The following is a 144,179-nucleotide window of genomic DNA, read 5'->3' on the forward strand; positions in this document are numbered from 1 at the left end:
CTCCAGCCAGAGCGAGAACCAGCTGACAATGTATCCGCTCTGCACCGCTCAATACACGGCCACACAAGCATTGGAAGTGGGCGTGTCTCCCTCTTAAACGACCGCTGTTTCCTTGGATTCACAGCCGAGAATATGAACATGAAGCCGGGCTGAATGAATGAGAAGACACCGCTGAGCACCGAAATTACGTCGGGTTTATAGACCTCAACCATATCTCCTCTGTGTCTCCTGTATGCTAATGTTGGTAACTGTAGATGTCTTAACCTTTCTTCATATGACAATTCCTTCATACCTGGAATTAATTTAGAAGCCCTTCTCTCAACCTTCTCAATTCTCTCTATATATTTGATTTATAAGGACACCAGACTGAACTTGCAAATTCAAGATGTGATCTCACTAAGGACTTGTACAATCGTATAAATAGTTATTTGCGTAAATTTATGAAAGTTCTTCTAATTATTGCCAACATGGAATTTGCTTTTTTAACTTTTTCAGAGATGTGTGTTTGAAACTCTAACGAATTATCAACCACAACTCCTATAAATCCTTTTCTTCCTCTACTTGGTGAACCATCAAGTCTCCAACTGTATAGTTAGCCAGGTTGGTGCTTGTTTTCCCAAAGTGTAATTGTTTACATTTGTCTGGATTTAATTTCAATAGTCATCTATCACACCAATTGCTTGTAATTTGGAGATCTGCTTGAAGTTGAGCTACATCTGTGTACTTGTTAATAATTCTAAATATGTTCGTGTCGTCCACAAAAAGGTAAGCATCAGATTGTAACACACTTGGCAAATCATTTTATGTAAATAACAAAAAGAACAGGGCCTAATACAGATCCCTGTGGGACTCCTGAGGTCACAGACTTCCAATTTGACTAGGCTCCATTAACCACCACCTGCTGCTGAACTGTGAGAAGTTGGAGTGAAGTCGATCTCCCAGATATAAAGCCATACTGTTTGTTACTAAAGAACTTATTGGACTTCATGTGATTTACAATGTATTCCCTAATCAATTTCTCGATTGTTTTACATAAAACAGATGTCAAACTAATACGTCTGTACCCAGCTAATGCCTTACTTCCTTTAAAAAAAAAAGAAATGCACTAATGTGTGCCTCTTTCCAACCACACAGTAAAGTTGCTTGCTCCAAAGTATTATTAAATAACATTGTCAATGGTTCTGCAATGACACAGGCTAGTTCCTTTACCAATCTAGGGTGTATTGCATCTGGTCCTGGAGATTTGTAAATGTTAGCAGCAGCAGCAGCACCTGCAGCACCTGCGACAGCCTCCCCGTAACTTTATGTAGAGACAAATGTAAAGGATACCTGCCACAGACAGAAGGTTGGTCAGTCATGGATATCTAAGGAATATCTACAGCTAATATCTACACCAGGGTTCCCTAATTAGTTTTCCCCAAGGGCCGAATTATGTCTAGGGTACCAAGCCGAGGAACACAACATTGCAGGGGGCGATGGTGGCGTTCCCGCTACTCCAGCAACAGTTAAGATAATATCTTAATTATATTTATTATACTAGTGTTGTTGTTGCACTTATACCACCATTATTATAATTATTATGAAAAGTGCACCCCTTAAAGTTGAAACAAAATAAGTTAAGAACCAACCAGTCTGCTTGAAAAGTATGCATCTGTATAACAGCAGCAAGTTGACAGAACCCTGATCTGAACTATAGAGCAGTGGTTCTCAACATGACTTATAAAGGATCCCCAGATGAGAGTGAAGTGACATTTAAGGACTATGCCTAAAACTAACAGAATTAAAATAAACCATACCATTACAGCATCATTAGTAATCAGTGTTGGGTAACGCACGTTAGTAATATAACGCATATTACTAATATATTACCGAAATGCGGTAACGACTAATATAACGCCCTACTAAAAAAAACATCGGTAATATAATGCAGTAATGACAACTTATTTACAGCATTACTTTCCGCGTTACCGGCCAAAGTGAAGGTGCTTTTTTTTATTTTCTTTGTATTTCCTATTTTTGTATCCATCCACAATGCGAAGCGTCCAACAGCAGCACCGCCAGCGCCAGAAAACTACAAAGCCCATTGACACCTGCGACCATTATTTCCTGTTGGCGCGCTGTGCGGTACATCAAACAACAAACAACAACATTAGCAGCAAGCAGCATCAAGTCAGAATGGAGTCGGATTCGGATGAAATATTGGTTGATGAGGAGATCCAGCCGGTCCAGGAGAATGAGCCCGAGCCGGTGGGAGACCCAGGGTCAACGTTTTCAGGATGGATATATTCACATTATTTCGAGTTCATTAAACAAAAGGATGAGAAGAACATTGCAGTTAAGTGTAAACTCTGCGATGCGGGGCCAGGGAGGAAGACGAAGGTTCTCTCTACGTCGATAAAAAGCACAAGTAACCTAAAAAAACACCTGGAAACGGTTCACCCTCACACTAAACTAACTGAGAAAAGAAAGGCAGATGGCAGCGGCGGCGCACCGAATCTTAAGCAACAAAAACTCGATTTCTCTCTCCGGGTTGAACGGCTGGAAGTCGAGAAGTCAAAGAAGTGAGGAGGCTCGTAGCGGAGTATGTTGTTGAGGATATGAAGCCTCTGTCAACAGTAGAATCTCCAGCTTTTCGAAAGCTTGTCAGCAAAATCCCTGTCAAAACTGCTAAGGTAAGATGTCGTTTACAATTTCCTATTATAGCTATGATTTCTATAATCATTAATTAAATTCAATAATCAATACCTACCAGTGCATGCAGAGGCCAATACACAGCCTGCTATTGCCCTCGCCTAGGCGCTTATATAACGCTGATTCATTAAGCTATATGCCTATTTCAAAATCATATTATTAATACAATATTTTCTATACATTTTCAGCCTTTCGTCCCACCAGACAGAAAGACATTTGCCAAAGAGCTGGAGGCGGCATATGCTTTAATGGAGAAGGAATTAAAGAAAACACTGGATGAGCAGCTATATGTTTCAACAACAGCAGACATATGGAGTGCCAATAATAAGAGTTTCATGGGGGTGACCGTGCACTGGATCGACCCTCGTACATTGAAAAGAGAGAAGGCAGCGATAGCTTGTAAACGATTCCGAGGTCGTCACACCTATGATGCAATTACAACTGAGCTGGAGGACATTTTCTCTAAATATTTATTTTATTTTGAGTCTGCCTACATAATGTGAATAGGACATGGTCATTGTTGTTTCCCTAAAATCTGATCTGTGAACTGTCCTTATTGTGTCCTTGTTGGACTGAAATGAGCCATAGACATAGTAGGCCTAATAATGGTTTGGTTTTCGTTTGTTCAGTTTTGCTCAGTTTGACAAATAAGGCCAGTGCTGGCCGCAGAGAGGCCTCCAATCCGAGCGAGCGCACGTTTATTTTAATTGTTGTGGGGGTCTGTGCCCTTCTTCAGTAGGTCTAATATTGTTTAATGTGTATATAGATTTTTTTGTTTGTTTTTATTTGTTTTATTTTATTAGGCTGTGTTTTAAGCTGCAATTGAGCCTAAATGGGACTATTTCGTTGGGTCTTACTCTTAAAGCCAATAGGCATGCTCTTTGTGTGTCATTGTTAAAAATGTATGCATGCCTTGTTCTTGAGTGTAATTGCACTATTTCGTTGGCTTATAAAGCCAGTAACCTTTATTTCATTGTTGAAAACATGTCAAGGCCTTGTTCTCATGAACCTGCTAGCTTTTTTCGTTTATACCGTAGGCTAACAAGTGTTTTGTTTACAATGTGTTTGTTCATTCATTATAATGACCGATGTCTTACAGCTAATATGTAGCCCATGTGTTTGTATTTTCCACATGACTGAAATGGTCCACTTGAAGAAAGAACTCATGTATGCTACTCATGCAGATCTTGTTCTGTGGACTTTAATAAAAAAGGCATAGAGGTTTGTATCTTGTTGTCAAACTTGTCATGTCATTATAGGCCACATTTAAGAAGGTATAGGTCTATTGTGTTTCATATGAAAAAACAGACAAAATATAAAATAAAATAATAAAATATATAAAATATAATAATAAAATATCTAGATAATTATTTGTTCAATTTGAGCTTTTTTTTTTTTTTTTTTTACCAAAAAGTAATAAGTAAAGTAATATTAATATATTACTCCTCCTCGGGGGGTAATATGTAACGAAAAATATTACTTTAAAATCAAGGTAATATGTAATCAGTCTATATTACTAAAAAAAGTAACGCTACCCAACACTGTTAGTAATCAACAAACGTTATAAAAAGTGGTCAAACATCTGCCAAATTGTCAAAAAATAAATGGATGATCTACAAGCTGAGGCGTTGTGAGCTTGTAGATCTGCTATTTTCACAATATGTATCTGTGGAACCGAGTCAAAGTAAATGTCATGCCTCAACTCCTACATGTCCAAGCGCTCGTCAGGGTGTGGGGGCCCCAATTCAAATATGATTACTTTGGGGGGTCACGGCATGAAAAGGTTGAGAACCACTGCTCTATGAAAGCAGGTTTGCTAGAGCAGGGGTCTTCAACGTTTTCAGGCCAAGGACCCCTTAGTTGAGAGAGAGATGAAGCAGGGACCCCCATAACCTGTTCATAGATTCCATATAGTTTCATTGTTTGACAGCATGATCATCAGTGTATTTTGGATTCATGTTCGTGTTTTCAGATTTTTAACCACTTGAACCGTCAATACTTAATAAACTTGACCTTTCACTCTGTACTTAGTTTGCTCTTTTTCGCCTCTACACCAAAGGTCTTTGCTGAAAATAGCCGATCTACAAGCTCTCAACGCCTCGTTGTGAGCTATTCTGCAATTTTTGGCTACAATTCTCAGAATATGGACACTAGGGTTCAAGTTCTTAATATAAAAAGGATTGGAAGATTTGGAGGACCCCCTGCAGTAACTCTGAGGACCCCCTAGGGGTCCCGGACCCCCTGTTGAAGACCCCTGTTCTAGAGTGTATAGAGATTACATTCTAACAATCTAGCAATTACAATTTAGCTTTGAGCAAAGTTCTATAGCTGAAGAGAGATTCCAAGATAATGATGTGGTTAATATTTGGCCCATATGTCCGACATCTTATAACTCTGACTACATGGCTATGTGTGTGGTTAGGGTTAGGTGTGTCTGTGGGTTATCTCTATCCTTACCTGCTAAGTAGACCATGAACAGCCCCGCCTGACCCCAAGGTGACATGATGCCAACACTGAAGAATAGCATACCAATGAAGCCTGGGAAAGGAAGGGAGATAAGTTACATTACAGTACATGATTATCAATCAGTGTGTGTGTGTGTGTGTGTGTGTGTGTGTGTGTGTGTATGTGTGTGTGTGTGTGTGTGCGCGCGTGCAGCCCCGGTCTGGCATTTCTGGCAGAAGCCAGAAGGGCCGACAGTCTCTGGGGCCGCGACCGAGCTCTCCCCCCAAAAAATATAATACTTATAATTATAAAAGCGTGCATTCGCCACCCATCAGCCCTAATAGAGACAACTGGGCCGGCCCGGTCCATTATCCACATTATCCATTGTCATTTAAGGAGGGGGGGGGGGGGGGGGGGGTGACGTGATTGTGACTGGGAGGAAAGAGGGCGGTAGAGACTCCATTCCCCCTGTTCAAGTGGTTTGCTCCGTACATCAACGTAACTAGTTCAAAAAAAGGTGGCGGGGTTTACGTTAATAGAAGGTGGAATCAGAGTATAACTGCGTGCAAATTGCGGAGAAAGTATGAGATAAAAAACGAAAATGTCGGTGCTGACAGTGGCAGTCAGATAAACAACAATGTGGATAAGGAGGTGGATGATGGCGTGTTGGAACGGCCGCAGCCCAAGAAGGAATAGTAGGTGATGATCATCATGATTCATGAACACCTCCAGAGCTTTATGTTGATGGAAATGGAAAAAGAGACTTGTATTTTTGGATAAGTACCGCAAAATAGACCTGGTCGCGGAGAAAAGCACAATGATGCGACGGATGCTCATTCAATAAGGTAGGACATACAAACAAGTAGTTTATTATTCTATTCTATTGCATTGGGCAGTTGGGCTTGTCTAAGCAGCTGTCCACTTGTGCGTCTTTACGCACAGTGCCAGTGCTGTGTTGGTGTGTGCGTTGAGTTACAGTGATACGTGTTTTTGGCTGCATGGTCTTTGCGTGTGAATTTGAACTTGATGTGAGTTATGCAGTGGTTGTGGTGGTCAGTTATTACTGTCTGATTTTTTGAACATGTGTATGTGGTGTGTGAGGCTGTTGTATATTAAGTGTTAACACTTTGCAAGCCACGGGGAGCCCCTTAATATTAAAACCGGAATATACCGGACATCTGAGCAAGGAGTCTCAGCCGCGGCGTCTTTTACCGTACTGGGTCATTAAAAACTAAATAAATGATTTTTATCCGAAAATCGGCGATCGTCTAACCTTCCCTAGTCACCACTCGTCCATCGATAGGGCATGGCTCGTCTGACATGAGGCAGAAGTGACGTCAGGTCCATTCCTTGCAGAGGTTTCCCAGTAGCCGTTCATTTTCTGTTTATAAGTTAGTGCTAGTATAGCAGGAGTGCTGGGGGCTATGCGAGCGAAAATGCTCATATCTACTCTTGAGTCATCCGTGGATAATTTGAGCCGACATTTACGTGAACGGATCGCACAAGCGAAACGCACTGGGATAAGATGCGTCAGCCGAAACCCCCACTCTAAGCCAATGCAGATTGAAGAATTTCACTGGGAACTGTGGTGAGTATACAACGGGGATCGCGGTATGGTAATGGGGGATGAAGACCACGTGATATAGCGCTGGATGTCTGGTAAAATGAATGCGGTTCAGATCACAATATAATAATAGAAATTTCACGGCTAATCTACAACAAGCCATTATATTTCGGCTAGCAAAGTGTTAAGGTGTCTCCTGACCAAAAACAGCCTACAAGAAACGCTTTCCAACTCCTGGCAGACTGGCAGTCAGTGGCATTTAGAGGCAAACTTGGCAATTAAAAGTCGGGTGACGGAAGATTGCATTCAAACAAGATGCACGTGAGGATGCTGCGCTAAACTGCGGTGTTGCCAGGTTTCCTCAGTATAAGCGACTTTGGTCTTGTTTTCCTTTAAAGTCTCTTTTGTTTGGGCTTGTTTCTGAAGTGTATAGTTGCTTATTTGGCCTTGCTTTCAACATTCTTCTAGAAAATAGCTAATGTAATAGAGCTCAAGTGGTGAAACAGTTAGTTTGTTTTCATAGACCTGGTCGCTTGTTTCACTCACAGAGTTTGGCAACATTGACTGAGACTAGATCGCCTCAAAATTGATGGAAAAAAAGTGTCCTATGTGTATGTTGGTGAAATATTAACATGTACAATGGTTCAATAATAATTAGCATGGATTATTATAAACGAAAAAACATCTAGGCGTACATCTAGGCCTACTATTTTAGATTGATCTAATTAGGATATAGTCATGCAGAAGCTTGACAATGCAACCGTGCAGAGCTATTTACCAACCAGAATTCACCCTTTGTCAAGTCCCGCCCATTGTCCCATCCCTCTTCACACCCATTGGTTGCAGTGTCTTGGTGGGACATTCGGTGGGACACTCCATCCACTTCCATTCTAATTCAGTTGCTTCGTATTGTTATTCTCTGTGTTCAATTCTAATTTAAAACTTGGTTTCAGTCAAATGGAGCTGCTCAGTGGCAATTTAGTGACTCAGCATGTTTTTAAATGTTTTTATTTCTCCAAAAATTATGTTTTAGCAAATTCAACATCAAAAAGGCGGAACCAGGGCGGGACAAGGCAGATAGAGCCTGCTGGTTGGTCAGTCAGGGACCAACCAGAAGGCTGACAAAGGGTGAATTGTATATAGGCTATCACATATATATAGTCTATCACATATAAATATTTTATTTAGTTTTCAAGGCCAGAATTACATTGTTTCATTATATATACTGTATAACACTATTATACTATTGTTTTTTTTTAATCAGTAAAACTGTATGGCCAAAAATAATGTGAAGTCATTCAGTGGGCGTGGTTTTGACATAGGGCCGTTGAGGACCTCAAATGCCAGGGCCGATTTTCTTTGCCAGTCCGGGGCTGTGTGTGTGTGTGTGTGTGTGTGTGTGTGTGTGTGTGTGTGTGTGTGTGTGTGTGTGTGTGTGTGTGTGTGTTTGTGCATGGACGTACACGTACACGTGTGCGTGTGTTTGTGATCCAGTTCCGTTTTATTTGTATTACTTACATATTTAGTACCCTCTCTCTCCCACCTTAACCTATTACGCATTAATGGGCAGAAGGAAAAGCACTTTTGGAGATGTGCTTAGAGGCTCCTCAACATGCCAACAGTATGGAATATCAAAACATTGTTTGATGGTCATTATCGAATTTATTTAGCATCTGTGGTGCTGTCTATGGGTGTAAGTGAATTCACTTTGTGTTGTTTAGAGGCCTACCGGGAGTACGAGGTTGAGGTACAGTAGATGATAGTTCATGATTTCTGGTATCCCCCAGTATTAACTTTTTCTTGAAAAACGGATGCTAAAATAAAAATAATGTTTCGAAAATATTTTATGAAAGAAATAACCTGCATATCAATTCAAAAATGACCACAAAAAACGTAAAATAATGATAAAATAATAATTTTGGACATTGTCGGACCGACACTTTGTTTACATTCTAGTCTATTCTTTGATAGTGTTAGGCTAGGATGTAAACAAAGTGTCGGCCCGACAATGGCCAAAATTATTATTTTATCATTATTTTACGCTTTGTGTGGTCATTTTTTAATTGAAACATATATAAAGCTTATCTTTTTATGAAATATTTTCGAAACATTTTTATTTTAGCATCCGTTTTTCAAGAAAAAGTTGACTATAGCTCCTTTAACTCTGATAAAGTGGAGATTGCCCCATAAATCTGAGAGTATCCTGGTCCCATCTGTACACTCTACACTTTGATTAATACTTGTGTAAACATGCATGTGAAGACTCACTGGAAATGATGATATACATCCCTGCAGCCAACGAACATCTCCTCTTGCAGGCGAAGTAACAACAGGCGAAGTTACAACAGGCCAACCTAAAACAGTTACAGGAGGCGACACTGCCAAGGATGATGCCAATGATACCTATAAAGAACCACCCAGCAATGGCACCCGAGACTGGTTTTGGACACACACACACACACACACACACACACACACACACACACACACACACACACACACACACACACACACACACACACACACACACACACACACACACACACACAGTGATCAAGTGGAATGTGGAGACCTTCCTGACAGGTGTTTGCACAGTCAAATCCTCACTGTAAACTGACAGTATACACAAATGTAAACAAATGGACCCGCAAGTGATGTCTGTCAGGGCAGAGCTCAAGGTGGTGTAGAACAGTTCATATCTTTTAATCACCCCAGATTAAGTCATGCTGGTGGGCTAGCAATGATTTATAGACTTTGGTAGTGTAGTGGCTAAACAACAATAAAATCAAAAGGGCCACTGAGAGCACCAGGATGAGCAAATCTTACACAGAGTGCAGGGAAGGAGTCCATTGTCCAGCCAGAAAGTACATTGGTGTTTGTTTCGTTTATTTCAGCTCTGGATCACGGATTACAGTACAAAAGATGTAAAAACTGTCTGCTAAAACATGTCCCTGACCTGCTGGTAAAAAAACATGTACCCTCCCGGTGCTACTGAAACTGAAATCTGGCTGCCTCTGTGTGCTCATTAGCTAAGTAACCCCTGCTGTGCTCCCCAATGAACTTGAACTCCACCCATGAACTTAAATATTTAACCTTAACTTAAATTAACTGAAATAATACATTTGTAACCAACTTAATTAAGCAAAACAAAATAACAAATAATAATCAAATAATATAGTAAATAAATAGCAAAATACTGAATAGCTCCCACAGGTAGCTTTTCTATTTTTGAGATTTTCTCGATTTTAATTAATGGTAAGACCCCTATTTTATGTGTTTTAATCTGAAGACCACCAAAACGTGCTACTGTTTTTTAGATGAGTTTTCTGAGCTTCTGTCAATTATTATGACCCAGTATGACAAGAGTTATCCTGGCCAGCGACTAAAACATTCATGTCTGCTGTCCCTCTTCTGTATTTGTTACATATTTTATTGTACTGTATGAATCTTTTAACCTGACGCAACATGTAAATAGCCCCACCCACAAACTGGGACATACCCTCGACCTGGTGCTCTCTCACGGCATCTCCCTGGACAATGTGAATATTTTAGAATTCCCCTCCTCTGACCACAAAGCAGTACGCTTCAGTACTTTACTCCCTCGTCCTGCTCTATCCCACGCACATTCTCCCACTCCCGGACAATTGACTAAAATTCCAGGTATCAGTTCCATCAGGCTTTCTTATAGTCCGGGAGGCAGACCCAGCCCTCATAATGTCCTCTGCTTACTTTTTTTCACTATTATTTCCCGTTAGCATATACCTTGGGCCATCACAAGTTCATACTGAACACCCCCAACTCGGGGCCGTTTGGTTGCAGGGGCCCAAAAACCCATTTTTTGGTACCTGTCTCTGGCGAAATTATGTAAATGTATAAAATAATTCACTCAAATTACATACATTGTCACACACGTATGAAATTTGGTATGGAGTGTCCTGACACATAGGGGTAAGTGGCAAAATAGGATTTTAGTGCTTACTACCAATGTATTTTAAGATATCACCCTCAACATCCCCAGAAACACAATAAAATTGCTGTTCGCTTGACAAATTATCATCAAACACGATCATTTTCAAGCAGTTTATGTTGAATATAATGACCTCTCCTGTATATAGAAAACTTCCCACATTCATAAGCTTCAATTTGAGCCCAAGATGATCTTCTCATCTTGAGAATTACTGTTTCTGTAGTCAAAATACTGCACTATACCTCAAATCGGAGAAAATATAATATTCAGTCAGTAGCTTTACAGAAGCCTAGAATCCAACAATTGGTTCACAAGTACTACTGTTTGAAGTTATAAACATGTTCAAGTTACAAAAATGAATACTAGCAGGGAAGCAAATGTTGTTAAATGGTATTAAAAATATGTTTGATATGCTCAGAATGGCTTGTTGCAATACAAATATCAAACATTGGTTCGACGTGGAGCGGTGAATCTGTGTAGCTATATCCTGTGTGTGTGTGTGTGTGTGTGTGTGTGTGTGTGTGTGTGTGTGTGTGTGTGTGTGTGTGTGTGTGTGTGTGTGTGTGTGGGGGGGGACAGGTTATTTAAACGATGAACTGTACTCTACTGTACCTTACTGTACTCTACTGTACCTTACTGTACTGTACCTTACTGTACTGTACTGTACTGTACCTAACTCTACCTTAATGTACTGTACGGTACCTTACTGTACTCTATGTTACTGTACTGTTCCTTACTGTATCTTACTGTACCTTACTGTACTGTACCTTACTGTACTGTACTGTACTGTACCTTACTGTACTCTACTGTACTGTACCTTACTGTACTGTACCTTACTGTACCGTACTGTACTGTACCTTACTGTACTCTACCTTACTGTACTGTACCTTACTGTACTGTACCTTACTGTACTCTACCTTACTGTACTGTACCGTACTGTACTGTACCGTACTGTACTGTAAGCTCTCATAGCATAGAGTGGAGCCTATAAGCACTATAAGCCTATACTATAAACACTTTTGACCACAACAAATAATGTACGTAAAAGCGATAGCTTTTACACTATTTGTTGTGGTCAAAAGTGTTTTTATTTTTCATGAATCTGGTTCTAGTTGTTGTTACAAACACATACAAGCCATCACACTCTGCTAAACAGATGTTATGCTTTTATGTATTTTGCCAAGTCCCGGAAAAGATGCCCTGTGATTGGCCATTACAGTCACTTTGATTGGCACTTGTGCCGAATGCTCACACCAAAACATTATTTATGAGATTGCGGTGGCTTGTGTGGGACAACCAGGGCATGGATGTGTTTGTAATGACAACATACTCATGAAAAAGAAAATCACTTTTGAACACAATAAATAATGTAAAAGTGATAGGCTTAGGCTCCACTCTATGCTATGAGAGCTGCTGGGTTCTGCTGTGGAAACTGGACGACATGGGCATTTCTACCTAATAAAGCCCATGGTCTTTTGGGATCAATATAAGTAGGAAAATGAGCCTAGAAGTTTATTTAGGGCAGAGTTGTCCTTTAAGTTATGCAAGTAGATGAGTGGAACCATGAACTCATCACCATACCCCTTTCCCCCCATCAGCCATAGTAGATGAGGGATGCAGTATGTTGGTTGGTAGGTAGTTAGATGAGGGATGCAGTATATGGTGGTAGGTAGTTAGATGAGAGATTAGAGATGCAGTATGGTGGTAGATAGGCAGGCAGGCAGGTAGATGAGAGATTCAGTATGGTGGTAGGATGTTAGATGATGGATGCAGTTTTGTGGTAGGTAGGTAGGTACTGTAGGTAGATGAGAGATGCAGTATGGCGGTAGGTAGGTAGTTAGATGAGGGATGCAGTTTGGTGGTAGATACTGTAGGTAGTTTAATAAAGTATGCATCTGTAGATCACTGTACTACAGTACATCTACCACTTTAGTGCTTTTGTAGATCACTGTAGTGCATCTGTAGACCACCGTACTATATTCTATAGACCACTCTAGTGCATTTGTGGACAACTGTAATTTCACAATTGCCCCGACTGGGGGCCCCAAGGCTGATAGTCAGGGGATATCTTAAAAAGTCCTGGAATAAATTCCTTACCAAAACATCTCTTCACCAATGTGTTTGTAAAGGTGTCTAGTAACACATCTCACAAAGACTGAAATTCAGTTTCCCTAGGAAAATCTTTGGGTCTCATTCACTCACTATACACTATACTATAGGGGAAAAAATCACTCCCCAAAAATATTCTTTAAGTGGGATGTGAGGGGTCTAACTAGGTGTTTTTAACTATTCTGAATCCATTGCAAGCATTTGTTTTGCACCAAAAACATTCCTTGGGCTAGAAATGGACCCCCATACCAATGTGAAAATTGATGACTCATCACTAAACCATCATTTTATGGGCTGTTTTTAGCCCAATTAATGTTTTTTTGTGCAAAACAAATGCTTGCAATGGATTCAGAATAATTAAAAACACCTAGTTAGACCCCTCACATCCCACTTAAAGAATATTTTTTGGGAGTGATTTTTTCCCCCCTATAGTATAGTGTATAGTGAGTGAATGAGACCCAGAATTACCCTAGCTGTCAAAGATTTTCCTAGGGAAACTGAATTTCAGTCTTTGTGAGATGTGTTACTAGACACCTTTACAAACACATTGGTGAAGAATGTTTTTGGTAAGGAATTTATTCCAGGATTTGACACTATTTCTAAAGATATCCCCTGATTATGAGGAATATCTTGCCCCTACACGTCAGAGCTGTGCAGTCAATTGGTATTTTTCAATCAAATATAGTATGCCTTTCCTTTACTGGTGCAGATGTTTTCTTTTTGTTCCTTGTATTCTTCTTTGTATTTTATGCTGTTTTTTTTTGTCTTTTTATATTCTATTGTTTTGTTTTAACCTGTCAGCACTTTGCATGACCTGATCATGGTAAATGTGGTTTATAAATACATTTTGAGTTGTGCTGAGTTGAGATGCAGTATACCAGTGGTTTTCAACCTGTGGGCCGGGACCCCCAGAGCGGTCCCCAAATTATTTTGGGTTGTCCCCAAATGTTTAGCTAAATGTTAACATTGTTTTCTCACTCAACAGTAAACAGACCAACATACATTCTAAGTGTATACAGGGTATCTACACATTTCTAAAGTGACAATTTAAGGACTTTAAAGACTTTTTAGTACCTCTGGCCAAACATTGTTAAAATAGCAGATCTACATGCTCACGATCTATATGCTCACAACGCCTCGCATTGCGAGGCGTTGTGAGCATGTAGATCGGCTATTTTCACAATGGAATAGATCGAGTCAAACTAAATATAATGCCAACTCCTAAAATTTCAAGTGCTCATCAGGGTGGTGGGCCCCCAGTTAAAATATGATTATATTGGGGATCGCGGCCTGAAAAGGTTGAGAACCACTGCAGTATACTGTAGTAATATATACAGTAGATACGGTACAGTGGTCAATGTATGTGGTCTATAGATACAGTACAATGGTCTATATACAGTATGAGGTACAGTGGTCTATAGATGCACTACAGTGGTCTAGAATAGATGCAGATCTCATGCTGCTATTTCTTTTTCATACCTCTCTCCCACAGGGGAACTTTTGTTATACTGTATTATTATTGTATTGCAAAAAGCTATTTTGTGCATATCAAACATAATTTGTCATGTTTATAACTTCAAACAGCAGTACTTGTGAACCCATTGTTGGATTCTAGACTTCTGTAAAGCTAATGACTGAATATTATATTTTCTCCGATTTGAGGTATAGTGCAGTATTTTGGCTACAGAAACAGTAATTCTCAAGATGAGAAGATAATCTTAGGCTCAAATTGAAGCTTATGAATGTGGGACGTTTTCTATATACAGGAGAGGTCATTATATTCACCATAACCTGCTTGAAAATGATCATATTTGATGATAATTGGTCAAGCGGACAGCAATTTTATTGTGTTTCTGGGGATGTTGAGGGTGATATCTTAAAATACATTGGTAGTAAGCACTATAATCCTATTTTGCCACTTGCCCCTAGGTGTCAGGACACTCCATACCAAATTTCATACATGTGTGACAATGTATGTAATTTTAGTGAATTATTTTATACATTTACATAATTTCGCCAGAGACAGGTACCAAAAAATGGGTTTTTGGGCCCCTGCAACCAAACGGCCCCGAGTTGGGGGTGTTCAGTATGAACTTGTGATGGCCCAAGGTATATGCTAACAGGAAATAATAGTGAAAAAAAGTAAGCAGAGGACATTATGAGGGCTGGGTCTGCCTCCCGGACTATAACCTCAGTAAAACTATGCCTAACCCTAACCATAATCCTAACAATAACCTCAGTAAAACTATGCCCAAACCTAACCCTAATCCTAACCTCAGTAAAACTATGCCTAAACCTAACCCTAATCGTAACCCTAACCTCAGTAAAACTATGCCCAAACCTAACCCTAATCCTAACCTCAGTAAAACTATGCCCAAACCTAACCCTAATCCTAACCCTAACCTCAGTAAAACTATGCCTAAACCTAACCCTAATCCTAACCTCAGTCAAAGTATTCCTAGTTCCCCGAAGGAGCCACCGCCTGCTCAACCTTGTGCCGGACAGATGGAACATAGTACTTTATCTAGGATAACATCAATTTCAAAAGCAGAAAGAAGCATAAGATCAAATACAAAGGCAGAAAAAAAAGGGGGGGGGCGGGGGCGGGGGGGGGGGGGGGGGGGAGCGTGGGGGCTTAGTCTATATACAAGTCACGAGTAGCAGCCGCCTGAAGGTTACTTTCCATACCAATTTTGAAGGAGGCTAGGGATTTGCTCTCCCTTAAGGCTTGTGGGAGGGCGTTCCACATGTTGATGGTGTATCAGAAGAACGAATTAGAGCCTTGTTTAAATCTACGTTGAACATGATTGGTGGAGCTGCCTCTGGTGTTGTGATCGTGAACATCCTTGACTTTTAGGAAGTATTTTGTCAGGTACATGGGTATCTTAGTGGTGTAGTGTATCTTGTAGACCAGTATTTTGTCAGGTACATGGGTATCTTAGAGGTGTAGTGTATCTTGTACACCAGGCCCATGGCAAGATAATGTACTCTGTCAGCTGGTGATGATCGTTAAGGAGATAATTAAGGAGACTAATAGCCCAAGATCCTAAAACGTATTATTATTATTATTATTACCCTTATTATTATTATTATTTTCAAAGTTACATTTCTAAAAAACTACAAAACATCAAGAAAAAATTTACCTGGTGGCAAGTCAACTACCAACAAGATGTTCCCCAAAATGGCAAAGGCCAGACTCCATCCCTTTATGCATCTGACACTCCTCCTCGACAGCAAGAGGGAGAGGACATAGGATGGATTAACACACAATGAAATGCTTGAGTCACACACAGTTTATAACACATGATAACATTATGATCTACCAAAAGCAACCATAAAACTAGACAAAGTGCTCCTTGGAGCACAGCACATGTCAGGTACATTATTGTGTGCCAGCAATGTTCACAATTCAGTCAATATAGAGGTGAATCAGGATGGACTATAAAATAAATCGCACAGATCTGTCTTGATCACTACAGAGATGATGTGTACGATTCGCGTGATGTTCGGAGAAAATGTGTAGGAGTAATATGAAAAAAAAAAAATTGTATTGCAAAAATCTGCTTGCTGATATTCAATGTAATTTCTTCCTCAGCCTAGTGGGAATGTGTTTGAAAGGTTTCACTGCAATCACACACTGCACTCATGATTAGAGGTATTTGTTCAAAACAGACCACTCCTGCAAACTTTGGAAGCCAATGTTAGCCAATCAGGATGGAATATGAAATATCTCACTGATCAGTCATGATCACATGACTATAGAGCAGCGGCGGGCTGGCCGTCTGGCGTACCGGGCAGATGCCCGCTGGGCCGCCGGGGGGAGGGCCGCGCTGGGGCCGGTGGTCATCACGTAAAAAAAAAGAAAAAACGAAAAAATAATAAATTATAATAATTACGGTAGCTGAGAGGCCGCGTTTTTTGTGTGCGCGGCCACACTCACCATTACGGTAGCAGAGGGACGTCACATGATTGGCCCACTAGCTTGTCTGTCAAGTCAATACCTTGGGCCAGCCCGGCCCAGCAGCGCCAGCGGCCCTATCACAGGCTACAGTGGCCCTGGAGTACCACCCACACGCTACAATCCCTCCTCCCCCACTCCCAGCCCGTCTTGGAGAGGAGAGTGGAGGAGAGCGGAGTGTGTGGAGAGAGAGAGAGAGAGAGAGAGAAAGAAACAAACAAACAAAACAACGTACAAATTCAACGAAAACAAACAGAGAAAATGGAGGAGAGTCAGGAGACCAAAAAACGTAAAATTAAAGGTGGTCAGGAGAAGGTGAGGGAGAAGAAAAGAAAAGCTTTCCAACAACAGCCTCAGCCTGTGGTGTCGAGTTACAGTTTGCCGACTCACTCAGTGAAGCAGTGCCAGCGGAGGCTGCTAGTTCCGAGGACGTTGCAAGGAAGTTATTTAAGAAGGAAGGGAAACACGTGACCACATGGGCATTCGTATGGAGCTCAGCATGGGTGCCAGAACTCGCACCGGAAGTACGATAAAATACATGTCAGTGAAGCGACCGCAGTTTTCCCAGTGACCCTGAGCGCAAAGGTGGGGGCCGATGGGCAATAGGCTTCCCACACTCCCGCGCCCCCACCATTGCGCTCAGGGCCGTTGGGAAAACCATGGTCGCGTCAGTGAATGGAGCCGGCTTGATCAGCTCATGAACAAACCTGGAACAAAAACTATTTATTAACTACTGAGACCTTTGTCATCTAATCTGTTCAGGAATATAAAAGAAGACATACCAAAGGTATTTTTACAATCACTTGCTTTTCGATGTGCACAGTACATAATGAAATAATAATAATAACTGTAAATAATAATCGTTTCTGTCCCCGAAGTATCGCGAGATTTGGTTCCCAGACAGGAAACGGTGGATAGTCTCGCGATACTTGGCTCGTTTAGAAACATACTTTTTGCTCTTTAGATAGGCCTACTGCTATAAAATGACACAGTGCACACATCGAAAATCCACACAGCACAAAAAAATGTGTGACATGCCTTCTTTTATTTTCCTGAGCTGAGTATGTTATAAAGGTCTCAATTGTTCAGAAATAGTATTTATTCATGAGCTGCTCCCAGCCGTCCCAGGCTGCCTGCATTCTGCCGAACTTCCGGCTGCAGTTTGGCACCCATGCTGAGCTCCATACGCATGCCCATGTGGTCACGTGTTTCCCTTCCTTCTTAAATAACTTCCTTGGGACGTTGCAGGAGGACAGTGCAGGAGGAGGAGGAGGAGGAGGGAATTATACTTGTTGATGAGGAAGGCTTGCCACCACCATTACGTGAAGCCTAAGGAGCAAGTGGTGATGTGGTAAGCATGGTGGGGCTTAGCCTTAGTGTGCCCCCCAGCAAACAAGCATGGTTTGAAAAAAAAAAAGAAAACGCATGGTGTGGTGTGGAAATAAATAAATACATACATATGCTCCTGCTACTCATGTCATGATGACATGGTAAAACAAAAAGTAAAACGGTTAGTATCAAGATCAACAAAATGGTTCAGAAATGGTTGTTTAGCTCTATCTATGAACACAGTTCAGTTGACTCAATCATGAATAAATAATACATAATTATTAACTAGAAACTGTCTGCAAGTTTGCAACTGCATGTGCATGGTGTGGTCTGACTGTGCCTGTGGTGGTGTGTGTAATGTGTTGCACCTATGCAGTTATGTAATGTATTGCCTGGAAAACAATCATATTCATCCTGAGTCATTAAGCACATTTTATGTCTCACAGTCACAACAAGTGTAAATAAGCAGAAAGGCTTACTAGGATCTCCTTTTAGTTAACCTTGTACCAGTGAACTGTACTGTCATGAAACTGAACCTGTATGACAGTATAAATCACTGATAAGGTCAACTAAAAGGAGCTTTTCAGCTTATTTACACAGCCACTTTATGTATCTCATATAACATTGAAAGACAGACGGATAGAACACAGTACTTTCTTTGCATAGAATAACATCAATTACAAAATCAAAAAAATAAGAATAGAAGGAAAATAAAAATAAACAGGTGAACTTGTAGATCTGCTACTTTATGTGTGTGACCTTAAAAGACAACAAACTAAAATAAATGACAGTGTCACTGGCACTGTCAGTACACATATTGTTTCAATCATGGTGTATTTTTGTTTATTGGTCTTCAGTTTCAGCATTATCATAGGTAATACAATTACTATTAAAACACTGCATTATCTTGCAGTTACAATAAAATAGCACAATCATTTACGTTTGTCATGCTCTATATAACCTATACAGTATGCTGCACATTAACCCTTAAGTGCTGTTCGGGTCATTTTGACCCGTTTTACATTTTCATTTGGAAAAAAAAGGTAGAAGTTTAAATTGTTTCCACCTGAAACTCACTGGCCTTAAAGATTCTTCTGAGATGAACATGTAAAAAATATATTTTTGCACTACACCCATGCTACACCCCCCTCATATTTTTTGAACCTTAAGTGCTGTTCGGGTCATTTTGACCCGGAAGCACAGATGCACAGAAATACACAGTATTATGCCAAAACAGAGACACACAGTCACCCCCACTTGTCACCCCCACTTCTAACACCCCCCTTCCGAAGCCCCATTCCAAACCCTCCCCCCCCTTTCCGCACCCCCCCCCCCTCCCCACACTTAACCCCTGATGCACAGAAATGCAAGGAATCATGTACAAACACAGATACACAATCACCCCTTCCACCCCTCCAACCCCCCTCACCTCGCCCTTACCCCCTCCCCTCCAAACCTCTGTCCTAGTGTATACGTTCAAGTGTATATTCATATGTGACGTTCATGTGTGTTCACATGTGTGTTCAGCTCTATGTGAGAATGATGTCCTGTTGAACCACAAGTATTCAATTAATGGGCATGTTGTTCATAAAAATATTGTCTGATTTTCATTTTGTCCTATAAGCATGAGCAATTTTGCCCAGTATTAAATAAAGTAGTTTTTTACATGAATTTCAGCTAAATCATTAAAAACGCCTAGCTCTTTCAGTGTTTAATGTGATATAGCAAAGCAAGAATGCAAACATTTACCATATATATCATATGAATTGTTTGGTATTGAGTCAAAGTCAATGTATCATGATGATTTGCTAAGTTAAAATTTATATTAGTGTTGTTTTTTTTTAAACCAAATACCCCCCGGGTCAAAATGACCCGAACAGAACGAAGGTGTAGTGAATCTGAACAGAACTTAAGGGTTAAGCAATTAAATACAACACTCTAAAATATAATATAACCCAAGTGTGTGTCCAACTCTCAGATCAATATGCTTGTTTTCCATTCTAACTAGCCAAAGTTCTGATTGCATGCAGAGTGCAGACACATTTTTGCATGTAATCATCATGTCCATACTTCACCCATTCATAACAGTCCTCTACTTCTCATTAATCACATGTCTAGGTTTGTGATAGACCCAGTACATCATCTCAAGTGGAGATTCTTGTAAGAGCAACAAACTCCCCTTGTTGGTTACTGTAGGCTAACTTATGCAATTTATGGGTCGTGTAGTTGTCTGTAGTTATAATTTATGTTGTTGTTGTTGTTATTATTCCATAAAGGTGGGGGTAATAAGAGCTTGTGTACTGTATATGTGCCTCGGCCCGACGGTCGGGTCGGTACCGTGTCTGCACGCGCGCTGGTTGGGGGCTGGTCTGGTCCAAGATGCCAGGGCTGAATTTTAGTCCCAGTCCGCCCCTGCTATAGAGATAGCCTACTGTCCCTTTTTGTGTGATTGCAGTGAAACTTTACATACATTCCCACTCGGCCATGGAAGAAATGCAGACCTACATTTTTCAATTCGGCCTTATGGTGGCGCTTTAACAGGCTGATTTAAGTTTTTACTTATAACTGGACCAATCAGCGTGAAACTTTGCAGGCGCACTCCCTAGAGACCAAGGAAAAAACCCTGCCCTGCATTTTTCATGTTATATTACATTACTATAAATGTATGAAGCCTGCAGAATTAGTTCAGTCAGCATATACTCGAGTGGTACATTGCGGTTGCATTCAGTTTCTGTTACAAGTGGCGGTTAGCAGATCATTGCCAACCTACTTAAAGCCTGCTCAGTTGTCTCTTCCTCCTGTCTTGCTGATTGGCTGCTGGCACTTGCTTGCCGCCACCGCCTCCCCAGCACCACCAATAGGCTCTGCTGCTAATTCTGTTCCCCATGGGGGTGTTTATATAATTATATCTCCCTGCTCCTAATGGTTATTGATGTTCTTCTGTGCTGCGCTGAGCAGGGAGAAGCAGAGCCTGACGCCAAGATAAATGTGACATATACACACTTGTATTACTCTTTTATAATCGTACTATAAATGCGACAAATCTCTGCGTGTCTGTGTGTGTGTCTGCGTGCATGTAATCCGCGTATCTCGAGATCCGTTCGTCCCATCGGTTTCAGATTCGGCACGCGTGTTCCCCGCCGTGGCGCGGAGTGCAGTGCCGGGCCTCGGCCCGATGCATGGTTTTCCCGAAACGGCGCGAAACGTTCAGAATCTCTGTATGCGGAGATGATTGTTGACATCAGGGTGTTTCTGAGGAAACCGGCGCAAGCGCTGACTCATTGTGACCTCACTTCATAAAAGGCTCTGACATCACGTATGCCACATGAGTCAACAAAAATAATCTGCGTATCTCGAGAACCGTTCGTCCCACCGGCTTCAGACTCGGCACGCGCGTTCCCCGCCGCGGTGCGGAGTGCAGTGCCGGCCCTCGGACCGACCCGATGCGCGGTTTCCCCGAACCGGCGCGAAACGTTCGGAATCTCCACATATGGGCATAAATGGACACACGCAAACAGATGGTCAAAACGGGTCCTATGACAACAGGTATAATGGGGTCTGCATTAAAGGGCGGGGCATTCATTCCCTATTTACATTGTTCCCGAGTGTGCCAGGTCGCCGACCAGACGCTCGGCCGCGCGTCTAGTAATAATAATAAACATTGTTTCAATCCTTATCGTGAGTTATCTGACTGAATTAGATTATGTATACTAGATTTTGTCCAAACATCACATATATTTGTAGATTCGGTTGCCATTTTCATGTCCGCCCTGTTGGTAAAATGTTTCTATTGTAGAGCTGTTAATGACAGGTTTGAATGTTTCTAATGTTGTTTCATGTCATTGATATTGGACTTTCTCATTATTATTATTCTTCCGCCACTTTTGCTCTAGCGGCTAGACCGTGCAGTCGCTTTTTACGAAACTCGGCAGTATGGCAGAGGACTATGCCAAACGGCTAAAACGCGAAGCTCGCAACAATCGGCCAAAGGGTGGCGCTGTAGGAAGCCTTCGAAAGTGCAAACTTTGAACTGGTGTAGCTCATGCCCTGTTTCAGGTACAGCAATGAAACCTGTATACACTTATGCGTCTCCTCATGCCGAACAACTTTTACGCTCTGACTTTTGACCTCTGACCTTTACCTCCCACAATTTTGAATTATATGAAAAACAGTCAAAATCTATCTCCTCCTGGGATTTTCGCGTAACGTGCGCGAAACTTTTTTTTACATGAACTTTGGACCAACACGGTCATCGCACAGCGGCCGGATTTTCTTTAAAGCGAAACATTATTTTTTAATAATTCACTCAATGTTGCAGTTTTATGCAAATTATTCTTCTGCCTCTAAATCATACATGCAAAGTGACACGTTCATGGCAGTATGGCAGAGGACTATGCCAAACGGCTAAAACGCGAAGCTCGCAACAATCGGCCAAAGGGTGGCGCTGTAGGAAGCCTTCGAAAGTGCAAACTTTGAACTGGTGTAGCTCATGCCCTGTTTCAGGTACAGCAATGAAACCTGTATACACTTATGCGTCTCCTCATGCCGAACAACTTTTACGCTCTGACTTTTGACCTCTGACCTTTACCTCCCACAATTTTGAATTATATGAAAAACAGTCAAAATCTATCTCCTCCTGGGATTTTCGCGTAACGTGCGCGAAACTTTTTTTTACATGAACTTTGGACCAACACGGTCATCGCACAGCGGCCGGATTTTCTTTAAAGCGAAACATTATTTTTTAATAATTCACTCAATGTTGCAGTTTTATGCAAATTATTCTTCTGCCTCTAAATCATACATGCAAAGTGACACGTTCATGGCAGTATGGCAGAGGACTATGCCAAACGGCTAAAACGCGAAGCTCGCAACAATCGGCCAAAGGGTGGCGCTGTAGGAAGCCTTCGAAAGTGCAAACTTTGAACTGGTGTAGCTCATGCCCTGTTTCAGGTACAGCAATGAAACCTGTATACACTTATGCGTCTCCTCATGCCGAACAACTTTTACGCTCTGACTTTTGACCTCTGACCTTTACCTCTCCCACAATTTTGAATTATGTGAAAAACATTCAAAATCTATCTCCTCCTGGGATTTTCGCGTAACGTGCGCGAAACTTTTTTTACATGAACTTTGGACCAACACGGTCATCGCACAGTGGCCGGATTTTCTTTAAAGCGAAACATTATTTTTTAATAATTCACTCAATGTTGCAGTTTTATGCAAATTATTCTTCTGCCTCTAAATCATACATGCAAAGTGACACGTTCATGGCATTTGGCAAATATGTAGAGGGTTAGTCCAAATATCACTGAAAGCAATCTTACTCCAATTGGCCAAAGGGGGGCGCTATACGAAGCGTTTGAATACTCAAACTTTAAAGGGGCATAAGTCATGCCTCGTTTTGTTTGAAGACATGCAACTTGCTTACACGCGTGCCTTGACTCAAGCGGAAGACATCTGTGTCTTTGTTAAGTAAGCTCCGCCCTTAGATTTTCCGACAATTTGAGCAGTTTGTAAAACACTTAAACCCGCTTTTATTCCGGAACTTTCGCGTCACGTGCACGGAACTTTTTTTACATGAACTTTGGACCAATATCTAAAGATCTGTCAGATCGTTTTTTTTTTTATTGAAACATGCTTTTTTAATAATTCAATCAACATTGCAAGTCTTATGCAAATTATTCTTCTGCCTCTAAAACATACATGCAAAGTAAAATTTCATGATGAACTACTATAGAGGGTTAGTCCAAATATCACTGAAACCAATCTTACCCCAATTGGCCAAAGGGGGGCGCTATATCATTTTGAAAGAAGGCGTCAAGTACATTACATGAAACTTTTTATTTTTTCTTTTCTTTTTTTTTTAAATGACAGGTCCATTATGTGTGACTGCCGTAGTGTAGTGGTCAGTGCCTGTGCCTGATATTCGGATGGTTGTGAGTTCGAACCCCACGTTGGGTAGAGTTGATGTTAACATCCTGGATGCCCTTGGCATGTGTGTATGTCAAACTCTTTAATGTTGACACGTCTGATCTAACTCCAGATCACGTTCATGTTTAAAATGAGCCCTTCTCTACCGGCCGTTTTGAGTAAAAGAAAATATGATCACTCGAAAATGTCAGAAATACTCAGATTACATTTACTCAGATTGATTTCACCCCAAGCCTCCAAAATATAAAAAAGAAATCAATAAAATCAAGGCACTCAGCCTACATAGAACTTTTTTTTTTAAACATGGTTAACAGATCCTGTGGCTGCCTAGTGTAATGGTCAGGGCACATGCCTTACATGCAGAAGCTCGATCGAATCCCACCTGGGGCTTGTATAAGCATAAAACCATGACATAAATCCTGAAACCTGAAACAAGCATTATAATACAAACTGTCATGTCTACACCTATGTTGTGATTTCCAAGGATTGCAATGATACCATGTACCAGCTCAGTGGTCTAGTGGTTTGAGTGTCTGCCCTGAGACTGGGAGATCTGGGTTCAAACCCGGGTCGCGTCATACCAAAGATTCTAAAAAATGGGACCCAGTTCCTCCCTGCTTGAAACTCAACATCTAGGGTTGGATTGGGGGTAACTCCCTGCGACATACTAGTGTCATGTCCAGGGGGTGTACTTGTACAACAAGTTACCTTGTGCTACAGAAACAGGAGATAGGCGATTCATAGCCTGGCCGATTCATATGGTCTTCATAGCTCAGCCAGGCTTACTATGTACATCATCAAACTGTCCAGGTGCATATTATCACATTTTTTTTTATGTCTTTTGCATACATGTTGTGTAGAGGCCAATTTGTGCTTTTACCTATAACCACCGATTAGTGTAAAACTTTGTATGCATGAAACTTTTTTTTTTTTTTTAAATGACAGGTCCTTTATGCGTGACTACCGTAGTGTAGTGGTCAGTACCTGTGCCTGATATACGGATGGTTGTGAGCTCAAACCCCACGTCGGGTTGAGTTGATGTTAACATCCTGGATGCCCATGGCATGTGCGTATGTCAAACTCTTTAATGTTGACACGTCTGATCTAACTCCAATTCACGTTCATGTTTAAAATGAGCCCTTCTCTAACAGCCGTTTTTTTTTCTGTTCTGAGTAAAAGAAAATATGATCACTCGAAAATGTCAGAAATACATACAATAGATTACATTTACTCAGATTGATTTCACCCCAAGCCTCCAAAATATGAAAAAGAAATCAATAAAATCAAGGCACTCAGCCTACATAGAACTTTTTTTTTAAACAAACATGGCTAACAGATTCTGTGGCTGCCTAGTGTAGTGGTCAGGGCATATGCCTTTCATGCAGAAGGTCGTTGGATCGAATCCCGCCTGGGGTTTATATAAGCGTAAAACCATGATATTTGGTACACTTCACAGTTTGGTTCCTTGAACAATGTCTGATATGGAGCCTTCCTAAAAATGTCCCCCAACCCCCCTTGATGCGTATTTTAATATCCGCCATTACTAAATAATGTATTTTGCATCATAAATCCTGAAACAAGCATTATAATACAAACTGTCATGTCTACACCTATGTTGTGATTTCCAAGGATTGCAACGATATCATGTACCAGCTCAGTGGCCTAGTGGTTTGAGTGTCTGCCCTGAGACTGGGAGATCCAGGTTCAAACCCCGGTCGTGTCATACCAAAGATTCTATATAGGCATACAGTCTTTTGCATACATGTTGTGTAGAGGCCAATTTGTGCTTTTACCTATAACCACCGATTAGTTTAAAACTTTGTATACACACTTCCCAGAGGCCAAGGAAAAACCTGTGCCCTGCATTTTTCACATCTGCCATTTATAGCGCCACCAGAAGGCCAACTTACAGTATGTAAAACACATTCTTCGATATTACTCCTTCAGATTTTATCCAAAAATCACACAAATCAGTACACAGTATCTCTACAGTGATGTAATCATGACGGATTTGTCAGATATCATATTCTATCTAATTGGCTAACATTGAATTCCAAGGTTTGCAGGATTGCTCCTTTTTGAACAAAATGTCTCAAACGCAGCCTGCTATGTGTGTGAGATTTTGCACACACATTCCCACTAGGCCAAGGAACAGATGCCACCCTTCTCACATTGGCCTGTTATAGCGCCACCAGCGGGTAAATTTTTGCCAAACACATTTTTGGAACAAAATGCTTCAAATCCCGCATGCAGCGTCCGATTGCCGTGAAAGGCCCAAGAACACGTGGCACCCTTTTCACTTTGGCCTATTATAGAGTCACCGCTAGGCCAAAAAAAAAACTACCTGACCTGCCGGAGTCCTGTTCGGAAGAACACTGCTTCCAGTTTTTCTTTGATTTGTTATTTGCTTTCCCTTGATGCTTTTTTGCTTTCCTGCTTTTTCTGCCATGGCCACTTTATCGCTGCTTGCAGCTATATTTAGTGGCCAAGGCCACGAAGTGGCAAATGGCCACTCATTGATATTGGACTTTCTCATTATTATTAGTGGCCAAGGCCACGAAGTGGCAATGCCTTGGCCACTCATTGTTATTGGACTTCATCTCCTTCTTCCGCCACTTTTTCTCTAGCGGCTAGACCGTGCAGTCGCTTTTTACGAAACTCGGCAGTATGGCAGAGGACTATGCCAAACGGCTAAAACGCGAAGCTCGCAACAATCGGCCAAAGGGTGGCGCTGTAGGAAGCCTTCGAAAGTGCAAACTTTGAACTGGTGTAGCTCATGCCCTGTTTCAGGTACAGCAATGAAACCTGTATACACTTATGCGTCTCCTCATGCCGAACAACTTTTACGCTCTGACTTTTGACCTCTGACCTTTACCTCTCTCACAATTTTGAATTATATGAAAAACAGTCAAAATCTATCTCCTCCTGGGATTTTCGCGTAACGTGCGCGAAACTTTTTTTACATGAACTTTGGACCAACACGGTCATCGCACAGCGGCCGGATTTTCTTTAAAGCGAAACATTATTTTTTAATAATTCACTGTATAATGCAGTTTCATGCAAATTATTCTTCTGCCTCTAAATCATACATGCAAAGTGACACGTTCATGGCAGTATGGCAGAGGACTATGCCAAACGGCTAAAACGCGAAGCTCGCAACAATCGGCCAAAGGGTGGCGCTGTAGGAAGCCTTCGAAAGTGCAAACTTTGAACTGGTGTAGCTCATGCCCTGTTTCAGGTACAGCAATGAAACCTGTATACACTTATGCGTCTCCTCATGCCGAACAACTTTTACGCTCTGACTTTTGACCTCTGACCTTTACCTCTCCCACAATTTTGAATTATATGAAAAACAGTCAAAATCTATCTCCTCCTGGGATTTTCGCGTAACGTGCGCGAAACTTTTTTTACATGAACTTTGGACCAACACGGTCATCGCACAGCGGCCGGATTTTCTTTAAAGCGAAACATTATTTTTTAATAATTCACTCAATGTTGCAGTTTTATGCAAATTATTCTTCTGCCTCTAAATCATACATGCAAAGTGACACGTTCATGGCATTTGGCAAATATGTAGAGGGTTAGTCCAAATATTACTGAAAGCAATCTTACTCCAATTGGCCAAAGGGGGGCGCTATGCGAAGCGTTTGAAAACTCAAACTTTAAAGGGGCATAAGTCATGCCTCGTTTCGTTTGAAGACATGCAACTTGCTTACACGCGTGCCTTGACTCAAGCGGAAGACATCTGTGTCTTTGTTAAGTAAGCTCTGCCCTTAGATTTTCCGCCACTTTGAGCAGTTTGTAAAACACTTAAACCCGCTTTTATTCCGGAACTTTTGCGTCACGTGCACAGAACTTTTTTTACATGAACTTTGGACCAATATCTAAAGATCTGTCAGATCGGATTTTTTAAACATTGAAACATGCTTTTTTAATAATTCAATCAACATTGCAAGTTTTATGCAAATTATTCTTCTGCCTCTAAAACATACATGCAAAGTAACATTTTCATGATGAACTACTGTAGAGGGTAAGTCCAAATATCACTGAAACCAAAAAGAATCATATTTGAACTGGGGACCCCCCACCCTGACGTGAGTAGGGTTTTCCCATGATCTGGGCCTTAGGCTAGATGCAGAATAGAGCTGGGACATTCGCGAACGAATCAAATCTTTTGAACAGCTCTTTGAAGTGAACGTTGGGATCCGGTTCGCGCAGTAGAGAGCCGTTCATTTGGGGGGGAGACCCCCTCCCCCCAATTCAACATCTCCTTGCTACTCCACTGAGTACTGACTGAGTACAGTGAGTGAGTGAGAGAGAGAGAACAAGTGGAGGAGCGAGTTCATTGTTGCCTGCTTGTTTTTTTTAGGTGTTTTATGAATAACAAAAGTCAAGGTAGCTTAATTTACACACACATTTTATGATCGATGGTACTGTCTCACTTCAAATAGCCATAAATCCCACCTCTAATGCAGAATGGTTAGGCACAGGTGTGTGTGTGTGTGTGTGTGTGTGTGTGTGTGTGTGTGTGCGTGCGTGCGTGCGTGCGTGCGCGTGCGTGCGTTATTCTTCTGCCTCTAAAACATACATTCAAAGTCACATTTAAATCACACTTTGCAATAATGTAGGTTAGTGCACTGTGCACTTGTGCACTTGTAACCCACGGTTCAGCGGGAATTACAGTCATTTTATTTTATTTTTCAAATGGAATATATTCTTATTTTTCACATGCAATGTTTTGACCACGGTCCCTGAGTCACAGCTGCAGAGCATTCGTAATCACCACACCCTGTATAAAGCCAGTCTTTTTTCAGTTTGTTCAGTAACCTCATTGGAGCTGCTGCAGGTTTGTACACATTTCATTTCAAGACTATTCCAATTTCTAACAGCATTACTCCATTTATATTTAACCCACACTATATTGCTTTTAGATCCACCTGACCAACTCTGATATTGACACTGAGGCTGCGTGACTAAGATAATTGGTAAGTGAACATGTGGCTCGGAAATGTTTGTTTCTGGTTTTGGGATTGGAATGTAAAAAGATTCATTTCGGTAATGTAATTATTGCTTGTAGATAAGCAGATTTGTCGACTTTATTTAGTTTTAAGCTTGTAGATCGGCTGATTAGTTGATTTTTTTAGTTTTTTTGCCTGTGAACTGAATCTTAATTGTTTGGTTTTCAGAAAAACTACATTTCCCAGAATGCAGCAGCTAAGATGGTTGCTTGTTGGGCGTCGGCCGATTGAATCCATCTGAACAGTTTGAACAAAACACTGCTGAGTTGAGTGTGTGCTGCTCTGTTAACCGGTAAGACTGTTTGCTTGTATTTTGTATGGTCTCTTTTACCGTTTTACTGTGTTATTTTGGTTCTATCGTTTACAGTGAGAATGTGTTTTATATTGTCAGGGAGTGTGCAGTTGTGGATTATTGCCTGTGTCCACTATTGTTTGGGGTGTGGCCTCATCTCTTTCTTCAATGTAAGCATTTAACTAAAGAGATGTGAGTATTATTGCGACTGTTAGGTCGCAGTTACTATCGAAACCTCCACCGGCTGTCACTCTGTCCGTGTGACATCATACTTTTGCCCTATTCATATCTCCGTTACCATTGCCCCTATCCATGCCAAACTTTGCACACACTCCTTGGCTGCCTGATTTCTCACATGGCCCTCCAGCGCCACCATGAGGCCGATTCTTGCAAAACATTTGCGAACACTGCTCCTACAGATTTTGGCCTAAAATCACACAAATTGATTGTCAAATCACAACCTCCGTCCCTGATTTCACACATGCCCCTCTCTAGCGCCACCATCAGACAGATTTTTGCAAAACACATTTTACAACACTGCTCCTACAGATTTTGGCCTAAAATCACGCAAATTGGATGGCAAATCACAACCTCCAAATCAGCAGATCTGTTGACTTTATTTTGTTTTAACCTTGTAGATCGGCTGATTAGTTGATTTTTCTTATTTTTTTTATCCAGGCCCTGTTTTTTGCATGTGAACTGAATCTAACTGATGGCTTTGCTTGGTTTTCAGAAAAACTACATTTCCCAGAATGCAGCAGCTAAGATGGCTGCTTGTTGCAACACAGCTTCTCCGAGTCAGGCAATCCAAATGTTTTTGCTCTTAACCACCGAGCTCTGCTTCACTGTGTAGCTGGCTCTCGAAGGGACTCTTCCATCGAGCAGTAAGCGAAACTCCACTATGTTCTCCTCTGTCGCACATTTGCTCTGTATTTTGCCACATTGCTAATGGTGGTTCTATCTGTTCCCATTGTAGGCAAATTAGGAGCTGCATCTGAGTCTTGGAAGAGAAATGGCATGTGTTAATGGAAGCAACAGCATAGAGCATCGCAGTGCGGTGTCGGAAGTAAACAACCCATTCATTTTCACCATAGCGTTTTTCATTATCAGCCACAAAGTCGTAGCAATTCAATGTACACTTACCACTAGGCTGGTGGTTGTAAAATGGTTCTATATGCTCCTGTAGAACCCCAGAGTATGTATGCAATCACTCAAGTTTTAGTAAAAACACGTTTTAATCAAGATCGCACGGAGAAGAACTGCATTTCCCATACTGCTAAACATGTACATCCGGTGAAATCGACGTCTGTGATTGGTCTAGCTTCTTCTTCTTTCATGTATCTTGCGGTTACCGCGGAAGTAGCTACTGCTCCCTGTCTTCCCGGCGGATTATTGCACATCAGCAGAACTCCCGTGAGCGATCGTCTTTCTTTTACAAATATGAATTATATGATGCACTATGTTAAGGATGACGATAAGAGCGTCCACAGAGATGACATCACTACATTTCAGGCCATATGCTGGCCTGGATAACTAAACTGAGCGTGATTTAAGGGCTTTATTTCAGGAAACGACAACAACATTCGCCTTGCATTCTGGGAGTGTAGTTTCCGCAATTTTAAAAATAATGATGTACACAGTCTTGTACCCTGCCCTTTTTTTCAGCTTTCTAATTAATCTTTGCATTCAAAAAAATGTGAATATTGACATGATCCCTCTCCAGCCGAGGTGGCTTTGTCCAAGGCTTAAAAACGTTTAAATAAATACTTTATGAAATGTCTATGGAAGAAATGAATGCGGAAAACGCTTCCGACACCAGAGTGAGGACGGGGTGGGGCTTCAACTGCGATGCTCTATACTGTGAAACATATGTTTCGAATGTAACCCCTGTTTGTTAAGTTCTGGAAAGAAGCATATTTTGAGTTAAAAGCCCCGGTTTTGGGAAGAACTTTATTTCATGTTTTAGGGGAACGCCCCATTGAATAAAACAACGCTTATTGCGTTTTCACCTTGAGAACTGTTTCCGTGTGCTGGTTTGGGTTCAGACTTAACAATACTTAATGTTTAAAAACTTTATTTGAAGACGTGTTAAAAGCCCCGGTTTTGGGAAGAACTTTATTTCATGTTTTAGGGGAACGCCCTTAATGTGAAAATGTGTGAACTATTCCTTTAAGCTAAAACAACTATCTTTCTTTAGAGTGTTCCTTGAGCACTGCTGGCCAATCAGAGAAAGGAGGGCCGCTGCTGGCAGAATGATATATAGAGTTGCAGATAAGGGGTCCTTCAGAGATCTCTCCGGAGTGCAGCTGAAACTTGTTGGTTTCAGGTGGACGCTGTCTTCTAGCTTGCTGTGGATGCAACTTTATGTTGTGAAATATCAGGCTTGTATTCTGTTTACTTTCATGCATTTGCTGTTCATATGTTTATATATTCATGTGGGGAATCTACCCTGTGTAATCATTAAACAATGCTGAGTTTTAATAGCTGAACTGTGCTCCTGTGTAAACGTCTCATAACTGGACTATTTAGGATATAGGACGACGCATCAGCTGGTGACCCTCGACGTCTATCCTGTCTGGAGTCCAGGCGTCCAGTCCAGGAGACTTTTCGGTCCATTGGGGACCCATCCGCAGGTTTTTTAGCAATATTTGATGGTACAATTTAGGGATCCCTGAAAAAAAATGCATGTATATGCTTAGTATAGTTAATTGTACCATGTAAAGTATTGTACGAAAACTGCATTATACCAAATTTAGGTCAATGATAGTATTGTTTTTAGAGTGTAGAGATAATGACATGAATTATGAACAGCATCTGATTTCTTGTGTGGATTTGGATGGTGACGTTTGAGATCACATTTACCAGTAATGCTTTGAGGTCATAGGGTGTAGATTTGCCTGGTGAAGTCTGAGATATAAGGTCAAATTTGAGTTAAATGCTTAGACAAGGTGTGGTATAGATTTTTGAATAGCATTTGAATAATTTCTGTGCAAACTTAAGTCTTTTAATCTCATTGCACCATATTATATTGAGAACTGTATGAGAGACTTTTGTCTGTATGTTTATTAGCTCTTTTGAATCGATTTTAATAATAGTTAACAACAGGAGATAAAAAATATATGCTCTATACGCTGGAGAAGGTAGCAGCGGTGAGGCGATTGTCTCGATCAAAAAATATATAGCTCTGTACGCTGGAGACGGTAGCAGCGGTGAGACTTGTTGTCTCGATCAAAAAAATATATAGCTCTGTACGCTGGAGACGGTAGCAGCGGTGAGACTTGTTGTCTCGATCAAAAAATATATAGCTCTGTACGCTGGAGACGGTAGCAGCGGTGAGACTTGTCGTCTCGATCAAAAAATATATAGCTCTGTACGCTGGAGACGGTAGCAGCGGTGAGACTTGTTGTCTCGATCAAAAACAAATGTTAAATGCTCTGTACGTTGGAGATGAAGTGCGAACGGTGAGACTGCTAGTCGCTCAGCCTCGAAGTAAAAAGATAAGCGACAGGTTTTGATACTATATATATATGTTTTTGTTTTCCTTCCTCCAACTTTCAGACAAGCACATGGCTGCTGTTGAGTGCTGCTGAGTTCCTGTCCTTGTGAAAAGAACCAGTTTAGGGTGTGGTCCCTTTGAGGGGTAAGTGACGAGGGAAAGGTTTATGGGTTAGATTCTATAGGATAGACTGGGTAGGCGCACCCACTTATAATTCATAGGCTGTGGCAAACACGGTTCCATAAATGGCTCTTAATCGTTTGTGTCTTAGAACAGTCCGTTTTTGAGTCATTATATTTTATCAGGTTTGCCGCAAAACACAAAGCTGATGTGATTGGGGTGGGGTTTGTAGGGAAATACTGATACTGTTTTCCGTGGGTATGACAGGTCAAACATGCCACAAATCGTAGGATTTGAGGACGAAGTTGTTTGACAACTCATATTCGCTCCGAAATAAATTAATATTTGTTTATTAATTTATTTTGAGCTAGCGGCGTGTAGCGACGTAAGTCCTGTGACAGCAGGCAAACCTAGGGTTTTGACGGGGTGGAAGAGATTTGCAGTTGTAAAAAATAAGAAATAAAAACGATTGACAGACAGCAGACACTTAGGAAAAAAAAAATCAGGAAGAACCTCTCTCCAATCCTTTGAAATCTTCAACATGGCCACTACGTTTGAACAGCAGTTCATTTTATATGGACGGAGCATTGACTCCACACATGGGACAAAGGCTATTTCCCTTCTCCATTGGACCAATCGCTTATTGACAGAATGGAAGAATGAAGGAATTCTGATCTTAACCTTACACCCTCGTGAATGTGGCTGTGTACAGACTGACCCCCACCATTGGCCTGTCACAAGAGATCAAATATGCCAAATACATAAATTCGAGGAGGAGCGTTGGCGGTTTGCCAAAGAAGGAACGAAGAAAACTGTATTTTCTAGCAGTACAGAGGAATACGTTGAGAAGCGCTATCAAGTCTCCAACCTTTTCTATCAAAGAATGTTATTGACTTCTCCTGAGAAAAAATCTAAAGCACAGCTGACATGTGAAGTGCTTTATCAGGATCTGTCCGAGCTGGGTCCGCCTCCCCCGCCATATGCTTCTGCTTCCCCTCGCACACCCATGGTTATTTTCGATGATGCACAATCTAACTTACAGTGTCAGGACTTTGTTGTTACAAATCCTGTCGAAGTGACAAACAATGAGGTGGACATAGGCAGTGACAGTGTGAGTACCACACACATTACGGTTGGGTTAACCATCCCTGAGCTGTTCAAGCACATTCTAGAACAGCAACAGATCTTGCAGCGAGCCAGTAGCATGGTGCAGGAAGTGTGTCAAAATCTGCTTCGCCTTGCCCCTGCAGGGAACATAATTGAGGGCTTGATAATCCCTATTACATCACCACAACAGGCTGACATACTGGAGGAGTCCAGCTCTGGTGTGCACATTCCAAGGCATAAATCTGTCCTTAGCTCACAGTCCAGCTTGCATGAGCTACCAACAATGTTGAGCCATGGTGATGCAGAGCACAAACTGTCCTTCGAGGAAAACACCAAAGTACCCAGTGGCCAGTTTCCAGTAAACTTTGACCATCACATAGGCAGACAGGTTTATGAGCCATGGTCACTCCTGGATCTTGAAGCCTACGTGTGCAAGTTACCCTCTCTGTCTAGTGGTGCTAATGTGTGGATAACAGAATTAAACCGCTTGACAGCCCATGAGGAAGTTGCAGTGAGAGATCTTCGGGCCATTTTGGGTCGAATCAAAGGCACTATGTGGTTAACTCGATTTGAAAATAATGCAGGAACTATGCAGATAGCAGACACATCTTTGCTTGCCCCAGTCTGCACTCGATTTTGGGATGCACTCCGTTTAGAGTTTCCCATGAAGACGGATGTGGCCTTAATGCGTACGCTTAAAATGAAACCTGATGAGAACATTCACGACTATATTACGCGTGCCCAGAGCCATTACTTCCATACAATGTGCTCACATTATGACCGAGATGATACCCATGTTCAAATCTTTCGTGACATGGTTCTTACAGGCCTCCCTGACAAATTATGTGACACCCTAGCGGATGTCGCTGGACTAAGTGTCGAACCCCAGGCTGAATGGCAAGCTGTTGTGCTTCACCACTACAACAGATACATCAAGGAAAATAACACAAAATCAGAGAGCACAACGGAAATTACGCATAAAATAGCACTCTTACAACTACAGGAATTAGAGCGACAAAAGAAAAAACTTCACACAGCTGCCCAAGATGCAGCCTTTGCTGAGTGCATGTTGACAGTGAGCGCAACCACACCTGCCCCACAGGAGGTGATTGGAGATTGGCCAGTGATAGACCCACCTTCCTCCATGTATTATCAAAATACTTACTCAATGCAAAACGCTGTGTTTAAAGGACCTACACAAAGAGGTTTAAAGAGGAGAGGAAAGCAGCAACATCAGGGTCTTAACACGCAGCAATACGCACGTTTACTGCGGAACGCAGAATGCTGGCATTGTCATGAGTTTGGTCACCTCCATCATTCGTGTCCACTAGGGTGGTCACCAGTAGGACCTGTGAATGGAGGTCCTGAGGAGGAGGACTTTTCCGGTAACTCTGTACAGGACTCCCAAATTGATATGTAGGCATATTTCAAAATATTTTGTGCCAACCAGGGACCACAAGATGATTCCAGATTGTTTACACTTTTTGTGAACATAAAACTAACTCTAACACTAACACTAACAATAACCCTAACCACCGTCGGACTGCTGCCCCGTCGGACTAATGGGACCAATATTCTCACCTTGACAGCCACCCATAGTCACATGTCTGGTACAACAGCAGCCATTAGGCATAATGGGTGGCCCTGTTGGATTGACTTGTCCAGTCTTGAGAGTCTTCCTTATACCATCATGTTGTTTGTCATAAGACATGACTAACTATAACTATGTCTATGTACTGCTGAGTAAGGTCAAACTTTTTGGGCAGTGACCATAAGGGCAAACTGAAGGCAAGACCATCATGTAAAGTTTGTAACCGTTATGAAGTGAATTTGTTTTTTTTTTGAGCGGTGCAAACCGCTCCTGTAGGTGGCTGTGCGTATGTCTGTAGCTTTTTTTCTCTGCGTTTTGCCATAGCAAAGTGTGTGTGTGTAGCATAGCCTGTACATCCTAGACTTAAATCCAAGTCTGAAGATGTTATGCAAGCACGACCACCGCTCACTTCACATTGGGTGTGTTTCTTTTTTGTTTTTGTTTTAGTAGACTGTACCGTAGGTGCATGGCCGGTGCATGGCCCTGAGACATGTACAGCTGCTGAGGGCATAGAGGCCTCTTTGTGTTATTGCTGTGGTAAGAGATAAGGTCTTTGGCATTTAATGAGCGCAGGGGAAAAGGAGTTTTAGTAATGTAATAATGAACTGAGGGGGGGGCAGGGAAATCTATCTTTTTGCTTTGCTGATGTGTGAATGTTATAGCGCTGTACATAATAAGCCTTTTTGTGTCATTTTATATTGCATCTGAAGCAAAGTGAACAGATTTTTTTGTGAGTCTTCAATTCCGCTGTGTTCTAGTCGTAAAGGCGAGAAATTATGTAGGATTTCTACGTCACCACCCTTATGGTGAAAACAAACATACTTTTTGAAGAACAGATACTCTTATAACATGATTGTGACGGAATGTTTTTTAATTAGAAAGGGAAAAGCAGTAAAGGGTGCTTTAATCTGCAGTCCAAAACAGCGTGAATGCAGCTGTCCAGAACAAGGTCAAATGCCACCGGATCTGTTGTGTTGTTGCGTTTTATCTGAACTGAAATTCACATGTGAATCTTGAAGATCGGTGAACACAAAATACATGTGTTTGTCAAAAGTCTTGTTAAGTGTTAAATGTTTGTGTGTGTAGGCCTACAGAGAGTGTGTATTTGTGTTTGAGTGAGTGAGTGAAGAGAGAGAGAGAGAGAGAAAAAGAGAGAGAGAGAAAGAAAGAGAGTGAGAGAGAGAGAGAGAGAGAGAGAAAGAAAGAGAGAAAGAGAGAAAGAGAGAGAAAGTGAGAAAGAGAGAGAAAGAGAGAAAGAGGAGAGCGAGAGAGAAAGAGAGAACATGAGAGAGAGAGAGAGAGAGAGAGAGAGAGAGAGAGGGTGAGCGAAACTCAGTAGTAATGTTTGTGTGGGAGAGTGCATGTGTGTGAGAAGGAGGGCAGGAGAAGATTCCTCTGCATTCCTCCTGTCACTAACGAAACCTTGTATGTGTAGTGTTAATGCATGATTGAGTACACTTCAAACAGCATAACGACTGTTATACTTTATAGATTGAATGAAGGGTGTTATAGTGTTGGGGACTGCAGGCCACAACATATATCACTGGGAATTGATTGATAAAGTGTGTGTATATGAGAGATTGTAACATGTCAGCTGTTAGTCAGTTAGTGGGAAGTGTGTTTGTCTTTGTCTGTGTGTGAGGAATGGCCAGGATGTGTGTACGTCTGTGTCGGGTGCGAGGAGTATGATGATCTATGTAACTGCCTAGCATAAAGACAGCAGTGACAGCAATAATGATAATTAATAGAAAAAACCTCACCCATTACCCTTCATAGATAATATATATATATATATATATTTTTTTTTATTACTACAGTATGGGTCCTGGCGCCGTGCAAAGTGTGTCCTTGTTAATACTCGATTTCTATTTTATTTTTATAATTATTTTTTAATCAAGTACAAAGGGGCCCCAATGCAAACAAGCAAATGAGTTTCTGTGGGTTTAAAACCTTTTAGTGGTACTTCTATAAGTGAACTCTACCCCCCATCATTGTAACCACTTGCTCAGGTTATGTGTAGTATCATTCCCCATAATGATGAAGAATAAACTCATTTGACTTGTAAGAGCCCAGAGTGACAGCTGTCTGTCTGCCTGATGAGAATCTCAAAAGTAGCCTATGGCATTAGTGACTGCCTCACCAACGGCCCACTGTCCAATGAATATTGGATTCATTAGTCTCAGATCAAAACAATCATAGCTGTAGTTTAGAGATGATATAAAATTTTAAAGAAAATAATAATTGCATCGACTGTCTATCCTGCTGCTGCTGTATACTGAAGGCAGGACAGGCTCGTTTCTGATTTAGTGGTTGAATTGTATGATAAGAATGTGCTAGGATTCAGCTCTGGGGGCGCCAGTCTGCAGGATCACAGTGCTTCTCAAAAGCGGTGTGTTGTGTGCTTGCAGATCAGCGTTCACAAGTATTGTATAAATCACACGATGCAAACAGAGCTGTATTGTTGAGGGCAAATCAACTTTTTATTTTATTTATTTATTTTTTCTTCCCATTCCACAGTGTACAGGCAGATATACACATGTCTGTTTTGTTTTTGTTTGGCAATGTTGTTATATGTTATTTTGTTCGTGTTTTTATGAGCCCAATCATTTTGTAGAAGCTATTTAACTCGAGTGGTCAGTTATCCGTGGGGTGTTGATTTTTTTTTTTTTTTTTTTTTTTTTTTTTTTTTTTTCCCCAATCATGGTTAACTGTCTCCCAACTTGTATTATGACAAATGAAGAGGAAATTGATTAATTCTATATTATCTACTTGAGTAATTCTATCAGCCTCTTGTAGGTTTAGATGCCCTTGCTGTGTGCAAGAGCTCCTCTCTCCCTATGTTGATTACTGTTCCAGTATATGCATAGATATGCTAATGACAATGACACGATATTTCTTTTATAGTTTAAGTTTTATTATTATTATTGTAATTTTTTTGTTGTTGTTGTTGTTGTTTGTTTGTTTTTGTTTGTTTGTTTTTGTAACTCAATTCATTGAAGTTTATGAAGGAGGGTGTCTGTAACCCTTTTGAAAAGTAGGGCCATCTTTTTCTTTTTCAGATGAGCCGTGTCAACAAAGTTTTAATGACACCCCATAGTAAAAAATCTCTCATGTTTTGATGTCGGGACAGTGTTATAATGATCATTAGACTCGGAGCAATAACCCACCCATCTCCCCGACTCCTTCCCCAGTCCCCAGCCAGAGGTCAGGGGTTTATTGACATTCTATGCCCCCCATAAATTTCACCAGGTCCTCCGTAGGGATGGGACGTTTGCGGACAAGTCGAGTCTTTAGAATGGCTCTTTGAAATGAGTGATAGGATCCGGTTCGCGGCATAGGGAGCCGCTCTTTTCTAATGGGCAGTTGTGGAGAAAGTACAAACATTATTTTCTTGCAATGTAGAGATAAGTAACTAAAGTAGCTAATTAACTGGAATGAGTGTGTCTTTAGAACGGATCTTTGAAAGGAACGGATCCCAGAGCTCTGGCTCACTTAAAAAGCCATAAATCTCATCTCCAGTCCTCTGCAGGTCTGCTTTCAGTATATGAGGAAGTGATCCGCGGTGGAAAATGTGTGATAAATCATTTTGAATTTATAATTATAATGGATAAGCCGAACCACACCAGGTTACATGAACAATACTGAGGAAAAAATAAGATGTTTGAATGGGGAAGTTTATTTTATATATAACTGAAATGTCATGATCCACAGTTAGAAAGGTCTTTGTTATTTTTTTATTGTTTGATTTTACTTTGCTTGTCAAGGAGGGTCGTGTATTGAGAAATTTATGTGATCTGCTAGGTTTTAAGTGCGGTATTTTGTTGTACGCATTTCTATAAGAAAGAAAGGGTGTTGTATACGCTGATTTGTATAGTGTACCCGGTCAAAACGTTGCCATGCCAGTGTTACTTTATTGTGTTCTTTGAGTGATATTTATTTCCAGTTTATCTTTTGACACCTCCGAGATTTTTCCCGTTAGTGTTATTTTTGTACACATTGTTACTTATTTCGCTCAGAATCTGGCAACACTGGTCTTTACTGTATTGCTTGCCACTAGAATGGGTCTAGGGAAACTGTCTTTTATACTTGTGTTGTTGATGCCAATGAGGGCAAGTGACAACACCCATTTCCTGTAAGTTATGTTAGTTATTTTTTCAGAAAACAATTCTGGAACTGTAATGAAAGCATGCTCTAAGGTTGCCTACCTCTGGTATAATTCTAGTTGTAGTAATTTAGTTGTAGGCAGATCTGAAGGATTACGTGGGCGCACACCATGTTGGGTTATTCTAAATTATTGTTAGTATTTTGTCCGATAGGTGTAACAGTACAAATTGTAGTTTCACTTGGCAGCCAACTATTATTCAAATTATCAGGCTGTTTGATGCTGCCGTTATTCTGGTTGAGCGGAGAAAAGCTGGTGGGGGTTGCTGTTGTCTGGCTATGGTCACCGTGCCATTCTTATTTCTGGGAGCCAAAAAAGTCCCAACAACTGTTTGAGGCGTAACGTACGCTCTGAGGACTCAAGTGTACAGATTAAATTAAAGTACTTCAGTGCAATTTGATAAGGAATATACGCCTTGGTTGTGTGGGTGTGCGGTGGGGCTCTCTGAGAATACAACGGCCCTACAGGTCTAATCATAAAAAGACCTCCAGCTTACGGCTAAATCCTGAAGGGTCTCAGGTTTGTGGTACAGCATTGTGATGGTTGCCTATAGTAAACTTGGATTTGTACTATTTTCACATTGGGGACAATAATTGATAATGTTGTTATTGATGGGTGTGTTCGTGACCCTGTCAGTAATTTTACCCATGGTGCGGTGTCTCCCGGTACTTTGGTGTTATATGCTGCTGTGTTTCCCCGTTGTTGTTTATTCGATGCCAAGAGGAACAAAACTGTGTGCCCTATGGTTTAAACTGAGTACTATATTTATACATGTGCCATGCCATTACTGGCATGTCAAGGAGGGAGGTATAAATATATTATATGTATATTCCCCAGCTATAAGATTTTAATTGGGGTAAAGAATAACAAGTCTAGTTATTCGCTTTTATGTGAGTCATAAAAGGAGGGGGTTAACGTTCTTCTTTCCTGTCAAATCTCTACTCCCGATTCTCAGTAGATAGTAGAGACAGCTGTGTCCCTATGTTCACACACAGGCTTTTTGGAATTAAATATTCATAGTTCAAGTGCACAGTCTACTGCCGTAGTTTAACATGGTGACACCCCTCACTCATCACATGACATTTAGTTCAGATTTCACTGAACAAAACTTGGGATCGAACACTCTTTACAATTCTACACGTTTATTTTTATCTAGGAGGGGCATAACACAATTATGTATAATAAACAGATGCAACATTTTTATGGGATAGATGTATGTCAAGAAACAACTGATATTTTCCCAGGGATATCCTTATCTCCTTAGACATTTTTTGGCACAGTACGCCCAACACTCCCTTGGCACACAGAATGTGATTAAATGAATAGCTATACACAGAAGGCCCCGTTAGAGCATTCCTTGACCCACAACTTGACCTCAAGATCGCATGCATTACCACTCCATCAAGTCCGATGGAGGGTGAAGGATACAATTAGGAGGGGCGAGTCTGGCTGTGTCTTGGAAGAGTAACCTCCCGATAGTCCTTTTATCTCATTGCCATGTGAACTATCAATTGGCAGTGGGTGAAATTTGGATTGTCGGGGTACGGAATCAATTCCTGGGACGCAGCAAAAGACCCGTCTCTCAGAAGAATTGCAATAAAGAAATATATTCAATGTTACACATTTTTATGCCATTGTATTCAGTAAAGCTTGTTGTATGAATTTCCATGAATGTCAATAATGGTCCAAATACTGTGAGCAGCGTCCGAATGGTAGGGGGAAAAGAAAAAAACAAACGAAAAACCCCTAGTGTAAGAGTTTCGCCTAAAATGGTTTCCTCTGCTCACCTAGCTCATAAATACTGGACCTTGATTTGTTGTTGTTCAAAACTCAGCATGTTACATGAAATGATTAAAAATTGTGTTCAACATTTCTTTAACTGAGTGATCACTAAAGAGTGATCAAGGAGGGATTAATGTGAAAATGTGTGAACTATTCCTTTAAGCTAAAACAACTATCTTTCTTTAGAGTGTTCCTTGAGCACTGCTGGCCAATCAGAGAAAGGAGGGCCGCTGCTGGCAGAATGATATATAGAGTTGCAGATAAGGGGTCCTTCAGAGATCTCTCCGGAGTGCAGCTGAAACTTGTTGGTTTCAGGTGGACGCTGTCTTCTAGCTTGCTGTGGATGCAACTTTATGTTGTGAAATATCAGGCTTGTATTCTGTTTACTTTCATGCATTTGCTGTTCATATGTTTATATATTCATGTGGGGAATCTACCCTGTGTAATCATTAAACAATGCTGAGTTTTAATAGCTGAACTGTGCTCCTGTGTAAACGTCTCATAACTGGACTATTTAGGATATAGGACGACGCATCACGCCCCATTGAATAAAACAACGCTTATTGCGTTTTCACCTTGAGAACTGTTTCCGTGTGCTGGTTTGGGTTCAGACTTCACAATACTTAATGTTTAAAAACTTTATTTGAAAACATTGTGATTTAAAAGACATGCCTGAAAATGGCTAGGTTGTTAACCCTCTGTTTTGAAGGTTTACAACCTGATGACCAACTCTTCAACAAAGACAACTAATGAAAAAGTTGGAAAATAAAGATATTGAGTTAAAACCTTGAGGAGTTCTTTGGAACTATTTTATGTCTGTTGCATATAGTCTTTTGCATACATGTTGTGTAGAGGTCAATTTGTGCTTTCACCAATAACTATGCCGATTAGTGTAAAATCGGCAGAGTCTCTGTCATTTATAGCGCCACCAGAAGGCCGAAAACGCATTCTTCGATATTACTCCTTCAGATTTTATCCGATAATCACACAAATGGGCACACAGTATCTCTACAGTGATGTAATCATGACGGATTTGTCCAATATCATATTCTATCTAATTGGCTAACATTGAATTCCAAGGTTTGCAGGATTGCTCCTTTTTGAACAAAATGTCTCAAACGCAGCCTGCTATTTGTGTGAGATTCTGCACGCACATTCCCACTAGGCCAAGGAACAGATGCCACCCTTCTCACATTGGCCTGTTATAGCGCCACCAGCGGGTCAATTTTTGCAAAACCTATTTTTGGAACAAAATGCCTCAAATCCCGCATGCAGCGTCCGATTGCCGTGAAAGGCCAAAGAACACGTGGTACCCTTTTGACTTTGGCCTATTATAGTCACCACTAGGCCAAAAAAAAAACACCTGACCTGCTGGAGACCTGTTCGGAAGAACACTACTTCTAGTTTTTCTTTGATTTCTTCTTTGCTTTCCCTTGATGCCTTTTTGCTTTCCTGCTATTTATGCCTTGGCCACTTTATCGCTGCTTGCAGCTATATTTAGTGGCCAAGGCCACGAAGTGGCAATGCCTTGGCCACTCATTGTTATTGGACTTCATCACTATTATTATTATTATTCCGCCACTTTTTCTCTAGCGGCTAGACCGTGCAGTCGCTTTTTATGAAACTCGGCAGTATGGCAGAGGACTATGCCAAACGGCTAAAACGCGAAGCTCGCAACAATCGGCCAAAGGGTGGCGCTGTAGGAAGCCTTTGAAAAATGCCAACTTTGAACTGGTGTAGCTCATGCCCTGTTTCAGGTACAGCAATGAAACCTGTATACACTTATGCGTCTCCTCATGCCGAACAACTTTTACGCTCTGACTTTTGACCTCTGACCTTTACTTCTCCCACAATTTTGAATTATATGAAAAACAGTCAAAATCTATCTCCTCCTGGGATTTTCGCGTAACGTGCGCGAAACTTTTTTTTACATGAACTTTGGACCAATGCGGTCATCGCACAGCGGCCGGATTTCTTTTAAAGCGAAACATTATTTTTGTAATAATTCACTCAATGTTGCAGTTTTATGCAAATTATTCTTCTGCCTCTAAATCATACATGCAAAGTGACACGTTCATGGCATTTGGCAAATATGTCGAGGGTTAGTCCAAATATCACTGAAAGCAATCTTACTCCAATTGGCCAAAGGGGGGCGCTATACGAAGCGTTTGAAAACTCAAACTTTAAAGGGGCATAAGTCATGCCTCGTTTCGTTTGAAGACATGCAACTTGCTTACACGCGTGCCTTGACTCAAGCTGAAGACATCTGTGTCTTTGTTAAGTAAGCTCCGCCCTTAGATTTTCCGCCATTTGGAGCAGTTTGTAAAACACTTAAACCCGCTTTTATTCCGGAACTTTCGCGTCACGTGCACGGAACTTTTTTTACATGAACTTTGGACCAATATCTAAAGATCTGTCAGATCGGATTTTTTAAAAATGTAAACATGCTTTTTTAATAATTCAATGAATATTGCAAGTTTTATGCAAATTATTCTTCTGCCTCTAAAACATACATGCAAAGTAAAATTTTCATGATGAACTACTGTAGAGGGTTAGTCCAAATATCACTGAAACCAATCTTACCCCAATTGGCCAAAGGGGGGCGCTATATCATTTTGAAAGAAGGCGTCAAGTACATTACATGAAACTTTTTCTTTTTTCCTTTTCTTTTTTTTCAAAAATGACAGGTCCATTAAGTGTGACTGCCGTAGTGTAGTGGTCAGTGCCTGTGCCTGGTACACGGATGGTTGTCGGTTCAAACCCCACATCGGGTTGAGTTGATGTTAACATCCTGGATGCCCATGGCATGTGCATATGTCAAACTCTTTAATGTTGACACGTCTGATCTAACTCCAGATCACGTTCATGTTTAAAATGAGCCCCACAACTACTGTAGATTTACATGAAACTTTTTATTGAGCCCCACAACTACTGTAGATTTACATGAAACTTTTTCTTTTTTCTTTTCTTTTTTTAGAAAAATGACAGGTCCATTATGTGTGACTGCCGTAGTGTAGTGGTCAGTGCCTGTGCCTGGTACACGGATGGTTGTCAGTTCAAACCCCACATCGGGTTGAGTTGATGTTAACATCCTGGATGCCCATGGCATGTGCATATGTCAAACTCTTTAATGTTGACACGTCTCATCTAACTCCAGATCACGTTCATGTTTAAAATGAGCCCCACAACTACTGTAGATTTACATGAAACCTTTTCTTTTTTCTTTTCTTTTTTTAGAAAAATGGCAGGTCCATTATGTGTGACTGCCGTAGTGTAGTGGTCAGTGTAGTGGTCAGTGCCTGTGCCTGGTATACGGATGGTTGTCAGTTCAAACTCCACGTCGGGTTGAGTTGATGTTAACATCCTGGATGCCCATGGCATGTGCATATGTCAAACTCTTTAATGTTGACACGTCTGATCTAACTCCAGATCACGATCTAACTCCAGATCACGTTCATGTTTAAAATGAGCCCTTCTCTATCGTCCGTTTTTTTTCTGTTCTGAGTAAAAGAAAATATGATCACTCGAAAATGTCAGAAATATTCAGATTACATTTACTCAGATTGATTTCACCCCAAGCCTCCAAAATATAAAAAAGAAATCAATAAAATCAAGGCACTCATTCTACATAGACTTTCTTTTTTAAACAAACATGGTTAACAGATACTGTGGCTGCCTAGTGTAGTGGTCAGGGCATATGCCTTTCATGCAGAAGGTCGTTGGATCGAATCTCGCCTGGGGTTTATAAAAGCATAAAACCATGACATTTGGTAGGCTTTACAGTTTGGTTCCTTGAACAATGTCTGATATGGAGCCTTCCTAAAAATGTCCCCCAACCCCCCTTGATGCGTATTTGAATATCCGCCATTACTAAATAATGTATTTTGCATCATAAATCCAGAAACAAGCATTATAATACAAACTGTCATGTCTACACCTATGTTGTGATTTTCAAGGATTGCAATGATATCATGTACCAGCTCAGTGGCCTAGTGGTTTGAGTGTCGGCCCTAAGACTGGGAGATCCGGGTTCAAACCCGGGTCGCGTCATACCAAAGATTCTAAAAAATGGGACCCAGTGCCTCCCTGCTTGAAACTCAGCATCAAGGGTTGGATTGGGAGTAACTCCCTGCGACATACTAGCGTCATGATGTACTTGTACATCAAGCTGCCTTACGCTACAGAAACAGGAGATAGGCTCCCGCCCTATGAGATTCATAGCCTGGCTGATTCATATGGTCTTCATAGCTCAGCAAGGCTTACTATGTACATCATCAAACTGTGCATAGTATCACAGTTTTTTTATGTCTGTTGCATATAGGCCTACAGTCTTTTGCATACATGTTGTGTAGAGGCCAATTTGTGCTTTTACCTATAACCACCGATTAGTGTAAAACTTTGTATGCACACTTCCCAGAGGCCAAGGAAAAACCTGTGCCCTGCATTTTTCACATTTGCCATTTATAGCGCCACCAGAAGGCCGACTTACAGTATGTAAAACACATTCTTCGATATTACTCCTTCAGATTTTATCCGAAAATCACACAAATCAGTACACAGTAGTCTCTACAGTGATGTAATCATGACAGATTTGTCAGATATCATATTCTATCTAATTGGCTAACATTGAATTCCAAGGTTTGCAGGATTGCTCCTTTTTGAACAAAATGTCTCAAATCATGAACGTAGCCTGCTATGTGTGTGAAATTTTGCACACACATTCCCACTAGGCCAAGGAACAGATGCCACCCTTCTCACATTGGCCTGTTATAGCGCCACCAGCGGGTCAATTTTTGCAAAACCCATTTTTGGAACAAAATGCTTCAAATCCCGCATGCAGCGTACGATTGCCGTGAAAGGCCCAAGAACGCGTGGCACCCTTTTCACTTTGGCCTATTATAGAGTCACCACTAGGCCAAAAAAAACCTACCTGACCTGCCGGAGTCCTGTTCGGAAGAACACTGCTTCTAGTTTTTCTTTGATGTCTTCGTTGCTTTCCCTTGATGCCTTTTTGCTTTCCTGCTTTTTATGCCTTGGCCACTTTATCGCTGCTTGCAGCTATATTTAGTGGCCAAGGCCACGAAGTGGCAAATGGCCACTCATTGATATTGGACTTCATCATTAGTGGCCAAGGCCACGAAGTGGCAAATGGCCACTCATTGTTATTGGACTTCATCACTATTATTATTATTATTCCGCCACTTTTTCTCTAGCGGCTAGACCGTGCAGTCGCTTTTTACGAAACTCGGCAGTATGGCAGAGGACTATGCCAAACGGCTAAAACGCGAAGCTCGCAACAATCGGCCAAAGGGTGGCGCTGTAGGAAGCCTTTGAAAAATGCCAACTTTGAACTGGTGTAGCTCATGCCCTGTTTCAGGTACAGCAATGAAACCTGTATACACTTATGCGTCTCCTCATGCCGAACAACTTTTACGCTCTGACTTTTGACCTCTGACCTTTACTTCTCCCACAATTTTGAATTATATGAAAAACAGTCAAAATCTATCTCCTCCTGGGATTTTCGCGTAACGTGCGCAAAACTTTTTTTTACATGAACTTTGGACCAATGCGGTCATCGCACAGCGGCCGGATTTTCTTTAAAGCGAAACATTATTTTTTAATAATTCACTGTATAATGCAGTTTTATGCAAATTATTCTTCTGCCTCTAAATCATACATGCAAAGTGACACGTTCATGGCATTTGGCAAATATGTCGAGGGTTAGTCCAAATATCACTGAAAGCAATCTTACTCCAATTGGCCAAAGGGGGGCGCTATACGAAGCGTTTGAAAACTCAAACTTTAAAGGGGCATAAGTCATGCCTCGTTTCGTTTGAAGACATGCAACTTGCTTACACGCGTGCCTTGACTCAAGCGGAAGACATCTGTGTCTTTGTTAAGTAAGCTCCGCCCTTAGATTTTCCGCCATTTTGAGCAGTTTGTAAAACACTTAAACCCGCTTTTATTCCGGAACTTTCGCGTCACGTGCACGGAACTTTTTTTACATGAACTTTGGACCAATATCTAAAGATCTGTCAGATCGGATTTTTTTTAAATTGAAACATGCTTTTTTAATAATTCAATCAACATTGCAAGTTTTATGCAAATTATTCTTCTGCCTCTAAAACATAGATGCAAAGTCACATTTTCATGATGAAATACTGTAGAGGGTAAGTCCAAATATCACTGAAACCAAAAAGAATCATATTTGAACTGGGGACCCCCCACCCTGACGTGAGTAGGGGTTTCCCATGATCTGGGCCTTAGGCTAGATGCAGAATAGAGCTGGGACGTTCGCGAACGAATCGAATCTTTTGAACGGCTCTTTGAAGTGAACGATGGGATCCGGTTTGCGCAGTAGAGAGCCGTTCATTTGGGGGGGAGACCCCCTCCCCCCAATTCAACATCTCCTTGCTACTCCACTGAGTACTGACTGAGTACAGTGAGTGAGTGAGAGAGAGAGAACAAGTGGAGGAGCGAGTTCATTGTTGCCTGCTTGTTTTTTTTAGGTGTTTTATGAATAACAAAAGTCAAGGTAGCTTAATTTACACACACATTTTATGAAAAGGGTAAATACTAAATTGTGATCTCAACTGTCAGCAGAGGAATGTGGTGCCACCTTGTGGATTCATATTTAAACAAATTCTTCTTAAAAATATATAAATATACAAGGAGCCAAATGAGCCAGTCTTTTGAACGGCTCTTTTTAGTGAGCCAGATCGATGGTACTGTCTCACTTCAAAGAGCCATAAATCCCACCTCTAATGCAGAATAGACCCAAACACAGCTGCCCAGCAATTTGCAATCAAACCACACCCAGTATAAAGCCAGACTTTCTGCAGTAACTTGCTCAGTGTGGTCCACAACACTGGAGGTGTTACAGGCAGCAGGTATGTACTCTTTATTTATTTCAACAACTATTCCAATTTCTGACAGTTTAATTCATTAATTATTTATACTTACCCATGCAATAATTTGACTTTTAGATGCCATACCTACCTGATCCACTCGCTACACTGGCTGTGTGAATGAGGAACATTGTGACTTGGTGAGTGACCATGTGCTCTGTAATGTTATGTTGTTTTTGGGATCTAAATGTTAAACAATTTCTTTTGGAATGTAATGCAATGTTGATTATTGAATTGATGTATTTTGAGTTTAATGCCAATGCCTAGTTGGGCAGATTAATGGAATTATTTTGTTTCAAGCCTGTAGTGCAGCAGATTATTTGAATTTGTTGTTTTTCTATTCATTTGGCCTTTTTCTTTGATCCAGGCCAGGTTTATTCCCTAGAACTGAATCTGAAAGATGGCGAGCCTGCAGAAAGACTGACACAATCCTGTCTGACCTATGGGTAGGAAAAAGCAGCCGCAGTGACACACATTCCTATTTTGATTTTGAAGTAATGACTTTGAGTTTCTTTATAAAGTAATGATGTTTGAGTGCATTCATTTATTCATTGTTTCAAACCATGCAGGGGAAGCTCAGCCTCACACCTGAAGCCCATCTGACAATCAGTACCAGCTCCCAGATTGCTTCATTGGAGCCAAAGAAAGGCAGTGTAAGTGGGTTCATTATTCTGAACTGTGTGGAACGGGCAGATTGAACACCTCTTCTCTACCTTGTGGCTCAACTGTAATTATTCTGAAGCTCACCTCATTTCTCTCTCCCTCCCCCACCTAGGCTGGCTGGGTTCCAACACCCCCCAATTGGAATCCATAGTCTGCTCTGCCCACAGGACGGCAGCCCCATGTGAGCCCCTAAAGTTCCAAGTTTTGACCCCCAGCCGCCTTCCCCTCAACGTTTTTCAATAAAAACAATTTAACTTTAGTTAAGTCTGACTCTGCTAGCCTGCTAGAAAATAATGCTGCTATAATATTTTGCAATTGCAAATCCTTTGTGTAAATAAACTGAAATTCATACTATTGCATGACTATTTCTTTATCATGTTTCACAAGCATCTGGGTCTACAATGCCAGTGGTGTAAAAGTAACTGAGTACATTTACTCAAATACTATCCTTAGTATAATTTTGAGGTATTTTATACTTCACTTGTATAGTCTTACTTCTAGGCTACTCCAGTAAATGCTCATGCATTGCATTGTGAGCTTGTAGATCTGCTATTTTCAAAAAATGTCAAGTTGATGCCAATACATTTGTACTTTTATTCAGTATTTACACTGAACAGATGCCACCCTTCTCACATTGGCCTGTTATAGCGCCACCAGCGGGTCAATTTTTGCAAAACACATTTTTGGAACAAAATGCTTCAAATCCTGCATGCAGCGTCCGATTGCCGTGAAAGGCCCAAGAACACGTGGCACCCTTTTCACTTTGGCCTATTAGAGTCACCACTAGGCCAAAAAAAAAACCTACCTGACCTGCCAGAGTCCTGTTCGGTCCTGTTTTTCTTTGATATTCTTCTTTGCTTTCCCTTGATGCCTTATTGCTTTCCTGCTTTTTATGCCTTGGACACTTTATCGCTGCTTGCAGCTATATTTATTATTATTATTCTTCCGCCACTTTTGCTCTAGCGGCTAGACCGTGCAGTCGCTTTTTACGAAACTCGGCAGTATGGCAGAGGACTATGCCAAACGGCTAAAACGCGAAGCTCGCAACAATCGGCCAAAGGGTGGCGCTGTAGGAAGCCTTCGAAAGTGCAAACTTTGAACTGGTGTAGCTCATGCCCTGTTTCAGGTACAGCAATGAAACCTGTATACACTTATGCGTCTCCTCATGCCGAACAACTTTTACGCTCTGACTTTTGACCTCTGACCTTTACCTCTCCCACAATTTTGAATTATATGAAAAACAGTCAAAATCTATCTCCTCCTGGGATTTTCGCGTAACATGCGCGAAACTTTTTTTACATGAACTTTGGACCAACACGGTCATCGCACAGCGGCCGGATTTTCTTTAAAGCGAAACATTATTTTTTAATAATTAACCGTATAATGCAGTTTCATGCAAATTATTCTTCTGCCTCTAAATCATACATGCAAAGTGACACGTTCATGGCAGTATGGCAGAGGACTATGCCAAACGGCTAAAACGCGAAGCTCGCAACAATCGGCCAAAGGGTGGCGCTGTAGGAAGCCTTCGAAAGTGCAAACTTTGAACTGGTGTAGCTCATGCCCTGTTTCAGGTACAGCAATGAAACCTGTATACACGTATGCGTCTCCTCATGCCGAACAACTTTTACGCTCTGACTTTTGACCTCTGACCTTTACCTCTCCCACAATTTTGAATTATATGAAAAACAGTCAAAATCTATCTCCTCCTGGGATTTTCGCCTAACGTGCGCGAAACTTTTTTTACATGAACTTTGGACCAACACGGTCATCGCACAGCGGCCGGATTTTCTTTAAAGCGAAACATTATTTTTTAATAATTCACTCAATGTTGCAGTTTTATGCAAATTATTCTTCTGCCTCTAAATCATACATGCAAAGTGACACGTTCATGGCATTTGGCAAATATGTAGAGGGTTAGTCCAAATATCACTGAAAGCAATCTTACTCCAATTGGCCAAAGGGGGGCGTTATACGAAGCGTTTGAAAACTCAAACTTTAAAGGGGCATAAGTCATGCCTCGTTTCGTTTGAAGACATGCAACTTGCTTACACGCGTGCCTTGACTCAAGCGGAAGACATCTGTGTCTTTGTTAAGTAAGCTCCGCCCTTAGATTTTCCGCAATTTTGAGCAGTTTGTAAAACACTTAAACCCGCTTTTATTCCGGAACTTTCGCGTCACGTGCACGGAACTTTTTTTACATGAACTTTGGACCAATATCTAAAGATCTGTCAGATCGTTTTTTTTTTTTTATTGAAACATGCTTTTTTAATAATTCAATCAACATTGCAAGTCTTATGCAAATTATTCTTCTGCCTCTAAAACATACATGCAAAGTAAAATTTCATGATGAACTACTATAGAGGGTTAGTCCAAATATCACTGAAACCAATCTTACCCCAATTGGCCAAAGGGGGGCGCTATATCATTTTGAAAGAAGGCGTCAAGTACATTACATGAAACTTTTTTTTTTCTTATCTTTTTTTTTAAATGACAGGTCCATTATGTGTGACTGCCGTAGTGTAGTGGTCAGTGCCTGTGCCTGATATTCGGATGGTTGTGAGTTCGAACCCCACGTTGGGTAGAGTTGATGTTAACATCCTGGATGCCCATGGCATGTGCATATGTCAAACTCTTTAATGTTGACATGTCGGATCTAACTCCAGATCACGTTCATGTTTAAAATGAGCCCTTCTCTACTGGCCGTTTTGAGTAAAAGAAAATATGATCACTCGAAAATGTCAGAAATACTCAGATTACATTTACTCAGATTGATTTCACCCCAAGCCTCCAAAATATAAAAAAGAAATCAATAAAATCAAGGCACTCAGCCTACATAGAACTTTTTTTTTAAACAAACATGGCTAACAGATTCTGTGGCTGCCTAGTGTAGTGGTCATGCAGAAGGTCGTTGGATCGAATCCCGCCTGGGGTTTATATAAGCGTAAAACCATGATATTTGGTACACTTCACAGTTTGGTTCCTTGAACAATGTCTGATATGGAGCCTTCCTAAAAATGTCCCCCAACCCCCCTTGATGCGTATTTTAATATCCGCCATTACTAAATAATGTATTTTGCATCATAAATCCTGAAACAAGCATTATAATACAAACTGTCATGTCTACACCTATGTTGTGATTTCCAAGGATTGCAACGACATCATGTACCAGCTCAGTGGCCTAGTGGTTTGAGTGTCTGCCCTGAGACTGGGAGATCCAGGTTCAAACTCCGGTTGTGTCATACCAAAGATTCTATATAGGCATACAGTCTTTTACCTATAACCACCGATTAGTTTAAAACTTTGTATGCACACTTCCCAGAGGCCAAGGAAAAACCTTTGCCCTGCATTTTTCACATCTGCCATTTATAGCGCCAACAGAAGGCCAACTTACAGTATGTAAAACACATTCTTCGATATTACTCCTTCAGATTTTATCCGAAAATCACACAAATCAGTACACAGTATCTCTACAGTGATGTAATCATGACGGATTTGTCAGATATCATATTCTATCTAATTGGCTAACATTGAATTCCAAGGTTTGCAGGATTGCTCCTTTTTGAACAAAATGTCTCAAACGCAGCCTGTTATGTGTGTGAGATTTTGCACACACATTCCCACTAGGCCAAGGAACAGATGCCACCCTTCTCACATTGGCCTGTTATAGTGCCACCAGCGGGTCAATTTTTGCCAAACACATTTTTGGAACAAAATGCTTCAAATCCCGCATGCAGCGTCCGATTGCCGTGAAAGGCCCAAGAACACGTGGCACCCTTTTCACTTTGGCCTATTATAGAGTCACCGCTAGGCCAATAAAAACCTACCTGACCTGCAGGAGTCCTGTTCGGAAGAACACTGCTTCCAGTTTTTCTTTGATTTGTTCTTTGCTTTCTCTTGATGCTTTTTTGCTTTCCTGCTTTTTCTGCCTTGGCCACTTTATCGCTGCTTGCAGCTATATTTATTATTATTATTCTTCCGCCACTTTTGCTCTAGCGGCTAGACCGTGCAGTCGCTTTTTACGAAACTCGGCAGTATGGCAGAGGACTATGCCAAACGGCTAAAACGCGAAGCTCGCAACAATCGGCCAAAGGGTGGCGCTGTAGGAAGCCTTCGAAAGTGCAAACTTTGAACTGGTGTAGCTCATGCCCTGTTTCAGGTACAGCAATGAAACCTGTATACACTTATGCGTCTCCTCATGCCGAACAACTTTTACGCTCTGACTTTTGACCTCTGACCTTTACCTCTCCCACAATTTTGAATTATATGAAAAACAGTCAAAATCTATCTCCTCCTGGGATTTTCGCGTAACGTGCGCAAAACTTTTTTTTACATGAACTTTGGACCAACACGGTCATCGCACAGCGGCCGGATTTTCTTTAAAGCGAAACATTATTTTTTAATAATTCACTCAATGTTGCAGTTTTATGCAAATTATTCTTCTGCCTCTAAATCATACATGCAAAGTGACACGTTCATGGCAGTATGGCAGAGGACTATGCCAAACGGCTAAAACGCGAAGCTCGCAACAATCGGCCAAAGGGTGGCGCTGTAGGAAGCCTTCGAAAGTGCAAACTTTGAACTGGTGTAGCTCATGCCCTGTTTCAGGTACAGCAATGAAACCTGTATACACTTATGCGTCTCCTCATGCCGAACAACTTTTACGCTCTGACTTTTGACCTCTGACCTTTACCTCTCCCACAATTTTGAATTATATGAAAAACAGTCAAAATCTATCTCCTCCTGGGATTTTCGCGTAACGTGCGCGAAACTTTTTTTTACATGAACTTTGGACCAACACGGTCATCGCACAGCGGCCGGATTTTCTTTAAAGCGAAACATTATTTTTTAATAATTCACTCAATGTTGCAGTTTTATGCAAATTATTCTTCTGCCTCTAAATCATACATGCAAAGTGACACGTTCATGGCATTTGGCAAATATGTAGAGGGTTAGTCCAAATATCACTGAAAGCAATCTTACTCCAATTGGCCAAAGGGGGGCGCTATACGAAGCGTTTGAAAACTCAAACTTTAAAGGGGCATAAGTCATGCCTCGTTTCGTTTGAAGACATGCAACTTGCTTACACGCGGGCCTTGACTCAAGCGGAAGACATCTGTGTCTTTGTTAAGTAAGCTCCGCCCTTACATTTTCCGACATTTTGAGCAGTTTGTAAAACACTTAAACCCGCTTTTATTCTGGAACTTTCGCGTCACGTGCACGGAACTTTTTTTACATGAACTTTGGACCAATATCTAAAGATCTGTCAGATCGTTTTTTTTTTTTATTGAAACATGCTTTTTTAATAATTCAATCAACATTGCAAGTCTTATGCAAATTATTCTTCTGCCTCTAAAACATACATGCAAAGTAAAATTTCATGATGAACTACTATAGAGGGTTAGTCCAAATATCACTGAAACCAATCTTACCCCAATTGGCCAAAGGGGGGCGCTATATCATTTTGAAAGAAGGCGTCAAGTACATTACATGAAACTTTTTATTTTTTCTTTTATTTATTTTTTAAATGACAGGTCCTTTATGTGTGACTGCCGTAGTGTAGTGGTCAGTGCCTGTGCCTGATATTCGGATGGTTGTGAGTTCGAACCCCACGTTGGGTAGAGTTGATGTTAACATCCTGGATGCCCATGGCATGTGCGTATGTCAAACTCTTTAATGTTGACACGTCTGATCTAACTCCAGATCACGTTCATGTTTAAAATGAGCCCTTCTCTACCGGCCGTTTTGAGTAAAAGAAAATATGATCACTCGAAAATGTCAGAAATACTCAGATTACATTTACTCAGATTGATTTCACCCCAAGCCTCCAAAAGATAAAAAAGAAATCAATAAAATCAAGGCACTCAGCCTACATAGAACTTTTTTTTTAAACAAACATGGTTAACAGATCCTGTGGCTGCCTAGTGTAGTGGTCAGGGCACATGCCTTACATGCAGAAGCTCGTTGGATCGAATCCCACCTGGGGCTTGTATAAGCATAAAACCATGACATAAAGCCTGAAACCTGAAACAAGCATTATAATACAAACTGTCATGTCTACACCTATGTTGTGATTTCCAAGGATTGCAATGATACCATGTACCAGCTCAGTGGTCTAGTGGTTTGAGTGTCTGCCCTGAGACTGGGAGATCTGGGTTCAAACCCGGGTCGCGTCATACCAAAGATTCTAAAAAATGGGACCCAGTTCCTCCCTGCTTGAAACTCAACATCTAGGGTTGGATTGGGGGTAACTCCCTGCGACATACTAGTGTCATGTCCAGGGGGTGTACTTGTACAACAAGTTACCTTGCGCTACAGAAACAGGAGATAGGCGATTCATAGCCTGGCCGATTCATATGGTCTTCATAGCTCAGCAAGGCTTACTATGTACATCATCAAACTGTCCAGGTGCATAGTATCACAGTTTTTTTATGTTTGTTGCATATAGGCCTACAGTCTTTTGCATACATGTTGTGTAGAGGCCAATTTGTGCTTTTACCTATAACCACCGATTAGTGTAAAACTTTGTATGCACACTTCCCAGAGGCCAAGGAAAAACCTGTGCCCTGCATTTTTCACATCTGCCATTTATAGCGCCACCAGAAGGCCGACTTACAGTATGTAAAACACATTCTTCGATATTACTCCTTCAGATTTTATCCGAAAATCACACAAATCAGTACACAGTATCTCTACAGTGATGTAATCATGACGGATTTGTCAGATATCATATTCTATCTAATTGGCTAACATTGAATTCCAAGGTTTGCAGGATTGCTCCTTTTTGAAAAAATGTCTCAAACGCAGCCTGCTATGTGTGTGAGATTTTGCACACACATTCCCACTAGGCCAAGGAACAGATGCCACCCTTCTCACATTGGCCTGTTATAGCGCCACCAGCGGGTCAATTTTCGCAAAACACATTTTTGGAACAAAATGCTTCAAATCCCGCATGCAGCGTCCGATTGCCGTGAAAGGCCCAAGAACACGTGGCACCCTTTTCACTTTGGCCTATTATAGAGTCACCACTAGGCCAAAAAAAAAACCTACCTGACCTGCCGGAGTCCTGTTCGGAAGAACACTGCTTCTAGTTTTTCTTTGATGTCTTCTTTGCTTTCCCTTGATGCCTTTTTGCTTTCCTGCTTTTTATGCCTTGGCCACTTTATCGCTGCTTGCAGCTATATTTATTATTATTATTATTCCATCCTGAAGAATGACATCTTAAAGTTATACTGTGTAAGTTGCTAAACTAGTGGTCAGTAGCGGTATTGCTTTTTTCGGCCGTTTTTCGTCCGGAGTCGTCGCGGACCACCGCCGCAGACCACCGGAGCGGTGTCGCAAACCACCGCGACCGATAGTAATCCGTGGAGGGGTAGAACGCATGGTAGAACGTAATTTTCTGGCCAGGATTTGGGGATTAAGAGGTTAAAATCCTTCACCATGGTAAACACTGTAGCTGAGCGGAGGCGCTTCCTGAAGACCAGAGCAGATAAGCTGTGATTGGCCGGTAGTGTATCATGTGTGTATGATCTGCGATGTGATTGGTCAACGTATACACAACGTATACAGATGATGCAGATTACGTCATTTTGCCGGGAAATCCCGCCCCTGTCACTGCTAAGAAGAAAACATATAAAGAGAAGGCTTCAGAAGCTGAAAATAACGGAGTGGGTGTTCTAAAACTTTAGCGATTTAACAGTTAGGACAATTTTAAGATTTGTTTTATAAAAAAAGTTACATGGTATAACTTTAAGTTTTCTGAACATTGCTGGCCCATGATAACCTACCTGATCCCTCAGGTCCAGTGAAGCCAACCTTCTGGAGGTCTGCACAGCCAAATACCGCACCTGGGGGGACAGAGCCTTCTCTGTCTCTGCCCCCACCCTCTGGAACACTCTCCCCAACCACCTCAGAAGCGCTCCCTCCCTCCCCTCATTCAAAGCTTCACTAAAAACTCACCTCTTCAAGATAGCATATCCCAGCTGAGGTCTGGCAAATTATGCCTCCCTAGTACTTGACCTACTTTTAACTCTTTTGTATTTTGTATTTGTTGTTTCTAAAGTTTTTTCCTAATACAGTTGTTTCTTTCTGTTGTAAAGCGCTTTGGGTATTTAGAAAAGCGCTATATAAATCCAAGCTATTATTATTATTATTATTATAACGAGGGCTTGGAGCAAAAAGGGCGTAAGTGACATTTATATTTTTTAACAGGACAGCTTTTCATTGATTGTAATTATTATTATTAAAAACATTAAAAAGAATATTTTGAAATACATTCATTGAAGCCTAATCTATTAAAGTATAGACTGATTATACATATTGATTTAAATTAGATAATTACAATCAATAGAAAGCTGTCCTGTGAAAAAATGTAAAATGTCACTTTTTGCTCCAAGCCCATATGGGCATAAATGGGATTTTGTTTCAGGGAATGCCCATATATGGCCTTTTTATTTTATTTTATCCTTTATTAATAATAATGTGTATCCATATACATAGAATATATTTTATGCCCATACATGGAGATCCCTATCTGAACCAGCCACAAAGATATGGGCCATGTCTTGGCCATCTGGCCAGTGATATACATATTGATGACATCAGGGATCTTCATATATGGGCATAAAAGGGATTCTGGGGAATACCCATATATGGACTTGTACATAGGTGATGTCACCTGTGATATCACCTGTGATGTCACAGTGACAAGGGAACCAACCCATAGACTGTAAAAATGTGTACTGACTGACTGACACAGACAGACAGACGGAGACTAGCTGCGATTTCTCATGGTAAACTGCGACCTTCGGTCGCAACTAATGGTCATGCTTCACTTGACCTTCCAATATGTAATATAAATGGTAAGATGGAATTAATTTCTTAGGGGATTCCTTGTGACTCACGTCAGTGCAACCACACTTGCAATTTCCCAATTGCACCTTTCTACTTCCAACTGTACTGTTCCAACACAGGATACTGGGCCTTACCTTAGTGTTTCTTCTGGTTCATTGTGGTCTAAGACCTGCAGGGACCCTGGTTGTATGTTAGATTCTACGTCTCTGCCTCCTGTGGATACAGCACATGTGGATTGGGAAATTATGTGTCCATATCCTTGTTCCCACAGATGTAGTAATCGATACATTTTCAAATCTTTGACCTTGAATTTTGAGACATGCATTAAAGATTGTCGGAAATGGGACTCGAACCCACCATCTCGGGCTACATTGGAGCCTATGAGATCCTGCTGACATCGAATTTTGCCCGCTTGTCATACACACTTTTGAGTGGTATCATTGGACTCAATTAATTGGTATAACTTGGTCCCACCGTGATTGGTTGCTATTTGATAGTTCTAAAGCATCCGCTGCAAAGGAATTAGATGAAGGGGAGACGTAGCTGATGAAGACCTTGATTTCTCCAGCTAAGCTAGCTGACAGGTTTCAGTACCCCCTTTCGCTGGTTTCTGAATCCCAAGTACCCCCTTTACCCTCCTTTACAACAGCTTTAGTAAACTGCAAGAGAAAACCACTATAACCATTTCAGCTAGCCTAATAATGCATGAATGAATGATAGACCACCTTTCTGAAGAACATAACACTCCAAATAGGTAAGTGTGTGAGAGAGTTACAATTAGCAATTTGAACACTGCTCATTCTGTGTGGCCCTACCTTGAAGAAGGGGCTGCATATCCTGCATCTCCAATAGAGACATGGTAGCCTGTAGAGAGAGAGAGAGAGAGAGAGAGAGAGAGAGAGAGAGAGAGAGAGAGAGAGAGAGAGAGAGAGAGTTCAGCTCAGTCCCCAGTGAGCCATAGCCAGCTATTAGATGCCCGTCTAAAACCGGGTTAGAACTGGTCTTTATGTTTTTAGATGGTTAGGCTTAGCCTAGACGTTGAACCAACGTTATTTCAAATATACTGTAGATGGTCTATATATAGATGTTTTAAAAAAACAGCAACAACAAAGTGTAATCTATACCTAGCCACCTGAAACGTAAGCCATTTACCATGAGAGGGAGTGGGTTGTTGACAGTGGTAAATCAGGCAACAACCCACGACCCTCGAATGGTAAATTGCTTTTCTACCACTTCTACCATATAAATGAAAGAAAACACAGTTGTAACTTGCCAGTCTTGGAAATGTTACAACAGCAACACAACAGTGGGCGGAGTCCATGAGCCAACTCAAGGTTGTTGACTGACTTACCACTGTTTTAAGCCAATCAGAATCCAGTATCTGAACATGTGACCACAAAAAGTGGTAGAAATTCACTTTTACACGAGTTCTAACCCAGTTTTAGCATAGCCGCTTAGACGTCTAATTGTTGCCATTGTTTAGTACCGGTTTGTGATGTGTTCATTTCCTCTTGAAAAGTTCTAAGCTAAAGTTACCAGTTGTTAAAGGAGTAGTTCACACCCAAAATGACTTTTTTTCTATTGATTACCCATGCCATGGAGAGTAGAGTTCAATAATATTTTTTGGTTTTTGTCACATTCCTAAGACAAAAATTTTATTTGAGTAAATTTACCCCCATTGATTCCGGATGGTGACTCCGGATGGTGACCCGTTCCGGAACGAATGGGGGTACATTTATTGTTATCACATTTTTGTCTTAGGAATGTGACAAAAACCAAAAAGTATTATTGAACTCTACTCTACATGGCATGGGTAATCAATAGAAAAAAAGTCATTTTGGGGGTGAACTACTCCTTTAATGTATTTAGTTTGGTTAAATGACTTTGTCTCGTCTATCAAGTAAGAGTGTGCAATATCATGCTGCATTCGTTATTTTGTACAGTAATAACCTTTTTATATTGTTTATTTAACTTCACAGTAAGATATTAAAGGTTCATTATATAGTTAGTTGGTGTTATCTCGATCAGTAAGTTAATGTGCTTGTGCAGTTATATTCAGAGGCTATTCCTGCTACTTTCATGCTCTGGCATGGCAGTATAGAAGTAGAATATATAGATCCTAAACATGTATTTGTACAGAACATAAACACACAGACAGTAAACCTATAACTTTGTCATAAAAACATGAAGCACTCACCTGCTCTGAGGGAATTCTTTTTACTCTTGACACTGCTGTTGAGAGAGGTGTAGATTTCTGCATTATATACAGCATACTGTATATGTTGCAGTATGTTTGAAGAACCAGTGCGATTGAAAAAGGAGCAATAATTTTCTATTGACCATGACGGAGGTGCGCCGTCTCAGGCGACCTTGAGCACCGTGAGACACCGCAGAGCGAGCTAAATCGAGCGGGTCGCCGTGTTGAGCATTACGAAGGTCGCATGAGCAGACTCAGAAACGAGCGTTCCTTTTTCAATCGTACTCTTTCTTCAAACATACTGGAACATGGGTTATAGGGTGTGCAGAGGATATGAGGGATTGAATGTAGGAGTCTCAGAAGTAATGTAGGAGAACCCAGACATATCAGTGATGTCAGTCATCTCACACACTTTTTATTTATGCTAGGTGTATGTATTATTAAATTGAGTGTATAGATTCCAATGTAATTACGAAAAGACATATCTGTTGTAATTACATTGTTGGACTGGATGCATACAGTATGTGCATTGTTGACATAATCATGTAGACAAAGTTACACTCCAATGAGAAAAGTCCATAATTAACTGATATTAAGCAACATAATTCAAAGAAAACTATGATGGACTTCTATGAAAATAGTCTGTACTAGCTACTAGGGGTGTGTATAGTAAGGGAAAGTTAGCCTATTGCTAGACCAATCTGGGAAATAAATCTAAATCACTAGCTTTCTTCACAAATGTGTTCATAAAGGTGTCTACTATCACCTCTGAACTTTGTCAAACCCAACTCCCTTGACATACTTTGTGGGATTAAAGGGGAAACAATAAAAAATGGCCGATATGAACATATGAGTTGTGTAATTAGGGTATGTTTGGGCTGCTGAATCCATTCCAACCATTAGTTATCAGTAAAAGTGACTCCTTGGCCATAAAATAGGCCTAATTGGCTAATGCAAAATGAAAACGTGCGCTGCGGTGGTTGCTACTGCTGGCTGATGTGTGTTCTGTGTGTGTTGGCGCTCTGCTCGAATTTGTCCCGTGAGATGGAGCTACGTAACATCCGGTTCCAGATTCCGTCCTGTACCACGGTAAAAAGATAAATTAATTTAACTTTGAACGGCACATCTGCCGTTTACCATCACCGGTTTCGACTGCCGGACTACTGTACCGTTTGCCGTTCTACTCCCGTCCACTAAAATGACTTCCGGTTTGCCGTCTACCGCTTGCCTGAGCCCATCTGAACGCAGCATAAGGCTTAGCCAATCATGGCATTCGAGTTCACCTGTGTCCTGTTAGTCCCTATGTTTTAAACCCTGTGTTTGAGTGTTCCTTGTCAGATTGTATCATGTTATCCTGTGTGTCATAATGTGTGCTTACCCACCTGATCTTGAATAGTTTTCATGAATTCAAACCCTACTCCAATTTTTTTTTTTTTTTTTTTTTTTTGCCAATGTTATTATGTCTCATGGACATACATAACTAGGTGTGACCTATTTTATGGCCAAGGAGTCGTTTTAACTGAAAACTAATGGTTGGAATGGATTCAGCAGCCCAACAATACCCAAATTACACACCTCATATGCTCATATTGGCCATTTTGTATTTTACCCCTTTAACCCTTTGCAAGCCACGGGGAGCCCCTTAATGTTAAAACCGTAGTATATCGCACATCCCAGCAAGGAGTCTCAGCCGCGCCGTACTTTCTCGGACTTTGTCATTAAAACCGGAATAAATGATTTTGATCGGAAAATCGGCGATCGTCTAACCTTCCCTAGTCACCGCTCGTCCATCGGTGGCTCGTGGCTGCTCTGACATGAAACAGAAGTGACTCTCATGGCCTCTCCTTCTTCAGCCTTCCTTCCTCCCACCCACTTGTTGTTTGGACGTTAGCACTAGCAGAGCTGGAGTGCTAGGTGCTAGGCTATCCAAAGTGGACACATCGACTGTTCAGTCACTCCTGGACTATATGCATGGATCGTTATGCGCGCGGATCGCGCACGCGAAACACACAGGGAGATCGATGCTCGGCCAAAACCACCACTTTATCCCAACGGAGATCGAGAAAATCACGGTGAGCTAATGACCTGGGAAAAAAAAAGAAGAAAAAACAACGGCGCTGTCCAAGAAGGAGGGGCGGCGGGCTCATGTTTATAAACATAATATTATGTCTCAGATCACAATACAATAATAGAAATTTCACGGCTAATCTACCAACCACCATTCTATTTTGGCTGGCGAAGTGTTAATCACAGGCCCTCGTATGTCAAGGGAGTTGGGTTTGACAAAGTTCAGAGGTGATAGTAGACACCTTTATGAACACATTTGTGAAGAAAGCTAGTGATTTAGATTTATTTCCCAGATTGGTCTAGCAATAGGCTAACTTTCCCTTACTATACACACCCCTAGTAGCTAGTACAGACTATTTTCATAGAAGTCCATCATCATTTTCTTTGAATTATGTTGCTTAATATCAGTTAATTATGGACTTTTCTCATTGGAGTGTAACTTTGTCTACGTGATTATGTCAACAATGCACATACTGTATGCATCCAGTCCAACAATGTAATTACAACAGATAGGCCTATGTCTTTTCGTAATTACATTGGAATGAACTGTGTTATGAACACATTTGTGAAGAAAGCTAGTGATTTAGATTTAGTTCCCAGATTCGTCTAGCAATAGGCTAACTTTCCCTTACTAGTAGTAGATTAGAGATTATCGATTGTGTGTGACGTTATAGAGTAGATCAAGTGTTTATTGATTATATTAATATCTAGCCTAATGACACATCATTGATACTGTGCAGTTTCTAAGAGTCTAGATGTCTACTTAAGACTGAGAAGCTATTGTTTTGGTAAAGCCTATCTTGTTATGGTACAGCTCGTTTTTGTGTATTAAGTATTTGTGCCTTGTATTTAGCAATGTTAACCCATTAAAAGCCTCAGAAATTAACGGATTAAAATATCCAGAGTGCCCCCCCCCCCCGGCCCCATTAACCAATTTGCTGCCAATCCCGAAAAAGTCCCGTTGTACCTCCCTGCCATGCCCCTAGATCCCGGAAATAAAAAAATAAAAAATAAATAAATAAATAAATAAATACATTTTGACCCCCAAAAATGTAGTAGGCATGATAGCAATCGCGAAATCGCATGTTTAACCCCCATAGCAACCCCATCTTTCAAGCATGGCAGCCATCTTTGTTTACATTTTAGGAAAACATAATGGCTGTTATCTCATGAATGCCTGAACGGATTTCCATTCGGATTTTTTTGTTTGAAAGCTGTGAGCAATGTGGACACACGTGGTGCATGATCTAGGCATGGGTGTGCATGATCCGTGCACTATGAATTACATGGAAGTCTATGGAGACGAATGGCATCTGAGAGTACGAAGGTATTGTTAAATGGCAGCAGATGAGTTAACGGCCGTTGTCTTATTTTGAAGGCAAGAAGTCCATAGCGTAAACACTTCCGGTCTGACGTCATCGCGTCATTCACAGGAAGCGATCGTAGTCCAAGTGGAGTTGTGTAATGGCGGACCGGAGCTTTTATATAAGCGAGCATCTGCCTCCATCTTCACTTCTAAAGTGTATTTTTGTAATAATCGGCACTGCGGATACTCGAGTACTTTTCACGAGATATCTCGGGAATGGCACTAAATCGGTTAAGAAGGAAAATGAAAAAGAATGGTTTCATTACTTTTCCATTCCATATAGCAACTCTTGATCTATCGATAAAAGTGTGTAATCTCTGTGTTCATGTCAAGGTGCGGGTTTGTCCAGATGTGTTGAAACATAATGTCCATGTATTTGCTAGAGAATCACAGTGTTTACTTATTTTTATTTTTTATTTTTTTAAGATTTGTTTTTGGGCTTTTTGCCTTTATTGGATAGGACAGTAGACTGACAGGAAATGGTGGAGAGACAGGGAGTGACACGTGGCAAAGGTCGCTCGGATTGGGAATCGAACCGGCGACGCCGACTGGGAGGACAACTGGTTTAGGATTGGCTTACACGTCCTTCTCAACCAATCACATTGAATCTGGATGTGTTTTCCAGGATGCACGTTGGGAACGCCGGTAAAAAACAAACTCAGTCTCTCGTTTATATAAATTCTCTAATTAAAGAGCTGTTTCAAAGTGGAATATGCTTTTACCACCTGGGGTTAACTACAGACATCCATAGGACATGTGGATGCCTTTTAAATGTACGGTACCTTGGTGAACTAGATGCTGTACACAGAGGCTGACATGACATGACATGTTGGTTGTATGCTGTATGTCTCCCCTGTGTCGGTAAAGGAATAGCACTAGGGACATCTGGGCACCTCAATAAAATATTGGATATTTTGGCACAAGGTAAGACATGGCTTTATATAGCTGTGCAATGTGGAGTTAACCTACTTGACTTGTCGTCACACAGGGCTGGTAAGTTAGGCACTCTAGCTGGCGTGGTGAACCTGAAAAGAGGAACAGTGTTTATTAATGAAATGAATGAATGAATGAATTAATGAATTAAAACATATAAAAAAGAAAACTATAAAAAAGAGAGTAGCATTATTAAATCGTTTATACACTTCCCGTGCTTCCCTAGTAGCAAACTAAATACTTAGTACTTAGTTTGAGTACTAAGTATAAGTACTCAAAAAACTCGAAAAAATAACGCGGTTTTGATTGATTGATTGAAGAATTTATTAGAAGTTTGCAATAGAAAAAAGTACAGTTTCATGACAGTACAAATCACTGGTACAAGGTCAACTAAAAGGAGATCCTAGAAAGCCGAGGCTTATTTCCACAGGAACCACACTTTAAGTATCTCATATAACATTGAAAGACAGACGGATAGAACATAGTACTTTATCTAGGATAATATCAGTTTCAAAAGCATAACATCAAATACAAAGGCAGAAAAAATGGGGGGGGGGGGGGGCATGGGGGCTTAGTCTATTTACAAGTCACAGGTAGCAGCTGTCTGAAGGTGACTTTTCATACCAATTTTGAAGGAGGCTAGGGATTTGCTCTCCTTTAGGGCTTGAGGAAGGGCGTTCCACATGTTGATGGTGTAGCAGGAGAACGAGTTAGAGCCTTGTTTAGTGTTAAAATCTACGTTGATGATGATTAGTGGAGCTGCCTCTGGTGTTGTGGTTGTGAACATCCTTGACCTTTAAGAAGTAGTTTGTCAGGTACATGGGAATCTTGGAGGTGTAGTGTATTTTGTACACCAGGCCCATTGCAAGATGCTGTACTCTGTCAGCTACTTTGAGCCATCCCACGCTTTCGTGGTGATGATCGGTAAGGTGGGTCAGAGGAGGGAGACCAAGCACAACCCTAATTAGTTTGTTTTGGGCTGTTTGGAGCTTTAACTTTAAGGCGGCTGGGGCGTCGCGATACCAGACAAGGACTTCGTAATCAATGAGGGGCCCGATAAGAGCACCTCCTAGTGTCTTTCGGGATTTAATATTGATCAGCGGGGCAACCCTTTGCAAAAAGCGAATTCGTTGGTTGACTTTATTGATTACCTTGGTGGTCATTTTTTCACTGGATAGGTTAGCCTCCAGGATGCAACCCAGGTAGCAGATGTAGTTTTTTCTTTCTATCACAGTGTCACCTACTTTAATTGTGAAGTTCTCAACTAGGCTAAGTTTCTGACTAGATCCAAAGAGGATACATTCAGTTTTGCCTAGGTGAATTGAGAGTCTGTTGTCATTGAGCCAGGTGCAGATCTTGTTAAGTTCACAGTTAAGGGCCTTTTCAACCTGCAATATGTCTCTGCCTGAGACTAGGAGAGCCGAGTCATCCGCGAACAGAAACAGATTGCAGTCACAAGCAGATGACATGTCGTTTACGTATATTAAGAACAACAGTGGTCCTAGTATACTCCCTTGAGGTACTCCACAGTTTACAGGGAGGGGGGGGGACAGGGTTCCGTTGACTTCCACCATCTGTTCCCTCCCCACCAAGTAAGAGTGCATCCATCTCACTGCTGTGCTATCAAGACCAATAGCTTTGAGTTTTTCAATCAGAATAGAATGATCGACGGTGTCAAATGCCTTCTGGAGGTCCAGCATGACCATGCCGCAATATTTGCCATCGTGAATTTCACGTTTGATGTAATCATTCAAATAGATGAGGCATGTATCTGTGGAATGGGACTCTCTGAAGCCAGACTGGAACTCGTAGATCAGTTTATTCTCTTCAAGATATTTAGCTACCTGTTCATAGACAATCTTTTCCATTACCTTAGAGATGGAACTAAGGATAGAGATTGGCCTGTAGTTGCCAGGGTCAAGTTTACTGCCTTTACACACACACACACACACACACACACACACACACACACACACACACACACACACACACACACACACACACACACACACACACACACACACACAAAACTCCCTGTCCTTCAAAAACACAGTTGGAAAAGGAGAAACATTCTATCCTTGACAATAAGCAATCCTACGGTTTGAATGCTGTACACAAGCACACATGGAGCAAAAATAATGATGACTTGTGTAATGAAGTCGACTGAGTTGAAAAGTCGTTTTTTGGTTAATGCCCTAGTGTGTGTGTGTGTGTGTGTGTGTGTGTGTGTGTGTGTGTGTGTGTGTGTGTGTGTGTGTGTGTGTGTAACCAGTGGCAGAGACATCCTTCTGTAGCCTTGCTGTTAGCCCTTAGCACTGATTAGTGCTATGCTCTGTAGCAACAACGTATTGACAAAAAGTACTCAACTAACTGCTATCTTTGTCAATCAAAATCGCAGAGGCTCTGCTACTGCTCAACAACTACTTTAACGAGCTTCTGACAGAGGCACGCTGGCACGGAGCTTACACAACGTCAACAAGCGGCAGGTCGCAAAGACATACACTTGTTAGCAGCTAGTGAAGTAAATGCGAGACTGCGAGTGAGTGAGGGGGGGGGGAGGGAGTGAGAGAGAGAGAGAGAGAGAGAGAAAGAGAGAGGCGAGGTGGCCCTGGAACACACCCGAGCCGTCTATTGACACCGTCCTTAACAATTGGCATTGCTCTCAAATGTACAATAGCCAGATTAAATATATATTCTTTTTTTTTGGTGAGGGGTCCGTGGGGTCCGGACAGTTGCCCCTCGAGGGCCGCAAACGTACGCAGTGGGTCTTTTGCCTTAAAAAGACCTATAGTATGTTTACTTTATGTAGACATTATTCCCTACCTGAGGATTGGAGGTAGGAGGAAGACTGGAGGTAGGAGGAAGAGTAATGGAAGGAGGAAGAGCAGTGGAATTCACAAAGGGAAAAAGCGTGCCCTGTGGAGAATCAAAAACCCCCCTAGCTCCCCTCCCCTCCCCCCTCTCCCCCCATCTAGCTCCCCTCCCCTCCCCCCTCTTCTACACAGCATTGTCTTCCTTCTGTTGTTTTGGGGAATGTTAGATCAGTTCAGGATATTGATAAAGCGGACGAACTGGTAACTCTCATGTTATCTCAGAGTGAATACAAAAATGCCAACATTATCTGTCTTACAGAATCATGGCTGAACAGTTCATGTCCAGATAACTCTATCTCTGTAGATGGTTTTTGTATGATAAGAGCAGATCGAGAGATAGTGAAAAACAATGGCAAAATGAAAAGAGCGGGTGGGATACTTGTTTACTTTAGTAAGACCTGGTGCAGGGAAGAACACGCCACAGTGAAAAAGGTAATTTGTAACCCAGACATCGAACTACTGGGGGTCGTTTTGAGACAAATTTATCTACCACGGGAATTCTCGTGCGTCGCCCTGTTGACCGTGTACTGTCCACCTAGTGGCAATGCAGCGGTAGCTCGGGACACTATTTTTTCTACTGTGGCCAGTTTTCAAACGCACTACCCTAGCTCCCTTATTCTGCTGAACGGGGACTTAAACCAGGTGAATGTTGCTAAGGGCCTGTCTGATTTCTCCCAGTATGTCACTTGCAAAACAAGAGGTGAGAACACTCTTGACCTCCTGTATGCTAATGTTAGGAACGCATACAGTTGCGTCTCCCTCCCCCCTGTGTGTGGCTCTGATCACTCCATGGTGAAACTGGAGCCCTCGTATCTTCCTGTCGTGAAGAGAGTGCTTCCATTCATCAGGGATGTTCAGTGTTGGACGGGGGAGGCGGAGGAGAGACTCAGATTTGATTTTGAAATGACAGACTGGGAATCATTTTTCAGTGAACATGGGTATGATGTAGATAGCCTTTGTCAGGTTATCACTGACTATATCTGCTTCTGCGAGAAGGTGTGTGTTCCTACTAAGAAGGTTCGCTGCTTCTCTAACAACAAGCCGTGGATGACAAAAGAAATCATTCACCTCCTTAAGAGAAAAAGGGATCTGTTCCATGCAGGTGACTCGGAGGGCGTGAGGGTGGTGGTGGAGGAGCTTAAAACAGTCAAGGCTCAGGCAAAAGGGAGCTACAAAGCTAAGCTGGAGAACTCTCTGAGGGAGAACAATACGAGACAAGTGTGGGGTGGTTTTAGGAAGATCACGGGGTACGGCTCTGCCAACTCTACTGTGTCAGGCACGGAGGAGCTGGCAAACGAGATGAACCGTTTTTTCAATCGGTTTGACGGTGCTCCTGTTAATGTTCAACAAGCAGCGGCTGGGTCAAACGGTGACCTCGGTTGCCGCCCTCTCTCTTCCCCTGCACCATCCCCCTCCCCCCCCCCCCCCCCCCACCCACCCTGTTTCTCACCACCGAGCAAGTGAGGCGCCAACTCGGAAAAGTCAACACCAGGAAAGCAGCGGGACCTGATAACATCAACTCTAAGGTGCTTAAGGCTTGCGCGGAGCAGCTTGCTGTCCCCCTCACGCATCTCTTCAACCTCTCCCTGAGGACGGGGAAGGTACCACAGCTGTGGAAGTCCTCCTGCATTGTCCCAGTGCCTAAGAAGACCCGTCCCTCGGTCCTCAATGATTACAGACCAGTCGCCCTGACATCACAGGTCATGAAGTCTTTGAACGGCTGGTTCTGAACCTACTGAGACCGGCGGTCAGTGATCACCTGGACCCCCTTCAATTTGCCTACCAGGCTGATATTGGGGTTGATGACGCCATCACCTACATGCTCCATAAGTCTCTCACCCATCTGGAAGATCTGGGCAGCACAGTCAGAATTATGTTTTTTGACTTCTCCAGTGCTTTCAACACTATCCAACCGTCTCTGCTTGCGGAGAAGCTTACGCTGATGGGGGTGGACAAGGGCTTTGTGGCATGGATCACAGACTACCTTTCAGAAAGACCACAGTCTGTGAGACTGCAGGGCTGTCGGTCCGATGTGCTGGTGAGCAACACAGGGGCCCCTCAAGGAACTGTGCTCTCACCCTTCCTGTTCACTCTCTATACATCGGACTTCCGCTTCAACTCCAAGACCTGTCATCTGCAGAAGTTCTCAGATGATACCGTAGTGATCAGCAAGATCTCGGGTGACAACACGGCTGAGCACGATGGTGTGGTTAGGGACTTTGTGCAGTGGAGCGAGGACAACCATCTCAAGCTCAACGCAAGCAAGACTAAGGAGATGGTGGTGGACTTCCGCACCTCCAAGAGAGTCCCCCCGGTGCCAAGCACCATTAACGGTGAGGTGGTTGAGCTCGTGGATAACTACAAATTCCTCGGAGTACACCTGAATAGTTCACTGGACTGGTCGGACAACGCGCAGGCGATTCACAGCAAGGGGAAAAGCAGGCTATTCCTCCTGAGAAGACTGAGATCGTTTGGGGTGTGCAATAGGATGCTACAGATGTTCTATCAGTCTGTCATGGCAAGTGTCCTCTTTTTTGGCATAACATGCTGGGGTGGCAACAACAGAGCAGGTGATACGTTTAACCTAAACAGACTGGTGAAGAAAGCAGGCTCTGTCGTTGGGTCCTCTCTGCAGGGGGTGGAGGATGTAACCAGGGTGCGCACTGCGAAGAAGCTAGATTCCATCTTGGAGAACTCCTCCCACCCCCTCCATCTAGAGATCACCAGTTACTGGAGTAAGAGAGGAAACGACCGCTTTAACTACCCAGTACGTAGATGTGATAGATTAGGAAAATCTTTTGTACCGGCTGCCCTTAAGCTGTACAACGAGACACATAACGGACGCTTGAAAAGGTCTCCCTTCCTAACTTAGACTTACGGAACCATTGCTGTATTGACTTTGACCTCTAAGGAACAATTGCTGTATTGACTTTGACCTCTAAGGACCTTCCAGGAAGAGTGCTCATGTGCGCCTTGCGGTGACACGCTTCCTAGTTTCTTCTTTTTTTCGCACTGATTTTTGACACTGCACTATTAGGTTGTTAGTGTTGGTAGTTTCTGAGTATTTTTTGCTTTGTTTAACATTGACAGTGAGATACTTGTTTGCACTAACTAGCATTGACTGCTATGGTCTCTTTTGCAAGACACTTTATGTATATATTCTTATATATTATTCGCCCCCTCTATTGATGCACCTTCTCCTTATTGGTACTGTACTGCTCTTGTCTTTGTTTTGTTTTTTTCCCTCTTATCTATCTTTCTTACGTCTCTGTAACTTTGTAAATAACTGTATACTGCTGTGCTACTACTGGACAACTAAATGTCCCCCTTGGGATAATAAAGGTATCTATCTATCTATCTATCTACTCTGAGAATAGAAAAATATAACTGATAGAGTGAGAAATATGTATGTAGCACTCTCGTACATTTGTATGTGCTTCCATATTTGGTATAGGAATGGCCAACGGTTAACTGTTACCGTTTAACCAATAAGAAACAGGTTACCGGTAAGCACTAACGGTTAATGGTGAGCGATAAAAAAAGAAAAGCATGTGTCACACCAAAAGCCCCGTACACCAATGTCTATGCAACATCAAGTCATCAACCATGCAACTATACGTGCTGTGGACACACATTTCTGGACACCAATCTCTGTGTAACATCCATGCATGCACGCAACTGCGAGTCTGCGATGCTTGATTTGGAATCGTACACAGCACGCTGACTTGTTCATCAGGAAACAAATGTTCCGATTGGATTTTACAAAACAGACATTGAATCCCATTTAAGAAGAGCTTAAAACACAACTTTCTAATGCTACATGACGTGTGGAACGCTAAAGTCGTCTTGGTTACAGAGTAGGCTATGCAAAAATAACACAAAGCTCAGAGTCGCAATGATCGCTGCATCAGCACACAAAACAAGGGCGAGAGAGAAGAATATGAATGAAATGGACATCACGTTTAGCTGATGTTTCAAACATTCCAAAAGTCATACAATTGGAAGTTATAGACCTTATTAAGTGTGCCTGCCATGCAATGGCAAAACACTTATTGTAATCCGCCATACTTAATTAAGTCATTAAAGGGGAAGACCACCCATTTTCAATATTGAAATACGTCATTAATATACCTTAAAGGAGTTGGGTGGAAATAGAAAAAAAGTTCCCCCCCTTCTGTGTTGCCTAGAACTGGAGGATTGATTTTGGGGTTTGTATTGTAAAGTACAATGTGTGATGTCATCAAGTTGTAATTTACAATACAAACCCCAAAATCAATCCTCCAGTTCTAGGCAACACAGAAGGGGGGGAACTTTTTTTCTATTTCCACACAACTCCTCTAAGGTATATTAATGACATAGTTCAATATTGAAAATGGGTGGTCTTCCCCTTTAAGTAGTTAGTTTCGCCACAAAGTTCGGCACGTAATAAGTGCCGCACGATTTACGCCACCGCCGCAATATATACATCAAAACGTGCGGCTCGGCCGGGAATGGGGTGCTATTACTTTTCTAAGAGAAAAGTTGTATCGTTTAATTGATATTAATTTATTAGTGAATTAATTTTACCCATTGACTTATAATGGGAATCGCAAAAACTCACATTCAATATTTTTTTTCTCGCAAACCATAGGGGCTACAGTTTCAAAACTTGGAGAGGAGATTTATAATGATATCAAGGATTAAATAAAAAAATATTTCATCAGTTGGCCTCATGGTGGCGCTATAACAGTCCACTTTACCTTTCGGCCTGTAACTCTTGAACCGTGGGTCGGAAAATTAAAATTCCTTTTCCCCTGGATTCCTTGGGTCATGACGCATCTCCTCATATAGGCCACGCCCATTTGCGTCAGGATAGATTTTCCGCCATTTTGAATTTTCTTCAAAACACACTTTTTGCTCCTTTTCCTACATATTTTCTCCAAATGTCACAAAAATCAATACACACGATCTATGGACTCATGCGATAAACATATTTAAACGATATTTTGATAGTCCATACCGTTCTTCCGTAACAGGGTTCCAAAGTTAGCGGGAGGAGCCCGTTTTGTAAGAAGTAGCCATAAATCACAAACGAAACATCCAGTCAACACCAAATTTTAACCACAAGTGGGGGGCGCTATACTGAACATATACCCAAAAGCATTTCCACTTCGACCATAGGGGGCACCACAAACGCGCAAAACGTAACCGTTTCATGCCAAAACGTGTTTTTTCAGGGGGAACGACCCTCTCAAAACGAAACACTAACACCAACCGCTACACAAGGTTGCACAGACTTAGCGAGCTGCAGGCACACTTAAAATTTCTTAGAAATTTTCTTTTCGAGTTCACACCGCAGCCATCTTGGATCACATGACTTCCTGGGATAGCAGCCTGCAACCAACTTATTTTGACCAAATCAACAAATGGGCAGATGACAACATCAACATCCCCAAAAGTATTAAATAGAAGGGTACATCCACAATATTCATGGTAGTTAGGTAACACTGTTACTGGTACAAAGACTTGATACAGTATCTGTGCAGACTAGTGCTTGCTCTGCCATCATATAGTTAATATTACTGTGTCGTGATTTTTGCATATTAATCAGGAACAATCTAACAACAAATAGTGAATATGATGGTGGAGCAAGCACTGCACAGATAGCAAGTCTTTGTACACAGTAAGGTTGCAACCTAACTTACCTTGAATGTCGTTACCATGGATGTAATCCATCTACTGTAGCCCTTCTGTTTAATCATTTTGGGGATGTTGATGCTGTCATCTGCCCATTTGAAGGTTGAATAGAACTCATATTTTGGGACCATCGCTCAATTATTCACAATGGTTTGTAATGCAGGCTGCTGCTATCCCAGGAAGTTGTGTGATCCAAGATGGCCACGGTGTGAATAAGGTCTATTGCTCTACACAACAAACACAGAGGAGAGGGGGAAGTGTCTCGCTGCTGCTGTTGTTAGGCGACAGCCAGGGACTGCAGAGAATAATAATAATAATAATAAAGCTTTATTTGTATAGCACCTTTCATGACATGAAATGCAGCTCAAAGTGCTTTACAGAGCAGAAAATGAAGCACAGTTACTTAACAGAAAAAATAAAATACACATGAATACAATAAAGCAGAACAATAAAAACATAAAACATTGAAGAACAATTTCAGAACAGTGTGGACGTCAATAGCATCAAAGAGATAAAAAAAATAATTCCGCTAAAAGCAAGAGTAAAGAAATAGGTCTTGAGCTGTGCTTTAAAGCTATCCACAGAGGCTGCCTGTCTTAGGTGTAGTGGGAGTTTATTCCAAACTGTCGGTCCGTAGAAGCAGAAAGCTGCTTCACCATATTTTTTATATTTCATTTTAGGCACATCGAGTAGGTCAGCACTAGAAGACCTGAGTGGGCGGTTTGGAACGTATCTATGCAGGCAGTCATAGAGGTACGAAGGTGCCAGACCATTTAGAGCTTTATAAACAAGTAAACTAATTTTAAAATCAATCCTAAAAACAACCGGGAGCCAGTGTAGCGACGCTAAGACTGGAGTAATATGTTCTCTCATCTTAGCTTTAGTTAAAACTCTGGCTGCCGCATTTTGAACAAGTTGCAAACTGTCAGTTGTTTTCTTTGGCAGACCAGAGAGAAGTGCGTTGCAGTAATCAAGCCGAGAGAAAACAAAAGCGTGGATCAGCGTTTTTGCATCGTCCAATGTTAGATAGGCTCTAATTCGCGCAATATTTCTAAGGTGAAAGAAGGCAATCTTGGTGACATGATTAATGTGTGTATTAAAATTCAATTCAGCGTCAATGATCACTCCCAGGTTCTTTACAGAAGTGTTACTTTCTTTAGACAGGTTACCAAGTCTACTTATTATTGATTCTCTCTGCGCAGTAGAACCAATTATGAGAACTTCTGTCTTGTCCTCATTTAGTTTGAGAAAGTTCTCACTCATCCAGCATTTTATGCTAGACACACACGTCAGCAATGGGTCTAGAGCACAGGGGTCGTCCGGAGCTACCGAAAGGTACAGCTGGGTGTCATCAGCATAGAAATGGAAATTCACACCGTGAGCGGAAATAAGTTCTCCCAGCGGCAGTATATAGAGGGAGAATAATAAAGGACCAAGAATTGAGCCCTGTGGAATACCAGAGCAGATGTTGTGTTTGTTTGACTCAAAGTCAGCTAGATTAACAAAGTAGCTTCTGCCTGTTAGGTAGGAGTAAAACCAGGACAAAGCTGTGCCTGACAGCCCTACCCAGTGTTCAAGACGTTGTATTAGAATTGTATGGTCAATTGTGTCAAAAGCCGCCGTTTGATCCAGCAGTAGGAGAACGGATACATTTTTGTTATCAGCAGACACCCTAAGATCATTAATTACTTTTAAAAGTGCAGTTTCTGTGCTGTGTCCTTTCCTGAAGCCGGATTGGAATTTGTTGTGCACCTTATTGTTCTGCAGAAATACATCCAATTGATGAAAGATAATTTTTTCTAGGACCTTGCCCAGAAAAGGCAAATTGGCAATGGGTCTATAATTACACAGCATGGACGGGTCGAGGTTGTGTTTCTTGAGTAAGGGCTTAACTACGGCCGTTTTCAGTGTTTCTGGAAAGACACCTGATTGTATAGAGTTATTTACTATTTTTAGGATATCTCCAATCACACAGTCTACAACCTCTTTGAGAAATGGCGTGGGTATTGCATCCAGCGAGCAAGAAGACGATGTCATTTGCGATATGGTTTTACGAAGTTCCTCTTCATCAATTTCACAAAATGATACTAGGCTGCCCCTAGATTTATCTACACTTTTACACATGGCACCATTAACCGCATTTGCATTTGTGACAGTATTATTCATAATACCAGCTCGGATGTTCACAATTTTGTTGTCAAAGAAGGATGCAAACTCATTACACTTTGCTTTAGAGGCAAGGAGTGACTGCTTGTAGGACTGGGGGGGGTTTAAGAGGCGTTCAATAGTGGAGAATAAGACCCTAGCATTGTTCTTGTTCTCATTAATAATTCCGGAAAAATAGGCCTGCCTAGCCAGACGCATGGTTTTATTGTACGTGGCTGTTAATGACTTAAAAATCTGTAGATGGATAGTTAGTTTATTTTTTCTCCAAGCTCGCTCTGCTTTGCGGCATTGTTTCTTGAGTGAGCGTATATGATCGTTTATCCAGGGTGTTTCTTTTACTTTATGTTTCTTTTTAGTTTTCATAGGAGCCACTATATCCAGAGCTGACTCTAATTTAAGATTAAAATGTTGAACCATATCATTTACTGAGGGAATATCAGGAAGGGGGGGTGCACATGCAAGATGGCGAGCAAACTGTTGAATGTTAGAGAGGCAGGGGCTGACAAAGGGCCTTTTGGTGGACAATTCTCTTGAATGCAGCCTTCACTTATGGTATGGAAAGGGGAAATTTGCATTTCTTTTACCATAGTAAAAAAATGCATTCATGGTCTGAAGAGGGCACTTTTTACAGACGGATAAAAGGGCAGGGGTTCAAGCCCCCTTTGTCTATGTGTGCACGTGCCTGGCGACAGGCGCATCACATTACCGACTGATCATTTCAATCCCAGTTTCTTTGCAAAAACAAATTTCTTTTAGAAAACATTTGTATTCTTATTTCTCCTAGTTTTATTGTTTTTAATGTGTAAATATGGCACTTTATTATGGGGAAAAGTGGGTGTATTTTCCTTTTTTAAATCGCTAAAATAGCAATTTTTTTAACACATTTCCTTAACGGTTAACGGTTATTTAACCAATAAGGCCTTACAGTTATCGGTTAAGAAAAAATCTCCATTTGGCCATCCCTAATTTGGTAGCCAGCAGACCTTGTGTGAGTGAGCTTTGGTTAAAATGGCTGTGCCTCTGAGGCTGTTATCATCATTGTTTTGGTAGAATCTCTCACAGAAAACCATAATATCAAGTAACCCCGGAGTTGTTTAAAGTTCTGGTGTCACGCCAGTTGCCTAGGAAACGGAACAAATGAATATGTCGACTGACAGCTTGACGTAAAGACGTCATACGTAACCCGCAATGTGTATAAAACCTTTGCATCACTGTGTTAACGTAGGAATAATTGATCTGGAACCAAGTCTTTCTGATGCTTGTAAGATCCCTTTCCTGGAATAAACCCAAATACTATTATAACTTATAAGATGTTTCCTCTGTTCATTGATGTCAATAATTATTTCACTGTCCGATAGATATGGGGTACGAAAAACTAAGCTATCAATAACTTCAGCCGAAATAAGATTTGATCAGTTAATGAATGAATGTGGAGCTAAAAGTAAAATGTTTCTATCGTAGGCCTACCTCTCATGTGACCAGAAGTGATGGGCCAAACATTGCTCCACTGTAGGTCTTCTCTCTGGGTCTTTTTTGATCATCTTCTTGATGAGATTCTTTGCAGCTTCATCTTGAACCTTGTCCAGCTTGTAGATTCCATCATAAATGTTGACTTCACATCTGATGCCTGAACCAAATGGATGATGTCCTCCAGAAAGGATGTAATACATCAGCATCCCAGCCACCTGTAGAATGAACATGAAAAAAATTAAATGTGTGTTTTAAGTTATTCATTGAATTGTTCTCATACAGAATATAATAAACTGGATATCACTGCTTCTTCTACCAAAGTCTCAGCCATTAAGAATTAATATAAAGTATGTAAAACAAACACAATATGGTTCTCATTATGTTATCATGCAGAGTAAATAACAACCTGGATGTCAGTGCTTCTTTGATAAAGGACAGGATCATCTTCCAAAGTCTCCCGTGCCATCCAGCATCTTGTTCCTGCAGGCGCCATGCGTATACTTGTGTGTCCTTTTAATTCTAGGCTTATTCCAAAATCTGCCAATAGTGCCCTGCCTATAATATCTGCAAGGCATATTTGTTAAGATACATTTCAGCTTCTGTTGCATACATAATATTAATATTAATAATTATACTTTTAATATTTTAATAATGATTATTATTATCATCATCATCATCATCATCATCATCATCATCATAGCTTACCAATAAAGACATTCTGGGGCTTGATATCACGATGGAGAATTGTAGGATTTTGACAATGAAGAACTTTTAAGCTCTGGAGAACTTGATTTGCAAGCCGTTTCCTCTCCATTTCAGAAGGGTTGTGATCACGCATGTATTCTTTCAGGGTGTATTCACACAACTGAAGAGCAAGGTAACCACAGTTCTTATCCTCTGCATAGTCAACATATTTTACAATTGAAGGATGATCAAGCTTTTGTAAAAATGTTCTCTCATTCTTCAGCCCTGCAAGGTTTCTAATTTTAATTTTCTTCACTGCGACTTCAGTGCCATCCTCCGCTAACCCCAAGTAGATCTCAGATCCTTTACTCCCCGTTCCTATGAGGAATTCCTCTTTTTCCGCAAACACAAATTCCCCAACTTTTGCAAGTTCACAGTCATCAATCTGTGCAAGCCTCTCAAACTGTGGCCTCCATCTTCGACTGGTTGGGATCCATCTTCGTGATGTACTGGAAGAGGTGCCCTCCATCCCATCCACTGTAATGGTAAACATAGAAAATGAAATACTGGTCATTTCGCAAAAATCTAACTCGCCAAATCACTTGCTAGGACACCTCGCCAATGAGCAGGGTTGCCAACATTGGTCCTCCCCCCAAAACCTCTTAACAGATATACAGTATATTTTCCTGTGTTCTGTTGAATTTTGTGCATGTTTGATACTTTTATCAGGCTTGCTTTACTAGCATTGTGATTAGTCTTATCTATAACCTATGCAATATGGCCAATGTAAATACCATGTTATTGTATTTAGATTGAAAGTATTTTATAACTTAGAAATACTAATCATATTATCGAAAGAGGCTATGAAAAGGGGGGGGAAACATGTGATTGGCCTGGGACCAGTTAGGGGGTTCTCATATCTTCAAAGACGTATTTGACTATCTGTCAGGACCCACCCACCCACAGCCCCAACATATAGTTAAAACAATCCCAAAGCATCTGCAACATAGCTTTGAGGTTGCACTACAGGGACTTGAGTTAGGAACAACTAGCCCTTGCCCGTTCAAAGATATGAGCTCTGAAATGATGTGCAGTGTGTGGGTTATGGGGTGTGCACTGTGCACACAGTATATGAGGGATGGAAAGTAACTTTAACTGGTGCTTACATGATAATATGTAGGAGCATCAATGTAAGAAATACCCGTTTCGTTTAATGGCTACAGAGAAACTGTGTACCGATCTGCATGATTTTTGGACAACATCTATAACGGGGCCAGACAACCCCCCCACCCGCGTGTGCGCACACACACACACACACACACACACACACACACACACACACACACACACACACACACACAGCTGGTTAAACATGTTGCCTCATGCTAGATGCAGAATAGATAAGCCTCATGCTAGACCAGCTCAGTGGCCTTGTGGTTAGAGTGTCCGCCCTGAGACTGGGAGGTCGGGGGTTCAATTCCCCGGCCGGGTCATACCAAAGACTATAAAAATGGGACCCAATGCCTCCCTGCTTGGCACTCAGCATCAAGGGTTGGATTGGGGGGTTGATCACCACCAAGGGGGGTCCAGGGACCACAGATGAAAATTAGCCTACGGCTGGCTAACTCTGGCTCATTTACATTGAAGTGAAAACTGACATGTCCATTAATGAGCACGGTCCCTGTCAAATAAAACAAACTTTCAACTTTAGATGCAGAATAGATAGTAGATACACCATAAAAATGCTAATATACAGCATATGATTTGTGAAAGTGACAAACGGGCTTCACAGTTATGTCAGGTGTGTTCATATGCTTATGGTGATGCGATTTCAGATCAATTGCTCCAGCCATTGAGGAGAAACGCTGTGACAGACACTCAGACAGACAGACAGACACTCACTCAGACATTCCGAAAATTATATGTTAGATATCCTCTCGTGTGATGATGTTGAGAGTGGGTGGGTGCAGTATTTTACTGTCTAAAATAGGCAAGGTGAGGTAAACTTTCGCCAGAAGAGGGGGCCAGAGGAAAGGGCAAAAAGTCACTCTTCCTTGGATAGATTGATTGGGCGCACACACACACACACACACACACACACACACGCACGCACGCACGCACGCACGCACGCACACACACACACACACACACACACACACACACACACACACACACACACACACACACACACACACACACACACACACACACACACACACACACACACACACACACACACACACACACACACACACACACACACACACACACACACACACACACACACGACGTTCACGGAAAATAGTTGATCATTGCTACCCCCTTGATACAAATCCTAGGAACACAATGGCTATAATAGGCCAATTCAGACAAATAAAAGGGAATCTTGAACCAGTCTTTTACACATTTTTTTTTATAACTAAACTCCAAACAGCCCAAAACAAACTAATTAGGGTCCTGCTTAACCTTCCCTATCAGACTCACCTCACCGCTACTCACCAGTTAAGAGTGGGGTGGCTCAGAGTAGATGACAGAGTACAGCAACTTGCAATGGGCCTGGTGTACAAGATACACTACACCACTATGATACCCAAGTAGGCCTACCTGTCAAAATACTTTATAAACATTAAGGATGTCCATAATTACAACACCAGAGGCAGCACCACAGATCACTTTCAACCCAGAGTCAAAACCAACAAAGGGTCAAACTCTTTCTTCTGCTATACCACCAAAATGTGGAAAGCCTTACCGAAGGCCATAAAGGAGTGTGGATCCCTAGCATCCTTTAAAATTGCCCTGAAAAACCACTTACAGGCAGCAGCCGTTCGCAACTGGTAAAAAAAAAACTATCCTAGCCCAACCCTACCCTCCCCTGCCCCTTCATTGTATATACTTACTGTTTGTTTAGACTTACTGTTTGTTTAGACTTACTGTTTTCTTTTTTTGTTCTATCATTTTTTTTCTTTACATATCATAGGGTTGCCACCCGTTCCGTATAATACGGAATCGTTCCTTATTGGACAATTAAAAGATGCGTTCCGTATTGAACCAATACGGAACGCGGTTTGTTCCGTATTTAACCAAATGCCCCATAAAGGTCTGTCACACAAACCTCAACACAGAATTTAACAATAATGAATGAAATAAAACACAGGAAAAGACAGCAAAAGGAGGGAGAGGCACGAGGACCGCCTGTGAGGCGACTCGCAGTCGCTGCGGTGCGCTCTACGCTCTGCCTACTGTCTCGTCTCGTCTCCTCTCCTCTCCTCTAGCCCGGCCCCTGTCTGCATATACAATTCACTGCATGTCGCTGTCAATCACCGTTGCGCTTTAAAAGCAGAAAAGAACTAGTGCTGGTTAATCGTTTTCAAACCGAAATCGCGATGTGAAATCCCGCGAAGGCCACGGTTTCTCTGCGAAGTAGACTTCCCAAGCAATATGGAGACGTTTTAATTTTTAAAATCCCTTCATAATTGACTAAAGCAATGATCAAATCAAACTGTGGTGACTTTCTTTGCTTCCAGGCATCTCCGCTGAAAGAGAAAGTGAATGTGATTTTTTGGCACAGTGGCCACTGTGCAGGAGCATGGGAACAGCATGGGAACTTAGCCATAAATTATAACTTCCAGCAGAGGGTGCTAATATTCGGACGTTTTGTCTCTCCTGGAGTTATAACGCAGAGTCAAATAGCTCTCGCTGGTTGAGCCTCCACGTCCCTAATCGCCTCAAAACATGTTTAAATCATGAAGTTGCTCACCTCATCGTCGAAACAGCTTTATATCTACCTATGAGCCCACTCGTTGGCATGTGTTAGTCCATATGTTTCTAATAAATTAATGTTTACTAAAACTTCACCGAGTCTCATCGTTTTCCTTGTTTTTGAACTGCTTGGGTAAAAATGGCCGAACATCACGTGACGTTGATCGCCGTTGCGATTCGCTCATACTAGGACATGACGTTTTATTGTATGCGGAAGTATTCCAACGTTCTGTAGTTCTGAAGCGTTCTGAAGGCGGAAGGATTCCGCCGAGGAAACGCGAGTCTCGGAGAAGTTTTAGTAAACATTAATTTATTAGAAACATATGGACTAACACATGCCAACGAGTGGGCTCATAGGTAGATATAAAGCTGTTTCGACGATGAGGTGAGCAACTTCATGATTTAAACATGTTTTGAGGCGATTAGGGACGTGGAGGCTCAACCAGCGAGAGCTATTTGACTCTGCCTTATAACTCCAGGAGAGACAAAACGTCCGAATATTAGCACCCTCTGCTGGAAGTTATAATTTATGGCTAATGGGAACTAGGGGTGCTGCAGGTGTTACAGCACCCCTATGGGGAAGTTCTCATTTTCTATTTAAATAAGAAAAGAACAAATCAAACATAGCAAAAATACAATATAGGTTATACCATGTTGTGTGTTATAGTTATAACTATTCTATGCATTTCATGGGTTTGGGACTGCATTTCTTCGCCGGCCGGCGGCTGTGCCACGCACACGGAACGCACGCACCGCGTGCCCAGAAGAGGTGTTCCTTATTTCAATTTCTGAAAGGTGGCAACCCTAACTGCATAGTACTGTGTTCTATCCGTCTGTCATTCAATGTTATATGAGATACTTAAATGGTTTCCTGTGGAAATAAGCTTAGTCTTTTCATGGATCTCCTTTTAGTAGACCTTGTACCAGTGAACTGTACCGTCATGAAACTGTACCTTTTCCTATGCAAACTTCTAATAAAGTCTTCAATCAAAATCAAAGAGGGCCTTTAGTTAAGACAACATTAAACCGCACATATCTCACTCATATTCTACTACGTTTACTATGAACCCAACAGATGTCCATCCGTAGTAAGGGTAACGCCTCGATGTCTATAGCTAACAAGTAAATAACTTTTATAAGTTGTAACGTTGATATCGAGCTAGCTATAGCTATCAAAGCTACATAGCTAAAGTTTCCCAAACCTACCGAGTTGTTCTTTGAAGGTCCTTGCTTTAGGTTGACATTTTTGTATCCACTACTGGGTAAAGAATAAAGAATCCACCAACCGCAGGGAACGGACTCCTGGCTATATAAAGTGTTTATGAATACATTAATGGCACGTTTACGAAGTCTAGGGGGGCTATGTTCTGTGAGCAAATCTAGGCTAGCAAATATAAGACTACCGGTGGTCGATCTCTTCAGAATAAGAGTACACCTAAAGCCATTGAAATTAGTTTGTATGGGGAACGTGCGTATGACGTTTTGTAGGCCGATTTGGAGTTATCGGCCTACAAAACCAGCGCCATTGCTGAGGGGGACCAGTCAAAAAACTAGAATTGAAATATTCAATAGAAAGTTTTGGCGATGTGTATGGGGGAATTGACCGATCGCTATGCCCCTCCTAAAGCCGACTTTGCCCAATGCCACGTTAGCGACAGGTTACTAAGGCGGGTGCCTTGGCAAGCTGCCATGGCGGCGTGCAGACTGCAGAGGAGAAGCCAGCTGTCAAAATCCCATATTAAACCTGACACAAACGCACGTCCAGGAAGAAAACAATAGCCTATACTAAAGTCAGATTAACATACAGTACACAAGTGTTACCAGTTATATTTTCTCATGAAGTGCTCCTAAATTATTCCCGTGGGTTTGTAGGTCAGTGCAATCCGTTCTGTTTTTGTTCAGTGTTTGTGACACGGAGCGAGTGGGTGGGACGTTCGCGAACGAATCGAGTCTTTTGAACGGCTCTTTGAAATGAACGATATGATTCGGTTCACAGTAGGGAGCCGTTCCTTTCTAATGAACAGTGGTGGGAAAAGTACTACATTTCTTTACTTAGGTAAACATATCAATACTGCAATCAAGTTTGGAATGTTATTAATGTACTTGAGTAAAAGTAAAATAGTATTGGTATCAAAATGTACTTAAAGTAGGTCTACCAATATTAGAACGTACTCATTATGCAGAATGTCCTGTTTCACAGGTTTTCCAATGAGTAAATGTAGAAAAATCATTTGCAAATAGCCGATCTACAAGCTCACAATTCATTCAATGCATCGCAACGTGACACATTGTGAGCTTGTAGATCACCTATTTTCAAATGCCAGAAATGTATCCAATGGCCAAAATGTATAGGCCTATTTGGGTGGAAGTGATTTGCAATCATAATCAAAATCTACAAAGTAACCAGTAACTAAAATGAGCCAGTCTTTTGAATGGCTCTTTGAAAGGAACGGATCTCAGAGTCAGAGATCCGGCTCACTTCAAAGAACCATAAATCCCATCTCTATCTAGCAGCCAGACTCGGTACACCGATGCGCGCCGCCATGGCAGCTTGCCAAATGCAGCTAACCGCTGGAAATGCACAAATGTAGTGATTGCTGTTAGGATATCGTCGTTGTCGGGTGCTATAACCTTTACTTTCAGAAAACATGTCACTATCTAACAGCATAAAGCCCATTACATGTATGTGCCTCAGGGCTTACTTTCTGGGGACCCCTGACCTACATATTTCAAGATGGGGTCCGCAGCCAAATACATATCATTTTGTGAGTCCTTGACATGACAACATACGTTTATTTATTTAATTATTTCTGGCAAAGAAGAAACAACAATCATTTAGAGGTTCTTTGCAGAATAAGTAAGGACCCAAAAATGTCTATGGCCCAACTCTATATGTCCATGTCAGCTGGTTTTGCCTTCTACATATTTACAATTGGAAATGTGCCAATATTTATAAACGCTCTCTTTATTTAAATAATAATAATAATTCAGTGTGGATGAGAATATCCTCATCGCTGCATTTTAAGAACTAGTCCTTACCCGTTCAAAGATATGAGCTCTGAAATGATGTGCAGTGTGTGGGTTATGGGATGTGCACTGTGCACACAGTATATGAGGGATGGAAAGTAACTTTAACTGGTGCTTGCATGATAATATGTAGGAGCATCAATGTAAGAAATACCCGTTTCGTTTAATGGCTACAGAGATACTGTGTACCGATCTGCATGATTTTTGGACAAAATCTGTAACAGGGCCAGACAACAGACCCCCCCCCCCCCCCCCCCCCCCGCCCGCCCGCCCACACACACACACACACACACACACACACACACACACACACACACACACACACACACACACACACACACACACACACACACAGAGCTGGTTAAACATGTTGCCTCATGCTAGATGCAGAATAGATATGCCTCAAGCTAGATGCAGAATAGATATAGATACACCATAAAAATGCTAATATACAGCATATGATTTGTGAAAGTGACAAACAGGCTTCACAGTTATGTTAGGTGTGTTCATATGCTAATGGTGATGCGATTTCAGATCAATTGCTCCAGCCACTGAGGAGAAACGCTGTGACAGACACTCACTCAGACAGACAGACACTCACTCAGACAGACAGACAGACAGACAGACAGACAGACAGACAGACAGACAGACAGACAGACAGACATTTGGAAAATTATATGTTTGATGGAGTGGGACACAGAGTGATCAGCTGACTGAAGGCAAACAAGCTTCCCTTGCAGCCACAGTCCTGTTCTCAAGCGTTTTATTTGCAAAGACCACCTCACGGGTCCATTTGGTTCATGCTTTTCACTATGTAAAAGTACATTTTATATTCTTAACGTGGCAAGAAAAATGTGACAATGAGGTCAAAGGAAGACATTACTATAATAGTCAAAAGAGCATTCGAGTTAAAAGGGTGGGGAGTGGGAGAAGAAAAGAAGAAATTGTATTGGTTGGGGCATAGTGCTCTAAATAAAACCTTGCAGTTGATAGGAAAGCATCAGAATGGTCTTTGCGAGGGTTGTCAAGAAGACGAGACAATAGCATGTTTTAATGGTTTGCAGAAGATATGAGACAGAGAGGGAGACATTGAGGGAAAAAATGAGGGAATTAGAAGTACAGGAAGTTACTATAAAGAGGTTATTAAAAATGGAGAACAGAAAACATGTAATGTAAAAGTGTTACTTGAGTTTCTAAGAGAAACAGGATTATATGATAGAATATAGAACAAGGACGAGTGAATGAGTGTGATTGAGTTTGATTAGTCTGGTCCAGTCTGGACCAGAGGAGGATCGCCCCAATGGTCAATTTCAAAACACTGAAGACCATATTGGTGCAATAATCCAGCCCCTCTTTGACTACGGAGTATACGTATGGTATGGTATCGTGACGCCCCACAAGCCCTGAAAACAAAACTCCAAACAGCCCAAAATAAACTAATTAGGGTCCTGCTTAACCTTCCCTATCAGACTCACCTCACCGCTACTCACCAGTTAAGAGTGGGGTGGCTCAGAGTAGATGACAGAGTACAGCAACTTGCAATGGGCCTGGTGTACAAGATACACTACACCACTATGATACCCAAGTACCTGTCAAAATACTTTATAAACATTAAGGATGTCCATAATTATAACACCAGAGGCAGCGCCACAGATCACTTCCAACCCAGAGTAAAAACCAACAAAGGGTCAAACTCGTTTTTCTGCTATACCACCAAAATGTGGAAAGCCTTACCGAAGGCCATAAAGGAGTGTGGATCACTAGCATCCTTTAAAATTGCCCTGAAAAACCACACAGGCAGCAGCCGTTCGCAACTGGTAAAAAAATGAACCTAGCCCAACCCTCCCCTCTTTGTATATAGGCTACCGTTTGTTTAGACTTACTGTTTTCTTTTTTGTTTTTCTTTACATATCTACTGCATAGTACTGTGTTCTATGTGTCTGTCATTCAATGTTATGAGAGATACTTCAATGGTTTCCAGTGGAAATAAGCTTAGTCTTTTCATGGATCTCCTTTTAGTAGACCTTGTACCAGTGAACTGTACCGTCATGAAACTGTACCTTTTCCTATGCAAACTTCTAATAAAGTCTTCAATCAATCAATCAAACCAGTAGAGGGCGGTAATGCACCGGATAAACTGGATGCCAACCGCCGTTAAAAACCAAGAAGAAGGAGAAGTTCCAGTGAAATGCAAGGAAGTTATTTAAGAAGGAAGGGAAACACGTGACCACATGGGCATGCGTATGGAGCTCAGCATGGGTGCCAAACTGCAGCCGGAAGTTCGGCAGAATGCAGGCAGCCTGGGACGGCTGGGAGCAGCTCATGAATAAATACTATTTCTGAACAATTGAGACCTTTATAACATACTCAGCTCAGGAAAATAAAAGAAGGCATGTCACACATTTTTTTGTGCTGTGTGGATTTTCGATGTGTGCACTGTGTCATTTTATAGCAGTAGGCCTATCTAAAGAGCAAAAAGTATGTTTCTAAACGAGCCAAGTATCGCAAGACTATCCACCGTTTCCTGTCTGGGAACCAAATCTCGCGATACTTCGGGGACAGAAACGATTATTATTTACAGTTATTATTATTATTTCATTATGTACTGTGCACATCGAAAAGCAAGTGATTGTAAAAATACCTTTGGTATGTCTTCTTTTATATTCCTGAACAGATTAGATGACAAAGGTCTCAGTAGTTAATAAATAGTTTTTGTTCCAGGTTTGTTCATGAGCTGATCAAGCCGGCTCCATTCACTGACGCGACCATGGTTTTCCCAACGGCCCTGAGCGCAATGGTGGGGGCGCGGGAGTGTGGGAAGCCTATTGCCCATCGGCCCTCACCTTTGCGCTCAGGGTCACTGGGAAAACTGCGGTCGCTTCACTGACATGTATTTTATCGTACTTCCGGTGCGAGTTCTGGCACCCATGCTGAGCTCCATACGTGTTTCCCTTCCTTCTTAAATAACTTCCTTGGTGAAATGAGGGAAATGAGCAGAAAGAAGGTTTCCGGTCTGGGCGCAAGCAGAAATAAGCCAGGCTCCAGCCTTCAAAATAAAAGTACAGTAAATAATGTATATTTAAAAGACACAAATGTATTTAAAAGATGAGTATATTGTAACGGCCCCTTTAACTGTGGCCGGATGCCACGTGATGATGCGGGGACTTTGGGGGGAAGTGGCGTCATGTTGTGGTGGTTGTTACACGGAAGTGGATTGTATGTACAACGTTGAGAAGCTACGTGTTATTATTACGCTGGAAATGTGCCTTTAATAAACGTAACACTAAACCGTGGATCACGTCTCTGTCTCCGGTTCCTGAGATTACTACACTGGTGTCAGAAGAAAAACAAACAAAGACTTTGTCGGTGAGGAGACGTGCCGTTGTGTGCTAGCTAGTTAGCTTCAGTGTGTTAGCTAGCTAGGCGAGCAGTATGGATGAGAAGAAGATAAAAGAAGAACGGCGGGACGGAGCGCGATACGGTATGTCGGAAGAAGTGAACGTGCCGCGGCGGCTCGAGTTGACTCCAGGACGGGTGGCCAACTACCCTGGCTTCCCCTCACGTTTTCGCGGGTCGCCGCTCCGCGGAACCGGCGATGTGCGGCCGCCGGGTCCCGCCATTTTCACCGCGTCGGGCGGTTACCATGACGACGCCCATGCACCGCCGTCAGCTGGCTCTGTGAAGACACCCAAGTACACTGGTAACTCTGATTGGGAGGCTTTCCATGCTCAATTCGAACTGTTAGCAGATGCTAGAAGATGGACAATGAGTGACAAAGCTCTTCAGTTGGCTCTGTGTTTGGAGGGAGATGCCCTGTCTTGCCTCCTGCTTCTGGATGCTGAGCAGCGGCGGTGCTACAACGCCCTGGTGGGGGCGCTCAAGCGGCGCTTTGGAACATGGTCCCAGCCAGCACTGGTGAAAAATGAACTGAGAGGGAAGTGCAGGAAGCCTGGTGAGTCACTCCGAGGGCTGGCTAATGACATTGAGAGCCAGGTGCGGCGGGCTTACGGTCACCTATCCGCCGACGCGCGGAGCGAGTTGGCTACTGACCTGTTTGTCGGGGCCATCTCGCCACCTGACCTGCGTATGCAGGTGCAGCTTCAGCACCCGAAGTCACTGCAGGAGGCGTTGGAGGCGGCCATCGAGAGGAAGAGTCTGCAGAGCGCGGCCGCCAGCGGTGGACAGGAGGTGAGCCCCCATGCGGTGAGGTCAGCGTCAGGGTGCCCTGCCAGGGAGGAGGCGCCAGCGTGGGCGGCGGAGATAACCGAGCTGCTGCGGGCGGTGACTCTACAGAGGCCAAGCGGACCACGTCCAGGTCCGCAGGTCTGCTGGGGGTGTGGCCAGCCCGGCCACATCAGGAGGAACTGCCCTGCCGCTCGCCAGGGGCAGGGAAACGCCTCGGGGTCCGCATAGACGGGGATATGCGGGCCCCTATTCCCACTGCTTCCCCAACGACGCCAGTCCGGGCGTGCCGTCCAGCGGGGGAAGCACAACAGCACAGCCAGGGGGGGGAGGCTCCATTCCCCCTAGAAGAAGACGACAGCAGGCCGCCGCCTTCCCAGCCTCATCCGCCAGCGGAGGGAGCCCAGCAGTGCAGCGTTGGAGGAGACGACAGCAGTACTCCGCCGGTCGTGGTGGGGTGGATCCGTGGGAGTTCCAGTGGAGCGGGTTCCTGCCACGTCGCTGTCTCCGTCCAGGGGGTGCCTACTGCGGGCCTGGTGGACACCGGGTCGTCGGTGACGCTGGTGAGACCGGACGTTCTGCCCAGCGGGACACCCTTGCAGCCTACAGCGGTGCAGCTCCGCACGGCCACAGGGCAGCTGGCTCCCATGTTGGGGAAGGGGCTGCTGTGGCTGTGTGTGGGCGGCAGACACTTTCGTCATCTAGTGTGGGTGGCGGATGTACAAGACTACTGCATCCTGGGACTGGACTTTCTCCAGGACACGGGGTGCCTGTTGGACATGGGGAGGGGCACTCTTAGCTTCCCGGGGGGTCCTACCGTTGCCATGGGCCCTCTTGCTGCTGGCCTGCTGCCCCCTGCCCGGTCTGTCCAGGCACTGGAGGTGCCGTTCACCGTTCCTGTCTTCCCCTGCCCCGACCCCTGTGCTTTTGCCCCACGGTTCGCTGCCCCGTTGAGCCTCCCCTATGTGCCCCCTGTCCCCACGCCCCCCTTCATGTGGCCAAGCTACCCCACCTACCCTGCCCCCCCTCACCCTGTGGTGGGGGAGACTGTGATGTTTCCCGACGCCCCCTGCCAACAGCTGTCCCCTCTAGCCCCTGTGTTTTCCCCTGTCACTCCGGCCCCCTCTCTGCGGATAAGAGGGGGGGGTGGTGGAGGTGAGCTGTCCCTGGGGGGAGGGGTGTGGAGGGAGGAGTATGGAGACCTGGAGGAGCGGCAGCAGGAGGAGCTGAGACAGCTGCTGTCGGAGTTCCAGGACAGCTTTGCAGCGAGCGAGAGCGAGGTGGGGAGAACTCACATGGCGCAGCACGTGATTGGCACTGGACTTGAGCGGCCCGTCAAGTGTCAGCCGCGCCGCCTCCCTCTTGCTCGTCAGGAGGCATGCGACCAGGCCGTGGACGACCTGCTGCAGTCAGACTTTATCGAGCCTTCCGAAAGCCCCTGGGCGGCACCGGTGGTCATGGTCCCGAAGAAGAATGGAGACTGGCGGTTCTGTGTGGATTACAGGCGGCTGAATGACTTGACCACTAAGGACTCTTACCCCCTCCCCCGTATCGACGAGTCCTTGGATCTAGTGACGGGGTCCTCGTGGTTCACCACGTTGGACCTCAAAAGCGGTTACTACCAAGTCCCCCTCTCCCCTGAATCCCGCCCCAAGTCAGCCTTCTGCACCGGACGCGGCCTGTGGCAGTTTAAAGTGCTCAGCTTCGGACTTTGCAACGCCCCTGCCACCTTCGCCCGCCTTATGGACAAAGTGCTGGCTGGTATGCCCCGCCAGGAGTGCCTGGTGTACCTGGACGACATTCTGGTGCACGGGCGCTCCTTCGAGGCGGCCCTGGGGTCCCTGAGGAGGGTTCTGGGTAAAATTAAGGAAGCGGGCCTGATGCTGCACCCAGAGAAATGCCGCTTTATGCGGAGGGAGGTGACATTCCTGGGGCACCAGTTGGGGGCAGATGGCATCGGCCCCATGGACGAGAAGGTGCGGGCGGTGGAGCAGTGGCCCACCCCCCGCGACCAGAGCCAGCTGAAAAGCTTCATCGGGTTGGCCTCGTACTACAGACGGCATGTGCGGGGGTTTGCCACGGTTGCATCGCCCCTGTACAGGCTGCTGGAGAAGGACAGAGACTATGTGTGGTCCGAGGCGTGCCAGGAGGCATTTCTCGGGCTGAAGCGAGCCCTGTGCGAGGCCCCGGTTCTCGCCCCACCTGACCCCACACTGCCCTTTGTACTGGACACTGACGCTAGCAGTGTGGGGGTGGGGGGTGTCTTGTCGCAGTTGTGGCCGGAGGGTGAGCGAGTGGTTGCGTACTTCAGCCAGAAGCTCAAGAAAAGCGAGCGGAACTACTGCGTCACCCGCCGGGAGCTCCTGGCAGTGGTGCTGTCTGTCAGGCACTTCAAGTACTACCTGTGCGGCCACCCCTTCACTGTAAGAACTGACCACTCAGCCCTCCAGTGGTTAATGACTTTCCGGGAGCCGGAGGGGCAGGTTGCCAGGTGGTTGGAGAAGCTGCAAGAGTTTGACTTCAAGATAGTGCACCGCCCTGGGGCTCGCCACGCCAACGCAGACGCTCTCTCACGTCGGCCCTGTGCAGCAGAAGGGTGCCGCTACTGCGAGCGGAGAGAGGCACGGGAGCTGGAGCGGCACATGGACGAGGAGGAGTGTGCAGCCGTCAGAGTCGGGGAGGTCGTCTGCAGGGAGCTGCAAGCGGTGTCGGATGCAGAATGGAGAGCCGAGCAAGAAAAAGATCCGGACCTGCAGCCTGCCTTGCAGTGGGTCGAGGCCCAGCAGCGTCCGCCTTGGGAGGAGGTGGCGCCCTTCTCCAAGGCGACTCAAGGACTATGGACTATGTTTGACTCGCTGCGGCTGTCCCAAGGTGTGCTGCAGCGGGCGTTCAAGACAGCAGCCACCGGGGAGGAGCAGTGGCAGGTGGTGGTCCCAAAGGGCCTGCAAGAGACGGTGCTGGAAGCTATGCACGGGGCGGGTGGGTCTGGACACTTTGGGGTCAACAAAACTCTCCGCCGCCTTCGTCAGAGCTTCTACTGGGGGCGGCAGAAGAGGGACGTTGTTGACTTCTGCCATCGCTGTGACCCCTGTGTTGCTCGCAAAGGCCCCACCGGGCGCTCGCAAGCGCCACTCCAGCAGTTCCCGGTGGGGTCCCCTATGGAGAGAGTGGGGATAGACATTACGGGGCCGTACCCTCTCTCTGACGGGGGCAACCGCTATGTCCTCTCCGCCATGGATTACTTCACCAAGTGGCCGGAGGCGTATGCCATCCCAAACCAGGAGGCTGAAACGGTCGCTGATGCCCTGGTAGAGGGCATGATAAGTCGGCTCGGGGCGATGGAGTCCATACACAGTGATCGGGGGACTAATTTTGAATCCCGGGTGTTCGCTGCCATGTGCGAGCGCCTGGGCATACACAAGACACGCACCACCCCGCTGCACCCTCAGAGCGACGGATTGGTGGAGAGATTCCACCGGAACATGGGAGACCAGCTGGCCATCGTCACCTCCCGGCACCAGAGGGACTGGGACAAACACCTGCCCCTGGTGCTCATGGCGTGCCGCTCCGCGGTACAGGAGTCCACGGAGTGCACGCCCGCTCTTCTCATGCTGGGGAGGGAGCTGCGCACCCCGGCTGAGCTGGCCTTCGGACGCCCACCGGACGCCCCGGCTGTCCCTGCAGGGCCGGAGTACGCCAGGAAGCTGCAGGACCGCCTGGATTCAGCGCACCGCTTCGCCAGGGAACAGCTGCAGGAGGCCGGCGTGAAGCAGAAGCGCTACTACGACGTGAAGTCTCGGGGACGGGACTTCAAGCCAGACGAGTTGGTCTGGGTCTACAACCCTATACGGAAGAAGGGACGCAGCCCCAAGCTTGACAGTAAGTGGGTGGGGCCCTGCAAGGTGCTGGAGAGACTGGGAGAGGTTGTGTACCGCGTGCAGATGCCCCCTCGAGGACGGAGGGTGGCCCTCCACAGAGACAGACTGGCCCCTTACAGGGGGGGCTCTCCTTCCTCCGACACGGACTCTCCCCCTTCCCCAGCTCCTCTGCCCCCTCACAGCCTCCCGCAGGAGGCCCCCATGCCTGTTTGCCCCACCCCGCAACCCTTGTCCCATGCCCCGGCTGTCCCCTCCCCGGGGTCTGCCCCTCTGCCCCCCGCCCTTGCTTCCCCGACCCCTACGGGGTCTCGCCCAAGGAGGCGGACGAGGCCTCCGCCCCGCCTACGTGACTATGTGGTGTCCCTTGGGGCACAGGACTGACGTGACAGTGTTAAAAAAAAAAAAAAACGTGAGTAAAAGGAAAAAAAAAAAAAAAGATTGTGAAATTGTACTGATGTGGGGTTTGTGTTGAGTTTTTGCTTATGTCAGGTTGATGCCAAGTTGCCTTTAGGCTGTGTTTATTTCTACATTCCTGAGCGGTCCTCGGGGACGAGGACTTTTTCTAAGGGGGGGGTAGTGTAACGGCCCCTTTAACTGTGGCCGGATGCCACGTGATGATGCGGGGACTTTGGGGGGAAGTGGCGTCATGTTGTGGTGGTTGTTACACGGAAGTGGATTGTATGTACAACGTTGAGAAGCTACGTGTTATTATTACGCTGGAAATGTGCCTTTAATAAACGTAACACTAAACCGTGGATCACGTCTCTGTCTCCGGTTCCTGAGATTACTACAATATGATGTGGCGTGATAGAGGAGGTTACCCCGCACGCGTGCATGTCTCCAAAGTGGCGACACAAAGAGCCGTCTGCTGTCCAGAGTAAAATTTGTAAAGGCTATCTATGCACTCCAGTGAACAGCATTTATCCATTTATCATGTTTTTATGTTATTAAAACCTTTCTTTTTTACCCAGAAACCTAATTTGCATTTGTTTGTTCGTTTAGATACTTAATCTATAATAATCTATATTTTTAACGTCCATATTATGACAACATTATCCGTTTTCAACGTTTTTCAATGGCTTTAAGGGTACTCTTATTCTGAAGAGATCGGCGCCGGAAGCCTTATTTCTGGTAACGCTATTTCTGCTCATTTCACATAGGCTGCTGCAGACACTAAATTTGTTCACGGAACATAACCGAATGCAGCTAGCCTAGCCAACTGCAGCCTGCAGCTCACGTCAACTTCTAATTTACGTGCATGATGTAGCCACGACACGATACACTTCATCACCGCTTATCTCTTCCCGGTGTAAAATGATACGACAACGGTGCGGCTGCAGCACACTGCAGACCGGAGCAATGCTGGTTGTTTGGGGAATGGATTTTATCTTTTGGACAAGTAAGTCTGTTTTTCTTTACATAATAAAAACGTAGCTCAATCTAAATCAACAAGTAGGATGAGCTCGTATTATTGTACAGCCTCAAAACGTGCATGTTGCCAAATTGTCTTGTTCTCCATTGTAACCGATGCTAACGCTATTAGCTTGCATTGTAGCCTACAACATACCGGTACAATACAACAATACAATCTCATCGGGCTTGAATAATAATACATTGTTCATAGAAACATCCCCATCAGTGTGCAATAGTGATTTAATGTTTGGGGGGTCGCGAAAGTCGCTCAATACCTACGATACAGGTCCATCCACCCATTGATTACATTTTATTGGAACTAATTGTTGAGTTTTGACTACCAACATTTTGATATTGTGTATTTCTCTTCTAGGTCTTCGTCACATGGTTCTACAGATGGACAGACACACCGCACAACAAATTACTTTCCCATGAGTTGAGTAAAATGCACCTGAATTTTTATGGCCTAAAAAAATAGCAAGTAGGCCTATCAGCATCACTTCTTTCATAACGTCATAGACTGTGAATTGTCTAAAACAAAACTGATAACATTTTGCTGCAAAATGTATATTGTAGACCTGTGTGTATATATTCAATCTCTAATAATTACAATCTAACAAGGTGCCCTCAAATATTTTGCTTTAATCACCAGCACTTGACATGTACATGTATGTAAATAAAGTTCTTTTTTTCCAATCATGGATTGATTGCTTCATTGACCGGGTCATCAGAAGGTTTTAGAAAATGTGAAAGGCATGTGTAAATCAATGTTTTTTTATTAGCAATAATGTGCGAAGATTTGTCCACTGCTTGATATCGTCGTGGTTGTGGATCTGATCTGCTCTTCATACATCAAGTCCTCCACCACTTCAGCCTCTGACACGACCGGATTGAATCACCTCCTGAGTAAAGACAACATACACAAGGCTGACAAGGGGTCATCAATATGTTTGCCAATACCTTATTTTTAGATTTAGATTGTCTGTTTTACACACCATTATAATGTCATCATAATACCCAATCACTGAATGTCAAGTCTACAGGTTTTATCCTGAATATCATGTATGACACTGATTTACTATGACACTTGAGTTCAACTAGTACTAGTTCTCAAATGGTAAATGGTACCAAATGGACCCGTTTGTACACTCTGAGTTACAGAATGGTCATTCAGGGCTAGCTTGTGTTTATGATAATACTAGTCCTCATTTTGTGTCAGTGGTGATTGACTACTGCTTCTTATCTGTTTGTCCACCAACAGAAGTATAGACTGGCTACACTTTAATTAGGGAACACTATTTACTGAGACATGAGTCCTAGTAGCCTACTGGTTATATCAAATGTTTTATTTGTAAAGACCCCCAGAACACTCATAGCTCAGTTTATCACAGGTCCATTTGGTTCCATTTGTACACTGAATTACAGACGTTCTGGTTAATCAGGGCTATAGTCTTCGTTAGCCTAAGTCTTTGTGTGTTTTTCTGGTAGCTTTGTCCACTCATTTTGTGTCGGACATTGACGTTGCTAATCCAGGCTAATTGATAGATTATATCGTTGTACACTATAGTGCAGTCTCCTGCTCATCGTCTCGTCTCCTGTCCTTCTAAAAAGGCTTCTAAGCCTACACTCTAATAGCCTACTACAAACTAGTGGAACTGTGATCTTACCACACGTGAATCATTGTGGTTGTAAACAATAACACAGACAAAAGACAATATAAATCCTTTGTCTAGTTGTGGGAAGAAAAGGTTATCATGGCCCCAAATAACTTAAATATCTTGCAATTGGCATTCTGCCATTGTTGTCGGCAGAGATGAAATTAAATCATGTTATGCCCTTTTGGGTGGGGACTGTACCTATGTTCCCCAAGTTCTGTTCCCCATTTACCCCCATAAAAAAGGTTCTATGTTCCCCGCTTACACAAAACAGGACCCCATTCTGTGTTCCCACTTAGTTAACTTTGCTGCTATGAATCCGCTCGCCTAGTGCCCCTAAGCACGCTAGTATTAGTAAAATCACACATCAGAGTATATAAACATATAGAGTAATATAATATGTAATGCTAGTGCAAACTTGTTGCAGGCGTATTTTTATGTTAAAAAGACGTCTTGAAAACATGACGGCCGTATGCTAACACGCTAGCTTAGTGCAGTTAGCCAAAGAGTTGTACACTATATAGTGCAGTTAGCCAAAGAGTTCTACACTATCATAACATCCATATTAATTTAAAACATTAATCCACTGTATTGCAACACACCATGACATCCGAGGCTATATCAACGTTTGCTTGTTGTGGGTAAATTCTCGTGACGAAAGAGCTAAGCAACAGACCACATCACCATGATAAACATATCGAGTTCTCAACCATTTCTCAAATGATGTCATCACAACCTCGACTTGTCATCTAAAGCATTGCCAAATGGGAAATGTTAACTTTAGCATGTTTAAACCACTCACCGTTTTTTCCTCCTCTGCTGCAATGAATCGCTCGCCTCTCCTCACTTCAGCCATTACTGAGTGTCCGGTGAAACGTGCCGACTCCGAGGCACAAACGAGCCGAGCACAAACGAGGGAAAGCATCTATGCTATCACGAGGGCACTAAAATACGCTAAAATACGTGCAGACAGCCTGGCTCCGCCCGGCCAAATACCTTCCGACACATATATCGCCCTCCCCAAACCAAACAAGGGGGGCTACTTGGAGCAACTAGCAAAGCCCACTAAAGGAGGAGCATCCGATTCGACAAGCTGTGGAAACTCAGGGGCACTCAGGGGCGGGCCTCTATATGGAATACATGATACGCCGCCCGCCTGGACTAGCCAGGGGTTATTTATCACTTTCCCATGCCCACGTGACTTCCAAAGTGACTTTCAGACCCTACCTATTGAGTTTTGGCCTTTCAGCCAAAACTAAAAAAAAATAAAAAGCTGTAGCCTAGTTGCTTCTTGTCGGTGAGGTGGTGTGTAGGCTGGCTCACTGTGTACATATTTGTGTACATGGGTGGGTGACGTGACGTAACGTTTTCGCTGTCCTCGGTGTCAAACATGTATAAATAAAAAATATATTTGTCAAAAACCTTCTGAATATTGTGCAGGACATTAAGCTTTATGTGAACTTACTCAAGATTAAAACATTTAATTCCTCATTTCTTCAGAATTTTCAACCAAACATGGCAAAACTCATATGGTGTGACTGTCCTGACCTTGTTTCTCAAAGTGGGAACTTGAATAAAACTAAGAAAAAGAATTGCTAAAAATCATTTGAAAATGAATTTAGGCTAAAAAAAAATATCTATTTGTGAGCCTATATCTTTTCAAAGTCAAAGCATAATGTTTTCAGTCATTTCTGATCAAAAACATTTTGTCCCCCAAACCAAAATCATTTGGTGTGACACTAGTTTGGAAAAATTAAACAGGCAATTATTTGGACACCTATTGGCTAGAGAGGTCCTTCTTCTGTAAGGCTATTCAGCACTCCCAGCACAACTGCAAGACAGGTGTCTGAGGTGAGTTATGATTTTAACATTTTCATGAAATGCCATCTTGTTGAAACTTTGACAAGTGCACCACTTCTGGATGTCTGTTGGTGTGACATCTTTTCATTAAAAAAAGCTTAAGTTATTTGAAGTTTTGGTCATAATTCCATGTAGATCTAGGTTGCTTTGTTATAGCTAGCATATTGTTAGCATGCTAATGTGTACCTAGTAGCCTCAAGGTAAACCTAAATGCAGAAAACGTAATATGGTGTGACACTTTATCATAATGGCGTGACATGTCTGCTTGTCACGCCATATGACTTGATTGTCACACCATATGATATATACTGTATTTAACTACAGATTTAACAATAAATAACAAAGTCCCATGTTTCTTTTGTCCATTTAAACATTTGTTTTAAACATTTTTACATAAAATGTAATTTAGCTTCATTCAGTGATACTTCAAATTCATCAGACAGAGCAGAAACCCCTTCACAGAAACCTTAACATATATTGTTTCAATCTAAACCAGTAAGACTCCCTAATCGGGAGATAAGCGACCGTCAGGTCGCAGCGTGATTTTAGGGCAAAATGTGTAGGAGCAGTGTCCAAAAATGTGGTTCAAAAAATCTGCCTGATGGTGGCGCTATATGGGACATCCATATTGATGAGATGAGTGTAGATATACTGTGTACCGATTTGCGTGATTTTAGGGCAAAATCTGTAGGAGCAGTGTCCAAAAATGTGTTTGAAAAAATCGGCCTGATGGTGGCGCTATATGGGACAGATCCATGTTGATGACATGAGTGTAGACATAGTGTGTACCGATTTGTCTGATTTTAGGGCAAAATCTGTAGGAGCAGTGTCCAAAAATGTGTTTTGCAAGAATCGGCCTCATGGTGGCGCTAGAAGAGGGCCATGTGAGAAATGAGGGGTGGGGTCTCCGCGTTGCCTTGGCGGACGAATAGGTACCGGCCCCGGCTCTCCCGGACGCTCCTAGCCCGAGTTACGGCATTTTATGTGAGCTGCAGTGGAGGGGGTCCTCCACTGGGGGCGCCACCACTTTGGCATCCGTTCTGGAGCACCAGGAGTCGGTGGTCCCTGGGAATTCCCCGTGAGCAGCCCTGTTGGGGTGGTCATTTGGTCATTTTTGCACATTTGGTCATTTTTTACATCTGGGGGTCCGGAGTTCCGGGGGTCCTTGGAGGTTGTAGTTTGGCAGGCAAGGAGTGTGTGTGCAAAATTTGGCATGGATCGGGGCAACGGTTGCGGAGATATGAGCAGGGCAATAGTGTGACGTGTGAGGTGTGACAGACAGACAGACTGGCGGACGGACGGACGGACTGACTCACAGTTTGTGGAGGTTTTGATAGTAAGTGCGACCTGACGGTCGCAACAATATTTTCTCTTTGTCTTAAACTATACATTCCATTTTCTTTTGTCAGCTGGAAAATGACAAGTGCTGAGAGAACGAGAAAGTACAGGGAGAAACTAAACAATGACCCAGCAAGGAGAGAGGAGCCAAAGGGGCGAGACTGCAGGAGGTTGTCTGTGGCATAGCAGAACCGCAACAAGGCAGCCGGTTTGCTACCCTCACCAAATACGACTGGCTGATGTACAATACAGTCTAAATGTATAATCTAATCTGATCTAATACTTTTGTACTTTCACTCATTGGACTGGACAGTGGACAGTGTTAAGGTAGGACCCCAGACAAAAATAGCGAAAATAGCTGATCTACAAGCTCTCAATGCGTCGTGCTGCGAGAGCTTGTAGATCAGCTATTTTCGGAGTTGCACAACCCAGCACTCTTTAGCTAGTAGAGATGTGGTGTAACGTCATGATTCCTAAATACATTTGTTCAACACAAAATGCTGTGTTCAAGTTCAGGAGACTTTGGAAAAAAAGCAATTCACCTGAATGCTGAGATCTGTTTCCACTAATTGTGTTAATAAAATGTTGCCTTGGCTCCCAGTGTGGCTATGCACCTTATTGTCTCTTTAAGATCCTTCTGCCGTGGGCCGGCAGAATACTTAGGTGATAGGTGTGCGTAGCATTCCTGTGCACATCCTCATCATCCATCTACTACTACAATTCTTTCTTATCCCATGTTAAAGCCCTACAATAATATCCTGTTCAGAAATATTAAGGCCATGTTATTTAATGTTAAAGCAATTTTACTGTTGCTGTTTTTCCTGGGTAATTGTTTAATCAATCAGTAATGTTCAGTACTCACTAATAGGTAGGTTAAAACACAGTTTGCTTTGACACATGAAGATATGATCATACGGTGTGACACTAAATCATTTGGTGTGACATTCCAAATAGTGAAAAATCATACCTTTATTAATGATGAAACTAAAAAAATGTTTATGGATTACATAGAAAATAGTATCAGGAAGAGTCACAAATATTTGTGTAATTTTAGAGAAAGTTTTGTCAGAATAAATTTAAAATATGTTGAAAGATTGACAACATGGGCCTCACACAGAGTGTTGATTATGAAAAAAATATACAGATCTATACTATAATTTTGCGAATGTCTGTCTGTCTGTCTGTCTGTCTGTCTGTCTGTCTGTCTGTCTGTCTGTCTGTCTGTCTGTCTGTCTGTCTCAGCGTTTCTCCTCAGTGGCTGGAGCAATTGATCTGAAATCGCATCACAATTAGCATATGAACACACCTAACATAACTGTGAAGGTGTATCTACTATCTATTCTGCATCTAGCTTGAGGCTCATCTATTCTGCATCTAGCATGAGGCAACATGTTTAACCAGCTCTCTCTGTGTGTGTGTGTGTGTGTGTGTGTGTGTGTGTGTGTGTGTGTGTGTGTGTGTGTGTGTGTGTGTGCGTGTGTGTGTGCGTGTGTGTGTGTGTGTGTGTGTGCAGGCAGGCAGGCAGGCGGGTGGGCGGGTGGGGGGGGGGTAGCCATTAAACGAAACGGGTATTTCTTACATTGATGCTCCTACATATTATCATGCAAGCACCAGTTACAGTTACTTTCCATCCCTCATATACTGTATGCACAGTGCACATCCCATAACCCACACACTGCACATCATTTTGGAGCTCATATCTTTGAACGGGTATGGGCTAGTTTAATTAATTTTCACAAAACTATAGTGGATCACAGGTTAGTTATGATAAAGGACTTTGATAAAGTGAGTAATTTAAGAAAGGTGTACTCCATTTTCATTTTATGAACAATTATTGTCATGTCACACCATATGACGATTTTAGGCACAAGTACAACAAACTGCTGAATAAAGTCTGATTCCAATAAAATATCTAAAAACAAAATGTGTTTCCATAAGGTTGAGAGTGAGTAGAACAAAAGTAAATAATTGTTATGCCTGCTATTTAAAGTTTTTTTAAAAACACATTTTTTGGGGCGTCACGTCACTTACCCATATGTGTACTGACTAAAGTATTCAATCAATCAAATAACAGATGGCCTCAGCAGGTAGGCTATAATACAAAACAATTAATTAAATTAACCAAAGACAAAACGGAGCAACAGGGTGACTGGAGAAAGAAATAACACTAGAAAAGTTGTTATTTTGAGAGAGAAATGTCCCGCACACTTTGATATGGTCTGTTGTAGCCTACAACAATCTATCTCAATATACAGTAATAGGATCGTCATGGAGGTTGTGTAAACGTTGTAGTGCACTTATTATTATTATAAGTGACGTCCCTCGAGGATGGCGACGGGAAATACGTCATCTGGAGCGAAACTCCTCCCTAACTCCGCCTTACGCACGAATTCCATACGTTATACACATTAACAATATAAATTAAGCATTTAATTAAAGCTATACAACGAAAATTATGTTTCTAGTGTAAAAATAAAGTTTTATTGACAAAAAATATATCTAAATAATGTAGCCTATAGCCTATTAGCCCTATTCACGACCCGCCCACTCAGCATCCCCCGGGTGCTGAAGTCACGTTTTGAAGGGGAAAATCCTACTATAAGCCTATAGAGTTAACACAGAAATCGCAAATTTAATGCAATTTCCGAATAGTAAAGTATAAAATACGGCTAGCATGATCAAGAACACATGATAGTAAAAGGCACAAAGCATTATAATTTACTTTACCGTTCGAAATAATGATTTGTTGGCTTTAAGTCCAGCTATTTCTGTTATAGTTTCCCCTTCTAAATTGATATCAGCACCAGGGGGATGCTGAGAAATTTGCTGGGTGGGCAGGTCGTGAATAGGGCTGCTGCTGATCTGACTCTTTGACCACTTAACAGCTCTCCTCTACATAAGACCATTATGGTATTGTATGGCATTATATTATATTATATGGTATTCTCAGCCAACTTATAATTAAGCCTATTCTGCATTCCCCTTGTTCTCACCTCAAAATAATGGATTATTCAAATGCGGACCGGATAACATCACATAGAGGCAGCGGGCAGCATAGACTGTAGAAAAATATGGACGAAACGAAGCCATTGGTTTCTATGCAGCGCAAATGGCCCTTTCTACCCCTTCGAATGGGTGTCACCATCATAGAATTGTAAAAGCATCAGAGATGCTACCCAGCTGGCACACGACGTCCGTTGATGTTGATTTTTGGTTGGATTTAGGTCGTGACGTCAGCTAACCAAAATCCAACGTTGGACCAACGTCAACTTCCAACGTTGTATCAACGTATTAATGTGACGTCAATTGACGTTGATATTTGGTTGGTTTTAGGTTGTGTTGGTAACAGACCAATAACCAACGTCTGTTCAACGTATTATCCCAACGCCATCTTGACGTTGAATACTGACATTCTGTTGTTGGATTTTTGACCAAACCTCCATGTCTATCCAACGTTATTATGACAACGTCCACACAACGTTGCAGTCTAACATCATTAGACGTAGATATTTGATTGGTTTTAGGTTGTGTTGGTAACTAACCAATAACCAACATCTGTTCAACATATTATCCCAACGTCAGGTTGACGTCGAATACTGACATGCTGTTGTCGGATATTTGACCTGATGAATATATTATTTGTACAGGCAGGCCGGGGACCCCCAAACTGATGGGGAGATGGAGCAGGGACCCCCTACCACCTTGTAGGGTGGGGGGGGGGGTCAGGGCTACGACATATTTTTTATTTTAAACATGTACAAGTTACAGCGAGCAGGGTGGGCCGTACCACTACCATTTATAAACATACAACTTATTAACTGAGAACCAATGTCAATAATATCAACAATCTGTCAATTGCATAGTAATCATGTATTCAAGCTATTCAAAATGGATAGAATCATGATTTATTTTTTAACATAAATGTGAAAAATGAAAAAAAGAAATCTCATTGTTTTCGGAACAGGCTCCATGGCAGTAGATAAGGTCTGATTTCTACCAGACAGAGACCTTGTGGGTACTGTAGTGTACATGACCTTATATGACACAGTCACTGTGCCATCAATATGTATTGATAAAAAGATGATATGAACCATAACAAAATACCTATCAATATCCACCGGCTGGTTAATATTGATCTTTTTATCAAATAGATCAACAAAAGAAAACAAAATAGGCAAACAGTGGGATGAAAGATGGTTAGGGTTCACTTGAGTCCTTCGGACCTCCATAAGGCACAGTCCCGGGCAGACCCCTTTCCACCTGAGGTCTGCGCCCAGGCGACCCTGGACAGAGAGTTCAAGTTCTCCTGCTTCCCGGTGTCTTCTTTTCAAAGCCCACCGATCACAGGAGACACAGCTCGCCTACTGACGCATTCGCTTTTGGCTTACTGTGGCCTGACTGTACATTGAGCCGAGCACGGCGGCCATCAGTCCTCAACAGGCACTGCATGGTCTTACTGCCATCTGTGACCCGACCGGCCGGTGACCCAGTCGATAGCGACCCCCTGACCCCGTAGTGATGATTGGTCACCCAGGGAGGAAACCGACGGTCTGATCCCGACCCCACTTGGCTATGGGAATCGAAACTTTGACCCTTTTCACCAGCCTTGCCTGTTCACAGAGGTCGTCCTCCAAGACTGCACCCTCTGCTAGGTGTGGACTGTCGTCCACGTACCACGTAGTTGCCCGCCACACCCACCATGTGCGACAACCACGCCGACTAGACGGTACCACGGCAGGGTGTGAACTCACCCTTCACTAGACACGGGGGCCTTCAGTCAAACTCCCCAGCACTATAGTTTGTCTTTAACGTGCCCTCGGAACCTTGCGATTCCGCCGCCGCCTGTTAACCCCTAGGTTCGGGGTGCCCAATCCCCTCCCTAAGGGTTAAAACATTTCTTCAATAGCTTCAATAGCAAAAGGAACTGTAAGTATCGTTAGGGTTAGAGTTGACATGAAAAGCATGACATTAAATGACAAAATGTTATCATGTTTACACATAAATGAAATAACCCCTTGTAATCAGATTGATAAGTCACAAGATTAGTTGATCAGTCTTCCCCTGCAACCTGTTCAAAAGAAAACAAATAGAAGAATATAAGACCGAATAAAAATAAAAAGGGGTCCATCAGTCCATAAGTCCTCGATATGATGAGGGTTAGAGACAGAGCAAAGTCCAAGGATCGAGTTGAGGTCTTGTTGGAGATGGGCCGGAGATGGGTCTGAGACGGGTCAGAGATGGGCGGAGACGGGTCGGAGAGTGGAAGTGGGGTTCTTTAGGTGGGTTTCAGACAGCTCCTACGGACAGAAGCTTGCGGCATTTCACTAATATCGGTACAATGGATTCTTCAGTCATAATTATAGCGGCTTAATTCTTCGACAGTGCGCTTTCAGAATACTCACAGGCCCGGGAGGCAATGGCCTCCCGCTGTGATGATGGCGCGTTCGCACTGCCCTTTGGCCTCTGGTGGTTCCTCGGCACCGCCTGTCGTCCGTCGGGCCTAGAGGATGACAGGGCTTGGCGGCAGGTCACTTGTATTTCAACAATTTACAATCATAATTTCTCCACCTAGATGTTTCTCTTCACAGTGCATTTCCGTTACTCACCGACAACCAGAGCATAGCTCTGGTCCTGCGGTTGATTGGCTCATGCACTGGTGGCCCATCGTCTGTTGGTGGTGCCCTTTTCACTCTCCGCCCTCTGTCTTTCTGTCTCCGCTGTGGTGTTGTCATGGATAGCCCTTAGGTGTTGAGTGGCTGTAAGCCATTCTGATAGTCTGTTTGTGTTGGGCTTGTGTGGGACAACAGAAGGATTAATGCACACAACACAAACATACTCAAAACATACAAAGTTTTAAAATCAAAAGTTTCAAAATCAAAATTAAACAACAAAAATCCAAGCATAAGCATACAGTAAAATTCAAAACATACTCCAAACAATCAAGCATATTCCCCCCCTCTTGACACAAGGTGTGGCAAGAAAAAATGTTGTTGATGTTTGGGGCTAAATGGATAAAATAATAAAAAATAAAAATATATTTTTAAACCACAGATTTATAATCTGTTCACAGTTCTTCAATTATTCAAAACTTTCAAAAAAAAAATCAAAAATGACTTAAAATCATAAGATAGTTACATCTTCCGTCAGTGTCAAATGTTTCTTAGTAGGCCTACCAGTAAGACACCCAAAGAGGACCTTGACTTAATCAGCCATCGGAAGTTCCAAACAAGGATTGTGGGTAATCGAGTCTTTTTAAAATGTTTCATAACAGTACCAGAATGGAACATTAACAAAATACTTTAGACAGTAAACAATCAGAATGTTGATGAAATCAGTAGAAAGGAGGACAAAGCATCTAACACTTTCTCACACATAACCGCCATGGCCAATGCACAGTCACACACGCTCACGCACGCACAGGCCGAGAGGGAGTTAAGTGTCCGAGCCTCTTCTGTAACATAGGCACCGTATAAACAGGGCCCCTTTGACATGAGAACACAGACAAAAGGTTTAAATAAAAATAAAAGATAATAATAATAACAAAATAAATAAAATATAATTAAATGGACACCAGCCCCTCGGGAAGCAAAACAAAAAGAACGGCTCCACCGGACATGGTGCCCCTTTCCCAACAAAGGAGGACAGAGAAAACCGGCCAAAATAAAATGTAAATAAAACATGAAGCCAAGGTCAAGTCCGTCAAGTCCAATAAAAATAAATAAAGTAAAAAATAATCCCTACCACCTGTCATTGATGGAAAAGCATTAGGAGCATCACATAGACCCATTCAAATAAACCCAAGCGTTGGTTGTTATCAGTACAAGGCAAGTGGAGTCATATCAAGAGCGAATGAGATCCCTTTTGAGAGAGAGAGAGAGAGAGAGAGAGAGAGAGAGAGAGAGAGAGAGAGAGAGAGAGAGAGAGACACCAAACCAAGACCAAAGGTCATATGTGCATACAGTATGTAACCAGCCACCCGAAGTTTATAACGACCCCCACAGTTTCTCAAAATAAAATTATAATAAAATAACACATAAGCCGTGCCAGCCTATAAGCAGCGTAAGCGGCTCACGCGAGCAGCAGGCATTGAGCAAGCAAGCAGCATAAGCCAAGCACATATTGTACAGTATTGTACACAGAAGTAGCACCACTCACTTCATACTTGGTTTGATTTTCCTGCTTTCATAATAGACAAACGAAAGTTGTAACCAGGGGAGAAAATGGGATTAAAACACACGTACATACAGTACATGTATCCATGTAGACAATATCTCATAAGTTTACACACGTGGGTCAGTCAGTTCAGAGGTCATCATTCAGAAGGGGGCTTCTTTAGTTCCAGTGGTCATGTTTATTTAAAATGTTCTTGGGAGCGCTCACAGAGTTGGATAGAGAGTCTCTGAGATAAAAAGCTCCTTTTTTTAACACCTCAGCTGGCTTAAGACGGAAATAAAAATAAAATAAAATAAAAATAAGAATGAGACTAAAGACAAAACAAGACATGTATGCGACTTCTCCTCCAAAGACAGGAAAAACCTCTGTCTTTCACCTTAAAATAACCACAGCTTTTATTATGTGATTAATGAGTGCTAATTAACATCGGTCAAAAGATTTCCATCCGATACAGGCTTCTCCTCCAAAGACAGGAAAAACCTCTGTCTTTTACCCTTTTTTTTAGAAACAGGAACAACATCTGATTCTGTGGACTTAATGAAATCTTCTGTTAATAACACCAACTGGGGACTAGCATCAACCGTGACCACCGGCGGCTATGTCCAAATTCTTCAGAACCAGGCAAACCCTCTGATTCTGGTAAACCATGTGCAACAAAAAGCAACAAAACAATAGACTAAAAACAACATTAAACAACTGCAGCAGTGTTAAGAGCTAGCTAGACTCTCAAGACAGCAGGTACAAATCTTTAAGTACTGGACACCTCTGTGATTTACAGTGCAAAAAGGCATGAATAGCCTACAATCAAAACTGAGAAATAGATTAGAAAGTTAAGGTGTAGAAAACCACCTCGGAACTTCAAAGACTTAAAAAGAATAACACGGACGATTTAATGGCTGTTTTTAACAGGGCCGCAGATAAAAACTAATTTGTAAGGCAAACCGGAACGCCGAAACAACGGAATTTGGAACACATTATTTAGGACACAGGGGCCTCATGGACAAGGTTAAATCATGGATAAAAAAAATACGATTTAACTTAAGCAAGTTTTTTTTTTCTCTGAGCCTTTAACTTCCTGGGCCATATTAACCTATAGTAGTCGAAGGAAACTGTGTAATGAGAGACATACAGGTTTTCTTTAGTGGACAAGGGCCTGCCTGGAGTAGTGAGAGCAGAGAGACAATAAGATAAGAGATAGATTCAGGCTACTCAAGGCAATCTGTTCTGTAGTGAGTTGGATTATTTTGAAAATATTCTAGACAAAGTGTGTGAATTGTATTAGGCTACCTGGGTGGTGTCCTGGTTGGCTCTGCTGTCGGCTTGCCCCTTTGCCAATTTGAGTGACATTTATGATAAAACAGTGAGCTCACATGCCATGGTGGGGAGAAAAGAGTCCTGGGGGTCCACCGACAGCAGGTTCAATCGGGTCCACTCCTTTAGAAAGTGGAGAAGGAGTCATTTTAGTTCTGTCTTAACTTAACTTGTCAGATACATTATAAACATTTAAATATTATTAGAGGCATTCAAGCCAATTATTTTACCAGAACAGAAATGGTCAAAATACAGTCTAAGAAATAACATATTGCTTCTGACTCCCTCACTCTGCTTCGCGACGGCAAGCGAGGGAGTGAGAGGCGAGTAAACGGAGCGAATTCGGTACCAAAACAGACAGATAACAAAATAATACTGGACAATTATTGATAAAATAACCACGCTATTTCTTATGTGATTAAGTGGCTGGAATCAGCCGTTGTTGGTTTACCAGCACTGGCCGAAAAGACATTCCTTCAGAACAAAATATGTTCTGGCCCCAAATTAAGATTTCCGTCAGAACCAAATAAGGATTTCCGTCAGAACATTTGTTCTGGAGCATAAAGTGAAATCCAACATTTGTTCTGGAGCATAAAGTGAAATCAACTGAAGTCTTGTGCTAATAACCAACTTGGACAAGCAATCTCCGCGGCCAAACGGCTGCTATGTCCTCAAAACATGTAACAATAAAAAGCAAACAACAAAAAGACAACAAAAAGGTTCCGAAAAAAAAAATAAAGTTTGAAAATCACAGAAATAACGACCGATAAAATGACCATCTACTGTTATCCAAACGCAGATAAGGGTTAATTTACGACGCGTGTCAAACCAAAACATAATTAGGAGTTATCTGACAATAATTCAAAAATCTCAATTATTTAAACATCATTAATTCAAAATTCAAAGACACGACATGTAACGTTACAGGGACCAACCGTAAACTATAAAGGATTAATAAAAAGTAATTACAAATGTTATAATTTAAAAGAATGTTATAATGAATGGTGTCTCTGGTCCTATATTTCCCCTATGTTGGGCTGGCACAGACAATAGCCTATGATAGGATGTGTCTGGGCAATTTATGTGTTTAATCTTACTGAGGTGAAGGTAAAATAGACAATGAGCGATACTAAAACATTATTTAGCCTTGTCCAACTCCCTGAAATATCAAAAATTGAAACAATAATTCAAACTGAGAAGCGACTCATCGCGCAGATAACTGAAGAAAACAATATACTTATCTTAAAATATTATTCCGGTCACCAATGGTGCATAAAGATCCGTCCTCGGACCGTGGAGCATGCAATCAGAAAACCATGTGTCCAGCGGTCCAGTGGCGGATGTCCAAGCAGGGAATGTTAAATACATTGTAGGCTACTGTTGTCAAAATAATAACCTTGTCTGAAAACACAGTAAACTTCCAAACTCACAGCTGGTTCTTTTATACGTGGTGTAACACTGTTCCGCCGGGGGAGAGAAAGTGTACCCAAATCGGCTTAATAAGCCACGGTCACTTGTCCATCCATCGGTCGGTCAACATTACATCAGTATGCGGCGACGTAGGACCATTTTGATTGAAATATTATTATTAAACAACAACACCTTCTTATTCCCATATGAGATTCAATAATCCATCACACAGAAATAAGACAGGAGAGTGATCAGAGTGAGAATGGAATGTTTACTATGGAGAGAGAGAATTCAAGACAAAGGTACAACCGAATAATCAATGGTTCGTGCTCTCTCTGACAAATTATGTTTTGACATGAGTATAAGTATGGTCATTTCATCAGTCAGTGGATGACGTTTCAACAGTTAATAGGATATGTTTCTTGTCCACACATCACAAGACTAAGAGTCTATATACAGGGTTCCTGGGGGGAGAGGTGTCCTTGCTGGTGTCTAGATGACACCAAATGTTCCAGGCCGAGCCTTAGAATACCAAAACAATTCTCATTGTTTTCGGAACAGGCTCCATGGCAGTAGATAAGGTCTGATTTCTACCAGACAGAGACCTTGTGGGTACTGTAGTGTACATGACCTTATATGACACAGTCACTGTGCCATCAATATGTATTGATAAAAAGATGATATGAACCATAACAAAATACCTTGACCAATGACCATGACCAAACATCAATGTCTGCCCAACGTTATTTTACTAACGTCCACATAACGTTGAAGTCTAACATCATTAGACATAGATATTTGGTTGGTTTTAGGTTGTGTTGGTAACTAACGAATAACCAACGTGTGTTCAACGTATTTTCCCAACGTCAGGCTGATGTTGAATCACTGACATGCTGTTGTCGGATATTTGACTAAACCTCAGTGTCTGTCCAACGTTATTATAATAACGTCTACACAACGTTGGAGTCTAACGTCATTAAACGTTGATATTTGGTTGGTTTTAGGTTGTGTTGGTAACTGACCGATAACCAACGTCTGTTCGACGTATTATCCCAGTGTCATCTTGATGTCGAATACTGACATGCTGTTGTCGGATTTTTGACCAAACATCAATGTCTGCCCAATGTTATTATGACAACGTCCACACAACGTTGCAGTCTAACATCATCAGACGTTGATATTTGGTTGGTTTTAGGTTGTGTTTGTAACTAATCAATAACCAACGTCTGTTCAACGTATTATCCCAACGTCATATTGTCGTTGAATTCTGACATGCTGTTGTCGGATTTTTGACCAAACCTCAATGTCTGCCCAACGTTATTATGACAACGTCCACACAACGTTGCAGTCTAACATCATCAGACGTTGATATTTGGTTGGTTTTAGGTTGTGTTGGTAACTAACTAACTAGTAAGACACCCAAGGGTGGAATGCGACCTCAGGGTGACATGCAACCTCGCCCTAAAAGGCGAGGTCGCGCCAATTCTTGACAATCTGGCCAACCACAGCGTTTCTCTGACCATTCTAGTTGTTTTTTTTTTGTGAGGGTATCAACCCTAGGAGACACGGGGAGAACACGCAAACTCCACACAGAAAGGCCCTATCGCTCAGACCCTAGGTTCGGTTGGCGATAGGGCCTTTCTGTGTGGAGTTTGCCTAAACATGGAGATGTGGTACAGAAGGACTCATATATGGGCATAAAAAGTATGTCATGTGACATCACTTCCTGTACAGACAGTCAGACAGACAGCCATTGACTCCGACCTAACAATGGCTACTGTCTATGACGGTAGTCCCATATGACATGATGTACTAGACTATCTCCATATATAGTGTTATCCACATCTCCATGTTTAGGCCGAACAGATTCGCTCCATTTCTCCATGTATAGGTCCAAATGCCCAACATTGAGCTTGACAACGAAACGTTCTTAACACAGCAGCCCCCATATTTACTTTAGAAAATATGTTAAATTCTAAGTACGTTTCGAGTACCGGTTTGATACAAGAGCGAATAAGCACTACACTTCTGGAATCATGTGCGTCGACTTAAAGTTGGATCCAGGCCTAATAACTTTATCTGGCCACCCTGTTGCCACCTCCTTGTTACATTTTCTTTTCTCCAGGTGGATGGACATTCTTTCATGGACATCCTTTCATAGGTGATCTAAGTCCAGCCGCCCGTATCAGATCAGAGGAGGATACCGCACATTGTACCTCATCCACCCTTTCTTCTCTCTCCTTTTGGTATCTTTATCCTCCTCCTTCTTTTTTTCTTTTTTATTCTTCTCTTTTTTTGTCTTTCTTAATCTTGTGTATCCTTCTCTTTTTTTTTTTGTCTTTCTTAGTCTTGTGTAGCCGCCCCGTACAGGAAGAGATGGGGACTTGATGTCGCAAGTCAGGACTTGAACCTGTGACGCTGCAAAAGCTGGATTATCAGCCTAGATCTTTGGAACACTACCCTGTGTTCCAGAGCAGCAGTTGATTTTCAGTACTGTGTGGTTCATTTGTTTCTCATTTTGGTATGTTGTCACCTTGACTTTGATTATGAAGACATGACTTGTTGAGATTACTTTATTCAATATGTCTTCAAATGCAATTTTGTCATTCTCTTTGACATTTTTCAGTGATTCCTGAGTCATGTTGTGACCCAGCAGTACCTCAGCTGTTTCGTGGAATCATGTCACCCATTGAACATCTCCAGATTCTTAAATTTTTACCTTCAGCCGAAGTCTGTATTTAACGTTTGGAGAGGTCTTTTCGCATTTGGGACAATAGTAGGATCCCTTTTCCAGGTCTCTAAGTTTCCTGTTGCATCTGTCAGTGGTACACGCTTCATATATGTCCTGTTCAATGTCAACATACCTTCTCCAAAAACATCAATATTGAACTCCATATGTATATGGATACATATATGGCATTTTTATTTTATTTTATCCTTCATTAATAAAAATACATGTATGTATCCATATACATATGGAGTTCAATATTGATGTTTTTGGAGAAGGTATGTTGTAAATGTATGCTACTTAGTAAGGGGCCTCGGGTTAGATACTCTTTGTATGGCCTCTGGAGGTCCTTGGCGTCGGTTAGTAGTATGCCCAGCACATAAGATGTGGGACGTCACAAAGCCTGCGGCCATGTAGCATTTTCCATCAGGCCTGTTGGTTTTCACGCTCCAGTGCGGCGTTCATGCGCTGCAAGTCCTTGTCCACAGCCCTACGGTCCTGGTGGCCCTTGGTATTGTTGATATTCTGGAAACGCTGCCATTGACTTGCACCAATTTTGTGAGGATATCAACCCTAGGAGACACAGGGAGAACACGCCAACCCAACCTAGGGTGTGAGCGATAGGGCCCTGACTATGTTATGTCAAAACATGCCCATATGTGGACATTACCAAATATGGGCATTTCCAGATATGTCCTTAATATTGATAACATTGGGACAGGGATCTCCATATATGGGCATAAAACGTATGTTAATTAGTAAAGCCAAGCTTGGGTTTGATGCCTTGGGATTTCTATATTTGGACATACGTGTATACCCAATAGGTCATCATCTGGAAAGGTAGGGTGTAAATCAGAGTAAAGCAGGCTTTTGAGCTAGTTAGGGCCAGAGATTGATGACATCAGAAATCCCCATATATGGGCATAAAGGGATTTTACTTTTGGGAATGCCCATCTATGGCATTTTAATTTTATTTTATCCTATATTAATAAAAATACATGTATGTATCCATATACATATGGAGTTCAATATTGATGTTTTTGGAGAAGGTATGTTGTAAATGTATGCTACTTAGTAAGGGTTGGCGATAGGACCTTTCTGTGTGGAGTTTGCCTAAACATGGAGATGTGGTACAGAAGGACTCATATATGGGCATACAAAGTATGTCATGTGACATCACTTCGTGTACAGACAGTCAGACAGACAGCCATTGACTCCGACCTAACAATAGCTACTGTCTATGACGGTAGTTCCATATGACATATTGGACTAGACTATCTCCATCCATATATAGTGTTATCCACATCTCCATGTTAGGACTCATATATGGGCATAAAAAGTATGTCATGTGACATCACTTCCTGCACAGACAGTCAGCCATTGACTCCGGATTAACAATGGCTACTGTCTATGACGGTAGTCCCATATGACATATTGGACTAGACTATCTCCATATATAGTGTTATCCACATCTCCATGTTTAGACAGCCAATGACTCCGGCCTAACAATGGCTACTTTCTATGACGGTAGTCCCATATGACATGATGGACTGGACTATCTCCATATATAGTGTTATCCACATTTCGTGTAGCCGCCCTGTACAGGAGGTGATGTCACAACTCGCTGACATCACACTGACATCACAGAGGATACGGACGGTCACGAGGATACGGAAGGAAGGAAGGACACTCAAGCGACACGGTTTTTCAGAGTATATGCGACCTTCGGTCGCAATAATCAACGTATTATCCCAACGTCAGGTTGACGTTGAATACTGACATGCTGTTGTCGGATATTTGACCAAACCTCAATGTTTGCCCAACGTTATTTTACTAACGTCCACACAACGTTGCAGTATAACATCATCAGACGTTGATATTTGGTTGGTTTTAGGTTGTGTTGGTAACTGATCTATAACCAACGTCTGTTCAACGTATTATCCCAACGTCATGTTGACGTCGACTACTGACTTGCTGTTGTTGGATTTTTGACCAAACGTCAATGTCTGCCCAACGTTATCATGACAACGTCCACACAACGTTGCAGTCTAACATCATTAGACATAGATATTTGGTTGGTTTTAGGTTGTGTTGGTAACTAACGAATAACCAACGTGTGTTCAACGTATTTTCCCAACGTCAGGCTGATGTGGAATCACTGACATGCTGTTGTCGGATATTTGACTAAACCTCAGTGTCTGTCCAACGTTATTATAATAACGTCTACACAACGTTGCAGTCTAACATCATTAGACGTTGATATTTGGTTGGTTTTAGGTTGTGTTGGTAACTAACCAATAACCAACGTCTGTTCAACGTATTATCCCAACGTCACGTTGACGTCGAACACGGACATGCTCTTGTCGGATTTTTGACCAAACCTCAATGTCTGCCCAACGTTGTTTTACTAACGTCCACATAACGTTGAAGTATAACATCATCAGACGTTGATATTTGGTTGGTTTTAGGTTGTGTTGGTAACTGACCTATAACCAACGTCTGTTCAACGTATTATCCCAACGTCATCTTGACGTCGAATACTGACTTGCTGTTGTCGGATATTTGACTAAACCTCAGTGTCTGTCCAACGTTATTATAATAACGTCCACTTAACGTTGCAGTCTAACATCATTAGACATAGATATTTGGTTGGTTTTAGGTTGTGTTGGTAATTAACCAATAACCAACGTCTGTTCAACGTATTACCCAACGTCAGGTTGACGTTGAATACTGACATGCTGATGTCGGATAATTGACCAAACCTCAATGTCTGCCCAACGTTATTATGACAACGTCCACACAACGTTGCAGACTAAAATCATTAGACGTTGACATTTTTTGTTGGTTTTAGGTTGTCTTGGTAACTAACCGATAACCAACATCTGTTCAACGTATTAACCAACGTCAGTTTGATGTGGAATACTGACATGCTGTTTTCGGGATTTTTGACCAAACACCAATGTCTGCCTAACGTTATTATGCCAATGTTGGAACAACGTTCAAGGCTAACATCATTAGACGTTGATATCTGTTTGGTTTTAAGTTGTGTTGGTAATTGACCAAAACCCAACGTCCGTTCAACTTATTATCCCAATGTTTGATTGACGTTGAGTACTGACATGCTGTTATCGAGACGTTATTATGCCAACATCCACACAACGTTCAAGTCTAACATCATTAGACTCTTCTAACATTATACATGTTTAGATTTTGTTGGGTTTATATTGCTGTTTAGAAAATCCAAAATAATCTGAATGTGGAATACTAGAAGGAGCCCGCCCTTCGGTCGGCGACCGGGCCTACTCGGGAACGGTGTAAATAGGGAATGAACGCCCCACCCTGTAATGCAAACCCCAGTGTCATAAGACCTTTTTTACCTGGCCAAGCATGTAGTCGGTGACAGGGCATACTCAGGAATGGTGTAAATAGGGAATGAACGCCCCACCCTGTAGTGCAAACCCCAGTGGCATAAGACCTTTTTAACCATGTTATGGCTGAGTCACATGACCATACTCTATATAACGTGATCGTGCTCATATATGGATGCGGACAATATAGGTGACTATATTGGGAACTCCTAATTATGGTTATGGATGAGGTTATGGTGACATGAGCAGACACACAAAACTGCCCTTTATAGAGACTCCTAATGTTATCATGAGTCACATGACCATACTGTACATACATACTAGTTAACTGTTTCATGATCATCAATGGTACAGCTCTAGCAGAGCTACAGGACCACCTCATGGCCCTGAATAGTTGTGTGATTGCATAACCCTCTGCCTTTTCCAGATAAATTAATTTGACTTGAGACACAATTTTCTTCGCCCAAGCCACGAGCACCCTTTCGGCTCTCGGACCAACAGACATATTTGTCATTGCATTTTATACACCGAGAGCACACATGACATTGCAATACATCAATGGAAGAGACAAATTCCTTTGAAGGTGGAACACTTCTGTCATCCTCTGATCAAATCTATAGGTGTTTGTAGTCAGAATAACAGGAGTTGTGCAAATTATAATGACTTGATTAACACCTCAGCAGGGACTACACAGACCAAAGGTCCACCTGGAGATCAATAACCACACCACTGTGAGAGGTGCCACAATGTCTGACCCACTGAGAGAAGTGAACACAGTATCAGAATAGATTAATACTGGTATATGAAGTGTGGAAAGTAGACTACACAGGCTTGAACAAATGCCATAGGAAAACGCTGAGGCCTTAAAGTTGTGGCTGAAGTTGATCAGTAAATTGTTTGTATTACCTGTGGCACACACGCACGCATGCGCACACACACACACACACACACACACACACACACGCACGCATGCGCGCGCACACACACACACACACACACACACACACACACACACACACACACACACACACACACACACACACACATTTCTCATAGGTTAAAATTAACAGAAGACACCACCCACAAGAACATGTAGGATTGAGATATCAGGCCAGACTCAGTGTGTGATCTGTGGCCTCCATCTACGGATGTAACTATGGATTGAATGGTTGTTATGCATGATGCAATACCTGAAACTGTATTTTGACATTAAACCTTGGATGGCAACGGAATGGGATCCTCGATTTCATTTCAGCAATGGCTAAGATTATGTATGTCCAGGTACACAACAGCAGCTTTCAGACAAACTTGCTCAGGCACATGAACCTACTGATCTGTATGTAAGAGACGGATGCAGAGTTTCTTTGCCAGTGTGCATTTAGACAACATGGTAAAGACCAGTTGTATCACTTGGCAGATGTTAGTTGTTGCAAAGATCAGCCAGCGGCATCTGAAAGGAGTGTGACCGAGAGTGATGTAGTCAGCTGTGTCAACTCTAATCATCAGTAATTTGTTCTTTGTTTGCTTTATGATAAAGGGAAAGAGCTACCTTAAAGTTCTGTTCCAGCTACAGCTGATGGCTGCTCAAATAGTTAGATTGGGCGCTCCCGGTTCAAAAGTGTCTTGCTCAGGACAATTAGACACATATTCCGGGGCTGGGAGGCAGCTGGTCTTTTTGACTGGTCACTGCAGACCACAGTAAGGCCTTATTTAGTACTCAAAGCTGTGCCATTAGCCTATGCCCCTGCATTGTACAAAGGTGATAATTTCAGTGCAGTGATTGTGTTTCATGATATTTGCATTTGTTTAACAACTTTTCTGAAGTTATACCTACAACTGCTGTTCATAGGTCAGTCTGGTATGTCAGTACAGTGAGTCGGGTCTATGTGGTTTCTCACTGTTATGTAGTCATCATGGGGACTTCCCATTGGTCCGAAGGTTCTCAATTCCGAAGGTCCATTGGTCCGAAGGTTCTCAATTCCGAAGGTTCTATATTCCGAAAATGGGCTCTTTCCTCCGAAAACTGAATCCCATTGTTCCGAAGGTTCTCAATTCCGAAATCAGCGGGGTTTCATTGGGCCAACGATGTCAAAGGGCGCTCTCCATGGTGCCAAAATGAGCAAAAAGAAAAAAAAAAAAAAAAAAAAAGAACCTTGCAGTCAGTCGCGCAATGACTGAAAGCGCTTTACCCTGTTTTAATCCATCCGATCTGATCGTGGGTATTGTGCCTTCGCCTCTGTTGCGCGGCACGCCTCGATCAGCCGATGCGCAAAATAAAAGATCTATAAGGGGTAGCCCATAATGACCGTTATTGTGGCGATATCGCCAACATTCCCACTGGGCACGACTCTATGCATATATAGCCTAGTATAGACATGACAAGGTTCATAAGTTGACGCATTTGGAGCTGAATTATCAGTTAATATGCAACTATTTGTTTCAAAAAATGACACAATGTGACATAGTTCTCATATGCTTTACCAATGTATGTTTTCTCATGCCCAATAAAGCTCCTTTGAATACCCCCGGCCCTTCTGTTTGACGTTTCTTTAAGCGTGGCTGTGGTTCGCTATTAAAGGCTTAAACTAAAGGCTTCGGGTTTCATGAAACTCCAAATAATGTAATGGCCCATTGACCACGCACAGTCCTTGCTATGATTTTAAATAAAACACGTTTCTACTTTACACTGAGCTACCTTGGATCCTTTAAAAGATCTCCTTCTTATTATTTCACTCTTTTGAAACGCACAGCACCGTAAATTAACTTGGAACCTTTGTCCTGTAACTAGCAGCGCTTTTTCATCTTATCACATAACGTATAGTCTTACCATCTGAGGCTGAAGTGGCCTATGGATGAAATCTAGGCCTATAGTGTCTCCATATTAGCCAGTAAAGGTGAGTGAGCAGTTGTTCAGTATAAGGGTTTATATGATATCATTTATACAATAATATATATTTATTAGCCCCTGGTTGCGAGGTTGAATCTCATAATTTAACCTCTTATTTATACGTGCCCATTTATGGCGGCATTCACAAGGGGCACGTTTTATTGCGATTAAAACGAATCCTCTAACGTATTGTCGGAAAATACACAACGTTTGGACATGTGTGAAGACACATCCGTAGGCTATCTCAAATACAGGCAATATATAGAGCCATGTGCGGGTTAAATCCATAGTTATTTATAAAAGGTTAAATCCCCCTCCAGACCGTCCGCTCTCATTAGATTTCTGACCATTCTGGCCGCCTCCTCCCCTCATTGATTTCATTTCTGATCACCGCTCCCTCGATCGCACATACACAGTGTATTATTTGTGAGGAGTTGCTCACAGTTAGATGAAAGGAAAGTGCCACTGGAGTCACTTGTATATCATATATAGGCTCTCTCTCTCTCTCTCTCTCTCTCTCTCTTGCTCTCTGTCACTCTGTGCCAAATCATGTCCAAATGGAGACGCTTTACGCGGAGCGGAGCGCAGAGAGGGAGCCAGCGGAGGGCAAGACGAGAGAGAGAGAGAGAGAGAGAGAGAGAGAGAGAGAGAGAGAGAGAGAGAGAGAGAGAGAGAGAGAGAGAGAGAGACGTTGACGTTGTCCTCTTTGTAGATATTCATACCTTGCTAAAGTAGGCCTATTTGCTGTCTGGTTAATTGCTGATAGATTTTGCGAGTCTCTCCCGCCGCCGCATGGTTTTATTTTTTGATCGCCCGTTTATACGACCGTCGACCGCAGATAAATATTTGCGGGGGTCCTGACTCCTGCGGTTACATTGTGAGTTGAACTTGAAGAATTAATAAACACAGGGAGATGGAGGAGGCATATGCAGCTTGGATACACACATGTCCCGTGGACAGACGTGGACTCAGTGATTCCTTGTTTCGGATGACAATGTGTGTGAGCGCAAACGTATCAATTAAACATGCAAGAATGTGGCAACTTCACCACCTCCCATTCGCACGACTAAACTGAATTATATTTTGAGAATGTGGACAGTCTAACGCGCAGACAGTGGATCCATCACATGAGAGACTTGCTTGCCAAAATAAGCTGATCTACAAGTTGTCAAGGCAGTGCGTACACATGACCCGTTGTTAGCTTGTAGATCTGTCCATTTTGAGGAGTGATGACATGATATAGGTCACGTGAGACTTGTTGCGCCTTCTGCGAAAGATTTGTATGGTATTTCTCTCTGCTCAAGTCACAGGGCCTAATGCAAGGATGTCAAAATACGACTAGTTTTTATCTATGCGTGCATGTTTCCACTGCAGGCTACTATTATAATCTTTATGCTGCAGATTTAGTCCACAAATCCGCCTAACAAGAAACGGATGTGCATATCCTATAGGCCTAGAAACAAACAAGATAGCTCGCACTCACTTTCTCTGTAGCTCCAATTATTTTATTTAGCAAACAGCAAAAAAATATGTTTCGACCCCTAAGGTCTTCTTCAGTATAGAAGACCTTAGGGGTCGAAACGTATTTTTTTGCTGTTTGCTAAATAAAAGAATTGGAGCTACAGAGAAAGTGAGTGCGAGCTATCTTGTTTGTTAGTACTACTGCACTGTCAGTTTTTAGCTCAGCACCAAGAACAGGAGGATGTGCGTTACTTTTTCTCTACATATCAGGCCTACATATTTTATTAACATTTCACACGTTTTTTCTGTGTATGAGGGAGCTTTCCAAATTCTGTGCCCAAGCTGGCAGCGAGGCGTCCCCTGAAGATGCTATTCATAATATAGACATTATATTATATAGGCCTACATTCTATATCCTGATCTATAAAACGTATAATAAAACATTTGGTTAATAATAGGTTTGACAAAGTACGTTGTCACTTTATATAACCATGATTATTCAATCTGCAGAATATAGATTATAATAGTGGCCTGAGTGCGCAATGGATCCACTGCGCGTTATAAATGGGCATGTATAAATAAGAGGTTAAATTATGAGATTCAACCTCGCAACCAGGGGCTAATAAATATAGGCTATATTATTGAATATATAAATTATATCATATAAACTCTTATACTGAACAATTGCTCACTCACCTTTACTGGCTAATATGGAGACACTATAGGCCTAGATTTCATCCATAGGCCACTTCAGCCTCATCAGATGGTAAGACTACGTTATGTGATAAGATGAAAAAGCGCTGCTAGTTACAGGACAAAGGTTCCAAGTTAATTTACGGTGCTGTGCGTTTCAAAAGAGTGAAATAATAAGAAGGAGATCTTTTAAAGGATACAAGGTAGCGTGTAAAGTAAAAACGTGTTTTATTTAGCAAGGACACTGTGCGTGGTCAATGGGCCATTACATTATTTGGAGTTTGCATGAAACCCGAAGCCTTTAAGCCTTTAATAGCGAACCACAGCCACGCTTAAAGAAACGTCAAACAGAAGGGGGTATTCAAAGGAGCTTTATTGGGTATGAGAAAACATACTTTACATTGGCAAAGCAATTGTCAAAATAAAATGAAACCCTTAGAAAATGGGGACCATATGATCGAGAGCTATGTCGCATTGTGTCATTTTTTAAACAAATAGCTGCATATTAACTGATAATTCAGCTCCAAATGCGTCAACTTATGAACCTTGCCATGTCTATTGTATGCATAGAGTCGTGCCCAGTGGGAATGTTGGCGATATCACCACAATAGCGGTCATTATGGGCTAAGGAGAGTCGAGTCGACCACTTTACAGATATTTTTTCTTTTATTTTGCGCATCGGCTGATCGAGGCGTGCCGCGCAACAGAGGCGAAGGCGCAATACCCACGATCGGATCGGATGGATTAAAACAGGGTAAATCGCTTTTCATTCATTGTGACTGCCGAGGTTCTTTTTTTGTGTGCTCATTTCGGCGGCACCGGCACCATGGGAGAGCGCCGATTGACATCGCTGGCCCAATGAAACCCCGGTGATTTCGGAACAAAGAATCTTCGGAGCAATGGAATTCAATGTTCGGACCAATGGGCTGTCGGAACAACGAACCCTGGGCCCACGGAGCCCATTTTCGGAATATAGAACCTTCGGAATTTAGAACCGTCGGACCAATGCCATGGCACCGTAATCATGATGAAATAATCACTGTCCGTCCGTATGATTCCAGACCTCACGGGGTCTATGGGGTTTTCCAGTGTTCTTTCATCAGCATGTGGGATGTGATGTCGTGTTTTGGTGTGCTGATGCCATGTGGGATTGTGTGACGTGTCATATGGTAGCAGAAAGCTTCAAGATAGGATTTCAGGCTAGGGTTCATTATGCCACAACCAGGTGCCAGGTGGCTGGGACACCAAACTCACAAGGCTTTTCTCTAAACAACACCCAACTTAGCTACATCAGCAACCCAGTAAGGGAATTCTCTGGACAACAAAGCCAGTCCTCAAACTATATATTCTATTGCACCACCGTTGAATATGCAAGATATCCTTCCATGTTGAGACATCCACTTTTTATGATGACTGTATTCTATTGGTCAACATGTCTACCATGGATTGAGTATCGTGGGCCCTGATTTAAACAAGTTGCATAACTTATACGGGTGTTACCATTTAGTGGTCAATTGTACATACTGTTCCGTGTAAACTGTGCTTGTGCTGAATCATATATGTGTTTTTTTTCCTGTCAATCTACTAATAAAAGTTCTAATCAATCAATCAATCAATCAATCAATCAATGAACTTATGTCAGGATAAATACTTTTTTTGCCCCTTTAGTGCCCTTTAGTTTAACTTTCAAGGGCACCTCACACTTGCTGATCTACAAGCTCACAATGCATTAATTGCGCTGTAAGGTATTGTTAACCCAGTGATAGGGTTACCAACCGTCCCGTAAAATACGGGATCGTCCCGCTTTTGGAAACTAAAAGACGTGTCCCGTATTGAACTGAAACGGGACGCTCTTTGTCCCGTATTTGAAGGTTGGGGGATAAATATGAATGACGGGATGATTTAATTGAGAAATGACAGCGATTCTGCCTGTCAATGAGCTCCGCTCTGCTCTCCTCTGAGTTAAGTGCTGCATCCCATTGCTGTGAGAGGCGCTGCGCTGTTTGTAAGCAGCTGATTGGCTTATTAACACAGTGTTGCTAAGACACAGTCTCCGCCCCCTTCCCATCGGCTGTAGGTTGGTTCAGTCTACAACACAAGTTGCCTGCGCGAGAGTGCGTGCGAGCAGTACTCGGCTCAGAACATTGTTTAATGTCCTTAAAAAAGAAAAGGCGTGACAGAAGATTGTGTACCAACCAGGGCAGGAAATTCACGGCGGCCACGACGGCCATGGCCGTCGTTGCCCCTCTCTTTGGCCGTGTGCCCCTCGAAAAATGACATGCCCAAACGGCCACAGTGGCCGTGGTGCCCTGGCGCCCACAGCAGTCCTTTAACTGCTTTTTACCGTTTTTTCCTCTGCGCGATCTTCCAGTCATTACGGTAACAGCAGTGCGTGGTTGGTTGAGCTGCGCACATGACCAGTAGTAGATTCCATTTACACTCGTAGTAGCAGCATAGCAGCCGCCGCATAGTGGAGGCTCCGGAGTCCCACGATACAGTGTTTATACAAGTTACAACACAAAAACATCACAGGGCTAAACGGGAGTTTTATCTAACGCAGCCTGTTGAATAAATCCGAATGTGCGAACGAATGCCTTCAAACGGAGTTCTGCTGAGCTCAGGACAACAACCAAAATGCAGCACAAGGGAACCAAAAGCTATTCTTTCCCCAAGAGGCTGAGCTGTCAGAAAGTACATTATTGTTGAGAAAGGGATCACTCCGCGAATGGGAGGGAGGAGTTTGTGTGTGTGCGTGTGTGCCTGCGTGCGTGCACATGGCCAGTGGTGGAAAAAGTACTCAAATGTTTTACTTAAGTAAAAGTATCAATAGCCTACTGCAATGTAGAAATACTTCCGTTGCAAGTAAAGTCCTCAAATTCAAAATATACTTGAGTAAAAGTACAAAAGTATTGGTATCAAAATGTACTTAAAGTACCAAAAGTAAAAGTACAACATTTTTTGAAAATAGCAGATCTACAAGCTCACAACGCATAGGTATGCGACAAATCTTGAGCTTGTAGATCTGCTATTTTTTCTACAAGCTTGATTATTTTCAAATAGCCTAAATAGGGCTAAAGTGGTTCATGTATGTTTAATAATATTATAATTTATATATGCAAAGTAACTGGTAACTAAAGATTTCAAATAATTGTAGTGGAGTAAAAGTACAATATTTGGATCCGAGATGTAGTGGAGTAGAAGTGTTAGAAATACTCAAAATTACAATAAACAATTAAGTACAATACTGTACTTAGTTACTTTACACCAATGCACATGGCAAAACAGAAATAAACAGGTTCTTGATATTTATTTAATTGAAAGGTATTACATTAAACCTTAACGTTTAAGCTAAATTAATTATGACTGTGGCGTGGACTTAAAATCCTTGTTTTAATGATGGCCTTCCTGCCCTGGCACTTGGCCTTTGTGCCCTCAAAAATTTGACAACACCAAAGGCCAATTGGCCTTGCCCCTAAACTGACGAAATTCTAGGCCTGGTACCAACAGATTAGACATGAATCCATGATAGGTGATAGCCAAAACAACAAAGTGAAAAAGCAAGCAGAAAATAAGCCATGGATATATTGGTATTCCTGGGAGCACTACAGTATTTCTTGTCTGCCAACTAAAGCGACCCCAGACTGGCTGGTATGTGAAATAACATAAGCATGCGTTGATTTTGTTTTTAAAACCTAATGGTTATTACTGTATGTCAATATGATTAAACTAGTGTTGGGTAACCAGAGAGTGGGCACATAAGAACCAGGTAGACCTGTTTTGGAAAAAAAATAAAATAAAATACACTACATGATTTTAAGGTAATAGGACATGGCCCAAAGACACCCGAAATGATATTGTGAAAGGAAAAATATGATTTCATATAGGAAAATACCTGTTTTAGCCAACTTTATAACCGAAAATACCCGATTTTTCGGCGTCGCCTTTGGCGACGCTACTTTCCTCATAAATATAATGAGGTGTCCCGTATTTGAAACTCTGGGAGTTGGCAACCCTACCCAGTGAGCAAGCAACGTCCATGGACGTCCAAAACAAGTTGATATTACGTACGTCCGTCCAGGCCATGATCTGGACGTCCATTGACAATCAGAAGTACTTTTAGTTTGAATATTTACATGACAGCGGTTGAAGATGGATTTCTATTAACTTAGACTGTTCATGAAATGAAATGGATGCCTACAGGTGTAATTCAGATTCAGAAGGGAACCATGTGGACCTTTATTAGTAATGTCCATTCGATTCATTCCATTACACTCTCTCAGTTTGCATGTGGCCTAATGCATATCAAGTGGGGGACCTTGAAATGAAAAGGTATTGGCTATTTGGCTTACTGTATTGACATGTGATTGTGGTATCCAGATAATGTTCCATAGGGCTTTCTTTCCCTTTTTTATATTTTAAAATCACATTCTTTGGTTTAATGCCTAATTCACCCTTTGTTAGCCTCCTGGTTGGTCCCTGACTGACCAACCAGCAGGCTCTATCTGCCTTGTCCCGCCCTGGTTCCGCCTTTTTTATGTTGAATTAGCTAAAACATAATTTTTGGAGAAATAAAAACATTTAAAAACATGCTGATTCACTATGCTGCCACTGAGCAGCTCCAATTGACTGAAACAAAGTTTGAAATTAGAATTGAGCACACAGAATAACAATATGAAGCAACTGAATTAACATGGCAGTGGATGGAATGTCCCACTGAATGTCCCTCCAAGTCAAAGCAACCAATGGGTGTGGAGAGGGGCAGGACAATGGGCGGGACTTGACAAAGGGTGAATTGTAAATGCTTTCAGATGAAGGAAATAAAAACAATACAATAGCTACAAAATAATGAATTGCATGGTGATAACAGAAATTATTCTGACTAAACCTCAGTGTCTGTCCAACGACCAATAACCAACGTCTGTTCGACGTATTATCCTAGCGTCATCTTGACGTCGAATACTGACATGCTGTTTTCGGATTTTTGACCAAACATCAATGTCTGCCCAATGTTATTATGACAACATCTACACAACGTTGCAGTCTAACATCATCAGACGTTGATATCTGGTTGGTTTTAGGTTGTGTTGGCAACTAACCAATAACCAACGTCTGTTAAACGTATAATCCCAACGCCAGGTTGACGTCGAATACTCACATGCTGTTGTCGGATTTTTGACCAAACCTCAATGTCTGACCAACGTTATTTTACTAATGTCCATATAACGTTGAAGTCTAACATTATCAGACGTTGATATTTGGTTGGTTTTAGGTTGTGTTGGTAACTAACCAATAACCAACGTCTGTTCAAGGTATTATCCCAACGTCAGGTTGACATCGAACACTGACATGCTCTTGTCGGATTTTTGACCAAACCTCAATGTCTGCCCAACCAGGGCCGGATCTCCCCATAGGCAAGGGGGGGCATTGCCCCCCTAAATGCCCTGTCTGCCCCACCAAACAAGATGGCATGAAAAAATAAAAATATATATATTTCGTTTTTTTTTTTTTTTTTTTTTTATATTATGCTACAGCTGTCGCACCACCAAAACCAACACCATTTCATTATATATACATTTTAAAAACTCCGATCGCCAATGCCATCTCTCTCCCTCTCTGCACCTCAAAAGAAGTAAAACAAATAATAATGTTCCAGCCAGGCCAGCAGCTCCGCCCCCGATATGCGTTGAATGCGTAGGAGGGAACAGCAGTCAGTCTCGTCTCGACAGACAAGTACACGCACCACTTCTGGTTGCCAACTAACTTCAGTTTTGTCCAGTGCATTAAGGAACTAATCGAGAGAAGGAACAGTTTGTTTTTTAGTTGTGCTTGCAGCTTGTTTCACTTTAACTTCTGTTCTCTTTCTCTGGCTCTTTCGGTCAATATGCGTCGATTTCTGGTTTCTAAACCTCGCGACGCGAGTAGCACTGCTGCTACGGCTCCAGTCAGTCCAGAGGCAGGCTCCGAGCCGTCGTCGACTCGGGGTACAGCTGCTCCTCGACCCGACCCAAACCCTAACCCCCAATTGAGTTCCACAAGCACGGCAACAAGCTGAAAGCGTCGCCGTTCGCAACGCAGCAGCGGCCGCCGACAACAGCACACAGGGAGCAGGAGGTAGAGCTGCTGCTCCTCGACCCGACCCAAACCCTAACCCCCAATTGAGTTCCACAAGCACGGCAACACAAGCTGAAAGCTTCGCCGTACACGACGCAGCAGTGGCTTAAGCACAACAGCACCATCACAGCCCGCTAATCTTGTGTTTCCAAAACGTCATTTTGGCAAGACAGCACGCGCATTCAGCCCGGGCTGGTACCGTGGAGGAAAACCATGGCTGGAATATTCAGTGAAGCTAGATGCGTGCTTACTGCTTTTATTTTCCTTGTCGCAAATTTGGAGGAAATATAATGTCATTGTCTGTCGTCTAGTGTCATGTCTGTCTGTCTGTCTGTCTGTCTGTCTGTCTGTCTGTCTGTATATCTATCTATCTATCTATCATCCATCTAGTGTCATCTCAGTGTCTCAATCTATCCAGTATCATATCTATCATCCATCTAGTCTCATATCAGTGTATCAATCTATATCTATCAGTTTATAGTATCATTTGCATTCATCTTTGTCAATCACATCAGTTTATATAGCTATCACACCAGTAACATGTCTGTCTTTTGTCATCACATTATTTATCATTTCTTTAACCTTTTGTTGTTTTTTTTGTGTTTTTTTTGAGCGGTGGTCACAACGCTCCTATACGTGGCCGTGTGTGTGGGTCTGTCTGTCTCCGTCCGTGTCTGTATGTAGCCTAAACTTCGGCGCGTAACTAGTGCCGCACCATTTACGCCACTCGCGCAATATATACATCAAAATGTGCGGCTCGGCCGGGAATGGTGTGCTATTACCTTTCGTTCCGATCCGCCTTACCATGCCGACGTAATCGGCAAAAAACGACGCTTAATTGTCCCCATTGACTTATAATGGGACAATGCAAGAAATCACTTTCAAGTATTTTTCTCTCGTAAACCATTGGAGCTACAGTTTCAAACCTCGGAGAGGAGATTCATAATGATTTTAAGAATGAATCGAAAAATAATTACATCACTCGGCCTCATGGTGGCGCTATAACGGCCCACTTTACGTTTTGCCCCGTAACTCTTGAACCGTAGATCGGAAAATTAAAATTCTTTTTTCCCTGGATTCCTTGGGTCAAGACGCATCTCCCCATATAGGCCACGCCCATTTGCGCCAGGATAGATTTTCCGCCATCTTGAATTTTCTCCAAAACACACTTTTTGCTCCTTTTCCTACATATTTTCTTCAAATGTCACAAAAATCGGTACACATGATCTATGAGGTGGGTAAACCACCGCTCAGTTCACACGGGTGTGATTGTTTTTTTTTTTTTTTTTTTACTTTTTTGTGTATTTTATTTCTTAAGTTCTGTGACTTGTACTGTACACAGCATGGTGTGGTGTGTCATTGGTATAAGTGTGCCAAAATGCATAGGTTTTTATGCATTTCTGGCGTTATGACCCCCTAAAAAGGTTGCCCCCCTGGCATTTCCTCTCGCCCCACCTACTACTAGAGCTTACATCCGGCCTTGTGCCCAACGTTATTATGACAATGTCTACACAACGTTGCAGTCGAACATCATCAGACGTTGATATTTGGTAGCTACAAAATAATGGATTGCATGGTGATAACAGAAAATATAATATATATAATTTCATGATGTAAGAAAGTGCATTTCTACATGTATACTGCCCAAAGAAATGAAGGGAACAAAATGTTCCCTTCATTTATTTGAGTAGGCCTATTGTATACTGTAGTACTGCTCAAAGAAAGGTCAAAGAATGAAGGGATCATTTCTTTGAGCAGTGTAGGCTGGATGATGATAGGCTGGATTCAAATTCAAAATTCTGGGTCGTTTTACCTTGTCCAATCACAAGGGGAGAGACAGTAAGCTCCGCCTGCTGCCCAGACTGGCAGGAGGCAGGCAGTTAGTTGGCCACAGACAAGGAGAGGACACATACACATCATTTCAGCTCTCTTGGATATATTTGACATAATTGAAACATCATTTCTTTCTGGTAAGTAGGCTAAAACCAGTATTTTACTTGAGTTTCTGTTTGAATTGTGTTTTTGTCTTGTTTGATTACTCCTACTTTTGGACAATATACAATTTGTATACACAGAAACAGCATGAAAGCAAGGCATTTTAGTAGCTTCAGCTGATTAGCTGAAGCTACTAAAATGCCTTGCTTTCATGCTGTTTCTGTGTCATGTGTTTTATTCCTTTCGGGTAGGTAACACTCACCTAAAACACAGTATAAGCCAGTGTTGAACAACACAAAACATGTTGTTTGTAGGCTATTGAAACTCATTTTGGTTGCTTATGAATGTCATGTAATGAGCAACTTGTCAGAATGCTAACGTTAGTATAATGCTAACAGCCTCTTGTAACCCTCATTTTAATGTGTTTGGGAGCTTTTGATTCAAGCCTGTTGATCTGTTGATGTTTGGTGTTATGGAATATATGTGCCTGGATCTAAAATGCTAATTTAAAGCATCAATTATTATTAATACTATTCTACACATTGTATTCAATGCTAATTATTTTATTTATTACATTAGAACATGTGTGTTAAGTAATGGTCTATTTTACATCTCACATTTTACATTTATGTCTGCTGTAAATGTGATGACAGGTAATATTGTCATTCAGAGCTAAGCAGCTGAGGCTAGTAAAGCTAAGAAAGCCCTTTCATGCTGTTTCTGTGTCCTGTGTTTTATTCCTTTTAAAATAAATCATATACAGTATGTGCAACACTTAAAACAGTATGCATAGCATTGCAAACTGTTTGGAAGCAAGATCATTGTCTGTAATTTACAAGCAGGTATTTATTTGTACAGGATGCATCTGAAATCAAAACCATTAAAATGGCATGCCAGCATGCAACTGAAGTTCTTAATTATTTAGGCTCTGACAAGACATGGTGTTAATACTTTTATTGGCTGAACCCGTTCACTTATCATTGTTTTCTCTTAAATTACTGCATTAGACCAAAGAACAATTGCTTCCCTGGTGAAGGTGACGATAAGGCCGTCGATGTGATCGTGGTAAACTGAAGATACTGTTAATTTGAGTTTGATTACCTATTAATTTAATTTGTTAACTCATAATATCTGGAGTGATTTGTTTTGTCTCTTTGCGTACAAAATGGACTGTCTAATGCTACAGAAATATTTATCTATATTTATGATTTCTATAGAACCTGGCCTATGAGTAGCCTCGTACCCGCCCCTCTTCCAGAAACCATTTCATTCTGGAATCCTCCTGGATAACGGAAGTTGGTTGTTTACTAGGCTAGCCTATGAGAGGGAAGCCATGCGTTTCTTGCCCTGCATCAAGCTGTACATCCTCAGAGTATGTCCCCTGACTGCACTCACGCTGGAGATCCCTGCACAAGGCGAGCCATACTTCCTGAGCTGCAACAAAAATCGCCTGACCTGCACCATCAACTGATCGAGACCCCAACCCAGTCTTCGTGCATGTGAGTATTTTATTGTACAGGCCTATACTGCCCTACAAAGGCAGAGTGCAGTAACTACGTTTTCGGACACACCAACTTATTTGTGTTGCCCAAAGGTCAAATTAGTCTTCATGATATTGGGGGAAGAACAATTAGCTCAAGAACAGATATACAATCAGTGTAATATCACTTTTATGTCTATCTTATTTGGCTGATCAGCTGTAACATTTTTAAACCCATTTTTTAGTGAAATTCGAAAACGTAGTTACTGCACTCTGCCTTTGTAGGGCAGTATAGCTGACTGTGATCTGCCGTCTGCTGCATAATATTTTGTAGGATGAGTTGTTTAAATACTAAAACGTTTTCTCCTCCTAACACACCATCTTCACAAATCAAGTGATGATGATGGACCAGGGGATTGTCCAGGGATTGAACTACACTACATATAACATACATATAATATGAAGGTGATGCCCCTACCCTTGTACTGTTCATGCATGCTGTTATGCTCTCACACCTTGTGTCTAACCTCAGGTACTTGTTTTTCAGGCATGCTGAAAAACAGCATGCATATCCACAGCCATATAGGATGGGTGCTGGACTAAAAAACACTATAAAATAAATAAGAAAAGGTCTGCACTCCAAATTTGCTGCTCCCACAGTTCAAGTTTACTTAGTTTCTTATTTATTGTCTAACCTCAGGTACTTTTTTGGAAGTACCTAAGGTTATACATTGTTTTATTTTTGGAAATAAAACAATGTAACTTGCAAAACAAATGTCCCCCTCTGTGTTACACCTGTAAACCCTTGATGTGACAAAGTTGATTCTTATTCAATAGGTTGAACCAAATCCACTGCCATTGGCCGATCTCTTCAAAACCCCAAAAAGAAAAAAGTAAGTATTTCTTAAGTTCGTTGTCCAATGCTAACTCTGGTCTTAAATTGGCTGCAAAGAACCTTGTTGGACCTACAGTATTGAATTGAGCTATTTTGAAAGTGTTCAGGGTGAGTAAAAAGGTGTAGCCTATTTTAATAATGTTCTAGCCCATTGTATAAGGCCTTTTATTGTTAAATCCACCTCAGTGCCTGGACCTGGATTTTTGTGCCTCTGTGGCAATTTTTTTTCACTTTTTCCTCATTGTATTCCCTTTCATGAGCACCGGTGGTTTGAGGGATACCAGTAGCGCCCCTGCTATCTTATTTCTCTGTTCAGGGTGAGTGTCTTGGATTGCTGATCAACTAACAGAAATATAATTTCACAGAGTGTGGCTGCAACATTGACAAGCTCCCTGGCAAGCAAGACCAACACGAGAGGGAAGTTTGGCTTTCAGCAGCTGCACATTCATATTTCGTAATTGGTAAGTTTGAATTGACTCACTGTCTCCCTCTCAGACTCACTTAGATTAATAGATGATGTTTTCACTTTGACTTAACTTATTAACTACAGCCTGCACCTCATAGAAACATGTTATACCCATTTATTGTGAATAGCAGTTGATAGATATAGAAATATTGACTATGGTCTTGGTCATTTTAGGTAAATATACATATTGTTGCTTTTAATTGAATACTCGATTAGCGGTTGGCATAGGAAAGGTATTGGACACTTTCGTAAGGCATTCAATTTTTTTCTGAAAACAAATTGAACCCTTTGAGCTAAATCTGTGTTGAACGTGATTTGTGGCGCCGCCTCTGTTGTTGTGATTGTGGACCTTTGTGACAGGTACATGGGTATTAATGGTGTACACTCTGGTGTATCTTGTAGACCAGCAGTTTGACAGGTATATGGGTATCTTAGTGGTGTAGTCTATCTTGTAAACCAGTAGTTTGACAGCTACATGGGTAGCTTAGTGTTGTTGCAAGATGCTGTGTACTCATCTACCCCATGCAGAAGTTAATATTGTTACTTGTTACCTGAGTTAAATCTCAAAAGCCTTTGCTTATAATCCGTAATAGGATACAGCTCTATAAGCTTTGTTACATTTTAGGATTGTAGATTTGGTGGCACGATCATATCCCTTGCCTCTCACAGTGACAGTAAAAGCCATCAACAAGATGGAAACAAACAAGATGCTTATTGAAGACAAACCAGTATCAACAGTTACATTCTCTCATAATAGAATATGTCTGACGTCATGTCTGATCCCTATTTGTGCTCAAAGCTCATGCCATATACGTATCTTTTTTATCTACTCATCTAAAGTAAATGTCAGTGGCAACTGCATTTATCTATTTTACATGTATTTTCTTTGTGTGTGTGTGTGTGTGTGTGTGTGTTTTTTTTCCTTCTTCTTTTAGTGGCTGTCATGAAGTCTGAGCCTACCGCCACAGAGTCACAGATATGTCTGGCTGCAGGGGACCACCTGTAACATGCCCCTGGGAGAGGGTGGGGGTGGGTACAATTCTGCATAATGTGTATATGGGGGAGGGGGGGCATAGTGCTGCAGATTAAACATTTTTATTTTATAGATGGGTTCATAGACTTGTTTGAAAGCATTGTTTTTATGTTGTGTATATTTGATTCATGTTGATTTCTATTTTCAGAAGAATATGTGGTAAACACCAATTACATTGTTGGCAGTAAAAGAGCTATACTTATAATAGATTGTATACATGGGTTCATAGACTTGTTTGAGAACACTACGTTGTGCATGCTGGTTTATTCATGTTAATGTGTATTTTCAGAATACTTAGTAAAAATGTCACGCTGTAATTTGTCTGCTCTTTTTTCCCCTCTACACAAATTGTAATTGTTAGGACTTGTCTTCTGAGAGCTACATTTTTCTTGATAGTAACATTTTACACACAGATGTTGAAATCAGTCAGACATATGTGGGGATCCATCTTTGAAGTGTGCACGCTTTGTTAGGCGCTCCAGCTGTATTTTAGGTGCGCCATCCAGATGGAGCTGCAGACACACCCATTAGGACTAAATGTGTGTATGTGGTCCGTCCATTACCTGACAATTAGTACTTATTATCTTGCAAATAGATTTTTGTTGTACAGATCTTGATCCCTGCATAGGACAGATTAATCATTTCAGTTGGTGTGTACAATGGGGCCAGTCAATAAAAATTACCTGATCTGGATGTCCAACTATCTTAACTAATGTGTTTGGACGTCCTGAAATCACATCTTTAACATCTTTAGACAGTCAGAAGTCGTCCTGAAATTAAGTCTCTCATGTATAGAAATTAAGTCAATGTTTTGGACTTTATTTCCATACATTTAAAATACATTATTTTAGGACAAAAAAGTTAGCAGAAATCCATTGCAAGCATTTGTTTTGCATGAAAAACATTCCTTGGGCAAAAATTCAGACCCAGAAAACGGTGAAAAGTGATGAATCATCACCTTTTTTTTAACTTTTTTTTTTATGACTCATCACTTTTCACCATTTTCTGGGGTTGAAATGTAGCTTTTTGTGAATTGTGTTAACTATTATTTTCTCATGTTTGTCTAATGTTGGAAGTTGATGTGAGGTTAGCGTTGGTTTTCACGGCCATCTGATGTTTTGCATGTCAAATTTTGGTCATTGATGTCAACCTAATGTTGGGTTTTGACAGCAATGCACCTCTTGCTTACATGTCTAACCAACATTGGAGGATGACGTCTTGCCAACGTTGGGTTATGTTCATTTAACCAAATTAGAACTTTTATCCAAATTTGGAGTTGAACCAGTAATCGTCTACATAACGTCTGAGATTAACATCAAGCTGACGTTGGATTATGTCAGTCCAATTTTATTCAACTAAAATAACTGTTATCCAACGTTAGGAGACCAACCAAAATTCAATGTCAAGATAACATCAGATGCTTACATCAAATCAATGTTTGCCTTATGACGTCAATCCGATTTACCTTTCAACAAAAATACATTGGGAGTCTAACCTTTAATCAATGTCTACATGACATCAGAGATTGACATCAAACCAATGTTGGGTCATGACGTCAATCAAACTTTGATCAACCAAAATACAACTGGTATCCAACGTTGGGAGTCTAACCTTTAATCAACGTCTACATAACATCAGAGATTGACGTTAAATCAACGTTAGTTTAGGATGTCAAACCAACATCAGGTTATGACGTCAATCAAACTTTAATTTTAATCAAAATACAACTGGTATCCAACGTTGGGAGTCTAACCTTTAATCAACGTCTACGTAACATCAGAGATTGACATTAAATCAACGTTAGTTTAAGATGTCAAACCAACATCAGGTTATGACATCAAACCAACATCGGGTTATGTCGTCTAACCAACGTTAGGTTATGACGTCAGACAAACTTTCATTTTCAACATCCAACGTTGGAGTCTAACCTTTATTCAACGTCTATGTAACATCAGAGATTAACATTAAATCAACGTGAGTTTAAGATGTCAAACCAACATCAGGTTATGACGTCTAACCAACGTTAGGTTATGACGTCAGACAAACTTTCATTTACAACGAAAATACAACTGGTATCCAACGTTGGGAGTCTGAGAGACAGCCGCTGACCTTTGCGTCCACGTCTGAAGACGGGTCTTATGACCCGTCTGATGCTGCGTCAGTGCTTAAATAGCGGTCAAGACGCAGCTTTGCGTTCAGGACGGAGCTGCCGCGGCTCAAGACGCGATTCTCGGTTTCAATCACGTCTTTGCGTCTTCTAGACGCGAAACCGCGGCTCAAGACGCGATTCTCGGTTTCAATCACGTCTTTTAACCTCAAAGACGCGGCTTGGACACTACAATCGCGTCTTTGATAAGACGGGGCTTGGAATCGCGTCTGGCTGGAACTCGGTGTGGCCGCTAAGGAGACATGTAACCCGCAAAGTCTGCTGTGTGCTGTCCTTGTATCTATTAGATACATTTTAGTATTATTTATTGTCAATGGAACATGCTATATTCTACCATATTGTCGGCATTATAGTGTGTCATAACGTTTTTAGTGCGAAAATATATCTTTTCGTTTTTTTTTTTTTAGCATTTAAAAAAAAAGGCAGGTTATATCTGCCTGGATTCATGGCACAGAGCAGAACGTTTAGCTCAGTCGCTAGAGCGGCCGCCCCGTTGACCGGAGGTTGCCGCTTCGATCCCCGCCTCAGTCACTCTTTATTTCTAAGCACTGTGAAACACGTTTTCTTGCGGCTCCAGACGCGAATCTCGTTTCAATCACGTCTTTGAGCCAAAAGACAGGGCTTGGACCGCGTCTTTGAGCCCAATAAGACGGGGCTTGGACACTACAATCGCGTCTTTGGGGGCTTGGACCGCGTCTTTGAGCCCAAAGACGGGGCTTGGACACTACAATCGCGTCTTTGATCCCAAAGACGTGGCTTGGAGGCTACCGCGTCTGGCTGGAACTCGGAGCGGAGTCAAGTTCATTGAAAATAACGGGGCCGTATGTTTTGACGCGGCGCCTCCGTGCGGCCGCTGTGTCTAGTGTGTGTTCCCCTTCAGACGTCTGCTGTCTGCTCTCCGTGAAAAAAAAAAAAAAAGGGTGTCTATTGTATGTATTTTTTGATGGAGAATTCAAATATTACCTTCTTTTTTGCATAGGACAACTCTAACCTGCATCAATTGGTATTTTATAATTGCCAATTGTACCCTATCCATCTAAAAAACAAATTGGATGTCTATTGTAGGTATTTTTTGATGGAGAATTCAAATATGACCTTCTTTTTTGCATAGGACAACTCTAACCTGCATCAATTGGTATTTTATAATTGCCAATAGTACCCTATCAATAAAAAAAAACACAAATTGGATCTCTATTGTATGTATTTTTTGATTGAAAATTAAAATATTACCTTCTTTTTTAGATAGGACAACTCTAACCTGCATCAATTGGTGCATCAACCTTCTATCTATCTATCTATCTATCTATCTATCTATCTATCTATCTATCTATCTATTTATACTTCACCTTTAGTCAAGAAGAGAGTTCAGCCTCAGGAACTTGCACACCTGGAACTGTGTCATGACTGTGTCATGGAGCTAAGCAGAACTATGTTAAATACTCACAATGAGTCTGATGGACCAATCAGAGTGGTGGTGGGGGGAGGGATCAACAATAGACAGAAACTGGATAATGCTTTGTTAACTGTCCCACCTAAGTCCCTGCTAGTCTGAACAAATCACCTTCCCTCTCATAACACTACTACTACCACTACTACTACTACTACTACTACTACTACTACTACTACTACTACTACTACTACATTTATATAAAGCTGCTCTTGCATTTGAATTCAAGTCTGACACAAGTTAAGGTTAACTTAGGTAGTAGTTAATTTTGCTGGCTTTTGTGTGTGAGTGTGTAGGCCCACAAATTATTATAATTGTCTGTCATTAAGTGACTCAAAGGGAGACGTCTAATGGGTGTTTATTATTTTAATATTAACTGTGGGAAGATTATATATATTTTATTTTGCACTTACAGTGTTGTGATATTATTCCTGAAGGAAGAGGGGTATTTTCACAGCCCAGGCTTTGAACCTAAATGCTGTTTACATGCTCTATAAATATTTATTTCTATATAAAACTCAGTTGTGTGGAGTTATTGTGTGCCTTTTCTTGTAGCTAAAGAGTCCATTTGTTCACTAGACATTAAGTCAAGGTTACTATTTTGAGTTGAAGCCAAGTGTTTTATTACTTTGTGGTTTAACATTATTTAAAAGGCAAATTCATTGTTATGGTTACTTTAGAAGACTGCTTTTGCATTCATGAGTTAAAAAGAGAGCCAAGCTAATTCAAAGAGTTAAGTTAAAGGAACACAAAACGTGACTTAACTCACAGCTGCCATTGGACAGACAGTTATAACATACTCTTATCTTTCACAGAACAGACAATTATCATTTATTTTATCTATTTGAGACATGTAGCTGCTCTAGGGGAAATAGAGCATTAATTTGGGATCAGCCTATTCAATTGATAATGACCAATGGGTGCCAGTTTCTAAGTAGTTTAGCATATTACCATAACAATATATGTGGCCTAGACATGGATGGATACTCTCAAAGTAGACCAGAAAATACACACAGGAGAGAAGCCATTCAGCTGTGAACAATGTGGGAAGTATTTTGCTAAAAGATCACAAGCGTTTCTCTCCTGTGTGTATTTTCTGGTCTACTTTGAGATAATAAATTGAGCTGAAGCTTTTTCCACATTGGTGACAACAGCACTGTCTTGGTTTAACTGAGGACAGCACAGGACAGGGAGAGAAAACACCCACCTGATAAGAGCCAGATTCACATATTGATCAGCATTTAAGTAACTCACACAATAGAAAGGAATCCATCCCTTACATTGTTGTATGATAAATGTAACTGGTTAATGTTAAATTACGTTCTGATCTGTTTGTGTTCATTATAACAGCCTCAGGAAAGATACATTGTTTCAGATTGTTCCAGAGTATCCATTTGCATTGGAATGCACCCATAATAAAGACACAGCAGAGGCCTGTTCTGCTCTGTCCTGTTATTTTACTATTTATTAATGAATGTCACTAATACAATACAGGAGAAGGCAGATTTCTCTACTAGGTTTTATACTGTGTGATGTGGTGGACATTTCTGTAGATTACGAGTTGAGTGGGCAATATCCATGTGGCCACATATATTGTTATGGTAATATGCTAAACTACTTAGAAACTGGCACCCATTGGTCATTATCAATTGAATAGGCTGATCCCAAATTAATGCTCTATTTCCCCTAGAGCAGCTACATGTCTCAAATAGATAAAATAAATGATAATTGTCTGTTCTGTGAAAGATAAGAGTATGTTATAACTGTCTGTCCAATGGCAGCTGTGAGTTAAGTCACGTTTTGTGTTCCTTTAACTTAACTCTTTGAATTAGCTTGGCTCTCTTTTTAACTCATGAATGCAAAAGCAGTCTTCTAAAGTAACCATAACAATGAATTTGCCTTTTAAATAATGTTAAACCACAAAGTAATAAAACACTTGGCTTCAACTCAAAATAGTAACCTTGACTTAATGTCTAGTGAACAAATGGACTCTTTAGCTACAAGAAAAGGCACACAATAACTCCACACAACTGAGTTTTATATAGAAATAAATATTTATAGAGCATGTAAACAGCATTTAGGTTCAAAGCCTGGGCTGTGAAAATACCCCTCTTCCTTCAGGAATAATATCACAACACTGTAAGTGCAAAATAAAATATATATAATCTTCCCACAGTTAATATTAAAATAATAAACACCCATTAGACGTCTCCCTTTGAGTCACTTAATGACAGACAATTATAATAATTTGTGGGCCTACACACTCACACACAAAAGCCAGCAAAATTAACTACTACCTAAGTTAACCTTAACTTGTGTCAGACTTGAATTCAAATGCAAGAGCAGCTTTATATAAATGTTGTAGTAGTAGTAGTAGTAGTAGTAGTAGTAGTAGTAGTAGTAGTAGTAGTAGTAGTAGTGTTATGAGAGGGAAGGTGATTTGTTCAGACTAGCAGGGACTTAGGTGGGACAGTTAACAAAGCATTATCCAGTTTCTGTCTATTGTTGATCATCAGATCATCAGACTCATTGTGAGTATTTAACATAGTTCTGCTTAGCTCCATGACACAGTCATGACACAGTTCCAGGTGTGCAAGTTCCTGAGGCTGAACTCTCTTCTTGACTAAAGGTGAAGTATAAATAGATAGATAGATAGATAGATAGATAGATAGATAGATAGATAGATAGAAGGTTGATGCACCAATTGATGCAGGTTAGAGTTGTCCTATCTAAAAAAGAAGGTAATATTTTAATTTTCCATCAAAAAATACATACAATAGAGATCCAATTTGTTTGTTTTTTGATTGATAGGGTACTATTGGCAATTATAAAATACCAATTGATGCAGGTTAGAGTTGTCCTATCTAAAAAAGAAGGTAATATTTGAATTTTCCATCAAAAAATACATACAATAGAGATCCAATTTGTTTTTTTTGATGGATAGGGTACAATTGACAATTATAAAATACCAATTGATGCAGGTTAGAGTTGTCCTATGCAAAAAAGAAGGTCATATTTGAATTCTCCATCAAAAAATACCTACAATAGACATCCAATTTGTTTTTTAGATGGATAGGGTACAATTGGCAATTATAAAATACCAATTGATGCAGGTTAGAGTTGTCCTATGCAAAAAAGAAGGTAATATTTGAATTCTCCATCAAAAAATACATACAATAGACACCCTTTTTTTTTTTTTTTCACGGAGAGCAGACAGCAGACGTCTGAAGGGGAACACACACTAGACACAGCGGCCGCACGGAGGCGCCGCGTCAAAACATACGGCCCCGTTATTTTCAATGAACTTGACTCCGCTCCGAGTTCCAGCCAGACGCGGTAGCCTCCAAGCCACGTCTTTGGGATCAAAGACGCGATTGTAGTGTCCAAGCCCCGTCTTTGGGCTCAAAGACGCGGTCCAAGCCCCCAAAGACGCGATTGTAGTGTCCAAGCCCCGTCTTATTGGGCTCAAAGACGCGGTCCAAGCCCTGTCTTTTGGCTCAAAGACGTGATTGAAACGAGATTCGCGTCTGGAGCCGCAAGAAAACGTGTTTCACAGTGCTTAGAAATAAAGAGTGACTGAGGCGGGGATCGAACCGGCAACCTCCGGTCAACGGGGCGGCCGCTCTAGCGACTGAGCTAAACGTTCTGCTCTGTGCCATGAATCCAGGCAGATATAACCTGCCTTTTTTTTTAAATGCTAAAAAAAAAAAAAACGAAAAGATATATTTTCGCACTAAAAACGTTATGACACACTATAATGCCGACAATATGGTAGAATATAGCATGTTCCATTGACAATAAATAATACTAAAATGTATCTAATAGATACAAGGACAGCACACAGCAGACTTTGCGGGTTACATGTCTCCTTAGCGGCCACACCGAGTTCCAGCCAGACGCGATTCCAAGCCCCGTCTTATCAAAGACGCGATTGTAGTGTCCAAGCCGCGTCTTTGAGGTTAAAAGACGTGATTGAAACCGAGAATCGCGTCTTGAGCCGCGGTTTCGCGTCTAGAAGACGCAAAGACGTGATTGAAACCGAGAATCGCGTCTTGAGCCGCGGCAGCTCCGTCCTGAACGCAAAGCTGCGTCTTGACCGCTATTTAAGCACTGACGCGGCATCAGACGGGTCATAAGACCCGTCTTCAGACGGGACGCAGTCTTCCACGGTTCTTGCTGACATCAGATATTAACATTAAATCAACGTGAGTTTAAGATGTCAAACCAACATCAGGTTATGACGTCTAACCAACATTAGGTTATGACGTCAGACAAACTTTAATTTACAACGAAAATACAACTGGTATCCAACGTTGGGAGTCTAACCTTTAATCAACGTCTATGTAACATCAGAGATTAACGTTAAATCGACGTTAGTTTAAGATGTCAAACCAACATCAGGTTACGACGTCAAAGCAACATCAGGTTATGACGTCTAACCAACGTTAGGTTAGGACGTCAGACAAACTTTCATTTACAACCAAAATCCAATGGTCATCCAACATTGCAACGTTGTCCCAACGTTGTACTGACGTGGCGTGCCAGCTGGGTATTGGCTGCCAACGGTCACGTGCAACGCAGGGATGGGAGAATGTGGTCGGAGCCTCCCGAAATACAGCACACGAAGAAGAACACAGCCGGCTGGTATCAGTTTAGTTGGCCACGCCCCCCCCCCCCCCCCCGCAACTTTATCATTTATTTTAAAATACATTGGACCACATTTCGACAAAACGAATATGATGGTGATTGAAAGGCATTTTTTAACTAGCGATAGGAACCATACAGTATTCATGAAAATGCTAATTAAGGTTAGAAAACGAAAGGGGAAAATGAATGGGATCCAATGGTGGGACACAGCCACACAGGGACGGACTGGGACTAAAATTCAGCCCTGGCATCTTGGCCAGACCAGCCCCCACAACCAGCGCGCGAAGATACTCTACCGGTCGAGGGCGGCACATATAAATACACTGTATTAAGTGTTTAATACCACAACTTTTACAGACAACAAATGATAACTACACAATCCTTAAATTGTATAAGTTAGCATACAGTTCTCACCACCAACAAGTGGAGTATGAACATGATTAGTGCCAAAATGTGTCAGAACTTTGGCTATTTATTCTTTTTTCTTTTACACCAGCTCCCCCAGCCCCCTAGCCTACCAGCCCACCGGGCAAATGCCCTGTATGCCAGATGGCCAGCCCACCCCTGGTGGGAAATTCTTTTTGCGACCGGCCGGGGGGGAAAACAGCGCAACTAGCGGCCAATCATAGGAAGTTTTAGTTCCGTATTGGAGTCATTTTAAATCGGCAGAACTATGCCCCTGGCGGGCAGTAGTGATTCTGATCCAGTCTTTATTGTGATTTCTCCATCACCATGCCATTAAAGTACTCACGCAAACTTTGCATTGTAGCGACTTTTCAGACAGTAATGATAATGAATGATGCTGCGCAGAGAGCAGCAGACAGCTCTGGCGGTTATTTGAGACAGGCGGTTATTGCGCAAAATAGTCAGATATATGAGGATATTATGTGAAATGTGACCGGTAGATAAATGCTGTTCACTGACTGGAGTGCGGCTCGGGTAATAATCCCATTTACAATAAATATTTCAAAAAATGGAAAACCTTTTGAAATAGTCTATATGATTTTATTTTTTAGAAATATTATTTTTTAATATTTGTATAGGCTACATTGTCAGAAAAACAAGCAAGAAATCCCTGAATGAAATATGATAAAAATAGTTAGTGATAGGTAAATTAATTAATTTCTTTAGAAAGTAAACCATTTCCAGAAGACTCAGCTTCCGCCCAGAATAAAACACAATAGAGTCAAGAAGAGGCAGCACACCAAGAAGTCTGTTTTAAATAGTTGTATTAACAAAGTTCAATCATACAGCAAGTCAGTGGTTCACCCATTGCTCTCTCATGATAGACAGTTGACATGACATTTTTATATAGTCAAGACAATAGGAGGGGCCTATCATGATGATGTAATATTGTGACGAGTGATCACCTCTTGCCTTCATTAGTGGACAGAACACAACAGAGTTATTGAAGTGGTGGTGTAATTTTGTTGTTGACGGCTCTTGCCGTCATAAACAGAGTAAAACTATGCCTAAACCTAGCCCTAACCTCAGTAAAACTATGCCTAAACCTAAACCTAACCTCAGAAACCCTGACGCTGGCGACGCTCCGACTCACAAACCACTGTGCCAATAGAGCTGAGCTCGATTGGCAGGGCGTTTGCGGGTCGGTTTATTGGCTGGGGCTACAGTTAGAACAACAGGGTTTTGTTTTGGAACACAGAGTGGCAAACAGCACAATTAATAGATGATCTATTATGTACAGTAGTTTGACCATTTGACAAAATTGGTACACAACACTATATTAATATTATATTAATAATATTAACCAAACTTTTCCAACAGTTAGAGTTACACTATTTTAATACGTGTAGGAGCAGTTACAAACATCAAAGGTAGGCTATACTTCACCCCTGAGACAAAAACCCTGTTTTTTTAAGTTGTTTTCCGGACGAAAAGGACAAAAAATGTCACTATTCAAAATAAATTAATTAATAAATAAATGAATAAATAAATACAGAAAAGCAAAAATAAATAAATAAATGTGCAAAGAAATGTAAAAATATATAATTAAATGTATATATTTATGTACTATTTTATGTATTTGTCTATTTATTTATTTAAGTATTTATATATTTATTTTTGCATTTATTTATGTATATATTTATTTGTATATATATTTATTCATTTATTTATTTTTGCATATATTTTTACATTTATTTATTTATTTGTGCATTTATTTTTATTTTTTTTACATGTATTTATGTGCGTATTACATGTATTTATGTGTGTGTGTGTGTGTGTGCGTGCGTGCGTGCGTGCGTGCGTGCTGCACTGTGTGCTAAAATAACGAGTAACTATGCAGCTCCTTGTTACACTGTTGTGTGGGGATAAGCACCCGAAACCGTAATAAAAATAACCCAAAACCGGATAAAAAACGTGAATTTTCATGAACTCCTCCAAGCTCAGCTCCCCTTGGGATTTGGGAGTTCCAGCGCCCCTGATAGTCTGTATACCTAGTGTACATAATAAAGCATGTTTTGGTTGTAGCTGAAATATATATTAAATATATATACAATATACATTTTGGTGCTGGACGGTGCATGATGGAATTCCAATGCAGGGCGCAACAGCTATCTCGCAGAGCATAAACTGCTGTTTGAATTCCAATCTGGCTTCAGAACATCCCACTCCACTGACACTTGTCTACTGTATCTGACCGACTACATCAATCATGAAGTAGACTCGGGAAAATACTGCTGCATGGTCATGCTGGACCTCCAAAAGGCATTCAACACAGTAAAACATTAAATTCTACTGAATAAACTAAGGATTGGTTTTGATGGTTTTGCACATCAGTAGACTGGATGAAATCCTACCTGGAGGGAAGAGAACAAATGGTTGACATCAACAGAACCATGTCCTCGTCCCTCCTAGTGTACTGCGGGCAAATATTCCTACCGTAGGAGACAGTGTCGCATAAATTAGAAGGTGCGGCTTGTGATTGCCTGGAGCGGAGGTCTGGAGCACTCGGCTGTGGTCACTTGTACCGCGTGGGTGAATGTTAACCTATGCCTAAACCTAACCCAAACCCAAACCCTAACCTCAGTAAAATATGCCTAAACCTAACCTCAGTAAAACTATGCCTAAACCTAACCCTAACCTCAGTAAAACTATGCCTAAACCTAACCCTAAACCTAACCCTAATCTCAGTAACCCTGACGCTGGTGAGTATAGCGGACGCTGGTGAACGGAAAAGAAGCGCTCCTTCCCACACCGTCTCCTACGGTAGGAATAATAGCGAACTGCGGTGTTCCTCAAGGTAGCATTCTAGGGACGTCACTGTCCTCCTTTACATTAACGACATGATTGCTGTCTGTAACTGCAAACTGTTCCTGTTCACTAATGACTCAGCACTCCTGATCTCGGGAGAGGACAAATTGCAGGTTGAGGAAGCTCTCAGCTCAGAAGAATTTTCCCAAATATGGATATTACTGACTTCTGACATCACAGAGGTCTTATGTTATAGAACACATAAGACCTCATGGGACACACACAATATATCCATATATGGCACAAGCGTAATTTGTATATGGTTGATGGGTTTAATAAACCCAAGGGCCCCCCTACTGGGGACAGTATTATAAATTCATAGGCTATTATATCGTCATTGTCGGGTGAAAACCTTGTATTTCCAAAACCGTTCGTTTTGCATTTTTCATTTTAAAATGTGAAACTTGGAGATACGAGGTTTACACCCGACAACGACGATATGTATTTTGTCATTTCCAATATATCAGGGGTCTCTAATCTCCTAAGCTATGGGCCCCCCTCACGGCAGTACAGGGCCCTTTTAATCTGAAAACCCATGCAGAATAAGATCTAATTTTGCCCGATATATGTGCATTCCGAGCTATGGGCTTAATATTGATGACATCAGGGATCTTCATATATATGGGCATACAAGGGACGAGGACGAAATGTGATGTCACAACAATGTGATGTCATAGGTTAGCTATAGACATGTAGAGATCAGGGATCTCCATATATGGGCATACAAGGGACAAGGACGGAATGTGATGTCACAATGTGATGTTACAATATCAACAAACAGGTCAGGAGCTACGGTCACAGCAAATAACACTACTGACTACGCCAGTTATTTTCACCAACATCATTTAAGTCTTCATTTTAAAGGGAGGTTCGTAGCAGAGCTTGAAACCTGGGTTGGGGAACTCAGTGAAGACATCACAATTAGCAAAAGTTCTCTTATGTCATACATTATGAGCAAGTGAGGCACACCACACCATAGTAACAACTCAAGTAGGTTAGTTTCACAGCACACACACACACACACACACACACACACACACACACACACACACACACACACACACACACACACACACACACACACACACACACACACACACAGTTAGTTGGTTAGACTACTCTTAATGCTTAGTAGACATGGTATCAAAGTGGAGGAGCTCAGTC

The 144,179-nt window shown here is 42.0% G+C and overlaps 1 protein-coding gene across 1 annotated transcript; it reads right to left on the reverse strand.

Annotated features, from left to right (window-relative positions):
• Positions 1 to 1,195: 1,195 nt before the first annotated feature.
• LOC308302111 (uncharacterized protein) lies at positions 1,196 to 76,818 on the reverse strand. Its single transcript, XM_080746306.1, has 9 exons — positions 76,732 to 76,818; positions 64,586 to 64,641; positions 60,184 to 60,218; positions 58,802 to 58,850; positions 58,121 to 58,199; positions 15,920 to 15,999; positions 8,969 to 9,136; positions 5,149 to 5,229; positions 1,196 to 1,329 (listed from the first exon to the last, which is right to left on the reverse strand). The coding sequence occupies exons 1-9, from the start codon at positions 76,803 to 76,805 to the stop codon at positions 1,253 to 1,255; spliced, it is 699 nt and encodes a 232-aa protein (XP_080602432.1). The 5' UTR covers positions 76,806 to 76,818; the 3' UTR covers positions 1,196 to 1,252.
• Positions 76,819 to 144,179: the final 67,361 nt, after the last annotated feature.

This window comes from Nannobrachium achirus (assembly GCF_963921795.1).
Source record: "Nannobrachium achirus genome assembly, chromosome: 17".
NCBI classification, from domain to species: domain Eukaryota; kingdom Metazoa; phylum Chordata; class Actinopteri; order Myctophiformes; family Myctophidae; genus Nannobrachium; species Nannobrachium achirus.

Bases quoted from the DNA above. Each gene is read 5' to 3' on its own strand.
- LOC308302111 (XM_080746306.1), bottom strand. From the start codon at position 76,805: ATGATCAAAAAAGACCCAGAGAGAAGACCTACAGTGGAGCAATGTTTG. The intron at 60,219-64,585 runs GTAGGTTAACTC...CTCTCTCAACAG, and splicing joins CCTGTGTGACGACAAGTCAA to CAGTGTCAAGAGTAAAAAGA. The intron at 5,230-8,968 runs GTGAGTCTTCAC...TTCCTTTCCCAG, and splicing joins GATGTATATCATCATTTCCA to GCTTCATTGGTATGCTATTC.